The sequence below is a fragment of the Scyliorhinus canicula genome, chromosome 1 (genome assembly GCF_902713615.1).
Source record: "Scyliorhinus canicula chromosome 1, sScyCan1.1, whole genome shotgun sequence".
Lineage (NCBI taxonomy): Eukaryota > Metazoa > Chordata > Chondrichthyes > Carcharhiniformes > Scyliorhinidae > Scyliorhinus > Scyliorhinus canicula.
The window spans coordinates 1904312-2046930 of record NC_052146.1 but is presented as its reverse complement, the minus strand read 5'-3'; the positions used below and the strand labels follow the sequence as shown (position 1 = coordinate 2046930).

At 48.8% G+C, this 142619-nt stretch overlaps 4 protein-coding genes across 11 annotated transcripts; 3 read left to right on the top strand and 1 right to left on the bottom strand.

Annotated features, from left to right (window-relative positions):
• The first annotated feature begins 12191 nt into the window (after nt 1–12191).
• Nucleotides 12192–36362, top strand: tmed2 (transmembrane p24 trafficking protein 2). Of its 2 annotated transcripts, XM_038799599.1 has the most exons (5): nt 12192–12448; nt 21227–21419; nt 26628–26648; nt 27733–27840; nt 31827–36362. In XM_038799599.1, exons 1-5 carry the CDS (start codon nt 12263–12265, stop codon nt 31949–31951), a joined length of 633 nt encoding a protein of 210 aa, XP_038655527.1. In that variant the 5' UTR covers nt 12192–12262; the 3' UTR covers nt 31952–36362. The 2 variants fall into 2 exon arrangements, with proteins under 2 accessions (XP_038655527.1, XP_038655614.1); XM_038799686.1 differs by lacking the exon at nt 26628–26648 and having other exon boundaries at nt 12197–12448.
• Nucleotides 36363–55033: 18671 nt separating this feature from the next.
• Nucleotides 55034–97740, top strand: ddx55 (DEAD (Asp-Glu-Ala-Asp) box polypeptide 55). The gene is made up of 14 exons (XM_038799470.1): nt 55034–55286; nt 59240–59290; nt 59378–59461; nt 60735–60826; nt 60917–60979; nt 61891–62040; nt 63952–64141; nt 68049–68131; nt 72111–72242; nt 73177–73269; nt 75293–75407; nt 78341–78509; nt 92342–92631; nt 97351–97740. The coding sequence occupies exons 1-14, from the start codon at nt 55185–55187 to the stop codon at nt 97486–97488; spliced, it is 1752 nt and encodes a 583-aa protein (XP_038655398.1). The 5' UTR covers nt 55034–55184; the 3' UTR covers nt 97489–97740.
• Nucleotides 97741–105585: 7845 nt separating this feature from the next.
• Nucleotides 105586–123725, bottom strand: eif2b1 (eukaryotic translation initiation factor 2B, subunit 1 alpha). 6 transcript variants are annotated; one of them, XM_038798869.1, is made up of 9 exons: nt 123701–123725; nt 118799–118900; nt 118325–118461; nt 113929–114045; nt 110273–110385; nt 109554–109622; nt 109296–109371; nt 106166–106291; nt 105586–105751 (listed from the first exon to the last, which is right to left on the bottom strand). In XM_038798869.1, the coding sequence occupies exons 1-9, from the start codon at nt 123708–123710 to the stop codon at nt 105596–105598; spliced, it is 906 nt and encodes a 301-aa protein (XP_038654797.1). In that variant the 5' UTR covers nt 123711–123725; the 3' UTR covers nt 105586–105595. The 6 variants fall into 6 exon arrangements, with proteins under 6 accessions (XP_038654797.1, XP_038654934.1, XP_038654858.1 ...); XM_038799006.1 differs by lacking the exon at nt 123701–123725 and adding an exon at nt 123645–123663; XM_038798930.1 differs by lacking the exon at nt 123701–123725 and adding an exon at nt 123480–123534.
• On the top strand, nt 119660–141637 carry gtf2h3 (general transcription factor IIH, polypeptide 3). Of its 2 annotated transcripts, none has more exons than XM_038798637.1 (13): nt 119660–119681; nt 125111–125190; nt 126753–126859; nt 126980–127146; nt 127254–127316; nt 129315–129344; nt 136210–136238; nt 137061–137135; nt 138835–138888; nt 139384–139452; nt 140897–141032; nt 141114–141150; nt 141234–141637. In XM_038798637.1, exons 1-13 carry the CDS (start codon nt 119675–119677, stop codon nt 141319–141321), a joined length of 942 nt encoding a protein of 313 aa, XP_038654565.1. In that variant the 5' UTR covers nt 119660–119674; the 3' UTR covers nt 141322–141637. The 2 variants fall into 2 exon arrangements, with proteins under 2 accessions (XP_038654565.1, XP_038654476.1); XM_038798548.1 differs by lacking the exon at nt 119660–119681 and adding an exon at nt 120448–120600 and having other exon boundaries at nt 141234–141635.
• The last annotated feature ends 982 nt before the right edge of the window (nt 141638–142619 follow it).

The window sequence follows — 142619 nt, the reverse complement described above, 5'->3', positions numbered from 1 at the left end:
AATTTAGTGGAATTTTTTGAGGACATTACCAGTGCAGTAGATAATGGGGAGCAGAGGGATTTGGATAGGTTAATTGAATGGGCTAGGGTCTGGCAGATGGAATACAATGTTGACAAATGAGAGGTTATCCATTTTGGTAGGAATAACAGCAAACGGGATTATTATTTAAACAATAAAATATTAAAGCATGCCGCTGTACAGAGAGACCTGGGTGTGCTAGTGCATGAGTCACAGAAGGTTGGTTTACAGGTGCAACAGGTGATTAAGAAGGCAAATGGAATTTTGTCCTTCATTGCTAGAGGGGTGGAGTTTAAGACTAGGGAGGTTATGTTGCAATTGTATAAGGTGTTAGTGAGGCCACACCTGGAGTATTGTGTTCAGTTTTGGTCTCCTTACTTGAGAAAGGACATACTGGCACTGGAGGGTGTGCAGAGGAGATTCACTAGGTTAATCCCAGAGCTGAAGGGGTTGGATTATGAGGAGAGGTTGAGTAGACTGGGACTGTACTCGTTGGAATTTAGAAGGATGAGGTGGGATCTTATAGAAACATTTAAAATTATGAAGGGAATAGATAGGATAGATGCGGGCAGGTTGTTTCCACTGGCGGGTGAAAGCAGAACTAGGGGACATAGCCTCAAAATAAGGGGAAGTAGATTTAGGACTGAGTTTAGGAGGAACTTCTTCACCCAAAGGGTTGTGAATCTATGGAATTCCTTGCCCAGTGAAGCAGTTGAGGCTCCTTCATTACATGTTTTTAAGGTAAAGATAGATAGTTTTTTGAAGAATAAAGGGATTAAGGGTTATGATGTTCGGGCCGGAAAGTGGAGCTGAGTCCACAAAAGATCAGCGATGATCTCATTGAATGGCGGAGCAGGCTCGAGGGGCCAGATGGCCTACTCCTGCTCCTAGTTCTTATGTTCTTATGGCTAATCGGTCCGTGCTGAACACACACTTCTCTTTGTTGTAAGTTAGGTTGAGGAGAGTGACGGTGTGGAGAAATTTGGAAAGGTTAGCGTCGTGGTGTTGCTGGTCGTGGCCGCAGATGGTGACGTTGTCCAGGTACGGGAAAGTGGCCCGCAGTCCGTACCGGTCAACCATTCGGTCCATCTCCCATTGGAAGACCGAGACACCGTTGGTGACGCCGAAGGGAACCCTAAGGAAATGGTAAAGACGGCCGTCTGTTTCAACCGCAGTGTATGGGCGGTCTGCCTTACGGATGGAGAGCTGGTGATAGGCAGATTTCGGGTCCACTGTCGAGAAGACCCGGTACTGTGCAATCTTATTGACCATAACAGATATGCGTGGGAGGGGGTACGTGTCGAGCTGCGTGTACCGATTGATGGTCTGACTGTAGTCAACGACCATCCTGTTTTTCTCCCCGGTTTCCATTTCCCTCCGGGACCTGGCGCCTGTAGGATCCACCACCACCGCCGAGGTACCCCTCACACCACACCCCACCCAACCCCCCACGCCCTGCGCCCCCGCGCCTCTAGGTTTCCTGTGTCCCCCTTCGCCCGTCGCACCGGTCAGGAACGGAGCTCGGACCGAAACACCCCCGGAGTCCACCCTCATATCCACACCGACCGTCACCACCCAGCCACCCGAAGAGGCTGCAACCCCGGTGCTCTGCCGATCCCAAAGGACGACTCGGCCACCGGACCAGCTCAACCTGTAGACCCGTCACCCCTGCCGGACTTGATTTTTTTTACAGGGGGTGAATGTGGTGAATGTAATTCACACTGTATAGTATTGTGTCCTTGTGGGCTCTGTTTGTGAGCCGTTGCGCGGCTCCGCCCACAGGGGGAGATGAGGAGCTTGTACAGGGCTCCTCCCTCGGCTCTGCCCATGGCCCCTCCCACTACCGGACGTATAAAGTGCTGTAGCCTTGCGAGCCTGCCCTCAGTTCTTCTGGTCGCAGGCAGGCTCAGTTGTAAGTCTATTAAAACCACAGTTTACTTCCAATTGTGTCTCGAGTGAATTGATGGTCCCATCACCCGGCTTACTCACTTTTCCAACTTCTTCCATCGGGCACGGGATACAGAAGTCTGAGAACACGCACGAACAGACTCAAAAACAGCTTCTTCCCCACTGTCACCAGACCCCTAAATGACCCTCTTATTGACTGACCTCATTAACACTACACCTGTATGCTTCATCTGATGCCAATGCTTATGTAGTTACATTGTATATATTGTGTTGCCCTATTATGTATTTTCTTGAATTTTGTTTAATTCCCTTTTCTTCCCATGTACTGAATGATCTGTTGAGCTGCTTGCAGAAAAAATACTTTTCACTGTACCTCGGTACACGTGACAATAAACCAATCCAATCCAATCCAATCCAATCCAATCTTAGAGAGCTTTCTCCAGAAGCACTTGGTGAATCGTTTCAGGACTCTGAAGTGGTTCCGGCAGTTGACACCCTAATTCTTGAGGCTGCTCCACTGGAAGGTGATTGGAAGGAAGTGTTGACTATCTCGCTATACAGCACAACAGATCACACACATCTACTAGAGCAAGACCTGGGTAACCCAACGCCTGGATCTTCAGGGCCAGAGAGTGTCTGCATCATCATTGCTGGTGATGAGGAGCCATTGATCGTTGCTCCTGCAAGCCAAGAAGCAACAGCACCTGTTGTCGTAGATCCAACCACCCAGGCACCAGAGTGCGAGGCATTACAATCTCCAGATGAGGCCACACAATAGGGTGTGGCCACACAATCCCTCGGTGACACGCCAGCGTCCGCATTCTTCCTGCACAGAGTCCAGACCAGCACCGAACCAGGGGCTGCCAAATCCAAACATTAAAAGAAAAGAATTCGCAAAATGATTGTTAAAACAAAAAAGAGGAAGAGGAGAAGAATGGGAGAGTTAGCTCATCCCACTGACAAAAAGAAAAGAGGTGATGTGATGATTTACAAGACAATGACAGGAAATACAAAAAACACACAATGAAGCAGCAAACGCCATTGGGGGAAGACACGAACAAAGCAGAAGCAGGTGATGCACAGGTCGCAATCGTGGATACGTCCCTTCCAAAGGCACGGTGTAAAGAGCACACAAAGCACAAGACCGGCACGGTAACCTGTCTTCGAAAAGGCTAGCAACAGCCCAAGGGATCACAGGGGCCATCCCGTGCGGGAGGCGCAATGAGCTGTGCGAAAGGGACAGACACTGACCAGGCATATCAGGTCTGTGGACACACTGGTTAAATCTGTTTATATTGTGTATCCATATTACCAATGTATAAAGTAAAGATAGTGATCATGTTTGTATACGAACATCAATATATCCTAAGGAAGTGGTATGTGATGATATTACATGTACTCCGCAGTGAGACCTCCCACCAGCAGGTGGCCATGTACTCAGCATTGTGACCTCCCACCAGCAGGTGGCCATGTACTCAGCATTGTGACCTCCCACCAGCAGGTGGCCATGTATGCAGCAGTGTGACCTCCCACCCGCAGGTGGCCATGTATCCAGCAGTGAGACCTCCCACCAGCAGGTGGCCATGTACTCAGCATTGTGACCTCCCACCAGCAGGTGGCCATGCATGCAACAGTGTGACCTCCTACCAGCAGGTGACCATGTATGCAACAGTGTGACCTCCCACCAGCAGGTGGCCATGTATGCAACACTGTGAGCTTCCACCAGCAGGTGGCCCTGTACTCAGCAGTGTGACCTCCCACCAGCAGGTGGCCATGTACTCAGCAGTGAGACCTCCCGCCAGCAGGTGGCCATGTACTCAGCATTGTGACCTCCCACCAGCAGGTGGCCATGTACTCAGCAGTGTGACCTCCCACCAGCAGGTGGCCATGTATGCAGCAGTGTGACCTCCCACCAGCAGGTGGCCATGTACTCAGCAGTGAGACCTCCCGCCAGCAGGTGGCCATGTATTCAGCATTGTGACCTCCCACCAGCAGGTGGCCATGTACTCAGCAGTGTGACCTCCCACCAGCAGGTGGCCATGTATGCAGCAGTGTGACCTCCCACCAGCAGGTGGCCCTGTACTCCACAGTGTGACCTCCCACCAGCAGGTGGCCATGTATGCAGCAGTGTGACCTCCCACCAGCAGGTGGCCATGTACTCAGCAGTGTGACCTCCCACCAGCAGGTAGCCATGTACTCAGCAGTGTGAGCTCCCACCAGCAGGTGGCCATGTACTCAGAAGTGTGACCTCCCACCAGCAGGTGGCCATGTACTCAGCAGTGTGACCTCCCACCAGCAGGTGGCCATGTACTCAGCAGTGTGACCTCCCACCAGCAGGTGGCCATGTACTCAGCAGTGAGACCTCCCACCCGCAGGATGCCATGTATGCAGCAGTGTGACCTCCTACCAGCAGGTGGCCATGTACTCAGCAGTGTCACCTCCCACCAGCAGGTGGCCATGTATCCAGCAGTGTGACCTCCCACCAGCAGGTGACCATGTATGCAGCAGTGTGACCTCCCACCAGCAGGTGACCATGTATGCAACAGTGTGACCTCCCACCAGCAGGTGGCCATGAACTCCGCAGTGTGACCTCCCACCAGCAGGTGGCCATGTACTCAGCAGTGTGACCTCCCACCAGCAGGTAGCCATGTACTCAGCAGTGTGACCTCCCACCAGCAGGTGGCCATGTACTCAGAAGTGTGACCTCCCACCAGCAGGTGGCCATGTACTCAGCAGTGTGACCTCCCACCAGCAGGTGGCCATGTACTCAGCAGTGTGACCTCCCACCAGCAGGTGGCCATGTACTCAGCAGTGAGACCTCCCACCCGCAGGATGCCATGTATGCAGCAGTGTGACCTCCTACCAGCAGGTGGCCATGTACTCAGCAGTGTCACCTCCCACCAGCAGGTGGCCATGTATCCAGCAGTGTGACCTCCCACCAGCAGGTGACCATGTATGCAGCAGTGTGACCTCCCACCAGCAGGTGACCATGTATGCAACAGTGTGACCTCCCACCAGCAGGTGGCCATGAACTCCGCAGTGTGACCTCCCACCAGCAGGTGGCCATGTATGCAGCAGTGTGACCTCCCACCAGCAGGTGGCCATGTCTGCAGCAGTGTGACCTCCCACCAGCAGGTAGCCATGTACTCAGCAGTGTGACCTCCCAACAGCAGGTGGCCATGTACTCCGCAGTGTGACCTCCCGCCAGCAGGTGGCCATGTACTCAGCATTGTGACCTCCCACCAGCAGGTGGCCATGTATGCAGCAGTGTGACCTCCCACCAGCAGGTGGCCATGTATGCAGCAGTGTGACCTCCCACCAGCAGATGGCCATGTATGCAGCGGTGTGACTTCCCACCAGCAGGTGGCCATGTACTCAACAGTGAGGCCTCCAACCAGCAGGTGGCCATGTACTCAGCAGTGTGACCTCCCCCCAGCAGGTGGCCATGTATGCAGCAGTGTGACCTCCCACCAGCAGGTGGCCATGTATGCAGCAGTGTGACCTCCCACCAGCAGGTGGCCATGTACTCAGCATTGTGACCTCCCACCAGCAGGTGGCCATGTACTCCGCAGTGTGACCTCCCACCAGCAGCTGGCGATGCATTCGGGCCACCTGCTGGTGGGAGGTCACACTGCTGAGTACATGTTATATTATCAAACTATATGGAAGGACAGAGTGGCTGGTAAGATAGGTAGTGTAGCTCTGTTATTTAAGGATGACATCCGGGCAATAGTAAGGGATGACATTGGTGCTATGGAGGTTGAATCGATTTGGGTGGAAATCAGAAATAGTAAGGCGAAAAAGTCACTGATAGGAGTAGTCTATAGGCCATCAAATAGTAACATTATGGAGGGCCAGGCAAAAAACAAAGAAATAACTGATGCATGTAGAAATAGTACAGCAGTTATCATGGGGGATTTTAATCGACATGTCGATTGGTTTAACCAGGTCGGTCAAGGCAGCCTTGAGGAGGACTTTATAAAATGTATCCGCTATAATTTCCAAGAATAATATGTAATGGAACCTACAAGGGAACAAGCAGTTCCAGATCTGGTCCTGTGTAATGAGACAGGATTGATTAAAGATCTCATAGTGTGGGATCCTCCTGGAAGGAGCGATCACAATATGGTGGAATTTAAAATACAGATGGAGGGTGAGAAGGTAATATCAAACACTAGTGTTTTGTGCTTAAACAAAGGAGATGACAATGAAATGAAAATCGCTTATTGTCACAAGTAGGCTTCAAATGAAGTTACTGTGAAAAGCCACATTCCGGCGCCTGTTTGGGAAGGCTGGTAGGGGAATTGAACCGTGCTGCTGGCCTGCCTTCGTCTGCATTTTTATTTTGAAATTCTAGTTGTTTAACTTTACCAAGGGTTTAAGACATGGCAGGAGATCCCAGACCCGTGTCATGCTCCTCGTGTGCGATGTGGGAGCTCAGGGACACGTCCACTGTCCCTGGCTCCTTCACGTGCAAGAAGAGTGTTCAGTTGCAGCTCTTGTTAGACCGCTTGATGGCTCTGGAGCTGCGGATGGACTCACTTTGGAGCATCCGCGATGCTGAGGAGGTCGTGGATAGCACGTTTAGCGAGTTGGTCACATCACAGGTGAAGGTTACTGAGGGAGATAGAAAATGGGTGACCAAAAGAAAGAGCAAGAGTAGGAAGGCAGTGCAGGTGTCCCCTGCGGTCATTGCCCTGCAAAACAGATATACCGCTTTGGATACTGTTGAGGGAGATGGCTCACCAGGGGAAGGCAGCAGCAGCCAGGTTCATGGCACCGTGGCTGGCTCTGCTGCACAGCAGGGCAGGAAGAAAAATGGCAGGGCTATAGTGATAGGGGACTCGATCGTAAGGGGAATAGACAGGCGGTTCTGTGGACGCAATCGAGACTCCAGGATGGTATGTTGCCTCCCTGGTGCAAGGGTCAAGGGTGTCTCGGAGCGGCTGCAGGACATTCTTGGGGGGGAGGGTGAACAGCCAGCTGTCGTGGTGCACATAGGCACCAACGATATAGGTAAAAAACGGGATGAGGTCCTACAAGCGGAATTCAGGGAGTTAGGAGTTAAACTAAAAAGTAGGACCTCAAAGGTAGTAATCTCAGGATTGCTACCAGTGCCACTAGCTAGTCAGAGTAGGAATGTCAGAATAGATAGGATGAATGCGTGGCTCGAGAGATGGTGCAAGAGGGAGGGATTCAAATTCCTGGGGCATTGGGACCGGTTCTGGGGGAGGTGGGACCAGTACAAACCGGACGGTCTGCACTTGGGCAGGACTGGAACCGATGTCCTAGGGGGGGTGTTTTCTAGAGCTGTTGGGGAGGGTTTAAACTAATGTGGCAGGGGGATGGGAACCAATGCAGGAAGTTGGAAGGTAGTAAAACAGGGACAGAAACAAAAGGAAGTAAGGGGAAAGTGCAAGGCAGAGAAGACATAGTCAGAAATCCATAAGGGTGACAGTACAAGGTACAGTGACTGAGGGGAGCACAGTGAATAGGCCCAGTAATAACAAAAGGAATAAAACTGGAGATGTTAAGATTCAAAACAGAGGTAAAAAAACCAACATAAGTGTACTTTACCTGAATGCTCGTAGTATACGGAATAAAGTAAATGAGTTGGTGGCACAAATCATCGTAAATGACTATGATTTAGTGGCCATTACTGAAACATGGTTAAAGGATGGTCACGATTGGGAGTTAAATATCCGAGGGTATCAAACTATTCGGAAGGACAGAGTGGATGGTAAGGGAGGTGGTGTAGCTCTGTTATTTAAGGATGACATCCGGACAATAGTAAGGGATGACATCGGTGCTATGGAGGATAAGGTTGAATCCATTTGGGTGGAAATCAGGAATAGTAAGGCGAAAAAGTCACTGATAGGAGTAGTCTATCGGCCACCAAATAGTAACGAGATGGTGGGGCAGGCAATAAACAAAGAAATAACTGATGCATGTAGAAATGGTACAGCAGTTATCATGGGAGATTTTAATCTACATGTCGATTGGTTTAACCAGGTCGGTCAAGGCAACCATGAGGAGGAGTTTATAGAATGTATCCGCGATAGTTTCCTAGAACAGTATGTAATGGAACCTACGAGGGAACAAGCGGTCCTAGATCTTGTCCTATGTAATGAGACAGGATTGATTCATGATCTCATAGTTAGGGATCCTCTCGGAAGGAGCGATCACAATATGGTGGAATTTAAAATACAGATGGAGGGTGAGAAAGTAAAATCAAATACTAGTGTTTTGTGTTTAAACAAAGGAGATTACAAGGGGATGAGAGAAGTACTAGCTAAGGTAGACTGGGAGATAAGACTTTATGGTGGAACAGTTGAGGAACAGTGGAGAACCTTCCAAGCGATTTTTCACAGTGCTCAGCAAAGGTTTATACCAACAAAAAGGAAGGACGGAGGAAAGAGGGAAAATCGACCGTGGATATTTAAGGAAATAAGGGAGAGTATCAAATTGAAGGAAAAAGCATACAAAGTGGCAAAGATTGCTGGGAGATTAGAGGACTGGGAAATCTTTAGGGGGCAACAGAAAGCTACTAAAAAAGCTATAAAGAAGAGTAAGATAGAGTATGAGAGTAAACTTGCTCATAATATAAAAACAGACAGTAAAAGTTTTTACAAATATATAAGACAAAAAAGAGTGGCTAAGGTAAATATTGGTCCTTTAGAGGATGAGAAGGGAGTTTTAATAATGGGAAATGAGGAAATGGCTGAGGAACTGAACAGGTTTTTTGGGTCGGTCTTCACAGTGGAAGACACAAATAACATGCCAGCAACTGATAGAAATGAGGCTATGACAGGTGAGGACCTTGAGAGGATTGTTATCACTAAGGAGGGAGTGATGGGCAAGCTAATGGGGCTAAAGGTAGACAAGTCTCCTGGCCCTGATGGAATGCATCCCAGAGTGCTAAAAGAGATGGCTAGGGAAATTGCAGATGCACTAGTGATAATTTACCGAAATTCACTAGACTCTGGGGTGGTCCCGGTGGATTAGAAATTAGCAAACGTGACGCCACTGTTTAAAAAAGGAGGTAGGCAGAAAGCAGGAAATTATAGGCCAGTGAGCTTAACTTCGGTAATAGGGAAGATGCTGGAATCTATCATCAAGGAAGAAATTGCGAGGCATCTGGATAGAAATTGTCCCATTGGGCAGACGCAGCATGGGTTCGTAAAAGGCAGGTCATGCCTAACTAATTTAGTGGAATTTTTTGAGGACATTACCAGTGCAGTAGATAACGGGGAGCCGATGGATGTGGTATATCTGGATTTCCAGAAAGCCTTTGACAAGGTGCCACACAAAAGGTTGCTGCATAAGATAAAGATGCATGGCATTAAGGGTAAAGTAGTAGCATGGATAGAGGATTGGTTAATTAATAGAAAGCAAAGAGTTGGGATAAATGGGTGTTTCTCTGGTTGGCAATCAGTAGCTAGTGGTGTCCCTCAGGGATCCGTGTTGGGCCCACAATTGTTCACAATTTATATAAATGATTTGGAGTTGGGGACCAAGGGCAATGTGTCCAAGTTTGCAGATGACAGTAAGATGAGTGGTAAAGCGAAAAGTGCAGAGGATACTGGAAGTCTGCAGAGGGATTTGGATAGGTTAAGTGAATGGGCTCGGGTCTGGCAGATGGAATACAATGTTGACAAATGTGAGGTTATCCATTTTGGTAGGAATAACAGCAAACGGGATTATTATTTAAACAATAAAATATTAAAGCATGCCGCTGTTCAGAGAGACTTGGGTGTGCTAGTGCATGAGTCACAGAAGGTTGGTTTACAGGTGCAACAGGTGATTAAGAAGGCAAATGGAATTTTGTCCTTCATTGCTAGAGGGATGGAGTTTAAGACTAGGGAGGTTATGTTGCAATTGTATAAGGTGTTAGTGCGGCCACACCTGGAGTATTGTGTTCAGTTTTGGTCTCCTTACTTGAGAAAGGACGTACTGGCGCTGGAGGGTGTGCAGAGGAGATTCACTAGGTTAATCCCAGAGCTGAAGGGGTTGGATTATGAGGAGAGGTTGAGTAGACTGGGACTGTACTCGTTGGAATTTAGAAGGATGAGGGGGGATCTTATAGAAACATTTAAAATTATGAAGGGAATAGATAGGATAGATGCGGGCAGGTTGTTTCCACTGGCGGGTGACAGCAGAACTAGGGGGACATAGCCTCAAAATAAGGGGAAGTAGATTTAGGACTGAGTTTAGGAGGAACTTCTTCACCCAAACGGTTGTGAATCTATGGAATTCCTTGCCCAGTGAAGCAGTTGAGGCTCCTTCATTACATGTTTTTAAGGTAAAGCTATTCCCACTTGCCCACATTTGGCCCATATCCCTCTACACCCACCCTGCCCATGTAACTGTCTAACTGTTTTGAAAGGATAACATTGTACCTGCCTCTACCACTGCCTCTGGCAGCTCATTCCAGACACTCACCACTCTCTGTGTGAAGAAATGTTCCCTCTGGGCTCTTTTGTATTTCTCTCCTCTCACCTATGCCCTCCAGTTCTATACTCCTCTATCTTTGGGAAAATATGTCGACTATTTTTCTTATCGATGCCCCTCATTATTTTATAGACTTCTATGAGATCGCCGCTAAGCCTCCTACGCTCCAGGGAAAAAAGTCCCAGTCTATCCAGCCTCTCCTTATAACTCAGATCATCAATTCCTGCAGCATCCTCGTAAACCTTTTCTGCACTCTTTCTAGTTTAACAATATCCTTCCTATAATAGGGTGAACAGAACTGAACACAGTATTCCACGTGTGGTCTTACCAATGTCTTGTACAACTTCTTTTTAAAAATAAATTTAGAGTACCCAATTAGTATTTATTTTTCCAATTAAGGGGCAATTTAGCGTGGCCAATCCACCTAAGTTGCACATCTTTGGGTTGGGGTGAAACCCAAGCAGACAGGGGGATCTTGTACAACTTCAACAAGACGTCCCAACTCCTGAATTCAATATTCTGACCAATAAAACCTAGCATGCGGAATGCTTTCTTCACCACCCTGTCCACCTTCCAGGAGCTATGAACCTGTACCCCTAGATCTCTTTGTTCTGTAACTCTCCCCAACTCCCTACCATTAAGTGAGTAGGTGATTTGATCTACCAAAATGCATCACCTCACATTTATCCAAATTAAACTCCATCTGCCATTCATCCGCCCACTGACCCAATTGAAGATCCTGCTGAAATCTTATATTACCTTCTTCACTATCCACTGTGCCACCAATCTTGGTGTCATTTGCAAAGTAACTAACTATGCCTCCTACATTCTCATCCAAATCATTAATATATATAACAAATAACAGTGGACCCAGCACCGATCCCTGAGGCACACCGCTGGTCACAGGCCTCCAGTTTGAAAAACAACCCTCCAGAACCACCCTTTGGCTTCGGTCGCCAAGCCAATTTTGTATCCAATTGACTACCTGGATTCCGGGAGATTTATTTAATCTTTTGCGACAACCTACCATGTGGTACCTTGTCAAAGGTCCATGTGGACGTCGACCGCACTGCCCTCATCTATCTTCATGGTTACCCTTCAAGAACTCAAATTGGTGAGACATGACTTTCCCCTTACAAAGCCATTCTGACGTTCCCTAATTAGCCCTTACCTGTAGATCCTGTCCCTCAGAATACCTTCTAACAACTTACCCACTACAGAAGTAAGGCTAACCGGTCTGTAGTTCCCAGGCTTATCCCGACAGCCCTTCTTAAACAAGGGCACAACGTTTGCTCCCCTCCAATATTCAGGCCCCTCTCCTGTGGCTGTCGATGATTCAAATATCTCAGCCAGCAGGCCGGTAATTTCCCCCCTGGCTTTCCACAATGTCCTGGGATACATTTCATCAGGTCCTGGGGATTTATCTAACTTGATGCGCTTTAATACCTCGAGCAATCCTTCTGTGGAGTGGGAGTGGAATCCATGACCTTCTGCTTCACAATAAAGCAGGAATGTGGATCCAGGCGGTGGAGCTGAGGCTGCTGGAGAGTGTGGGTAAGGTGACTGGACCTGTCTCTGAGCTGAGGTGTCAATGGCGGCTTGTCCGGCGCGTCAGGCGCAAGGAGAGCTGCGCCTGCGCAGGAGACACCATTGCTGATGGGAGACTGCGGCCGCGCAGGCGCAGTGCCGGAGCCCGGAGCGGCCGCGCAGGCGCAGTGCCGGAGCCCGGAGCGGCCGCGCAGGCGCAGTGCCGGAGCCCGGAGCGGCCGCGCAGGCGCAGTGCCGGAGCCCGGAGCGGCCGCGCAGGCGCCGTGGCGGCCTGGTGTTGTGACGTGGCAGTGGGTGAGGCGGGCTCCGGGCGGCGCGGACAGGCCGCGGTCTCAAGATGTTGACGCTCGGCGAGTGCTCGCTGCTGTTCGGCCTCCTCACCTACCTGTGCGGCGCCTCGGCCTACTTCGTCAGCATCGATGCCCACGCTGAGGAGTGCTTCTTCGAGAAGGTCACGTCCGGCACCAAGATGGGGCTGATCTTCGAGGTGGCCGAGGGCGGCTTCCTGGACATCGATGTGGAGGTGAGCGAGCGCCCGGCTAGGCCTCAGGCCGGCCCGGAAGCCCCAGAGCCGGGGTTCCGACACGCCGCTCTGTCCCGGCCTGAGGGCCGCCGCTGGGCCTCATCTCAGGCCGGCCTTCGGCCTGGGGTAGCCCGGTAACCGCTGTGTAACTGACTGCTCAGTGAGTATGAGGGCCCGGGGGGGGAGACTGGCCAGGCTGTGCCGGGGGGAGACTGGCCAGGCTGTGCCGGGGGGGAGACTGGCCAGGCTGTGCCGGGGGGAGACTGGCCAGGCTGTGCCGGGGGAGACTGGCCAGGCTGTGCCGGGGGAGAGACTGGCCAGGCTGTGCCGGGGGAGACTGGCCAGGCTGTGCCGGGGGAGAGACTGGCCAGGCTGTGCCGGGGGAGAGACTGGCCAGGCTGTGCCGGGGGAGAGACTGGCCAGGCTGTGCCGGGGGAGAGACTGGCCAGGCTGTGCCGGGGGAGAGACTGGCCAGGCTGTGCCGGGGGAGAGACTGGCCAGGCTGTGCCGGGGGAGAGACTGGCCAGGCTGTGCCGGGGGAGAGACTGGCCAGGCTGTGCCGGGGGAGAGACTGGCCAGGCTGTGCCGGGGGAGAGACTGGCCAGGCTGTGCTGGGGGGGAGACTGGCCAGGCTGTGCCGGGGGAGAGACTGGCCAGGCTGTGCCGGGGGAGAGACTGGCCAGGCTGTGCCGGGGGAGAGACTGGCCAGGCTGTGCCGGGGGAGAGACTGGCCAGGCTGTGCCGGGGGAGAGACTGGCCAGGCTGTGCCGGGGGAGAGACTGGCCAGGCTGTGCCGGGGGAGAGACTGGCCAGGCTGTGCCGGGGGAGAGACTGGCCAGGCTGTGCCGGGGGAGAGACTGGCCAGGCTGTGCCGGGGGAGAGACTGGCCAGGCTGTGCCGGGGGAGAGACTGGCCAGGCTGTGCCGGGGGAGAGACTGGCCAGGCTGTGCCGGGGGAGAGACTGGCCAGGCTGTGCCGGGGGAGAGACTGGCCAGGCTGTGCCGGGGGAGAGACTGGCCAGGCTGTGCCGGGGGAGAGACTGGCCAGGCTGTGCCGGGGGAGAGACTGGCCAGGCTGTGCCGGGGGAGAGACTGGCCAGGCTGTGCCGGGGGAGAGACTGGCCAGGCTGTGCCGGGGGAGAGACTGGCCAGGCTGTGCCGGGGGAGAGACTGGCCAGGCTGTGCCGGGGGAGAGACTGGCCAGGCTGTGCCGGGGGAGAGACTGGCCAGGCTGTGCCGGGGGAGAGACTGGCCAGGCTGTGCCGGGGGAGAGACTGGCCAGGCTGTGCCGGGGGAGAGACTGGCCAGGCTGTGCCGGGGGAGAGACTGGCCAGGCTGTGCCGGGGGAGAGACTGGCCAGGCTGTGCCGGGGGAGAGACTGGCCAGGCTGTGCCGGGGGAGAGACTGGCCAGGCTGTGCCGGGGGGAGACTGGCCAGGCTGTGCCGGGGGAGGAGACTGGCCAGGCTGTGCCGGGGGGGAGACTGGCCAGGCTGTGCCGGGGGGAGACTGGCCAGGCTGTGCCGGGGGAGAGACTGGCCAGGCTGTGCCGGGGGAGAGACTGGCCAGGCTGTGCCGGGGGAGAGACTGGCCAGGCTGTGCCGGGGGAGAGACTGGCCAGGCTGTGCCGGGGGAGAGACTGGCCAGGCTGTGCCGGGGGAGAGACTGGCCAGGCTGTGCCGGGGGAGAGACTGGCCAGGCTGTGCCGGGGGAGAGACTGGCCAGGCTGTGCCGGGGGAGAGACTGGCCAGGCTGTGCCGGGGGAGAGACTGGCCAGGCTGTGCCGGGGGAGAGACTGGCCAGGCTGTGCCGGGGGAGAGACTGGCCAGGCTGTGCCGGGGAGAGACTGGCCAGGCTGTGCCGGGGGAGAGACTGGCCAGGCTGTGCCGGGGGAGAGACTGGCCAGGCTGTGCCGGGGAGAGACTGGCCAGGCTGTGCCGGGGGAGAGACTGGCCAGGCTGTGCCGGGGGAGAGACTGGCCAGGCTGTGCCGGGGGAGAGACTGGCCAGGCTGTGCCGGGGGAGAGACTGGCCAGGCTGTGCCGGGGGAGAGACTGGCCAGGCTGTGCCGGGGGAGAGACTGGCCAGGCTGTGCCGGGGGAGAGACTGGCCAGGCTGTGCCGGGGGAGAGACTGGCCAGGCTGTGCCGGGGGAGAGACTGGCCAGGCTGTGCCGGGGGAGAGACTGGCCAGGCTGTGCCGGGGGAGAGACTGGCCAGGCTGTGCCGGGGGAGAGACTGGCCAGGCTGTGCCGGGGGAGAGACTGGCCAGGCTGTGCCGGGGGAGAGACTGGCCAGGCTGTGCCGGGGGAGAGACTGGCCAGGCTGTGCCGGGGGAGAGACTGGCCAGGCTGTGCCGGGGGAGAGACTGGCCAGGCTGTGCCGGGGGAGAGACTGGCCAGGCTGTGCCGGGGGAGAGACTGGCCAGGCTGTGCCGGGGGAGAGACTGGCCAGGCTGTGCCGGGGGAGAGACTGGCCAGGCTGTGCCGGGGGAGAGACTGGCCAGGCTGTGCCGGGGGAGAGACTGGCCAGGCTGTGCCGGGGGAGAGACTGGCCAGGCTGTGCCGGGGGAGAGACTGGCCAGGCTGTGCCGGGGGAGAGACTGGCCAGGCTGTGCCGGGGGAGAGACTGGCCAGGCTGTGCCGGGGGAGAGACTGGCCAGGCTGTGCCGGGGGAGAGACTGGCCAGGCTGTGCCGGGGGAGAGACTGGCCAGGCTGTGCCGGGGGAGAGACTGGCCAGGCTGTGCCGGGGGAGAGACTGGCCAGGCTGTGCCGGGGGAGACTGGCCAGGCTGTGCCGGGGGAGAGACTGGCCAGGCTGTGCCGGGGGAGAGACTGGCCAGGCTGTGCCGGGGGAGAGACTGGCCAGGCTGTGCCGGGGGAGAGACTGGCCAGGCTGTGCCGGGGGGGGAGACTGGCCAGGCTGTGCCGGGGAGAGACTGGCCAGGCTGTGCCGGGGGGGGAGACTGGCCAGGCTGTGCCGGGGGAGAGACTGGCCAGGCTGTGCCGGGGGAGAGACTGGCCAGGCTGTGCCGGGGGGAGAGACTGGCCAGGCTGTGCCGGGGGAGAGACTGGCCAGGCTGTGTCGGGGGGAGAGACTGGCCAGGCTGTGCCGGGGGAGAGACTGGCCAGGTTGTGCCGGGGGAGAGACTGGCCAGGCTGTGCCGGGGAGAGACTGGCCAGGCTGTGCCGGGGGAGAGACTGGCCAGGCTGTGCCGGGGGAGAGACTGGCCAGGCTGTGCCGGGGGAGAGACTGGCCAGGCTGTGCCGGGGGAGAGACTGGCCAGGCTGTGCCGAGGGGCAAGGGACCTGTGCCGGGGGAGACTGGCCAGGCTGTGCCGGGGGAGACTGGCCAGGCTGTGCCGGGGAGACTGGCCAGGCTGTGCCGGGGGGGGAGACCAGCCAGGCTGTGCCGAGGAGCAGGGGGCCTGTGCCGAGGAGTAGGGGGCCTGTGCCGGGGGAGACTGGCCAGGCTGTGCCGGGGGAGGAGACCAGCCAGGCTGTGCCGAGGAGCAGGGGGCCTGTGCCGGGGGAGACTGGCCAGGCTGTGTCGGGGGGAGACAGGCTAGGCTGTGCCGGGGGAGACTGGCCAGGCTGTGCCGGGGAGACTGGCCAGGCTGTACCCGGGGGAGACTGGCCAGGCTGTACCCGGGGGAGACTGGCCAGGCTGTACCCGGGGGAGACTGGCCAGGCTGTACCCGGGGGAGACTGGCCAGGCTGTGCCGGGGGAGACTGGCCAGGCTGTACCCGGGGGAGACTGGCCAGGCTGTGCCGGGGACAGGGAGCCTGTGCCGGGGGGGAGACTGGCCCGGCTGTGCGGCGGGAGACTGGCCAGGCTGTGCCGGGGGCAGGGAGCCTGTGCCGGGGAGACTGGCCAGGCTGTGCCGGGGGAGTCTGGCCAGGCTGTGCCGGGGACAGGGAGCCTGTGCCGGGGGAGACTGGCCAGGCTGTGCCGGGGGAGACTGGCCAGGCTGTGCCGGGGACAGGGAGCCTGTGCCGGGGGAAGACTGGCCAGGCTGTGCCGGGGGGAGACTGGCCAGGCTGTGCCGGGGGCAGGGAGCCTGTGCCGGGGAGACTGGCCAGGCTGTGCCGGGGGAGACTGGCCAGGTTGTGCCTGGGGGAGACTGGAGAGGCTGTGCCTGGGGGAGACTGGAGCGGCTGTGCCTGGGGAGACTGGCCAGGCTGTGCCGGGGGAGACTGGCCAGGCTGTGCCGGGGGAGACTGGCCAGGCTGTGCCGGGGGAGACTGGCCAGGCTGTGCCGGGGGAGACTGGCCAGGCTGTGCCGGGGGAGACTGGCCAGGCTGTGCCGGGGGAGACTGGCCAGGCTGTGCCGGGGGAGACTGGCCAGGCTGTGCCGGGGGAGACTGGCCAGGCTGTGCCGGGGGAGACTGGCCAGGCTGTGCCGGGGGAGACTGGCCAGGCTGTGCCGGGGGAGACTGGAGAGGCTGTGCCGGGGGAGACTGGAGAGGCTGTGCCGGGGGAGACTGGAGAGGCTGTGCCGGGGGAGACTGGAGAGGCTGTGCTGGGGGAGACTGGAGAGGCTGTGCTGGGGGAGACTGGAGAGGCTGTGCTGGGGGAGACTGGAGAGGCTGTGCTGGGGAGACTGGAGAGGCTGTGCCGGGTGCAGGGAGCCTGTGCCGGGGGGAGACTGGCCAGGCTGTGCGCGGGGGATGGGGCAGGTGCCTTTCCCTTTCAGTGCTGATGTTTGGAGACTGCTTTTGGTGATGTTACTTCATTCATATCCACACAAAATGGTTATTCGATGTGGAAAGGAGTTTTGAGTGAACTTTGATGCAGGGCTCTGAATTCTGACAAGTTGTCTGCCTTCACCACAAGGCACCGAGTGTAAACCCCTCCTCACTGTGTCTCTCCAGTGCAAACATGGCCAATGTTCATCTGTTTAAGTTTTGTGTACCACATTGCAGAGAGGTAGTTTCTGAACCTCGCTGCTCTCTCTGTTGGGGATGGTTAAAGTCTAAAGTTGTGTAGATTCAATCAAGTTAGTTTGTAGAAATGTTTGTGCAGTCAAACATTCATTTTGAAGACTGAATTTTGCTGCCTGTGTGCCTCCTACGGGGGGAATATTTTTCCATGCTGTGTCCCACATATCACTAACGCACCACCCATGCTTTGAAGTAAAATACAAAATAACTTCTACAGTGATTGGTTTCACAAATTTAAACTTCCTCAAGTAAAATGTTAATTTGCCATTGAAGCTTGTCAAGTAGCTGGTGACATATGGACATTTTGTCTGTTCTGTTGGCCTGTCCGTTATCTTTCTAGACCAGGGGTGGGCAAACTACGGCCCGCGGGCCGCATGCGGCCCGCCAAAGGTATTTCTGCGGCCCACCAAGTCATTTAAAAAAAAAAAAAAAAAATTTTCTTAAAAAAAATTTTTTTTTTTTTTTTTTAAATTTTTTTTTTACGGTTAATGGGGGGGGGGCTGTTGGGTTACTTACTGGTATAGGGTGGATATGTTGACTTGAGTAGGGTGATCATTGCTCGGCACAACGTCGAGGGCCGAAGGGCCTGTTCTGTGCTGTACTGTTCTATGTTCTATATGAGGCGCCCAGAATCATAACCGGGTGAAGTAATTATTTTACTTAATATACTATGCGGCCCTTTGTGAATTGTGAATTTCTGAATGTGGCCCTAGCACGGAAAAGTTTGCCCACCCCTGTTCTAGACGATTTACCTGTGGATATTTACAACACTTTCTGTTTATATTTTACTTAAATTCTGACAATGTCTTTGACACCCGATCAGTATTTAGTGTGGAATGATTGTTGATGGTTGTGTGATAGCAGGGTGGTGAGCGAGCTCATTACTGTTCAGGTATCGGGTTAAATTCGACCAGGTTTTCATTTGATAAAATGGTTACTTTGTTGAGGGCTTCCAATTAAAATTAGTGAGTAGATTGCAGATAGATTTTGAGCCTTTCGTCTTTGCAAAGCTTTTTGCTAAGGCCATTAGCAGAACAAATATGAATCAATCCCCATTTTGTGGAAAGACAGTATGATATATTACTTAAAAATAACTGGTGTGTTATAAATTGTGCACAATGGAAAGTTTGATCAATATCAACGTGGATACGGGAATGACTGGAATTGGACAGGTACTTCACTTTTTGCAAAGAGAAGATTGTTTAAGTTTGGGGTGGAGACTGTACAAACTGTTTCATAGTCAGAATCTTACAATGCAGAATAAACCATTCATCTGATCACCTGCACCAGTGTTTTTTAAAGCGCTAATCAGCCCAGAAGCCCTCCCCTTTCCCTATATTCGGGACAGTAGCAGAGCGGTTAGCACTATAGCTTCACAGCTCCAGGTTCGATTCTGGCTTGGGTGAGTGTCTGCGGAGTCTGCATGTTCTCTCCATGTCTGTGTGGGTTTCCTCCGTGGGTTTCCTCCCAAAAGACGTGCTGTTAGGTGAATTGGACATTCTGAATTCTCCCTCTGTGCACCCGAACAGGCGCCGGAATGTGTCGACTAGGAGCTTTTCACAGTAACTTCTCAGTGTGAATGTAGGCCTACTTGTGAAAATACTGAAGATTATTATTCTTCAAATTTCACTCCCATACCGCCACCACCTCTTTTAAGAGTTCATGTCCTAATATTCTGCATTAACACTGCCCCTGCAAACACTTCAAGTTTAAATGTTTTAGTCTGACAGATTGTGTGCAAATGCAAAGTGCTCCTTTTAAGTTGGTTCACATTTTTAAAAAAATCTACAAAAGCACCTTAAGTTGTGCAGAGGTGCTTTTTGTCAGCTTGTGAACTGGACATCTATTCTGAATCAGAACTCTTGAAATCCGAAAATCCCCCTCCTCTTGGAACAGTTGGAAAAGTGAAGTCAAACTCCTGAATTAAAGTGGGGGCCATAGCAACTACAGTCCTTGACCCAAGACCTTTTTGATGCTGTACTGAAATCTAATTGTGCCAAGTAGTTGATTTGCATGGACATAGAGTGCGAGCAGACGTGTTCTGCTGTTGCTTCTCTCAAACCACATTATTCCAATTTTTAAAACTTTAGATGTGTTTTGAGTGTAAAAGTCCATGCCTGGAGGTAATCATGTGTTACTTTCCCACATGTTTAATTCTAAAGGTTGTCATTCAGGGCTCCAACATCCTGGAATATCAGCAGTGTTGAGTTTTTTTTTTAGGGTGACCTCTGACAGTTCACTGCTCTAGAAAAAGACCGTTGTAAATACCCAACACTTCCCTGAGCAATGCAGGAGGAGTGAAGTCCTAAAATAGTGTTCAGATGACATGCAGATAGTGGGACCAGCGCATGCTGGTGTGGTTCAGTGCTCATTTTATAGTTATGCATTCTGACCTTGCGTTTACATGGAATTTTAGAATTGGGCTGCCTAGGATGAAATCCATTACGTTTGTGCCACCGCTTTGAATTCTTCCCCAGTTAATATTCAATATTCTTTCCCCCATGTGTCCGAAAGTGCATTCTAGATGCCCAACAAGAATCCATTTTCTCTCTGGTTACACCAAGTTCCAAAATCCACCATCTAAGCTGTCACACTCTAATTCCACCCTCCTGACTAATGTGGCACCAGCACCTCAGCTGGTAGGAGAGTGGAATGAATGTGAGAAAGTTACACGGGCAGTTTCCATTTGAACTATGGAGATGGGAATTTTAATAGAAGTTGACAGTGCGTGGAATGGAAGCTTTTTTAAAAATATGTAGATATGTACAGCTGATTCGCTTTCCTGAGGGCTCTTTGGGATTGATAATAAAGGCATTCTTCACAAAGTAGTTTTCAGTCCAGTGCCTGAAGGACAGGTGCACAGCACTAAAGGATGCTTGTGATTGAACAACTGGCGTTGCTCACTAATGCTGCCTGGAAAGTTAGATGTGTCACTGTGGGTTGGGATTCATCTCTGTCGGTGGCAGATAATTCTGAAAATCAGTCTCTGAACTGATTAACTAAGACAAGCAGCAGCAGGTTTTCAGTGTCCCCTACTACCCATGCAGAAACTTGGAGTCAAAATCCTTTGTTTTGGTAGTTTAAATGTGTAGATAGAATTTACAGTGCAGAAGGAGGCCATTATAGTGTATTCAGGCATATTCAGCTGAAAGGTTAACTCTATTTCTCTCACCGCAGATACTGCCAGACCTGTTGAGACTATTAACGAGCCCTTGTATTGCAATTTGGCAATTTCCATCATTGTTTTGATGGCTAGTTAGGGTGGTGACAAGAATTTGCTAGTGTGAAAGTTGTACATCTTTTATTATCAGTCTTTAATATACACATGCAGCACGGTGGCCTAGTGGTTAGCACAGCTGCCTTACGGCGCTGAGGTCCCAGGGTCGATCCCGGCTCTGGGTCACTGTCCGGGTGGAGTTTGCACATTCTCCCCGTGTCTGCGTGGGTTTCGCCCCCACAACCCAAAGCTGTGCAGAGTAGGTGGATTGGCCACGCTAAATTGACCCTTAATTGGAAAAAATTATTGGGTAATCTAAATTTATCTGTGGCTGGTTTAGCACACTGGGCTAAATTGCTGGCTTTTAAAGCAGACCAAGGCAGGCCAGCAGCACGGTTCAATTCCCGTACCAGCCTCCCCAAACAGGCGCCGGAATGTGGCGACTAGGGGCTTTTCACAGTAACTTCATTGAAGCCTACTCGTGACAATAAGCAATTTTAATTTCATTTCACAGTGCCCTTTTGGAGGGTGAAATAAAAGTTTCTCCCATGTACTTTAAATGGACGTTTCACAGTTGCCAGAACCTGTGACGCATTCAGTGATATTTATTTTTGTTTCCTGCAGATAACAGGACCAGATGGTAAAAATATTTATAAGGGGGACCGGGAGTCGAGTGGGAAATACACGTTTGCAGCACACATGGATGGAACATATAAATTCTGTTTCAGCAACAGAATGTCTACAATGACCCCCAAGATTGTGATGTTCACTATCGACATTGGAGAGGCACCAAAAGGACATGATATGGAGACAGAAGGTGGGATTTTACACTTGCTGATAGGGGGCAGGGGTTCGTAGCTCCAAGGACGGGTGTTGGCTATTTCCTTTTTTGATTAAATGGGGCCATTGATGATTAGAGCAACAGAAAGTGAAATGTTTTACCACATGTGGGGTTGATCCAAGCCTTGAGATTAACCATGCACTGCCTGGAAGTGTGGTGGAGGCAGATTCAATTGATCAAGGGCATGAGATGATTATTTAAATTGGAGCAATGTGCAGGGTCACGGAAAGACTGGGGAATAACACCAAGTCACGATGCTCATTTGGGGAGATTAGGTGTATGCATGATGGGCCCAATGGCCTGCTTTGGACCAATTCTGTGATTTATATTCTGTTTAAATAAAAAGACAAACTTTGCAGTAAGTGAATGTTCTCATGTAGCCGGGAAACACAAAAGGAAAAAAGGGCTCAATCTGTTGATTATAAACTGACCATTGTCTTTGATCTGTGTTCTATTCTGTTTTCTTTGTAGGCAGTTTCTCACTTCTGTCTGTGATTTCGCAGCTTCTACAAAATTCTTATGAATTATAAAACAATACTTTAAATTAATGAGTTTACTGTTTTGAGGTTCGTGTGCTGGCACCTTTCCTTTAACCACTGCAATGCTAAACAGAGGGTGTTCAAGATAAGTGGCAGGTAGGGTGGCACGGTGGCGCAATGGTTAGCACTGCACTCTCACAGCGCTGAGGTCCCAGGTTCGATCCTGGCTCTGGGTCGCTGTCTGTGTGGAGTTTGCACATTCTCCCCGTGTCTGCGTGTGTTTCTCCCCCACAACCCAAAGATGTGCAGGGCAGGTGGATTGGCCACGCTAAATTGCCCCTTAATTGGAAAACGGAATTGGGTACTCTAAATTTAAAAAAAAAGACAAGTGGCAGAAGGTGTAGAGGGGATATGAGGAAAAACGGTTTTACGCAGAGGGTGGTGGAGGCAGAAACCCTAAACTATTTCAAAATGTACCTGGATCTGCACCTTAGTGCTGTAAGACCATAAGACATAGGAGTGGAAGTAAGGCCATTCGGCCCATCGAGTCCACTCCACCATTCAATCATGGTTGATTTGTGCAGGGCAGGTGGATTGGCCACGCTAAATTGCCCCTTAATTGGAAAACAGAATTGGGTACTCTAAATTAAAAAAAAAGACAAGTGGCAGAAGGTGTAGAGGGGATATGAGGAAAAACGGTTTTACGCAGAGGTAAACTACAGGGTTTACCTCTCTGTACTACTCTGTAAACTACAGGGTTATGGGCCAGGTGCAGGAAGGTGGGATTAGAAAGGGCATCTGGATGTCCTTGGGCTGGCATGGACAAGATGGGCCAAATGGCCTCCTTCTCTGTTCTAACATTCTTATGATTCTAAGGGTCAGGAATTTCAGATTGGGTATGGCCCAGTGATATTTCTGAAGAAAATTACTGAACAAATTAGGTCTTTACATCAAGTAATTGTTTCATGATGACCAAAAATGCCAATGCTCCTCGTAGATTTCGATTTGTGCAGATGTCGTCTTAGAAACATAGAAAATAGAAGAGGAAGGAGGCCATTTGGTCCTTCGAGCCTGCTCTGCCATTCATATCCGGATCCCACCTTTCCCATATCCCGTGATCCTTTAGCCCCAAGAGTTATAACTAATTCCTCCTTGAAATTACACAGAGTTATGGCCTCAACTACTTTCTGTGGTGGCGAATTCCACAGATTTACAACTCTCTGGGTGAAGAAATTTCTTTTCCCCTCCATCCTAAAAGGTTTACCCCTTGTCCTCAAACTGTGACCCCGAGTTCTAGACTCCCCCACCATCGGGAACATTCTTTCTGAATCTACTCTGTCTAATCCTGTAAGAATTTTGTAAGTTTCAATGAGATCCCCCCCCTCACTCTTCTGAACGCCAATGAATATAATCGTAACCAACTTAGTCTCTCCTCATATGACAGTCCCACCATCCCAGGAATCAGCCTGGTAAACCTTTGCTGCGCTCCCTCCCTCCATAGCAAGAATCCAAAGATGTGCGGGTTAGGTGGATTGGCCAGGCTAAATTGCCCTTAGTGTCCTAAAAAATAAGGTTAATGGGGGTTGTTGGGTTACTGGTATAGGGTGGATATGTGGGCTTGAGTAGGGTGATCATTGCTTGGCACAACATCAAGGGCCAAAGGGCCTGTTCTGTGCTGTACTGTTCTAATTCTAAAAAACATCCTCAGATAAGAACAAAACTGCACAGAATACTCTAGGTGTGGCCTCACCAATGTCCTATACAATTGCAGTAAAGCATCTCTACTCCTATACTCAAATCCTCTCGCTATGAAGGTCAAAATACCATTTTCCTTCTTCACTACTGCAACCACGCGCTTACCTTCAGCGACTGATGCACGAGGACACCAAGGTCTCGCTGAGTATCCACCTCTCTCAGTTTACACCCATTCAAATACAGTAGTCCCCCTTTATAACGCAGGTGTTGGGGTCCAAAACAGCCACCCGCGTTGCATCCGAGCCGCGGATATCCACGATGGGGGTTTTAAATTTATTTAAAAATCTATGCATGCGCTTCCCATTGTGAGTCTACGGGGGGCCGGGGGGGGGGAGAGGTCAGACCCCCGTAGACTCACAATGGGAAGCGCATGCATAGATTTTTAAATAAATTTAAAACCCCCATCGTGGATCTAATTAAAACAAGCACTGCTGCATTTTTAACAACTTCAAAGTTGGATTGGAGGGAGAGAGCAGCTGGCAGTGTCAATTTCAGCGGCCGGCTGATTGTTTCAGTGAGAGCAGCTTCCCTCTCCGGATCAAAGTGAGCCGGCCGCTGAAATTGACACTGCCGGCTGATTGGAGGGAGAGAGCAGCCGGCAGTGTCAATTTCAGCGGCCGGCTCACTTTGATCCGGAGAGGGAAGCTGCTCTCTCACTGAAACAATCAGCCGGCCGCTGAAGTTGACACTGCCAGCTGCTCTCTCCCTCCAATCAGCCGCAGTGTCAATTTCAGCAGCCGGCTGATTGTTTCAGTGAGAGAGCAGCTTCCCTCTCCGGATCAAAGTGAGCCGGCCGCTGAAATTGACACTGCCGGCTGCTCTCTCCCTCCAATCAGCCGGCAGTGTCAATATCAGCGGCCGGCTCACTTTGATCCGGAGAGGGAAGCTGACAGTTGGGGTCCATAAGCCCCCCCCCCCCCCGCCGTATATCGCAAACCGCGGTATTGCGGAGCACGGTATAACAGGGGACTACTGTAATAATCTGCCTTCCTATTTTTGCTACCAAAGTGGATAACCTCACATTTATTCACATTATATTACATCTGCTGTGCATGTGCTACTCACTCAGCCTGTCCAAATCCCGCTGAAGCATCTCTGCATCCTCCTCACAGCTCACCCTCCCACCCAACTTTGTATCAGCTGCAAATTTGGTGATAATGTATTTAGAGCATAGAACAGTACAGCACAGAACAGGCCCTTCGGCCCTCAATGTTGTGCCGAGCCATGATCACCCTACTCAAACCCACATATCCACCCTATACCCGTAACCCAACAACCCCCCCCCCCCCAACCTTACTTTTTATTAGGACACTACGGGCAATTTAGCATGGCCAATCCACCTAACCCGCACATCTTTGGACTGTGGGAGGAAACCGGAGCACCCGGAGGAAACCCACGCACACAGGGGGAGGACGTGCAGACTCCACACAGACAGTGACCCAGCCGGTAATCGAACCTGGGACCCTGGAGCTGTGAAGCATTTATGCTAACCACCATGCTACCCTGCTGCCCCATTAATTCCCTCATTTATCTGATTAATATGAGGTGAACAGTTGGACTCCTAGCACAGGTCCCTGCTACCCGGAATTCCCTGCGCTTTAACTTTACATAGTAATTTATTATGCGAGACCTTGTCAGATCTTCTGAAAGTCTAAATAAACCACATCCACTGGTTCTCCCTGGTCAACTCTACTAGTTGCATCTTCAAAGAATTCTAGTAGATTTGTCAATCATGATTTTCCTTTTGTAAATCCATGCTGACTTTGTCTGATTACACCACTACTCTCCAAATGCTGCGCTATGAAGTCTGTGATAATTGACTCCAGCAACTTCCCGACTACCGATGTTAGACTCACTGGTCTACTTCCCCTTTTGAATTAATATGATGAAGGATTAATCTATATTGTACAATGTGTGCTTCAATGGGATTTGTGGGGTTCGAACATAATGGGGTTACGTAGAAACAGAACATACAGTGCAGAAGGAGGCCACTCGGTCCATCAAGTCTGCACCGACCCACCTAAGCCCTCACTTCCACCCTGTCCCCGTAACCCAATCACCCCTCCTAACCTTTTTGGTCACTAAGGGCAATTTATCATGGCCAATCCATCTTACCTGCACATCTTTGGTCTGTGGGAGGAAACCGGAGCACCCGGAGGAAACCCACGCAGACACGGGGAGAACGTGCAGACTCCACACAGACAGTGACCCAGCCGGAATCGAACCTGGGACCCTGGTGCTGTGAAGCCACAATGCAATCCACTTATGCTACCGTGCTGCCCAAACATTTTAAAATACCTGAATCTCTGCAGGTATATTCAAATTTAATTGCAGCAGCTCTATTTCTTCCAGTGTGACACTTTCACACTAAAATATAGATATAAATAGATCTCACGCTTGAAAGTGTCAAAGGAGAGCAGGTTAAATGCAACTGGTCTGACTAACACTTCAGAGAATTCATCATTTCCAAGATTTCTCTTGTGTGGGTTTGGACTATGAACACAGAGCACATTTGTAAAACCTCTAGTGCATGAAAAATTCTCTGCTTTCACTTAGAACCTGATCTATTGTAGTTGTCACCATTGCTTCTTTTGTTTGGCATCTTACCAAGTCTCCTGTGTCTTTATCATTTGAAGCTGCACATTACAATATTCTGCTCCACGTAATCATTTGTAATTAGATTGTCAGCTTTTATTGTGCACCTGGACCGTGGGTATTGAGCAGCCGACGTAAAAATTGTCGAAGCAATTGAGGGCTTGTTCGTGGCCCTAGGTCCTCTGACTGTCACAGCATGTCTTACAGCGGCAGCCAACCCCCACGTCTGAAGCCCAGAGGCACCGGTGCAATGTAAAAGAAAAGCATCCTGTTTTTCACTTTGTCCCCTTTTACTTACTGTGTCTTTACTTTGAACTTTTATTCATCCTGTGTCCTTCTTTACCCTTTCCTTCAGGTGGTGGGGATACATGGGATGGTACGTCAACCGTAAACATTTTTCAGCTGTCTCTTTATCTTTCTTTTGTAATTCCCTTAAACACCTGGCGAATGCAAAAACAGGCTTTTGGAACTTCGTTTTGTACTTGTGAATGAATTCTTTGCCTCTTCCCTTGTAGGAATCATAGTGTCAATGTTTCCAGTGTTGTGTAATGGCAGGTCGTGCTAACGATTACTAACCCAGGGATGTAGGCAGAGTTTGGAAATGGGGAGTTGCTGCTGACATTTTGGAAGTGTTTACATTAAAACAACACAGCATCCAGCTGTACAATCTGCCTCAGCTTTCACTTCAAACCACAGCTAAAACCATTAGTGAATCTTGGGTCACCCTCTGAATATTTATTTTCAATTGTGACCATGAACAGGGACTGTTACTTTCTGTATACGAAAGGAATACAATATTTACTGAATTCTTCTTATCATTCAGATTACTGCTCATTGATCTTACTAAAATACTCCTAAAGTGTGCAATTTGTTTTTCAGCCTTGAATAGCAGGGGGCAAATGTCTCCGTAACTTTGATTAGATAGATCTGGTTTTTGAGCTATTCCCATTGCACAACAGATTACAAATGAGTGGGTGGCGCGGTGGGTTAGTGGTTAGCACTGCAGCCTCACGGCGCCAAGGTCCCAGGTTCGATCTCAGCTCTGGGTCACTGTCCGTGTGGAGTTTGCACATTCTCCCCGTGTCTGCGTGGGTTTCGTTCCCACAACCCAAAGATGGCAGGGTAGGTGGATTGGCCACGCTAAACTGCCCCTTAATTGGAAAAAATTAATTGGGTACACTAAATTTATTTTTAAAATTTTAAAAATAGATTAGAAATGAGTGATTGCCATTTCAAAAACTTTATATTCTACCTTCCAAAATTGTCCCTTTTAACTTATTTCATTTTACAACATTTTCTAGACTAATTTGCGACCGGTCTTGCTAGCCATTTTGGAGAGAGCACATGCAAAGTTTGGAGCTTCAGAAAATTGGCTGTTTGCTTTGAGGAATGGCTTTAGTGACTGAACATATTATGCATAAATTGAGATTGCGCACTGACCTTCCCATTTGTTGATAAAGCTCACCAGAACAAGTTAGAAGAGATGATCAATGAACTGGCCGTGGCCATGACAGCAGTGAAGCACGAGCAGGAGTACATGGAAGTACGCGAGAGGATACACAGAGCAAGTACGTACACGTATTGGTGTTATTAATGTATTTTTAGTCAACAAATTTTCAACATTTTCATAATACAACACCTAAACAGCCCCAAGCAACTCCCCCAAACAAGACCTCCTCCCCACCCTCCCCCAACAATCAATGGTAACCAATTCCTGAAAGTGCATAATAAACAAACCCCAGAGGTACAACCTCTCCTTTATCCCCCTCAGTTCGAACTTTGCCTTCTCCAGGGTTAAAAACTCCAGTAAATCCCCCCGCCACACTGAGGCTGACCTCCACCCCAACAAAACCCACCTAGCGATCAACGAGGTGAAGACTAACATCTGACCCCGTGTCCACCTGCAGCTCGAGCTGGTCCGAAACCCCAAAAATGGCTTCTAGGGGGCCGGGTTTCACATCCACTTGCAGGACCCCTGAAACTGTCCTGAATACCAACATCCAAAATGTTTTAGTTTTGGACAGGACCAAAACATGTGAACTGATTTGCGGGACCCCTCCCACATCGCTCATAGGTATCCTCTACCCCCACAAACAGCCTGCTCATTCTTGATTTAGTGTGGTGAGCCCTATACATTACTTTCAGCTGTATCAGCCTCAACCTCACATAAGAAGTCGAGGCATTCATCCTCCGTAGCACCTCACACCACAGTCCCTCTTCAAGCACTGTCCCCAGCTCCTCGTCCCATTTCATCTTAATCCCCTCCTTGGATATCTTCTCCAGGATCCTCCCGTAAATCACCGAGACAACTCTTCTGTCCCTCCCCTGACAACATTTCCTCCAACAACGAAGGATCCAGCGCTACCGGGAATGTCAGGAACACTTTCCTTGCGAAGTCCGCACCTGCATATATCTAAACCCCTCTCTGTCAATCTATATCCCTCTCCCAACTCTTCTAGACTCGCAAATCGTCCCCCAAGAAACAAATCCTTCATTTCACTGAGACCCTTCTCCCAGCCCGCAAACCTCGCATCCATCCTTCCTGGCCCGAGCCCGTGATTCCCCCTAATCGGCATCCCCACTGACCCAGCCCTCAATTTTATGTGTGTCATAAACTGCTTCCAAATCCTCAGTGTGGCCATCACCACCCGGCTCCCCGAATACTTTCCTGGGGCCATCGGGATCAGTGCCATTGCCAACGCCCGCACCCCTGACCCCCTGCAAGAGCCCGCCTCCATCCTTACCCACAGAGCCTCCTCCTCCTTACATCATCCTCTCACCTTTTCTATTGCCTCTCAGGCCTAACCTCTCGCCCAGTATCGCTTCCCTCCCCCTCCCTTTCACGCCCCCCAGGCCCATCGAAGCCTGTTCAGCTAGACTTTGACAGCTGCAGCCCCTCCCCCACCAAACTCCCGTCCATTGACCAGACTCTGCTTGTTAGTGGGGGGGCCCCTACCCAGCCCCCCCCCCCCCCCCCAAATCCCCTCTTCCACAACCCAATCTCAGGGGAAAAGACCCCACCCCCAACTCTCTCTCTCTCTCTCTCTCTCTCTCCCCCCCCCCCCCCCCCCCAAAGCCACTGCACATATCGCCAAATCCAAAATGGTTCTAGCAAACTCTGGACACAGCCAGACTACCCTCACATTCAGCCAACCCCAAGACCCCTACTTTCCCACCACCCAGTACACAAATATAAAGATGTATTAAAAACAAACACAGACTAAACCCAGACGCCTTCCCCTCAATCCAGATCACGTTTCCAGTCACATCTCTCATTTCAGTCCCAATCCTTCGGCCTCACCGTCGCCTCCACTGTTCCGAAATAGAGATCCTTGGAGTTGTATGTCGCCCTCAACTTTGCGGGGTAGACCACTCCAAACCGCACGCCTTTGTTGTAGAGTGCCGCCTTTGCCCGTCCAAAAGCCGCCCACCTTTTCACCAAATCCATTGTGAAATCTTGGTAAATCCGTATATCAGCACCCTCCCATTTCACCTCTGCTTTGCCCAGTCAGGACCCTTTCCTTGGTATGATATTTGTGGAAGTGAAGTAGAACTGCTGTTGGTGGCTCATTCGCTTTTGTCTTCGGCCCTAGCGACCGATGTGCCCTGTCCAGGATCTTCTCCCTCCCCCATCAACTCTGCCAACACCTTTGCGAAGTATTGCAAACTATCTCCTTGCTCTCTTATCTCAGCCACATTCTCCGACTCCGTCGCCTTTACCGGGGCCTTAGTCTCCTCCACCCGCAGTGTCATCACAGCCATCATTTGACTTTACATAACCTCCATATGCCTTTCAAATTCACCAGACATGACTTTAGTCAGAGAATAAAGGGGAACTGATCGGGGAATCCAGAACCACTGGGCATAGCCTAAAAATTAGAACCACATCTTTTGGGTGTGAAATTGGAAACACTTCTATAAAGGGCGGTAGAAGTTTGAAACAAAATTTGAAAACCTCAGATTTTCTATTCACCAAATGTATGAGTTTGAAGATGTGTAGGTTCGGTGGACTGGCCTTAAAGTGTCCAAAAGGTTAGTTGGGCTTACTGGGTTACAGGGATAAGGGTGTAGGTGTGGGCTCAAGTATAATGCTCTTTCCAGTGCCTCCTGCACTGTAGGGATTCTATTCTATCTATCAAGGGACAGGGGGCAGAGGGGGATAAATTGAGTTGGCCGCAGATTGGATATAATCTCAATGAGCAGCAGAACAGGTTTGAAGCTCGGGGCTGCATTGTGACCCATGAAGCCCCCCCCCCAATGTGGCCCCGGGGTACATTGTGAGCCCCGAAGCCCCTCCCTGTGGCCCCCAAAGCCCCTCCCTGTGGCCCCTGGGCTGCATTGTGACCCGCGAAGCCCCTCCCTGTGGCCCCCAAAGCTCCTCCCTGTGGCCCCCAAAGCCCCTCCCTGTGGCCCCCAAAGCCCCTCCCTGTGGCCCCTGGGCTGCATAGTGACCCGTGAATCCTTTCCCCATGGCCCCGGTCTGCATTGTAAATGAGATCCTGACACGCACGCACACACACACTAATGGTTGTCTTTATTGAAGGGCAGCGCGGTGGTGCAGTGCTTAGCACTGCTGTCTCGCAGCACCGAGGTCCCAGGTTTGATCCTGGTACGGGAATTGAACCCGCGATTCTGGCATTGTTCTGCATTCCAACCCATTGTGCTAAACCAGCCCTGAATTACAGTTTACTGTTGCGAGGTTTTTTTGCCCAGCAAGTTGTTTCTAATCATATGTCGGCATTAAAAAAAAATCATCTTTTACGCCGTACCAAACCGTATCTTTTGGATGTTCGCCTCATCGTCACCTCCACCCCCTGTCTGAAAAACTGAAGTGTGGCCACTCGAGAACTGGTTGGACAAGCCTGGTCCTCTACCCATGTTCAGACATTTTTTCCGAAATATTTTTATTGGTATTTTTCCAGTTTTTACAGAGTAACAGTTCAATCTATGGTGTACCTGATATTTACATATAAAGTTGTTTTATGACAGCAGCAGGTTTTATAGTCGCTGTTTCTGGTGCACAGCCACAAAGCGCCATATTTAATAAATACAATTTTCTAACTTGCGACGGTGAGACTTGAATTCCAAATCTCTGGATTGCTAGCCCAGTGCCATAATCACGAGACTATCATCATCCCGAAGAGCCCATCATTGCTCAGAGATAATTCCTATCGGAAAGGAACGGTGGAAAGTCTGCCCGTGTGTTTGTCTTCAGAGTTTATTACAAAGTGTCAGAAGTCTGAACAGTAGCGGTTGCAGCGTGGCTGCTGGAGAATGAGAGGCGGGAGAACTAAAACCAACCGTTAGTTGTTGGAAGAAAAGGATAACAAACGATTGTGAATTGGAAGTTAATGAACAGGAATAATCTCCTGAATGCAGAATACAACTGTCAATGACGCTGACATGAATTTGATCTGTACGTTTCATTGTGATTTTTTTTAACGTGTTAATTTAAATGATCTTTATTAGTGTCACAAGTCGGCTTACATCAATGAAGTTACTGTGAATTGTGTGACTGGGTCAGTCCTGTTTATTCTGTCTCTTTTCTCTGCAGTCAATGACAACACAAACAGCAGAGTGGTCCTCTGGTCTTTCTTTGAAGCTCTGGTGCTAGTTGCCATGACCCTTGGACAGATCTACTACCTGAAGAGGTTTTTTGAAGTCCGGAGGGTTGTCTAGTGGCCCTTGTAGAAGTTCAGCATCGGAACCCCAATCTGAGAAGTATCTGGTCACAACAGCTTTTAATACTTTGTCACGTGACTGAAAACCTTCCACGCACGGTGTTAATGGTCTTCATTTACTGCTGTTTATTTAAAACCCTTTGTAGTACAATATTGGGAGTTTGTGGGTTTAAAAGAATAATTTGCAGAGGCCTCAAATTACAATGTAGGGGATTTTTAATGCTCCAAAACATCTCGGATCAAGAAAGGGATCTGACGAATACACAAACCCACCTAATGTTTTTAAAGCATTTCTGTTACAGTCTGTAAGCAGGTTAATTTGTTTGCAATGCTGTACATAGATTGCCCCTGCTTTTTGGAACATTAGTCATTCCCTGCAACTGTTTTTTTTTAAGTGGCTGTGCATTTCTATGGAGGATTTCCCCAAATTTACAATTAGTTTAGTACCTAAGGTATAGATTTACTGTAACTCTGCCCAGCCACTTTAATGTTGTTGCACCCAATTTTCTTTCTCCTTTCATTATCTGTTTTCACCACTGGAACCAAATTTGCCTCTGGGTGTTTGGTGATTGGTTATGGATGTGGATGTTTTTATAAAAATCCATATGGATACGCTTTTTATTTGCTTTGCTCTAATTTGTCGGTAACATTGATGATGGGCTTAAACTGCAAATGAAAAGGAAAAGCATTAGGTGTGTGGGTTGCTGATTAAGACATGACTGGTGTGAATAAGTCTTTTGAAAATCTTTCACTCAACAATTTTGTACAATTTATTTACATTTCTGGTTTCCCTTCATGTTTAGAAGTCAACTTGTATTTACATCAGAGCAGCAAACTGTGGGTACAGCAGATGGAGCTCCACAACCCCACAACGTTACACTATTAAAGGTTCTTTTATTTATATTAAAAATAAAGGGCATGCTACTTGATTCTGGAAACAGTTTAAAATAATCTTCTGTTCCATGGGCTACACAGTGGCCCAATTGCATTCAGTCGGTTCATTCCTCGCTGATGACCTGTAACCTTTCTAGCGGACAATGTGTCCAATCCTTGGCTGTGATGTGAGGGATGATTTTGAGGATTCAGGAACTTTGTTTCTCGCTCTCAGAATGTTTGTGAAGTAATTGGTAGCAATTTCGCCATTAACTGAAACACTCTCCATTGCAAAACCAGGGAAGTGAAAGCTCCTCGGGAGAGTCGAGATATTCTGAGGAAGGGTGGGTGACACTTTCATATGAAAACAAAGTTCCAAACTGACGAATCCAGAACAGTGGCCCATTTAGATATTAAAATATTCCAGGGTGTGTTTGTGTTGGAAAATTACTATTTAATTTCCCAGTTCAAACTGATCATCACCACAATCTAGAATCGATCGTCACCACAGTCTTTAGAAGGTTGCAGGTATTTCAATGGCTGGAAATATTGTATAAATAAATGCTATTGTTAATTTGGATCAGGGAGCATCTGCAATGATTTGGAATTTGGCTGGTGCGCACTGTGCCTGGGAAGGACCTTTGATGGATTAAAAACTTGTGGGGGTTGTGAAACTTTCAAAGAACAGGTTTATAAAACTTCACCTTTTAACCAGAAGCAGCTGTCTGTCAATTATTTTCAAAATGTTTGTGTAACATCACATCTTAAATGGATTGGATGTGATATGATGTAAAGTCAAAAGTGTGACTCCAATAAAATGACCCCCAAGCCAGTGAGTAATTAATGAAACATTCTCTTCAAACAATCGACGAGGTGCGGAGAAGCAGTGGCCTTTGTCCGTGTTTGTATTCTGTCCTTTGTAAACGTGTTGGTGCCTGTTCCTGTACAGGTAAACATCATTACGGAAAACAAAATTCCAATTCATTTTTTAAAACTCAAACGGAAGCAGTATATAACCTTGTGAGTTCATTCTTTGATCATTTCAGATGTACTTTGTAATGTGCAGCTTTGTTAGTAGGAATTTCAGTCGTCTGATCCAATAGGCTCGAACTGCTGTAACATTCAAAATCAAGAGCCGACCAGTGCTGTGTAAGCAACGGGACATGCCCCAAGCTGCTCTGCTCCTCGCAACACGCCCCACTCACCGTCCATCCCGACGAGCATTTAGATTTGTGAATGATTTTGAGTCAGTATTAACATGGTTGCTGAAAGTCTGTAGTTTGTCAATGGTGAGTATTATTGATCTGGGTGATCGGGTGCAGGGAGATTCACTAAAGGTAGACACACAATGAATGTTTTTATTTCGTGCTGCAGGTGCAGTTTTACTCCGTCTCACAATAAAGTCGGCCGAATTAGTTGTAATAAAAAAGACGAAATTTGCAAACCCTGGGAATCTGAAACAGAAATTCTGGAAATACTGAGAGGTCAGAAGTGTCAATGTTGGGGGTGGGAACCAATCCTGATGAACAGCCAAGCACTGAAATGCTTTCCGTCATCTTGTTACAGATGCTACGAATAGTGCTGCAAATGAGCTGGTTTATGTCATTGTGATTATTAACCAGAGCTTTGTCTATTTAATAACTTTTTTCAACTATTCTTGTACAGTCACCGCCACAAAGACACCTGGTCTTCCAACTCTGAAAGCCTCCATACTACGGCCGGTATCTAACCACTCAGTCGATAGAATTGAATTCCAGTCCTATTTGTATTTTCCACAAAAGTGTACTTGCAAATGAGAAATATATGCATTAAAGGAATTTACAGTAAATCAGGACAATCCTGTTGAATTTCCGAAGCCAACAAAGTGGGGAAAGGGAGATGTCCAAACTGCATGTGGCTGTGGATTTAGCCGTCCGCCCTCGTCTGGTTTTTGGTTCTGCAGATTTTACTGCATTGAGATTTTTAAATCCGTCACCTAAGATTTTGAAATGGTTTGCTGATTTTGTTTATTGCTCCCTCCTGTTGTCTTCTTTGAACACAATGGATCTGGGCTGTAGCATTGATTTCCTCACGTTCATGGTTTTAATATGGATTGTGACGGTTAACTGCTCTCAGTGACCTTGCAGTCAGAATTAAATTAACAAAATTGCCAAATCATTACATTTAATATTAAAGGATTTCCTGGCGTGTGGGATGGCACAAGGCGAGTACAATTTCAAATCCGTTTTAGCTTCTGCCTGTGATACATTTGCTGATAAATGAGGCTGTAATGGGCCCACAGGAATTGTCCTCCGTGCTCGAGGGTTAAATCAGTCACAATTCCTGACCCCTAATTAGGTTAGAACGTACATTGGATGAGGACGGGTTTGAGCTCAGCTAAAATGAAATTAAAATCGCTTATTGTCACAAGTAGGCTTCAAATGAAGTTACTGTGAAAAGCCCCTAGTCACCACATTCCAGCGCCTGTTTGGGAGGCTTGTACGGGAATTGAACCCACGCTGCTGGCCTGCCTTGGTCTGCTTTAAAAGCCAGCTCTTTAGCCCTGTGCTAAACCATTCTTTCTCTGCTCCTGGGACCTACCGTGGCTCATCTTTTGTGAATGGTCACTGTGAGAAGATACTGATGGGTGAGATGGGGTTGCTCCTCTGCTTGACACTACTACTATCAGGAGAGATGGGGAGTAAATTGGGAGACTGGAAAGAGGATCCAATAAATTTCCATCACCGTTTTAGAATGTGCCCTTTGCTCAGTTATCCCAGTGAAGTTTTGTGATTATTGATTACCGCAAATTGTTTTCCACAAAATTGTGGAGTACTTTGCTTTGGAGTTTGAGCATTGAGACTCCATCTTAAAGTTACAGCTACACGTTTAGCAGGAGGTACAGATTTAAAGGAAGAAAGAACTAGCATTTATAAAATGGCTCGGGACATACGAAAGCACTTAACAGCCGATGAAATTGAAGTTTTATCAGTGTTGAAATGTTTTCATAAACCATCAATATGGTAATGACCCCAGCTAATCTATTTAACAAAACTGGTTAAAGGATAGTTATTGGTTTCAGGCCATCGGGGAGAACACCCCTGCCTTAATGAAATGTATAACTGGGTTCCCATAGTGTTGAAAGGAGATTTTTGCTTGATCACTAAGCCAGGCTAATATACATCAGAGTTTGAGGTGACCTGCTCGGGCTGTTTGTTCCTGTAATTTGAATCTTTTCCGTGTAAGTGTCCTTCCACCTGCTTTAGTGCAGACTCCCTTCATATCCTCACAAATGGGGAGCATGAGCACTTGAGTTAATTTCTGTAACTTTTAAAACAAAACCATGTAATGAAATTGCCCAGTTATGTGATTGGATGTGTTCAGTTGACTTTTCGATGTGACTATATTCAAAATTCTAATTTCGTTATCAAGCGTGGAATCCTTTTTTTACCGATCAGGTTTTGTACGTTATGGCGTGGGAGCTGAAATGAAGCAGACCTGGACTAGCTGCTCTTTTTCATAAAATATTGAAATGTTGAATAAAGAAAATATCTGGATATTTTGTTGATTTTTTTCAGTTTGTAATTTTTTTTTTTGCATCTATTCTGTTGTCCATCCTTTCATTCTGCTCCACAATTCCATAGCTTTCTCTTCCACCTGTCTTACTTTTCCCCTAATCACCACCTGTTATTTATACACTTCTATGCATAGTGATATTTTGTTAGCATTGTCTAGTATTTATCAGGGCAGGATGTGCCAGGCATTTTTCCCATTGGGCTATGAAGTTATGGAATTAGAATCATAGAATTTACAGTGCGGAAGGAGGCCAGTCGGCCCATCGAGTGTGCGCTGGTCCGACGAAAGAGTACCCTACCCAAGCTCATGTCTCCACCCTATCCCTGTAACCCTACCTAACCTTGGAACACTTAAGGGACAATTTACCATGCCCAATCCACCTAACCTGCACATTATCGGACTGTGGGAGGAAACCCACGCGCACACGGGGAGAACGTGCAGACTCTGCATGGTCACCCAAGTTCGGAATGGAACCAGGGTCCCCGGAGCTGTGATGCAGCAGTGCTAACCACTGGGTTGCCGGGTCCTCGGAGTGGTAAGGCAGCAGTACTAACCACTGCTTCCGCGCCGTGATGACACGAGCTCTGCTCTTAGCTGAACAACATTGGGAGGTGAATTTTAACTGAAGCTATAAATATAACAATGGGTTGCAGGGCAGTGCCCCCACTGTTGAGTATGGGTTTTTGTGCTGTTTTTAATGACCCATTGGTTGAATCACTCGAAAAGCCAGCATTTATTGCTCACCCTTAATTGCCCTTGAGAAGGTAGTTAAGTCACAGCTTTGAGCTGCTTCAGTACACCCACAGTGCCATTCGGAAGGAAGTTCCAGGGTTTTGATACAACAATGATGAATGAGGGACAATGTATTTTCAATAAGGATGGTATGTGATATGGAAGAAAATGTATAGGTGGTGTTCCCATGTTCCTGTTGGTATAGGTTGTAAGTCTGCCAGTTGCTATTGAGGAAGACTGCAAATTGTTGATGTGTAGATTATGGACACACAACTGTGGTGTCCCACTGGTGGATAGGTGAATGTTGGAGCTCCATTCATCCAGCTGAGTATTATGTAAAGACCCTTCCTGTTCTCCTATTTCCCATTTTTAAAATTTTGCCGTTTTGGATCCATGGATGTTTAATAGACGTACATTTAAGACGAGCAGAGGAAGTGAGGAATTCAAACGTTGCAATATGGTACACTGCTAGCTTTCAAACAGCAGAACTCAGACTTTATGGCACCCAAGACAAGTTGGAGGGATTTGGTTCGATTGGTTGGCTGGTGATCAAAAAATTGGCAACCGGCCATATCATGTCTGGCAACAGGCGATGATTGGGTCTTATCTGAGTCGGATAGAACACAAAAGAAGACCATTTGGTCCATCGAGACTGTACCCACCCACTTAAGCCCTCACTTCCACCCTATCCCCGTAACCCAATAACCATTCCTAACCTTTTTGGTCACTAAGGGCAATTTAGCATGGCTAATGCACCTAACCTGCAGGTCTTTGGACTGTGGGAGGAAACCAGAGCACCCGGAGGAAACCCACGCAGACATGGGGAGAACATGCAGACTCCGCATAGACAGTGTCCCAGTGGGGAATGGAACCTGGGACCCTGGTGCTGTGAAGCCACAGTGCTACCATGCTGCCCTAGTTTTCAGAGAACCACAAAGGACAGTCAGGTCCTGGACATTCAGATGAAGCTGTGTCTCTCCAGAAAGCTGGTGTATTTCTGAACCTACAGAAAACCTGGATGAATTTACAGTAAAAACCATTACAGACTGAAAGCAGAAACCTCAAACTGAAAGCCTGGACTCAAGGTGGGCTCGACAACAACCACCTGAAAAAAAGACTCATTCTTTTACTTTTCATTATTTTTACACCCATCTCCCCCCCCCCCCCCCCCCCCCAACCGTGTTTGTCTGCCTTGTGTGTGTATAGAGGGCGAGTTAAAGAAGGTAGTTAGGAATTAGATCATTATTGGTAAGAGTCCATTATTAAAGATGAGATCACGGGGTACTTGGAAGTGCATGATAAAGTAGGACTGAGTCAGCAAGGCTTTGTCAAAGGGAGGTCATGTTTGACAAATCTGTTGGGAGTTCTTTGAGGACGTAACAAGGAAGTTAGACAAAGGAGAACCAATGGACGTGATTTATTTAAATTTCCAGAAGGCCTTTGACAAGCTGCCGCATAGGAGACTGTTAAATAAGTTAAGAGCTCATGGTGTTAAGGGTAAGATCCTGGCATGGATAGAGGATTGTCTGACTGGCAGAAGGCAGAGAGTGGGGATAAAGGGGTCTTTTTCAGGATGGCAGCCGGTGACTAGTGGTGTGCCTCAGGGGTCTGTGCTGGGACCACAACTTACAATATACATTAATGATCTGGAAGCAGGAACTGAAGGCACTGTTGCTAAGTTTGCAGATGATCCAAAGATCTGTAGAGGGACAGGAAGTATTGAGGAAGCAGGCAGGCTGCAGAAGGGCTTGGACAGGCTAGGAGAGCGGGCAATGAAGTGGCAGATGGAATACAATGTGGAAAAGTGTGAGGTTATGCACTTCGGAAGGAGAAATGGAGGCATAGACTGTTTTCTAAATGGGAAAATGCGTAGGAAATCAGAAGCACAAAGGGACTTGGGAGTCCTTGTTCACGATTCTCTTAAGGTTAATGTGTAGGTTCAGTCAGCAGTGGGGAAAGCAAATGCAATGTTATTATTCATGTCAAGAGGTCCAGAATATAGGGCAGTATGGTGGCCTAGTGGTTAGCAGAGCTGCTTCATGGCGCTGAGGTCCCAGGTTCGATCCCGGCTCTGGGTTACTGTCCGTGTGGAGTTTGCACATTCTCCCCGTGTCTGCGTGGGTTTTGCCCCACAACCCAAAGATGTGCAGCTTAGGTGGATTGACCATGCTAAATTGCCCCTTAATTGGAAAAAATAATTGGGTAATCTAAAATACCTAGAGGGCTAGAATACAAGAGCAGGGATGTACTTCTGAGGCTCTAGTCAGACCCCATTTGGAGAATTGTGTGCAGTTTTGGGCCCCGTATCTAAGGAAGGATGTGCTGGGCCTTGGAAAGGGTCCAGAGGAGGTTCACAAGAATGATCCCTGGAATGAAGAACTTGTCGTATGAGAAACGGTTGAGGACTCTGGGTCTGTACTCGTTGGAGTTTAGAAGGATGAGGGGGGATCTTATTGAAACTTACAGGATACTGCGAGGCCTGGATGGAATGGACATGGAGAGAATATTTCCACTTCTAGGAAAAACTAGAAGCAGAGGACACAATCTAAGACTAAAGGGACGATCCTTTAAAACAGAGATGAGGAGGAATTTCTTCAGCCGGAGGGTGGTGAATCTGTGGAACTCTTTGCTGCAGAAGGCTGTGGAGGCCAAATCATTTAGTGTCCTTAAGACAGAGTTAGATAGGTTTTTGATTAATAAGGGGATCAGGGGTTATGGGGAGAAGGCCGGAGAATGGGGATGAGAAAAATATCAGCCATGATTGAATGGTGGAGCAGACTAGATGGGCTGAGTGGCCTAATTCTGCTCCTATGTCTTATGGACCAGCTGTATTTGCGATATTTTTAATTATGTTTATTAAAATTGTTTAAATGTACAAACCTGGTGATAACTACAAAGACTTCAGGTGTTTTTTTCTAAGAATTATTTGTTGATTTCAATTGTGTTGCGACTCTGGGTCAAATGGGGCCGGAATTGACCATGCATTAGCCCAGGGGTTTGTAATCGGATCCACCACATTCCTGACTTGTGCCTTGTTTTTTTTTTAACAGAATTTACAGTGCAGAAGGAGGCCATTCGGCCCATTGAGTCTGCACCGGCTCTTGGAAAGAGCACCCTACCCCCTACCCAAGGTCAACACCTCCACCCTATCCCCATAACTCAGTAACCTCACCCAACACTACATTTTGTTGCCTGGTTTAATGGTAGAATGAAAGATGAAAAATGAAACGTAAATCGCTTATTGTCACGAGTAGGCTTCAATTAAGTTACTGTGAAAAGCCCCTAGTCGCCACATTCCGGTGCCTGTTCAGGGAGGCTGGTACAGGAATCGAACCGTGCTGCTTGGTCTGCTTTAAAAGCCAGCGATTTAGCCTGGTGAGCTAAACCAGCCCCTGTGGGGCCATGAGATTACTATAAGACATGGGAGCAGAATTAGGCCACTCGGCCCATCGAGTCTGCTCCGCCATTCAATCATGGCTGATATTTTTCTCATCCCCATTCTCCTGCCTTCTCCCCATATCCCCTGATCCCCTTATTAATCAAGAACCTATCTATCTCTGTCTTAAAGACACTCAGTGATTTGGCCTCCACAGCCTTCTGCGGCAAAGAGTTCCACAGATTCACCCACCCTCTGGCTGAAGAAATTCCTCCTCATCTCTGTTTTAAAGGATTGTCTGAGATTGTGTCCTCTGGTTCTAGTTTTTCCTACAAGTGGAAACATCCTATCCACATCCACTCTATCCAGGCCTCGCAGTATCCTGTAGGTTTTAATAAGATCCCCCCTCATCCTTCTAAACTCCAATGAGTACAGACCCAAAGTCCTCAACCGAGAGAGGGAATTAAAAGGGCTGGAGGAGTTGCATTACTGGTCAGAGAGAATATCATAGCTGTGCTGAAGGAGGGCACTATGGAGGACTCGAGCAGTGAGGCGATATGGGCAGAGCTCAGAAATAGGAAGGTGCGGTAACAATGTTGGGGCTGTACTACAGACCTCTCAACAGCGAGCGTGAGATAGAGGTACAAATATGTAAATAGATTATGGAAATATGTAGGAGCAACAGGGTGGTGATGATAGGTGTGGTGAACGTATTGTATTAACCATTCACCATGTATTTCACTGTATCACGCTGTTGCCCATGTGGGCTCTACCTATGGACCATTGTACGATATCACATGGAATGTATCATGTTGGTGCCTTTGTGGGCTCCGCCCCTGGCTCCGCCCCTTGAGGGGAGGTATAAAGAGCAGCAGCCCTGTAGGCGGCTCTCACTTGCATGTCAGTCGCAGGCAGACACTGTTCTAGTCGATTAAAGCTACAGTTTACATCTACTCTCTGTTTTGCGTGAATTGATGGCCGCATCAATTTAATCAACTACGACACCACAATGGAATCGGCCCTCAAACCTGACCGACTGTAACTCGACCCACAAGCCGTGGAGGCCAAAGGGATTTTTTTTGCACTGGCTCCGCTGTTTCGAGGCCTACCTCGCCACCTCCTCCTCGCCTTCCATCTCTGATGATCAGAAGTTGAGCCTCCTCCATGCCCGGGTGAGCCATCAAATCTCTGTACAACTCGAGGAAGCCTCCACATCGCAGATGCCCTCGCGATGCTGAAGCATTTCTATGTAAGGCTCGTGAACGAGGTGTACTCCTCACCACCCGCCTCCAACGCCCTGGGGAATCGCTGGAGGTGTGCCGAAGCAATCTCAAAGTCCTTGCACAAAGTTGCAACTACCAGGCTATTGCGGCCCCTCAACATATGGACCTCGCCGTCCGGGACGCCTTCGTGGCTTGAGGCAGGTCCAACTACGTGAGACAGCGCCTAGTCGAGAAAGGTGCCCTGGACCTGGAAGAGACGGTAAAGCTGGCCTCCTCCCTAGAAGTAGCATTCCAAAGCCTCAACGCGTTCCCGTCCGATCACGCGACCCCCTCATGGACCTGCGACCAGAGAATACCCAGGCCTGTGCCGCGTGGCTGCCCGCCCTACCCGGGGGGCTACCCTACTATTTCTGCAGCCAGCACCAGCACCCCAGGCAGCGCTGCCCGGCTCGGAACGTGAACTGCAGCGACTGCGGCGAAAAGGGACACTTCACTAAAGTTTGCCTCGCCAGGTCCAAATCCTCAAATCACAGGCCCGACTCCCAGACTCACAGGCCCGCAGTGTGGCCGCGTGCCTGCCGGCTCTGCACCTCCCCCCCCCCCCCCCCCGCCCCCCCCAGACACGTCATCTGCCTCGTGTTGTCCGTGGAGGCAGCCATCTTCAAGCCCGCACAACATGTGCGACCGAAGGGGGCAGCCATCTTGGCCACCCCCCCCCCCCCCCCCCCCCCCCCCCCGGCACCTCCGACCACACCGGCTACCCACAACTCGACACGGTCACCCTCGACCAGTCGCAACCAAAAGGCCTCCGGAACTCCATGATGACCATCAGGGTCAATGGGCACGAAACGCTTGCCTGTTCGACTCCGGGAGGACGGAGAGCTTCATTCACCCAGACATGGTAATGCGCTGCTCGCTCCCAATCTTCCCTGCATGTCAAACCATCTCCCTCACTTCTGGGTCGCACTCGGTGCAGATCCAGGGGTGCACTGCCGAAACCCTTGCAGTACAGGGCGCCGAGTACGCCGATTTTAAACTATATGTCTCTCCGACCTCTGTGCTCCTCTCCTGTTGGGATTGGACTTCCAGTGCAACCTCAGGAGCCTAACCCTGAAGTTCAGCGGGCCCCGACCCTCACTCACCGTATGCAGCCTCGCGACCCTGAAGGTCGACCCTCCCCCGTTAGTGACGCCGAAGGGGTCCCTGAGGAAGTGGAAGAGTCGGCCGGCTGCCTCGAAAGCAGTATAGTGGCGCTCTTCCGGGTGGATTGGCGCTCTTCCGGGCGGATTGGCGCTCTTCCGGGCGGATTGGCGCTCTTCCGGGCGGATTGGCGCTCTTCCGGGCGGATTGGCGCTCTTCCGGGCGGATTGGCGCTCTTCCGGGCGGATTGGCGCTCTTCCGGCCGGATTGGCGCTCTTCCGGGCAGATTGGGAGCTGGTGGTAGGCCAACTTCAGATCAACCGTAAACACACGGTACTGCGCGATCTGGTTGACCATCTCCGCCATGTGGGGGAGGGGGTACACATCCAGTTGCGCGAAATGGTTAATTGTCTGGCTGTAGTCCACAACCATCCGATTCTTTTCCCCGGTCCAGACGACCACCACTTGCGCTCTCCAGGGGCTGTTGCTGGTATCGATGATCCCTTCACTCAACAGTCGCTGGACCTCAGTCATGTCCAGCGCACTGTACCGTCTGCTCCTGGCAGCGATGGGCTTACAGGTAGGAGTGAGGTTCGCAAACGGGGGGGGCGGGGCGGGGAGACCTTGAGGGTCGCGAGGCTGCATACCGTGAGGGGGGGGGGGCAAGGGTCCGCCAAACTGTAGGGTCAAGCTTCGGTGGTTACATTGAAAGTCCAATCCGAGCAGTAGAGGGGGTGCAGAGGTGGGGGAGGATGTAGAGCTTAAAACAAGCGTACTCTGCGCCCTGCATCGCGAGATTGGCGATACAGTAACCCCCGGATGTGAACCAAATGGGACCCGGAGGCAAGGGAGATTGTTTGGGCGGCTGGGTAGGTGTGGAGGGAGCAGCTCCTTACCGTGTTGGGGTGTACAAAGCTCTCCGTGCTCCCGGAGTCGAAGGGGCAGGGGGTCTCGTGCCCGTTGAGCCTGACGACCATCATGGAGTTCTTCAGCTATTTAGGCTGCGACTGGTCGAGGGTGACTGCGCCCAGCTGCGGGTAGTCTGTGTGGTCAGTGGAGTCACAAGACGGCGGCCCCCATGAGTCGTACATGTCGGGCTGGGGCAAAGATGGCGACCAAGATGGCGGCCCCCACGAGTCGCACGATGCTAATGACGCATCTGACAGGGGCGTTCCGGGCAGGCACGCAGCCGCATTGCGGCGTCTGTGGGGCGGCGAATCCATGGGTCGGCCTGGTGCGTTTCGATTTCTGGGCCTTAGGCCGGCCCAGATAGACCCTAGCGAAGTGCCCCTTTTTCCCCCACAATCGCTACACGTTGCACTGCGGGCTGGGCAGTGCTGCCGGGGGTGTTGACCCTGGGCGCAGATGTCGCATTGCGGTTCCCCGGGCTGGGCTGGCAGACGCGCGGCACAGGCCTGCGACGTAGTCGGGTCCGACGGGGGCCGTGACGAGGGTGTCCACAAGGGGTTTGCCGAGCCCGCGGGGAACGCGCTAAGGTTCTGGTAGGCCACCTCTAGCGAGGCTTACCGTGTCCCGCAGGTTGGAGGTCCCATTTTCCAGCAAACGCTGCCTGATATAGTTTGAGCGGACCCCTGCCACGTAGGTGTCCCGGATCTGTGAGTTCATGTGCTCCTCCGCCATCACATCCCGATAGCTGCAGTTCCTCCCGAGTAGGGTCAGGGTTTCGTGATATTCGTCCAGCGATTCTCCGGCACGTTAACGGCGAGTAGTGAGGAGGTGTCTGGGGAACGCCTCATTTACGGGCTTGAAGAGTTGAGGTAGGCCTCAAACCATTGAAGCCACTATTCAAATATTTCCTTGGCTTCGGACGCGCGGGCGTCGAGTTCGAGCCTGTCTGGCTTTAGAGTGGTTTCCATCGTGCTGTCTATGACTAATAAATTGATATACCTTCAATTCACCGAGAGGCAGAGAGAGTGAGTGAACAGTAGGCTTTATTAGTCATGAACTTGCCTAGCCAGAGTCAGTAGTACAGAATGGATGCCGCCTACAAGAGGCCGGCTTATATATGCCCCGGTGTGGGCGGAGCCAGAGGCGGAGCCATACCGGGGTTACAGTACAGTACCTGGAAGCAGTTCATGTCACCACTTTCAGGTCATAGGTCACAGGTTACAATATCATGCAAGCATTATGGTGAATACATTCACCACTCAGTTATAACCCCTGGGGAAACGGGCAGATGGAGAGGGAGAACGCGACGGTCTGGAAGGCCGTCCTCCTGGCCCTACGGTCTAGGAATCTCCCAGTTTCCCACTGGCAGGAGGTCCTCCCCGATGCGCTCCACTCTATTAGATCCCTCCTTTGCACGGCCACAAACGAGACCCCTCATGACCCCAGGAAATCCACCTCCGGGGTCTCGTTTCCGTCCTGGCTGAAGACACCGGGGCCCGTCCTACTCCGCAAACACGTCAGGAGCCATAAGTCCGACCCCCTGGTTGAGAGGATCCAGCTCCTTCACACCAACCCCCAGTACGCATACGTAGAACACCCCGACGGCCAACAGGATATGGTTTCCCTCCGGGACCTGGCACCCACAGGTTCCACTACCACCGCCACCCCAACTTACCCCACCCAACCTACGCTGACCAGCACCCCTGCCCCTACATGGCACCCACATACCCTCCTGCCCCTCTTCACCGACCCACAGGACCGAAGCTCCAGAAGACACGCTCCCGGGGTCCACGTCTGTGCCCACACCAATGACTTCACTACCCATGCCCGCACGGATGCGTTCGACACCCGGGCCAGCTGCGGTACCACAGCTTCGGCGATCACAGCGCACGATCAAGGCATCAGACAGACTGAACCTATGAACCCTTCACCCCCGCCGGACTTCAATGTGGTGAACGTATTGTATTAACCATTCACCATGTATCTCACTATATCAGGCTGTTGCCCATGTGGGCTCCACCTATGGACCATTGTACGATATTGCATGGAATGTATCATGTTGGTGCCCTTTTGGGCTCCGTCCCTGGCTCCGCCCCTTGAGGGGAGGTATAAAGAGCAGCAGCCCTGTAGGCGGCTCTCAGTAGCAGAGCAGTCGCAGGCAGGCACTGTTCTAGTCAAAGCCAAGGTTTACATCTACTCTCTGTTTCGCGTGAATTGATGGTCGCATCAGTAGGGGATTTTAATTTTCCCAACATTGACTGGGATACACTTAGTGTCAGATGTCTAGATGGAGCAGAATTTGTAAGGAGCATCCAGGAGGGTTTTCTAGTGCAGTATGTAAATAGTCCAACTCGGGAAGGGGCCATACTGGACCTGGTATTGGGGAATGATCCCGGCCATGTGGTTGATGTTTCAGTCGGTGATTACTTTGGGAATAGCGATCACAATTCCGTAAGTTTTAGAATACTCATGGACAAAGACGAGAGTGGTCCTAAAGGAAGAGTGCTAAATTGGGGAAAGGCCAAGTATAACAAAATTCGGCAAGAGCTAGGGAATGTGGATTGGGAGCAGCTGTTTAATGGTAAATCCACATTTGATATGTGGGAGTCTTTTAAAGAGAGGTTGATTAGAGTGCAGGACAGACATGTCCCTGTGAAAATGAGGGATAGAAATGGCAAGATTAGGGAACCATGGATGACAGGTGAAATTGTGAGACTAGCTGAGAGGAAAAAGGAAGCATACATAAGATCGAGGCAACTCAAAACTGATGAAGCTTTGGAAGAATATCGGGAATGTAGGACCAATCTGAAACGAGGAATCAAGAGGGCTAAAAGGGGTCATGAAATATCTTCAGTAAACAGGGTTAAGGAAAATCCCAAAACCTTTTATTCATATATAGGGAGCAAGAGGGTAACTAGAGAAAGGGTTGGCCCACTCAAGGACAAAGGAGGAAAGTTATGCGTGGAATCAGAAGAAATGGGTGAGATTCTTAACGAGTAGTTTGCATCGGTAATCACCGAGGAGAGGGACATGACGGATGTTGAGGCTAGGGATGGATGTTTGATTACTCTCGGTCAAGTCGGCATAAGGAGGGAGGATGTGTTGGGTATTCTAAAAGGCATTAAGGTGGACAAGTCCCCAGGTCCGGATGGGATCTATCCCAGGTTACTGAGGGAAGTGAGAGAGGAAATAGCTGGGAACTTAACAGATATCTTTGCGGCATCCTTGAACACGGGTGAGGTACCGGAGGACTGGAGAATTGCTAATGTTGTTCCCTTGTTTAAGAAGGGTAGCAGGGATAATCCAGGGAATTATAGACCTGTGAGCCTGACGTCAGTGGTAGGGAAGCTGCTGGAGAAGATACTGAGGGATAGGATCTATTCCCATTTGGAAGAAAATGGGCTTATCAGTGATAGGCAGCATGGTTTTGTGCAGGGAAGGTTATGTCTTACCAACTTTAAAAATTTTTTTTAGAGTACCCAATTCATTTTTTCCAATTCAGGGGCAATTTAGCATGACCAATCCACCTACCCTGCACATTTTTTGGGTTGTGGGGGTGAAACCCACGCAAGCACAGGGAGAATGTGCAAACTCCACACGGACAGTGACCCAGAGCCGGGATCGAACCTGGGACCTCGACGCCTTGAGGCAGCACTGCTACCACTACGCCACCAGGCAGCCCTTGTCTTACCAACTTAATAGAATTCTTTGAGGAAGTGACAAAGTTGATTGATGAGGGAAGGGCTGTAGATGCCATATACATGGACTTCAGTAAGGCGTTTGATAAGGTTCCCCATGGTAGGCTGATGGAGAAAGTGAAGTCGTATGGGGTTCAGGGTGTACTAGCTAGATGGATAAAGAACTGGCTGGGTAACAGGAGACAGAGAGTTATGGTGGAAGGGAGTGTCTCAAAATGGAGAAGTGTGACTAGTGGTGTTCCACAGGGATCCGTGCTCGGACCACTGCTGTTTGTGATCTACATAAATGATCTGGAGGAAGGTATAGATGGTCTGATTGGCAAGTTTGCAGATGATACTAAGATTGGTGGAGTAGCAGATAGCTACTGGGCACGATGTAGGTAGGGTGCTCCACACCGGATGGCTCCCACCTAGGAGGAAGAAAGAAAGCTGAAGCCTGGTTCCAGGGGAGTTCTGGGGGAATGTAGAGGAGAAAGAAAGAAGGTTTAGAAGTTGGTGAAAGTTTTTTTTTCCTCCCCTTTTTTCAAAAAAAAGAATAATTCAGATTGATGAAGGACAGGAGGGTGAAAGGAGAGAGAAGAGAAAGGCAAGAAAAACGAATAAGCCGCTAAAGGATGCGCAGAGCACTGTCGAAGAAAGGAGGAAACGCGGGTTCACCGCTGAATGAGAGGACGAGCAAAAGTGCTGACAAGATGGCGGAAGCCGAACCGCATGGTGGGGCTGCACTACTTACGGAGGAGAAGATAACCGAGGTGATGGCGGTGGAGCTGGATAAACAGTTTGCGAGGCACATGGAGGCCTTGAGGAAGGAGACAGCGGCCGCATTGAAGTCATTGGTGGAGGAGGCAATCGCCCCGGTGAGGGTGGCTGTGGCAAAGGCATCGGCTGAGGTGAGAGAGCAGGGCGAGAAGATGAAGGAAGTGGAGGAGGCCGTGTCACGACACAGTGACCAGGTCACCTCGATGGGGGACGAGCTGCGGAGGGTGGTGGAGGTTAACAGAGGACTCCGAGCAAAGCTTGAAGACTTGGAAAACGGCTCAAGGCGGCATAATGTGAGAATTGTGGGCTTGCCCGAAGGGTCAGAGGGCCCAAGGCCAACACAATACTTCGCTCAGAAGTTGGCGGAGCTGATGGGGGAGAGCCCCTCCCAGTATGAACTAGACCGAGCTCATCGGTAATTAAGGCCGAAGCCCAAAGTGAACGAGCCGCCAAGGGCAGTAATGATCTGCTTCCATAAGTTCTGAATGAAGGAGAAGGTATTAAACTGGGCGAAGCAGAAGCGGGAGGTGCTGCGGTTCGGATCTACCAGGACTTGACAGTGGAGTTGGCAGAAGACAAGCGGCGTTTGGGCGAGTGAAGGCGACGTTGTACAAGGGGGTACGGTTTGGTATGGTGTACCCAGCGAAGCTGAGGGTGACGTATGATGCCAAAGACTTTTATTTTGAGACAGCGGATGCGGCTGAGGCGTTCGTGAGGGCAGAAGGTTTGGAACAGACGTGAGGAGCGGAGCTGGAAGAGAGACTGTGGACTGTCTTTGAGCAGCTGGAAAATGTATAAATGCTACAACTTTCTTTTTACTGATGTGTATTTTAATTTACTTCTCTTTGCATTGTTACAGAGTTCAAGTTAATGGTGGGTTGATTGGCGTTCTGTGTTAAATGTTGCGACGGTTAAATGTTATGTTAGTGAATTGTCGGGTTTGGATTGTTGGTCTTGTTTTTTTTTGTTTTTTCTTTCTCTGGGACTGGGTGGAAGGGGACGATATATCTTGGCGGGGGGGAGCCACCCACACTAGCTAACTAAAGTCAGCTAGTGAACGGAGGTAAGAGGAGAGGAGGGCTGCGGACATTGGATAACAGGCGTCAATGGGCCTACGAGGCGTGCGAGGGGGGGGGGGGAAGGGATGGATGTTGGGGGATGTTGTTTCAGGGGGAAATGTAGGGGGGGTTCTCGGGAGGGGGTGTTACTCGTTCTGGGTGAGTGTGCTTTACACTCAATTTGGCTCTGTTTCGTTCCTTAGCTCTAGAGTCGTCAGGTATCGTTAAGATACCGCCACAAGTTTCAAGTTCAAGTTCAGACCACTAACTCCATACACCAGTTAGTAAGTTCAAACAAGACACGTTTATTATAATAGTTATCTACTAATTATGCATATAAAATTACAAGACTAGGCTAATCCTACTGCTAACAGGCCAAATACTTATCTGGATAAGGGAACTGCCGGATCAGGGAACAATGGCCTCTTGCTTTGTCCTGGATCCGCAGGCTTCCAGTCGGTGTGGACTAAAGGGGTCAGGAGTGTCTACTCTCGTAGCGTGCGTTGTATGACACTTACTTGATGGCGGCTGCTGGCCAGGCCTCTCCTCTCCGTGGTCAAGTTCGAGAGCTGCTACAAAGGTGTTCTTGTTGGGAGGGCCGGCAGAGAGAGCGAGCTGGGGTCGGGGTCTCTGTCTTATACCTCTCCCAGGGTCTTGCGCCCACCTGGGCGGACCCTCTATACCAGGGGTGGGCAAACTACGGCCCGCCAAAGGTCTTTATGCGGCCCACCAAGATCAAGTCATAAAAAATAAAAATTTAAAAAAAGGTTAAGGGGGGGGGGGGGGGGGGGGGGGGCTGTTGGGTTACTGGTATAGGGTGGATACGTTGACTTGAGTAGGGTGATCATTGCTCGGCACAACATGTGTTTCATGTGAAGTTTCTAATTTAAAATATTAATTAATAAAAATTAATTGCTTTTTTTTCTTTAAAAACCTTTTATTTTGGCTATTTTAAATATTAATTATTTTACTTAATATACTATGCGGCCCTTTAAAATTGTGAATTTCTGAATGTGGCCCTTGCACGGAAAAGTTTGCCCACCCCTGCTCTATACACTCGCATTCGATTGGGTCTCTTCCCAATCGATTGATTTGAATTTCCCCAATAACGGGGCAGTCCATCGATCACTGGGCGGTTCTTGGGGCTTTTTGTTTTAGACTTCTCTTGGCGCCGAGAAGTCTGGCCTTCTATTCACTGTAGCGATTTGAGTTAACTTGTTTCCATTGTACCTGGGAATCACCCGGTATCGCCTCATTAGTATGCTAACTTGTTTTCTTTCACAGCGCTGTCTGGTTTCTGCAGCAGTCAGAATACACAAGCGCTTTTGCAAGCTGCGTGCTTTTGCAACATGTCCATTTTCCCTGCATTCTTTGTAATCTTCCATTTTGTGTTGGGCAATGGCCACCCCAGGTGGCTACAGGGGGGAAGGGGTTCGATGTTAACAATGGACAGGGGCGGGTCAGGCTTATGGGGCAGGGCCCGGTGTTATGATGATGGTGGATAAGAAAGGTGGGGGGTTGAGAGACCCCCAGTAAGGATAGTGATGCGCTAACAATTGCACACAAAGACACGAATCGGTACAAGAGAGGCTTTATTACCGTGAGATGTTATTCCCTCAACTGCAGCTGCAGAATGGCAGCTCAGGAGAGCTCATGAATATTTATACTGCTCCCTGTGGGCGGAGCTAGCTGGCAGGGGCTTACCGACAAACCTGTAATACAGGTACTGCTGTACATCCCCTAATACAGGCACACACATATATATACAGTGGGGGATCACCACAGATAGTCACGTGGAATGTGAGAGGGCTAGGAGGTCCGGTCAAGGGTGTTTGCGCATCTTAAAAGTTTGAAAGCCGATGTGGCAATGCTGCAGGAGACTCACCTGAGGGTGAAGGACCAGGTGAGACTTAAAAAGGGTTGGGTTAGTCAGATGTTTCACTCTGGATTTGATGGAAGGGCTGGAGGGGTAGTGGTGTTGGTCAGCAAAGGGTACGCTTCCAGATGGAGAAGGTAGTGGCAGATCAGGGGGTAGATATGTGATTGTGGCCGGGGCGCTGGAGGGGAGATTAGTGCCGCTGGTAAGTGTATACGGTCCCAACTGGGACGATGTGGGATTCGCGAGGAAGGTGTTTGGGGCCATTTCCGACTTGGACAGACACGAGCTGATTGTGGGGGGGGGGGACTGGAACTTGGTGCAGGAGCCAAGGTTGGACAGGTCACGGCCGCACTCGCTGGTCCCATCGGGGGGGGGGGCAAAGGCGCTGGCTGGGCTGATGGTGGAAATGGGAGGGGTGGACCCTTGGAGGTTTCTGCACCCAGGGGAACGGGAGTACTCGTTTTTCTCAGCAGTCCATAGGGTATACTCGCGGATCGACTTTTGTGGTGGGAAAGGCTTTGCTGGCTGGGGTTAAGGGGTCGGAATTCTCGGCAATTGCTGTGTCAGATCACGCTCCGCATTGGGTGGATATGGTGCTGGAGAAGGGGGTAGTGCAGAGGCCGGGGTGGAAACTGGATGTGGGGCTTTTGGGGAACCAAGTATTCTGTGAGAAAATTGAAAAGGTAATTAAGGAATATGTAAGATTCAACTCTACAGGTGAGGTGTCGAAGGCAGTCGTCTGGGAGATTCTAAAGGCGGTGGTGAGGGGTGAGGTAATTTTGTTTAAGGCCAGGGTGGACAAAGAGGAGAGGTTGGAATGTCAGAGGGTTATAGATGAGATGTTGGAGGTAGATAGGAGTTGTGCAGAGGATGGGGACCCAGCGATGCTGGGAAAGAGGAAGGAACTACAGGCGAGCTTCGACCGACTGTCCACCAGGAAGGCGGTGCACCAACTGAGACGAGCAAGGGGTGCAGTTTATGAACATGGAGACAAGGCGGGACGTATGTTATCAGGTCAGCTCGGGAGGGAGGCAGCGGCAAGGGAAATTCTTCAGGTGAGGGATAGGGTTGGGAAGTTGGTGACGGCTCCGGAGCTGATTAACAAGGTCTTTGAGGAGTTTTATGAGAGGTTGTACAGGTCAGAGCCACCCGGGGGAGACCGTGAGATGCAGGAATTTCTGGATGAGCTGGAATACCTGAGGCTAGGGGAGGGGGACAGGGCTACATTAGAAGGAGCAATACTGGAGCAGGAGATAAAAGATGCGATTGGGAGGATGCAGTCGGGGAAGGTGGCAGGGCCGGATGGGTTTCCGGTGGAATATTATAAAAAATGTAAGGATAAGCTGGCACCCCCGATGGTGGGGATGTTTGAAGAGGTGATAGGGAAGGGGGTGCTGCCACAAACCTTGGGGCAGGCATCGATTTCACTGTTGCTAAAAAAAAGATAAGGATCCGACGGAGTGTGGGTTGTATAAGCCCATATCACTTCTGAATGTGGACGCAAAAGTATTGGCGAAGGTTGATGCACAATCAATGGACACGAAACGTAGGTGAAGTCCGAAACGAAAGGCTTTAATTAGCAAGAAGTGAGCCCGGCAGCAGACGTACAGGAAATGGCCTGGCTGCTGGGGAACAGGGGTTCTTATACCCTGTCTCGTAGGCGGAGCTACCTTCCTCTTAGCCAATCGGAATAAGAAGCACACGATACCTGGGCCAATGGGCAGCGAGCCCTCTGCACCAATGGCAGCTCACACTTCCAGGTACCGTAATACCCCTAGTCATACTACCACAAAGGTACTGGTGGGTAGGCTGGAGGAGTGCCTCCCAAAGGTGATAGGTGAGGATCAGACAGGGTTCGTGAAAGGGAGGCAGCTGTTTTTGAACATTAGGAGGGTTTTGAACGTCGTTATGGCACCGGCGGAAGGGAAGGAAACAGGTAGTTGTGGCACTGGACGCCGAGAAGGCCTTTGACCGGGTAGAATGGGGGTACTTGATGGCAGTTCTGGAGCGGTTTGGGATTGGACCACGATTTGTGAACTGGGTAAAGCTACTATATGAGGAGCTGAAGGCGAGTGGCTGCACAAACAACATCAGCTCGAGGTACTTTTCTCTCCACTGTGGAACGAGGCAGGGATGTCCTATGTCCCCCCTGCTGTTTACACTTGCGATTGAGCCATTGGCCATCGCATTAAGAAGTTCGGGAGCATGGAAAGGAATAGTGCGGGATGGGGGGGGATAGAGCATTGGGTGTCCTTATATGCCGACGACTTGATGCTGTATGTGTCGGAGCCAAGTGAGTCGATAGGAGGAATAAATTTAGAGTACGCAATTCAATTTCTTTCCAATAATGGGGTAATTACGCATGGCCCTGCACATCTTTGGGTTGTGGGGGTGAGACACGCAGACACGGGGAAAATGTGCAAACTCCACGCGGACAGTGTCTCGGGGACGGGATTGAACCTGGGACCTTGGCGGCGTGTGGCAGCACTGCTGATCAGCGTGCCGACCCTAACACTGCAATGAAGTTACTGTGAAAAGCCCCTAGTCGCCACATTCAGGCGCCTGTTCGGGTACATAGAACATAGCACAGAACAGGCCCTTCGGCCCTCAATGTTGTGCCGAGCCATGATCACCCTACTCAAACCCACGTATCCACCCTATACCCGTAACCCAACAACCCCCCCTAACCTTACTTTTATTAGGACACTACGGGCAATTTAGCATGGCCAATCCACCTAACCCGCACATCTTTGGACTGTGGGAGGAAACCGGAGCACCCGGAGGAAACCTACGCAGACACGGGGAGGACGTGCAGACTCCGCACAGACAGTGACCCAGCCGGGAATCGAACCTGGGACCCTGGAGCTGTGAAGCATTTATGCTAACCACCATGCTACCCTGTACACGGAGGGAGATTTCAGAATGTCCAATTCTCCTAACAGCACGTCTTTCGGGACTTGTGGGAGGAACCCGGAGCACCCGGAGGAAACCCACGCAGACACGGGGGGGGGGTGTGAGGGGACGGGGGGGGGGGGGGGGGGGGAGGGGGGGGGAGGGGGGGGGGAGGGAGGGGACGGGGGGGATGAGAAATGAGAAAAGCAGCTTCATTAACAAATCAATGGATAATTGATCAGATTTATTATTGTCACAGTGAACAGAATTGCATTATATACACACAGTGGATACGGTACATAGGGAAGGGGAGGCTGCAGAATAGAATTGACCTAATAATCAACCAACCAACCGGCGGCGTCCAGAGGCCGGAATCCCTCTGACCCCAGGTTAAAGTCCAACAGGTTTGTTTCAATCACTGGCTTCCGGAGCTCTGCTCCTGCCTCAGGATTCATCTGGTGTAAGAACAGCGGACCCGGGAATGGGGAGGCAGCCGGAGGTACACGGTGACGGACAGGAAGCTACACGATGACGAACCGGAAGACCCACGGTGACGGGGCGGAAGTCGGCCGGACGATACATGATAACGAACCGGAAGCTACACGATGACGAACCGGAGGGCCCAGTGATGACCGAAGGTCGGCCGGAAGGTACACGATGACGGATAGGAAGGCACACGGTGACGGACCGGATGTCGGCCGGGAGGTACACGGTGACGGACCGGACGTCGACCGGGAGGTACAGGGTTACGGATCGGAAGTCGGCCGGGAGGTTCTGGGTGACGGACCGGAAGCAGGCCGGGAGGCACACGGCAACGGACCAGAAGTCAATTGAGAGGTACACGGTGACGGACCGGAAGTCGGCCGAGTGGTACCCGGTTACGGACCGGAAGCCGGCCGGGAGGTACAGGGTGACGGACCGGAAGCAGGCCGGGAGGTACAGGGTGACGGATCGGAAGTCTGCCGGGAGGTACAGGGTGACGGACCGGAAATCGGCCAGGAGATTCTGGGCGACGGACCAGAAGCTGGCCGGGAGGTTCTGGGTGACGGACCGGAAGCTGGCCGGGAGGTACAGGGTGACGGACCGGAAGCCGGCCGGGATGTTCTAGGTGACGGATCGGAAGCCGGCCCGGCCACAATGGCGGACTCCGGTGTGTGGGACAATGTGGAGAATGGGCTCCACCCGCTGATTCTGCAGACGCTGCGGGAGCTGCGCTTCACTCACATGACCCCGGTCCAGGTAACCCGGGCGGACTTGAGGGGGGAGGGTGTCACCCTGGGGAGAGAGTCAGGGGGGAGTATCGGGGGATGGAGACGGGTGAGTTCCCCCCTGAAGGGTGCTGTGCCCCCCCCTAGGGGCAGGTGTCTCCCCACTGTGGGTGGTGGTGTGTCCCCCTGGGTGGGTGGGTGGTGGTGTGTCCCCCTGGGTGGGTGGTGGTGGTGTCCCCCCCTGGGGGTGGTGTGTCCCCCTGGGGGGGGGGGGGTGTGGCCCCCTGGGGGGGGGGGGGTGTGGGGGGGTGTCCCCCTGGGGTGTTGTGGGTCGTCCCCCTGGGGTGTTGTGGGTCCCCCTGGGGGGGGGGGGTGGTGTGTCCCCCTGGGGGGGGGGGGGGGGGCAGGAGGCGTGTCCCCCTGGGGGGGGGGGCAGGAGGCGAGGGGCTCAGTTCGCTGTAAATGTAAATTCACTGTTTCTCAGTTTACGCTGATGGTCTGGAGTTGGGGACCAAGTGTCAAAGATCACATGACACTAAAATGATTGAATTGGATTTGTTTATTGTCCCGTGTACCGAGGTACAGTGAAAAGTATTTTTCTGCGAGCAGCTCAAACAGATCATTCAGTACATGGGAAGAAATGAAAAATGAAAATCGCTTTATTGTCACGAGTAGGCTTCAATGAAGTTACTGTGAAAAGCCCCTAGTCGCCACATTCCAGCGCCTGTCCGGGGAGGCTGGTACGGGAGAAAAAGGAATGAAAAGAAAATACATAATTGGGCAACACAAGGTACACAATGTAACTACATAAACATTGGCATCGGGTGGAAGGGGTCTTTGATTATGCTGGCTGCTTTCCCCAGGCAGCGGGAGGTGTAGATGGAGTCAATGGATGGGAGGCAGGTTTGTGTGAAGGACTGGGCGGTGCTCACGACTCTCTGAAGTTCCTTGTGGTCCTGGGCCGAGCAGTTACCATGCCAGGCTGTGATGCAGCCGATAGGATGCTTTCTATGGTGCATCAGTAAAAGGTGGTAAGTTAATGTGGACATAGGCAGCATGGTGGCGCAGTGGTTAGCACTGCTGCCTCACAGCGATGAGGTCCCAGGTTCAATCCCGGCTCTGGGTCACTGTTCGTGTGGAGTTTGCACATTCTCCCCGTGTTTCCCCAAAGATATGCAGGGTAGGTGGATTGGCCACGCTAAAATTACCCCTTAATTGGAAAAAATGGAATGGGTATTCAATTTAAAAATAAGAGTTAGTGTGGACATGCCGAATTTTCTTTGTTTCCTGAGGAAGTATAGGCGCTGTTGTGCTTTCTTGGTGGTAGTGTCGACGTGAGTGGACCAGGACAGATTTTTGGTGATGTGCACCCCATGGAATTTGAAACTGCTAACCATCTCCACCTCGGCCCCGTTGATGCTGACAGGGGTGTGTACGGTACTTTGCTTCCTGAAGTCAATGACCAGCTCTTTAGTTTTGCTGGCATTGAGGGAGAGATTGTTGTCGCTACACCACTCCACTAGGTTCTCTATCTCCCTCCTGTATTCTGACTCGTCATTAATTGAGATCCGGCCCATTATGGTTGTGTTGTCAGCAAACTTGTAGATGGAGTTAGAGACAGATTTTGTCACACAGTCGTGTGTGTACAGGGAGTAGAGTAGGGGGCTAAGTCCGCAGCCTTGCTGGGCCCCGGTATTGAGGACTATTGTGGAGGAGGTGTTGTTGTTCATTCTTACTGATTGTGGTCTGTGGGTCAGAAAGTCGAGGATCCAGCTGCAGAGTGAGGAGCCAAGTCCCAGGTTTTGGAGCTTTGATATGAGCTTGACTGGGATTATGGTGTTGAAGGCGGAACTGTAGTCAATAAATATGAGTGGTAGAGCCAAGTGTGCAGAGGGATAGTTTACGTGAGTGGGCAAGGGTCTAGCAGATGGAGTTTCAATGTTGGTAAATGTGAGATCATCCATTTTGGTAGGAATATCAGCAAATGGACTATTATTTAAATAGTAAAAAATTGCAGCATGCTGCTCTGCAGAGGGACCTGGGTGTCCTTATGCATGAATCACAAAAAGTTGGTTTGCAGGTGCAGCAAGTAATTAAGAAGGGCAATGTAATTTTGTCCTTCATTGCTAGAGGAAAGGAGTTTAAAAGCAGGGAGATTATGTTGCAGCTGTATAGGGTGCTGGTGAGGCCACACCTGGAGTACTGTGTACAGTTTTGGTCGCAGGCTGTGCCAGTATTTAATGCCCATCCCTAATTGCCCTTGAGAGGCAGTTAAGAGTCAACCACATTCCTGTGGGTCTGGAGTCACATGTAGGCCAGACCGGGTAAGGACGGCAGATTTCCTTCCCTAAAGGACATTAGTGAACCAGATGGGTCTTTGCGACAATCGACAATGGTTTCATGGTTGTCATTAGACTTTTAATTCCAGATTTTTATTGAATTAAAACCTCACCATCTGCAGTGGCAGGTTTCAAATCTGAGTCCGCAGAGTATGACTCTGGGTCTGTTGATTACTAGCCCAGTGACAATGCCACTACACCATCGCAGAGGAGATTCACTAGGTTAATTCCGGAGTTGAGAGGATTGGCTTCTGAGGAGAGACTGAGTGGATTGGACTGTACTCATTGGAATTTAGAACATTGAGGGGGGATCTTATAGAAACATATAAAATGATGAAAGGAATAGATAAGATAGAAGCAGGGAGGTTGTTTCCCCTGGTAGGTGAAACTAGAACTAGGGGGCATAGTCTCAAAATAAGTGGGAGCAGATTTGGGACTGACTTGAGGAGGAAATTCTTCACCCAAAGGGTTGTGAATCTATGGAATTCCTGCCCAGTGAGGCAGTTGAGGCTACCTTGTTGAATGATTTAAACATAGAACATACAGTGCACCGACCCACTTAAGCGCTCACTTCCACCCAATCCCCATAACCCAATAACCCCACCTACCCTTTTTGGACACTAAGGGCAATTTAGAACAAAGAAAAGTACAGCACAGGAACAGGCCCTTCAGCCCTTCAAGCCTGTGCCGACCATGCTGCCTGTCTAAACTAAAACCTTCTACACTTCCTGGGTCCGTATCCCTCTATTCCCATCCTATTCATGTATTTATCAAGATGCCTCTTTCACATTGCTATTGCCCCTGCTTCCACCACCTCCCAATCCATGGCCAGTCCACCTAACCTGCACGTCTTTGGACTGTGGGAGGAAACCAGAGCACCTGGAGGAAACCCACGCACACACGGGGAGAACATGCAAACTCCTCATAGACAGTGATCCAGCGGGGAATCGAACCTGGGACCCTGGCGCTGTGAAACCACAGTGCTAGCCACTTATGCTGCCCACGGTAAATATAGATAGATTTTTCAACAGTAAAGGAATAAAAGGGGCTGGTTTAGCTCACTGGGCTAAATCACTGGCTTTTAAAGCAGACCAAGCAGGCCAGCAGCACGGTTCAATTCCCGTACCAGCCTCCCCGGACAGGCGCCGGAATGTGGCGACTAGGGCTTTTCACAGTAACTTCATTGAAGCCTACTCGTGACAATAAGCGTTTTTCATTTCATAAAAGGTTACGGTGAGTGGGCGGGTTAATGGAGCTGAGTCCACAAACCGATCAGCCATGATCTTACTGAATGACGGAGAAGGCTCGAGGGGCCAGATGGCCGACTCTTGCTCCGGGTTCTTATGTTCTTTTGTGGATGAGAACTGGTGGATTTTATCTATCTGGAGCAAACAGATCCGGGAGCATTTACTTAGTCAAACATTCCAAGCTGCTTCAAACTGAGCATCTTGTGGAGAAATTAGGGCAACTTGAACAAAGCAAGAGGGTTTAGGAAGCACCTTGATGGAGGACAGTGATTTGGGAAAGGAATTCCAGAATTTACCAGATGCTGAATCAAAAATTGGGAATAAATAACGGACTGATTCAGTGATTTTAGGAGTGGAAGGCAGCTGAAACCTGAATGTAACTCTGTGTTTCCTTGCAGTCTGCAACAATCCCCCTGTTTATGAGCAACAAGGATGTAGCTGCTGAAGCTGTAAGTTACTCAGAAACCTTATTCTCTTTCATTATTGGTTCAGTGCTCTGCCAACATAGGATAAAGTCCAGTCTTATTTTAACACAGGTAACCGGCAGTGGGAAAACCTTGGCTTTTGTCATTCCTATTTTGGAAATCCTTTTAAAACGGGAGAAGTTAAAGAAGTTGCAGGTTTGTACCCAATAGAAATTTGTTTCCTGTGTTTAGAAAATACTTTTCTGGATGGCAGGCAAAATGAGTTTTTGTGCTTGTAAAATAAACGTAACTTTTTTATTGTTGTTCAGCAAGGAAGTAAGAGAGGATTTACTTCTCTCATTGTTTAATCTCTCGTCTCTTGAGTCCGAATGCCATGGGTTTAATCCTCACCCCAGAGACATGGGCGTGTAAGCCAGGGTGACACTCCCATTCCAGTTCTGATGGAGTGCTGCGCTGTCTGAAGTGCTGTCTTTCAGAAGAGAAATTAAACAATATTCATTCTGCAGCCAAATGGCAAAAACAGATATCTGGCTCTTCAGGATCGCATTACTAGGTTTAGGATCCCGCTGTGTGTAAATTGAATACTGTGTTTCCTACATCACTGCATTGAGTGCATTTCAAAGGTAATAACGTTTCTGTGAAGCTTTTGAGGATGTCTTGAGGTCACAAAGTTATTGTAGAAAATTTTTATATTTTTCCTCCTCCACATGTTTCTTTTTAATGATGTGGAGATGCCGGCGTTGGACTGGGGTGAGCACAGTAAGGAGTCTAACAACACCAGGTTAAAGTCCAACAGGTTTGTTTCCAATCACTAGCTTTCGGAGCGCAGCTCCTTCCTCAGGTGAATGGAATGGAATGCATTCACCTGAGGAATGGGCAGTGCTCCGAAAGCTAGTGATTTGAAACTAACCTGTTGGACTTTACCTGGTGTTGTCAGACTTCTCACTGTCTTTTTAATGTGTTTGCTGCAACTCCTGGTGTCACAGGAGAGGGATGTGAGCACAGCCTATCGGCTCCAAGGCTGCTGTTGACCAGCAGGTTAAACTGTATCTCCCCGAGGACTGGGAATTCACAGTAATGTCTGCAATTAGCCATCGTTTGAGGCAAATCAGGACCATGTGTCCAAATCGATGTGTTTCACTAAACTATTGGTGAACACACAAAGCCCTGATTTATTTCCGACAATATAACTGGGACTACACTTGAAAATAGGAGGAAAACTTCAGCACAACTTGAGGTCATGTGAGGTGCCCCTGAGCGTCAGAAATAGGAGCAGGAGTTGACCATTCAGCCCGTCGAACCTACTCCGCCATTCAATGAGATCATGGCTGCTCTTGAGCTTGACCTCCATTTTCCTGCCTGATTTTCATGTCCTTTGTCACCGAGACACCGCAATCTTTACTGAAGTTGTTCATTTGGTTGGCGCAAGTCCTGGTGGCTGATGGCTCCTCTTTTCGGCTGTCTTTAGGTTGGGGCACTGATTATCACTCCGACACGCGAGCTCGCTATTCAGATTGACGAGGTGCTGAGCCTCTTCACGGTTCACTTCCCACAGTTCAGGTGAGTTTGGAAAGCAGCCACCTACCTGCGTGTTCCCCGTGTGAAAGGATTCTCTCGACAGACTTAATAAATGTTGGACTTTGTTTTCAGCCAGATCCTGTTCATCGGCGGGAGCAATCCGATAGAGGATGTTGAGAAATTCCAGAAGCAGGGGTAAGTGTGGAATCGACAGTGGGCTCCACTGGCGCAATCGGTTAGCGCGCGGTTCTGAAACAGAAGTGTGGAATCGACACCACTTCTGTCGGTTCACCAGCAGCTGCCTGCACCAGAGAATCTTTTCCTGTCTTTCAGCATTTCTATCTTCCTGCCAGTTTGTTGGTTTATCCATTATTTATTTCGATGAAGATCCATCCGAACCACTCTCGGCAGGGGGAGTGCGGGCGGCTTCCAGTTATGCCTGGTTCTGACACTCATTCAGGATTTTATCTGATTGATTCTGTTCTGCTGTTTCCCTCTAGCTCGGTTATTATTCTGCAGTCTTGCTCCCGTACTGCGTTCACACTGCTTTTCTTCATGTGTGAGCTAGACAGTGATTGTCGGCTGGCTGTTCCCCTACTGCGGGCGTCGCAGTTGAGTGTGTGTTCGATCCGTGCCTGTATCCATGTCATTTCCTGAAGCTGCCCCTGAATAATGTTGAGAAATGGAAAGGAAATGGCTGATTTATTTTCGTCTCCCCAGTGTCCAGAATGAGATCAGGCTGATTACCAACCAAACCATTTAAGGGATTAGCAGTGAGAAAGTAACAGCCCCTCGGCCCCCGGCAACCGTCCCTTCCTCTCTCTATATCTGCTTTTTGTATTTGCCCCAAACACACACATGAAGTTGGATCTTTGATGCCCTCCTAAGAGAGCAGTGGGGCCTTGATTTAATGCTCAGCGCTCCCCCAATGCTGCACAGGAGGTGTTAGCCTCGGCTCTGTGAGGCTTTCCGATCCGGGCCAGAGTTTTACTGCCTATTGGCTTTTTGAAAAAATTGAATGATGGGATAACCGGATACGCCCCAGAAAGCACTTGAATTTGAACAGAAGTGATTACAGGTTTGATACGTGTTTGTTTTTTTCACAGAGGGAACATCGTTGTGGGCACTCCGGGCCGGTTAGTCGACATGTTCAGGCGGCAGTCTGATGGCCTGGATTTACCCAGCTGTGTGAAGACTTTGGAAGTCTTGGTGCTGGATGAAGCGGACAGGCTTCTGGAGATGGGATTTGAAGCCAGGTAACCATGGCAGCAGTATCATCAGCCATAGATTAATGACTCTGTAAAAACAGTTACGTTTGGGGGGGGTCACTGGTGAGAGGGCTTTACTAACTGTGTTAATGCAGCTTCTGGGAAATGAATCCAGCTTTTCCCAAACCCATTCCCAGGCGCTGGGAAGGCTGAACCTGTCACTTCTAAACTTCACTGGCCAATCGAAAAATTTAGATCAAAATAATAACTGCCCGGTGGCGCAGTGGTTAGCACTGGGACTGCAGCATTGAGGACCCGGGTTCGATCCCGGCTCTGGGTCACTGTCTGTGTGGAGTTTGGACGTTTTCCCTGTGTCTGCGTGGGTTTCACCCCCATAGCCTAAAAATGTGCAGAGTAGGAGGGCAGCGTCGCCGTGGGCAGCGTCGCCGTGGGCAGCGTCACCGTGGGCAGCGTCGCCGTGGGCATTGTCGCCGTGGGCAGCGTCGCCGTGGGCATTGTCACCGTGGGCAGTGTCGCCGTGGGCAGTGTCGCCGTGGGCAGCGTCGCCGTGGGCAGCGTCGCCGTGGGCAGCGTCGCCGTGGACACTATTACCGTGGGCAGTGTCGCCGTGGGCAGTGTGGCCGTGGGCAGTGTCGCCGTGGGCAGTGTCGCCGTGGGCAGTGTGGCCGTGGGCAGTGTGGCCGTGGGCAGTGTGGCCGTGGGCAGCGTCGCCGTGGGCAGCGTTACCGTGAGCCCATTTATGGTAAACATGTTAATATTCCAGTCTATTTTAGATAGTACGTCTCGTTTAGAAAACTATTAGGTCAATGCATGACGCACGGATACACCATTCTGTGTGTTGCTGTAGTAACCAAGGTCCCAGCCTTCTGAATTAATTACTGAACCCCCTGTTCAAAAACCAGACGGGATGTCTTCGAAACTAGTTTCCCGTTTTCCTTCTAATAGCAGCAGTTTGAAGGCGGAAAACGGCAGGAACGTTTTCAGTTCAGCATTTTGTAATTATACAAGTACTCGATTTAATTCCCCAGCAGCCACCCCCTGTTTGTTTATCGGTAAAAATTCTAACCGATTAAAATTGTGAAAATGAAACGTGAAAGTGCTTGTATTGACTTGTGCCTGAGGACAGCTGTGAACCCCGGGGTCACTTAACAAATAAGGGGTTCGCCCATTTCAAACGGAGATGTGACTCAGAGGGTTTTGAGTCTTTGGAACTCTCCTCCTGGAACGGTGATGGAAGTCGAATCTTTGAGTATGTTTAACGACAGAGGATGCAGAGACTATGGTGAGCAAGGAAGGGATAGGTTATTATCAGTGATCTTACATGGAGCAGGCTGGAGGGGCTGAATGGCCGACATTATGTATGTGTAAGCCCGTGAATAACTGCCTGAAAGGGCCACGGAAGCAGATTCATTTGTAATGTTCAAAAGGGATTTGGGTGAATATCGGAAGGGAAACGAATTGTAGGTCAGTGGAAAAAGAGCAGAGGAGTGGGATTAATTGGGTAGCTCTTTCAGAGAGCTAGTACAGACATGGGGGCCACATGGCCTCCTGAACTGTTAATCTATGAATTTCTGATTAAAGGTTGTACGCTAATATCACTAATAACTACGCCTGTATTGTGACAAACATTATGTCTGGAAGGTCAATTACTAGGGGGCATAGGGTTAAGGGGCAAGGTTTAGAGGAGATGTACGAGGCCAGGTTTTTTACACAGAGGGTAGTGGGTGCCTGGAACTCGCTGCCGGAGGAGGAGGTGGAAGCAGGGACGATAGTGACATTTAAGGGGCATCTTAACAAATACGGACCTCAGAAGTGTAGAAGATTTTAGTTTAGACGAGCAGCATGGTCGGCACAGGCTTGGAGGGCCGAAGGGCCTGTTCCTGTGCTGCACTTTTCTTTGTTTCAAACCTAAGTGTCTTTTCCGTTCTACCTCCGCAGCCTGAACACTATCCTGGGATATTTGCCAAAACAGCGGAGAACAGGTCTCTTCTCAGCCACACAGACACAAGATGTGGAGAACCTGGTCCGTGCAGGTCTCCGTAACCCTGTTCGGATCAGTGTCAAGGAGAAGGGAATGGCGGCAGACAATACACAAAAAACACCAGTCCGACTGCGCAACTTTTACATGGTAAGACTTCAGGGTGTGTAAACTGCTTCTTGTGGGCAAGAGGAGCTTGATAAAGAGTCAGTCAGTCAGACTGGACAGTCGGCCTGTCATCGACCAGAGTCAGTCAGACTGGACAGTCGGTCTGTCCCCGACCACAGTCAGTCAGACCGGACAGTCGGCCTGTCCCCGACCAGAGTCAGTCAGACTGGACAGTCGGCACGTCCCCGACCAGAGTCAGTCAGACTGGACAGTCAGCCTGTCCCTGACCAGAGTCAGTCAGACTGGACAGTCGGCCTGTCCCTGACCAGAGTCAGTCAGACTGGACAGTCGGCCTGTCCCTGACCAGAGTCAGTCAGACTGGACAGTCGGCCTGTCATCGACCAGAGTCAGTCAGACTGGACAGTCGGTCTGTCCCCGACCACAGTCAGTCAGACCGGACAGTCGGCCTGTCCCCGACCAGAGTCAGTCAGACTGGACAGTCGGCACGTCCCCGACCAGAGTCAGTCAGACTGGACAGTCAGCCTGTCCCTGACCAGAGTCAGTCAGACTGGACAGTCGGCCTGTCCCTGACCAGAGTCAGTCAGACTGGACAGTCGGCCTGTCACCGACCAGAGTCAGTCAGACTGGACAGTCGGCCTGTCCCTGACCAGAGTCAGTCAGACTGGACAGTCGGCCTGTCACCGACCAGAGTCAGTCAAACTGGACAGTCGGCAAGTCACTGACCAGAGTCAGTCAGACTGGACAGTCGGCCTGTCATCGACCAGAGTCAGTCAGACTGGACAGTCGGCCTGTCCCTGACCAGAGTCAGTCAGACTGGACAGTCGGCCTGTCCCTGACCAGAGTCAGTCAGACTGGACAGTCGGCCTGTCCCTGACCAGAGTCAGTCAGACCGGACAGTCGGCCTGTCCCTGACCAGAGTCAGTCAGACTGGACAGTCGGCCTGTCCCTGGCCAGAGTCAGTCAGACTGGACAGTCGGCCTGTCATCGACCAGAGTCAGCCAGACTGGACAGTCGGCCTGTCCCTGACCAGAGTCAGTCAGACCGGACAGTCGGCCTGTCCCTGACCAGAGTCAGTCAGACTGGACAGTCGGCCTGTCACCGACCAGAGTCAGTCAGACTGGACAGTCGGCCTGTCCCTGACCAGAGTCAGTCAGACCGGACAGTCGGCCTGTCCCTGACCAGAGTCAGTCAGACTGGACAGTCGGCCTGTCCCCGACCAGAGTCAGTCAGACTGGACAGTCGGCCTGTCCCTGACCAGAGTCAGTCAGACTGGACAGTCGGCCTGTCCCTGACCAGAGTCAGTCAGACTGGACAGTCGGCCTGTCCCTGACCAGAGTCAGTCAGACTGGACAGTTGGCCTGTCCCTGACCAGAGTCAGTCAGACCGGACAGTCGGCCTGTCCCCGACCAGAGTCAGTCAGACTGGACAGTTGGCCTGTCCCCGACCAGAGTCAGTCAGACTGGACAGTCGGCCTGTCCCTGTATAGTACAAATATACAGTCTGTGTGTCTGACCCTGATACAGCTCCTGCTGTCTGTGTCTGACTCTGATACAGCTCCTGCTGTCTGTGTCTGACCCTGATACAGCTCCTGCTGTCTGTGTGTCTGACCCTGATACAGCTCCTGCTGTCTGTGTCTGACACTGATACAGCTCCTGCTGTCTCTGTGCCTGACCCTGATACAGCTCCTGCTGTCTGTGTCTGACCCTGATACAGCTCCTGCTGTCTCTGTGCCTGACCCTGATACAGCTCCTGCTGTCTGTGTCTGACCCTGATACAGCTCCTGCTGTCTGTGTGTCTGACTCTGATACAGCTCCTGCTGTCTGTGTGTCTGACCCTGATACAGCTCCTGCTGTCTGTGTGTCTGACTCTGATACAGCTCCTGCTGTCTGTGTGTCTGACTCTGATACAGCTCCTGCTGTCTGTGTGCCTGACCCTGATACAGCTCCTGCTGTCTGTGTGTCTGACCCTGATACAGCTCCTGCTGTCTGTGTGTCTGACCCTGATACAGCTCCTGCTGTCTGTGTGTCTGACCCTGATACAGCTCCTGCTGTCTGTGTGTCTGACCCTGATACAGCTCCTGCTGTCTGTGTGTCTGACCCTGATACAGCTCCTGCTGTCTGTGTGTCTGACCCTGATACAGCTCCTGCTGTCTGTGTGTCTGACCCTGATACAGCTCCTGCTGTCTGTGTGTCTGACTCTGATACAGCTCCTGCTGTCTGTGTGTCTGACTCTGATACAGCTCCTGCTGTCTGTGTGTCTGACCCTGATACAGCTCCTGCTGTCTGACTCTGATACAGCTCCTGCTGTCTGTGTGCCTGACCCTGATACAGCTCCTGCTGTCTGACCCTGATACAGCTCCTGCTGTCTGTGTGCCTGACCCTGATACAGCTCCTGCTGTCTCTGTGCCTGACTCTGATACAGCTCCTGCTGTCTGTGTGTCTGACCCTGATACAGCTCCTGCTGTCTGTGTCTGGCCCTGATACAGCTCCTGCTGTCTGTGTGCCTGACCCTGATACAGCTCCTGCTGTCTGTGTGCCTGACCCTGATACAGCTCCTGCTGTCTGTGTGCCTGACCCTGATACAGCTCCTGCTGTCTGTGTGTCTGACTCTGATACAGCTCCTGCTGTCTGTGTGCCTGACTCTGATACAGCTCCTGCTGTCTGTGTCTGACCCTGATACAGCTCCTGCTGTCTCTGTGCCTGACCCTGATACAGCTCCTGCTGTCTGTCTGACTCTGATACAGCTCCTGCTGTCTGTGTGCCTGACCCTGATACAGCTCCTGCTGTCTCTGTCTGACTCTGATACAGCTCCTGCTGTCTCTGTGCCTGACCCTGATACAGCTCCTGCTGTCTGTGTGTCTGACCCTGATACAGCTCCTGCTGTCTGTGTGCCTGACCCTGATACAGCTCCTGCTGTCTGTGTGTCTGACTCTGATACAGCTCCTGCTGTCTGTGTGTCTGACCCTGATACAGCTCCTGCTGTCTGTGTGTCTGACCCTGATACAGCTCCTGCTGTCTGTGTGCCTGACCCTGATACAGCTCCTGCTGTCTGTGTGTCTGACCCTGATACAGCTCCTGCTGTCTCTGTCTGACTCTGATACAGCTCCTGCTGTCTGTGTGCCTGACTCTGATACAGCTCCTGCTGTCTGTGTCTGACCCTGATACAGCTCCTGCTGTCTGTGTGTCTGACCCTGATACAGCTCCTGCTGTCTCTGTGCCTGACTCTGATACAGCTCCTGCTGTCTGTGTGTCTGACTCTGATACAGCTCCTGCTGTCTCTGTCTGACCCTGATACAGCTCCTGCTGTCTCTGTCTGACCCTGATACAGCTCCTGCTGTCTGTGTGTCTGACCCTGATACAGCTCCTGCTGTCTGTGTGTCTGACTCTGATACAGCTCCTGCTGTCTGTGTCTGACCCTGATACAGCTCCTGCTGTCTGTGTGTCTGACCCTGATACAGCTCCTGCTGTCTCTGTGCCTGACCCTGATACAGCTCCTGCTGTCTGTGTGCCTGACTCTGATACAGCTCCTGCTGTCTGTGTGCCTGACTCTGATACAGCTCCTGCTGTCTGTGTGCCTGACTCTGATACAGCTCCTGCTGTCTCTGTCTGACTCTGATACAGCTCCTGCTGTCTCTGTCTGACTCTGATGCAGCTCCTACTGTCTGTGTGTCTGACCCTGATACAGCTCCTGCTGTCTCTGTCTGACTCTGATACAGCTCCTGCTGTCTGTGTGCCTGACTCTGATACAGCTCCTGCTGTCTCTGTCTGACCCTGATACAGCTCCTGCTGTCTGTGTCTGACTCTGATACAGCTCCTGCTGTCTGTGTGTCTGACTCTGATACAGATCCTGCTGTCTCTGTCTGACTCTGATACAGCTCCTACTGTCTGTGACGTGCTTATTATTAATTTTTCTGGTGTTTTCCACTTAGACATGTCGAGCGGATCAGAAGTTTAACCAATTAGTCACCTTCTTGCGCCAACATAAACAAGAGAAACAGCTCCTCTTCTTCAGGTAAATGTCCTTCTCACTCACTAAACAGGATTTTTTTTTGCAATGTTCATTAACTTCTCCTTTGAAATTGCCTCTCTGTGATGTATCCACTGTTTTTACCTCCTTACCTGTTTCCTATCTTATGTTGGGGGATTTTAAGCGTTTTTATTTTGGCGATCTCAGACACACCAACAACTGAGGCTATCTGATTCGGGGAGAAAGACGATGTTTTGTCAGAGGTTCTCAAATATTTATCCTCAGCCTCGGAAAGGATCACCTACTCTGAGTATAGAACATAGAGAATACAGCACAGAACAGGCCCTTTGGCCCATGATGTTGTGCCGAACTTTTGTCCTAGATTAAGAAGAAATTAATCTACACCCTATCATTCTACCGTAATCCATGGACCTATCCAATAGCCGCTTGAAGGTCCCCAATGTTTCCGACTCAACTACTTCCACAGGCAGTGCATTCCATACCCCCTACTACTCTCTGGGTAAAGAACCTACCTCTGACAACCCCCCTATATCTTCCACCATTGACCTTGTCCCCTTGTAATGGTTTGTTCTACCGTCTCTGACTGTCTACTCTATCTATTCCCCTGATCATCTTATAAACCTCTATCAAGTCGCCCCTCATCCTTCTCCGTTCTAATGAGAAAAGGCCTAACACCCTCAACCTTTCCTCGTATGACCTACTCTCCATTCCAGGCAACATCCTGGTACATCTCCTTTGCACCTTTTCCAAAGCTTCCAAATCCTTCCTAAAATGAGGCGACCAGAACTGCGCACAGTACTCCAAATGTGGCCTGAAACGTGCTCCGAAAGCTAGTGATTGGAAACAAACCTGTTGGACTTCAACCTGGTGTTGTGAGACTTCTTCCTGTGCTCACCCCAGCCCAACGCCGGCATCTCCACATCATACTCTGAGTATAGTAACTGTTAGGAGACAAATGTGGTCTTTATTTACACACAGCAAGATCCCACATAAACAATGCAGTAGATGACAAGTTCAGCTAGTTTTGATGGTGTTTGAGGGAGGAATGTTGACTTGAGAATTGGGAGAACACTGTCGTTTGGAATAACACCACAAGCCTTCCGCGCTCGTTAGATTAGGCAAACAGGGAGGGAACGTCAGGAGATGTTCTGGATCTCTTTAAGTTTGCATTTCCGACAGAGCAGCACTTCCTAGTGTCGGCCTCAATGAACATAGAACTGTACAGCACAGTACAGGCCCTTTGGCCCACGATGTTGTGCCGAACTAGTCTGAAACTAAGATCAAATCAACCTACTCCCAATCATTTTAGTGCAGTCCATATGCCTATCCAATAACCACTTGAAAGTTCCTCAAGTGTCTGACTCCACTACCATAGCTGGGAGCACGCCCCAACCACTCTCTGAGTAAAGAACCTACCTCGGACATCCCTCCTATATCTCCTACCATGGACCTTATAGTTATGCCCCCTTGTAACAGCCACATCCACCCGAGGAAATAGTCTCTGAACGTTCACTCTATCTATCCCCCTCATCATCTTAGAAACCTCGATTAAGTCACCTCCCATCCTCCTCTGCTCCAATGAGAAAAGCCCGAGCTCCCTCAACCTTTCCTCATAAGACCTACTCTCCAGTCCAGGCAGCATCCTGGTAAATCTCCTTTGCACCCTTTCCAATGCTTCCACATCCTTCCTATAGTGAGGTGATCTGAACTGCACACAATACTCCAAATGTGGTCTCACCAGGGTCTTGTACAGCTGCAGGATAACCTCACGGCTCTTAAACTCAAGCCCCCAGTTAATAAATGCTAAAAAGGCTCCCAAGCTGCACTGGGACTGAAGGCCTTGACGCTCAGACCTGGGTGAGAAGCTGCTATTTTAGTGCAGTGAAGCTCTCCCTCTTCCCCAGTGGGTCTCCAACTGGGCTGAGTACAAATCACTGTCAATACCCTGGGCCTGTGCGGTAGAATCACTGACTAACCATTGGCGGGGCTGCTGTTTCAGTGCCTGCACTAATCTCACAACAAGAACTTGTACTGATATACCAGCTTTCATCTGGTAGAACACACCGGCTTGCTTCACAGGAGAATGAACAAACAGAGGTTGATGGTCATGTAAGGAGATATTAATCGAGGTGACCAAAAGTTTGGACAAAGTGGTCGGTTTTAAGGAGCATCTTAAAGGGGAGAGTGAGAGAGATTTGGGGAATTCAAGAGCTTTGGACCGTGGCAACTGAAGACCACCTCCAATGGTGGCACAATTAAAAGAGGGAATGTTCTAGAAGACCGGATTCGAGGAGGGTAGATATCACCAAAGGTGAGATTATCACTGATAGAGCAAGACTCTTAAAACAAGGGTGAGAATTTTCAAGTTGAGGGGCTGGTTAACCAGGAGCAGGCACAGGGCTGGTGACTGAACAGGGTTTGGTGAGAGTTACATAGAAATAGGAGCAGGAGAACGTCATTCGGCTCCTCGATGGCTGATCATCCAAGACATGGGCAGCAGAGGTTTTAATGACTTTCAGTTGATGGATTTTAGAAAGTGCGATGCTGGCCAGGAAGCTTTGGACCAGTCAAGTCTGGAGGTGACAAAGGCATGGAGGAGGAGCTGAGGCAGGGGTACACTTGGTTCATGTTACAAAGCGGGAAGTAGGCGGTGCTGTTAAGTGCATGGGATTGTGTTCAGATGCTCACCGTGGTCAAATATGACACCGATCTTAATTAATAATCTTTATTGTCACAAGTAGGCTTACATTAACACTGCAATGAAGTTACTGTGGAAAAACCCCTAGTCGCCACATTCCGGCGCCTGTTCGGGTACACAGAAGGAGAATTCCAAATGTTCAATTCACCGAACAGCACGTCTTTCGGGATTTGCATCAACTACTTCCTGTGGAATTCATTACCACAGGAAGTAGTTGATGCTAAAACTTCAAATATATTCAAGAGGCAGCTGGATATAGCACTTGGGGAGAATGGGATCAAAGGCTATGGGGAGAAAGCAGGATTAGGCTATTGAGTTGGATGATCAGCCATGATCGTGATGAATGGCGGAGCAGGCTCGAAGGGCTAAAAGGCCTCCTCCTGCTTCTATGTATCTATGTAAACCGGAGCACCCGGAGAAAACCCACGCAGACACAGGGGGAACATGCAGACTCTGTACAGGCAGTGGCCCAAGCAGGGAATCGAACCTGGGACCCTGGCGCAGTGATTCAACAGTGTTAACCACTGTGTCCAAGCTTCCAAAACGTCTGGCTCGATCTAATAATAGAACATACAGCGCAGAAGCAGGCCATTTGGCCCATTGAGTCTGCACCGGCCCACTTAAGCCCTCGCTTCCACCCTATGCCCGTAACCCTTCCTAACCTTTTTGGACACAATTTAGTCCTTAATAATAATCTTTTATTGTCACAAGTATGAAGTTACTGTGAAAAGCCCCGAGTCGCCACATTCTGGCCCCTGTTCGGGGAGGCTGGTACGGGAATTGAACCCACGCTGCTGGCCTTGTTCTGCATTACAAGCCAACTATCTAGCCCACTGAGTTAAACCAGCTCGAGCTAAACTGAGCTGACGGACTGAGCTAAATCTCAGCCAGTTGCCAGGGAAATGGGTAGAATGACGAGGAAATGGAGTTTGTGAGGGGAGACTGAAAACACTGACCTCTGTGGTCCCAATATTCAAGTTAAAATCACCTCACACACAATACAGGTAAATTTATTTCACACATGGACATTGACTGAAAAGCATCTCCCATTAAATAATCAAGGAAGTAAAACGGTCACACAATCAGTATCTTATCATTTAACTAACGTTTCTCGCATGCGACTGAGTATTGAGATCACAGACCCAATGACATTGCCGGTTACTCATGATTTATCATTTATTTGCTAATCAGACCTCTTGCTTTGAAGTCCTGGGCTGTATCAATCTGGATTGTTGGAGAAAAGCTGTCCATTTCCTCATTCGGTTATTTATTGCAGAGTTTGATTGAAGTTCCTCCTTGTTTTAGTACCTGTGCGTGTGTGGAATATTACGGGGCTGCACTAGACACCTTGGTGAAAAATGTACGAATAATGTGTATTCATGGAAAAATGAAACACAAACGGAACAAGATTTTTACAGAGTTTCGGCAACTTCAAAGGTAAAGGATTTTAATTTCCTCCTTTTTCACATTTTCACCCAAATTTGCACCCAAAAAACAATCAACGGTAACAAATACAATGTCAATTCCCCCCTCCCACCAACCCCCAAACAACCTTCAACATTTTAAATACAAAATACAAACATCAAAGAAAAGGATTCAGAAATCCACCCCATACATAGTAACCAACAACATTAACAGACCAACCCCAGCAGGACCTGCCTTCAGGCAATCAGCGCGGCGCAGGCTAAAATAATTAGCCAGAACACCTCACACCACAACCCCTCCTCCATGCTCTTTCCCAACTCTTCCTCCAACTTTGCCTTGATCCCCTCCAGTGATGACTTCTCCTAGAATCGCCCCATAAATCGCCGAAACCACCCCCTTTTCCATTCCCCCTGCCGTCAGCACCTCCTCCAACAGTCTGACGCCACCGGAAAGCTCTGTATCTCCTTCACAAAATCTCGGTCCTACATGTACCTAAACATTCCCCCTGCCCCAACCCATCTCCTTCAATCCCGCAAACCGGCCCCCTCGAAACAAATCTTTTAATGCCCTGACTCCCTTCTCCTCCCATCTCCGAAAACTCCCATCCCACTTAAAGGTTTTTAATTTTAAGGACACCATTCGTACCGCTCATCCAGAAAGCTCAAACCGCCAGTACGTGAAGCATATCGATCAGCACCCACGTCTCCAACTTTGATTTGTGAGTTAGCTCATTTCAATTGGAGGATTGACAGATTTTGCTGCTCCTGGTTTAAGGGATTGCAAAAGTTTCCACTCCGGATCCTAAATCCACCAATTCATGTCCTGCTGGACACTGTAAAGATCAACCCTACTGGCCGTGTAGGACAAGGCACGATTTTCCAATGCTTTATACCCTCGTATGCACTGCCTAAACGTTGCACTGAACAATCTTTCTTTTCTATCCCAGTGGTATTTTGGTTTGTACAGATGTCATGGCTCGTGGTATAGACATCCCTGAGGTTGACTGGGTTCTGCAGTACGACCCTGCCAGCAATGCCAGGTACTTTAACTCGGTCACTGGATTGATTGATTGATATTTATTGTCACATGTACCAAAGTACAGTGTAAAGTATTTTTCTGCGGCCAAGGGAACGTACACAGTATGTACATAGTAGACAAAAGAATAATCAACAGAGAACATTGATGGAGGTGCATCAACAAATCGGTTGCAGTGCGGAACAAGGCCAAACAAGAGCAGCACAGGGCGTTGTGAATAGTGTTTTTACAGGGAACAGTCCAAGGGAGAGTCGTTGAGGAGTTTTGCAGCTGTGGCGAAGAAGCTGTTCCTATGTCTGGATGTGAAGGTCTTCAGACTTCTGTATCTTCTGCCTGATGGAAGGGTCTGGAAGAACATAGAACAGTACAGCACAGAACAGGCCCTTCGGCCCTCGATGTTGTGCCAAGCATTGTCCGGAAACCAAGATCAAGCTATCCCATTCCCTGTCATTCTGGTGTGCTCCATGTGCCTATCCAGTAACCGCTTGAAAGTTCCTAAAGTGTCCGACTCCACTATCACAGAAGGCAGTCCATTCCACACCCTAACCACTCTCTGAGTAAAGAACCTCCCTCGGACATCCCTCCTACATCTCCCACCCTGAACCATATATTTATGCCCCCTTGTAACAGCCACATCCACCCGAGGAAATAGTCTCTGTACGTCCACTCTATCTATCCCCCTCATCATCTTATAAACCTCAATTAAGTCACCTCTCATCCTCCTTCGCTCCAAAGAGAAAAGCCCGAGCTCCCTCAACCTTGCCTCATAAGACCTACTCTCCAGTCCAGGCAGCATCCTGATAAATCTCCTTTGCACCCTTTCCAATGCTTCCACATCCTTCCTATAGTGAGGTGACCAGAACTGCACACAATACTCCAAATGTGGTCTCACCAGGGTCATGTACAGTTGCAGCATAACCCCGCGGCTCTTAAACTCAAGCCCCCCTGTTAATAAACGCTAACACACTATAGGCCTTCTTCACGGCTCTATCCACTTGAGTGGCAACCAAGGCAATGCCTGGGTGGGAGGGGTTTCTGTTAATGCTGTCTGCCTTCCTGAGGCAGCGGGAGGTGTAGACAGAATCAATGTGGGGGTGGCAAGTTTGTGTGATGCGTTGGGTTGAGTTCACCACACTCTGCAGTTGGAGCTAAGAGGCAGAATAAATCTTGTTACATGGAAAACAGAACTATATACAGAAGTAAAAACAATTCTTCAGTCTTGAAATTAGTACTTTAATTGATGGAAGCAGTAACTACAGAAGCTAGTGTAGCTCGGGGGCTTTGCAAGAACAGGAATTCAAGTGACAACAGTTGTGATGGGGGCAGCACGGTGGCGCAGTGGTTAGCACTGAGGGCCCAGGTTCCATCCCGGCCCCTGGTCACTGTCCGTGTGGAGTTTGCACATTCTCCCCGTGTCTGCGTGGGTCTCGCCCCCACAACCCAAAGAAGTGCAGGGTAGGTGGATTGGCCACGCTAAATTGCCCCTTAATTGGAAAAAATGAATTGGGTACACTAAATTTATTTTTAAAAAGACAATAATTGTGATCATAGTTATGTTGTAGGTTGCCGATGAAATAGCGCACAGATTGTGATATTAAATCAACTATTAGATATTATTGGTCAGCACTGCTGCATCATAGCGCCAGAGACCCAGGTTCGATTCCAACCTTGGGTCACTGTCTGTGTGGAGTTTGCACATATCTCTGTGTCTGCGTGGGTTTCCTCCGGGTGCTCCGATTTCCTCCCACAATCCAACGATGTGCAGGTTAGGTGGATTGGCCATGTTGAATTGCCCCAGATGGGGTTGCCGGGGATAGGGTGGGGAATTGGGTCTGGGTTGGGTGCTCTCTCAGAGGGTCAGTGCAGGCTCAATGGGCAGAATGGCCTCCTACTGCACTGTAGAGATTCAGTGATTCTATGATATTACAGTTGTCTGTGTCCAGTGCACCTTGTGGGTTGCTGGTGTCCAGTGAATGTTTTTGGAGTTGAGTAGATATTTAATGGATGTTGTTTTTGTTTATATTAAGTGCCTTTGTCCATCGCTGCGGACGGACAGCTCGCATTGGTCACCATGGCAGCGCCCTTGTATTCCTGCTTCCGATGGAGATGGCTTATGTCAACTTTCTTTCCATTAATCAGAAAGTATGATCGCTTGCTTTTCCTTAAATGTTTTAAAATGTAATCATGTGAATTCTCACTTTGATCCCAGGTTTCTTAGTATTTGCAGAATTTGTAAGGAGCATCCAGGAGAGTTTTTTAGAGCAGTATGTAAATAGTCCAACTCGGGAAGGGGTCATACTGGACCTGGTATTGGGGAATGATCCCGGCCAGGTGGTTGATGTTTCAGTCGGTGATTACTTTGGGAATAGCGATCACAATTCCGTAAGTTTTAGAATACTCATGGACAAAGACGAGAGTGGTCCTGAAGGAAGAGTGCTAAATTGGGGAACGGCCAACTATAACAAAATTCGGCAGGAGCTCGGGAATGTGGATTGGGAGCAGCTGTTTGAAGGTAAATCCACATTTGAAATGTGGGAGTCTTTTAAGGAAAGGTTGATTAGAGTGCAGGACAGACATGTCCCTGTGAAAATGAGAGATAGAAATGGCAAGATTAGGGAACCATGGATGACAGGTATAATTGTGAGACTAGCTAAGATAAAAAATGAAGCATACATAAGATCGAGGCAACTCAAAACTGATGAAGCTTTGGAGGAATATCGGGAAAGTAGGACAAATCTCAAACGCGCGATAAAGAGGGCTAAAAGGGGTCATGAAATATCTTTGGCTAACAGGGTTAAGGAAAATCCCAAAGCCTTTTATTCGTATATAAGGAGCAAGAGGGTAACTAGAGAAAGGATTGGCCCACTCAAAGACAAAAGAGGGAATTTATGCGTGGAATCAGAGGAAATGAATGAGATTCTTAATGAGTACTTTGCATCGGTATTCACCAAGGAGAGGGTCATGACGGATGTTGAGGCTAGGGATGGATGTTTAAATACTCTAGGTCATGTCGGCATAAGGATGGGGGAGGTTTTGGGTATTCTAAAAGACATTAAGGTGGACAAGTCCCCAGTACCGGATGGGATCTATCCCAGGTTTCTGAGGGAAGCGAGGGACAAAATAGCTGGGCCTTAACAGATATCTTTGCAGCATCCTTGAGCACGGGTGAGGCCCCGGAGGACTGGAGAATTGCTAATGTTGTCCCTTTGTTTAAGAAGGGTAGCAGGGATAATCCAGGTAATTATAGACCTGTGAGCTTGACGTCAGTGGTAGGCAAACTGTTGGAGAAGATACTGAGGGATAGGATCTATCCACATCTGGAAGAAAATAGACTTATCAGTGATAGGCAGCATGGTTTTGTTCAGGGAAGGTCATGTCTTACAAACCTAATAGAATTCTTTGAGGAAGTGACAAAGTTAATTGATGAGGGAAGGGCTGTAGATGTCATATACATGGACTTCAGTAAAGCATTTGATAAAGTTTCCCATGGCAGGTTGATGGAAAAAGTGAAGTCGTATGGGGTTCAGGGTGTATTAGCTAGATGGATAAAGAACTGGCTGGGCAACAGGAGGCAGAGAGTAGTGGTGGAAGGGAGTGTCTCAAAATGGAGAAGGGTGACTAGTGGTGTTCCACAGGGATCCGTGCTCGGACCACTGTTGTTTGTGATATATATAAATGATCTGGACGACGGTATAAGTGGTCTGATGAGCAAGTTTGCAGATGATACTAAGATTGGTGGAGTTGCAGATAGCGAGGAGGACTGTCAGAGAATACAGCAAAATATAGATAGATTGGAGAGTTGGCAGAGAAATGGCAGATGGAGTTCAATCCAGACAAATGCGAGGTGATGCATTTTGGAAGATCCAATTCAAGAGCGGACTATATGGTCAATGGAAGAGTCCTGGGGAAAATTGATGTACAGAGAGATCTGGGAGTTCAGGTCCATTGTACCCTGAAGGTGGCAACGCAGGTCAATAGAGTGGTCAAGAAGGCATACAGCATGCTTGCCTTCATCGGACGGGGCATTGAGTACAAGAGTCGGCAGGTCATGTTACAGTTGTATAGGACTTTGGTTAGGCCACATTTGGAATACTACGTGCAGTTCTGGTCGCCACATTACCAGAAGGATGTGGATGCTTTGGAGAGGGTGCAGAGGAGGTTCACCAGGATGTTGCCTGGTATGGAGGGTGCTAGCTATGAAGAAAGGTTGAGTAGATTAGGATTGTTTTCTTTGGAAAGACGGAGGTTGAGGGGGGACCTGATTGAGGTCTATAAAATTATGAGAGGTATGGACAGGGTGGATAGCAACAAGCTTTTTCCAAGAGTGGGGGTGTCAATTACAAGGGGTCACGATTTCAAGGTGAGAGGGGGAAAGTTTAAGGGAGATGTGTGTGGAACGTTTTTTACGCAGAGGGTGGTGGGTGCCTGGAATGCTTTGCCAGCGGAGGTGGTAGAGGTGGGCACGATAGCATCATTTAAGATTCATCTGGACAGATATATGAACGAGTGGGGAACAGAGGGAAGTAGATCCTTGGAAAATAGGAGACAGGTTTAGATAAAGGATCTGGATCGGTGCAGGTTGGGAGGGCCGAAGGGCCTGTTCCTGTGCTGTAATTTTCTTTGTTCTTTGTATTTAATGCACAAATGTGAGGGATCTAGCAGGTCTGTTGAATGGCTGTCTGCTGGAGATTTGTTCAGGAAGCATCGCCGATATTTATACCAGCGACCGGTTCTGATAAAACCTAAAACCTGTGTTTGTGGTTCTGGCAAAGGGACACTTACACAAAAATAGAAACTGGTGAAAATTAGTGTCTAAAGAGAAAAGGCTACTATTTGAAGTTGAGATACTGTATTAAAACCACTTTCATATTACCCAAGCCTATAATATTCCAAAATCAGTCATCTGGTGTCTCCCATAAAGCGTTGGGGGTGTTTATTACGAAAAGGTGCAGTTGCTGTTATATTGCCACGGCAGTGATCAACTTGCTGCACCTCAATTAAATAGCAGAGTTTCTGTTACAGGTCGTAAACTTCTGTCTCTCCCAATTTGTTTCATTGAGTTTTTCCCTTGTCAGTGTCCAATGGAAGAGATGAAACTGCTGAAAGATTCTGCTGATGTCCTGCCGAAACTGAAGAAGTTGGCCGTGTCTGACCGAGCCATCTTTGAAAAGGGGATGAAGGCATTTGTGTCTTTCATTCAGTCCTACGCAAAACACCAGTGCAGCTTGATATTCCGACTGAAAGGTAACTGGACGGAAAGCTCAGGGTCAGTTTTATTCAGCATGTGATAGAAGTATTCAGCTCACGTTTTGCAAAATATGTGAGACCAGGGCGGTCCAGAGGAACCCGATATTCAGTACGAGGAAGTTACTATCGTGTTTTGTTTTAAAAGTACGTGCTTTATGCCATTTTTCCATCTTAGTTTTGAAAATGTCTATTATCCTACAGCATCCATAGTCTTTTGCAGAAGAGAATTCTGAATTTTTACCACCTGATTTCTGATTTCACTCCCGGCTGATCTGGTTCCCAGTTTATGTTCCCCCCCCCCCCTCTTTATTCTGGAATTGTCCCAACAGAGGAAATAGTTTCTCTTGAACCTGGAAGATCCTTTTAATAATTTGAAACACCTTGATTGTCCCACCCCTTTATACGAGCAAGGAGTAGTCAAAGGATTACATATCGAGTCTGTGTAACGTGTGCCCTTGAATCAGTCTGGTGAATCTACACAGCTCCCTGTCCAAGGCTAATAAACCCTTCTTGAGGCTTGGTGTCCAAAGCTGAATGCAGTTACACCAGATAGGGTCTAACCAGGTTCTGTATAACTGATGCACAATTTCCTTTGTATTCCAGCCCTCTTGAGACAACGGCCAACATTCCGTTTCACATTGATATGTTTTGTGCATTTGTCTTTAGTGATTTCTGTATCTGATCACCCAGGTCCTTTGTTCCTAAGCATTTCCTGGTCTCTCACCACTGGGAATTGGTACGAGGAACCACCGCACCGTTCCTGTGGAGATGTAGTCCCATCTCCACATTGAGGATACCCTCCAGTATTGTGTGGCACTATCACCATGCTAAATGGGATAGACTTCAAACAGATCCAACAATTCAAGGCTGGGCATCCATGAGGCGCTGTGGGCCATCAGCAGCAGCACAATTGTTTTCAACCACAATCTACAATGCACACATTGAAATTGGCCGGTACGATGTTGTGGGCATCACAGAGACGTGGCTGCAAGGGGATCAGGGCTGGGATCTAAATATCCAAGGACATGTGTCCTATCGAAAGGTCAGGCAGATGGGCAAAGGGGAGCGGGGTTGCATTGTTAGTAAGGAATGAAGTTAAATTGATAGCAAGGAGCGATATAGGATCAGAAGGCAGAGAATCTCTGTGGGTAGAGTTGAGGAATCGCAAAGGTAAAAAGACCCTGATGGGAGTTATGTACAGGCCCCTGGCAGTAGTCAGGATGTGGGGCAGAAGATAGAAAAGGCATGAAAAAAAGGCAACATTGCAACAATCATCGGGGACTTCAATATGCAGGTGGACTGGGAAAATCAGGTTGGTAGTGGATCCCACGAAAAGGAATTTGTGGAATGTCTAGAGATGTTTTTTTGGAGCAGCTTGTGACAGAGCCCACTAGGGAACAGGCAATTCTGGATTTGGTGATCACAGTAAGAAGTCTTACAACACCAGGTTAAAGTCCAACATGGTTGTTTCAAACACGAGCTTTCGGAGCACTGCTCCTTCCTCGGGTGAATGGAGAGGTATGTTCCAGAAACATCTATATAGACAAATTCAAAGCTGCCAGACAATGCTTAGAATGCAAGCATTTGCAGGTAATCAAGTCGTTACAGATCCAGAGATAGGGGTAACCCCCGGTTAAAGAGGTATGAATTGTCTCAAGCCAGGACAGTTGGTAGACTTTCGCAAGCCCAGGACAGATGGTGTGGGATGAATGTAATGCGACATGAATCCAAGGTCCCGGTTGACGCTGCACTCGTGTGTGCGGAACTTGGCTATAAGTTTCTGCTCGGCGATTCTGCGTTGTCGTGCGTCCTGAAGGCCGCCTTGGAGAACGCTTACCCGGAGATCAGAGGCTGAATGCCCTTGACTGCTGGTGTTCCCCGACTGGAAGGGAACATTCCTGCCTGGTGATTGTCACACGATGCCCGTTCATTCATTGTCGCAGTGTCTGCATAGTCTCGCCAATGTACCACGCTTCGGGACATCCTTTCCTGCAGCGTATGAGGTAGCCAACGCTGGCCGAGTCGCACGAGTATGTACCGCGTACCTGGTGGGTGGTGTTTCCACGTGTAATGATGGTACCCATGTCGATGATCTGGCATGTCTTGCAGAGATTGCCATGGCAGGGTTGTGTGGTGTCGTGGTTGCTGTTCTGAAGGCTGGGTAATTTGCTGCAAACAATGGTTTGTTTGAGGTTGCGCGGTTAGAATAGAATAGAATAGAACAGTACAGCACAGAACAGGCCCTTCGGCCCTCGATGTTGTGCCGAGCAATGATCACCCTACTTAAACCCACGTAACCCATATACCCGTAACCCAACAATCCCCCCCATTAACCTTACACTATGGGCAATTTAGCATGGCCAATCCACCTAACCCGCACATCTTTGGACTGTGGGAGGAAACCGGAGCACCCGAGGGAACCCACGCACACACGGGGAGGACGTGCAGACTCCACACAGACAGTGACCCAGCCGGGAATCGAACCTGGGACCCTGGAGCTGTGAAGCATTGATGCTAACCACCATGCTACCGTGAGGCCCTAAATATAATAGTGAAAACAAAAGAGAAACGTGTTGTTTGAAGGCAAGTAGTGGGGATGACCTTGGCAAGGTGTTCGCCTTCATCGATGACGTGTTGAAGGCTGCGAGGAAGATGTCGTAGTTTCTCCGCTCCGGGAAAGTACTCTGTCGGTTGTGTCCTGTGTTTGTCTTCTGAGGATGTCGTTGCGGGTTTTTGCTGTGGCGCATTGGAACTGTCGATCGATGAGTCGAGCGCCATATCCCATTCAAGTAGTATATAACTATATAAATATATTATATATAATATACAAATATATAAATAAATATATATATTTCTATATTATATAAATAGTATATAACCATATCTCCAAGTAGTGGAGGCATGGAATGCACTGCCTGTGGAAGTAGTTGAGTCGGAAACATTAGGGACCTTCAAGCGGCTATTGGATAGGTACATGGATTACGGTAGGATGATGGAGTGTAGATTAATTTGTTCTTAATCTAGGACAAAAGTTTGGCACAACATCATGGGCCGAAGGTTCTGTTCTGTGCTGTATTTTTCTATGTTCTTTTCTAAGGCGGCCTTCAGACACGCGACAACGCAGAATCGCCAAGTGGAGACTTATAGCCAAGTTCCGCACGCATGAGTGCGGCCTCAACCGGGACCTGGGATTCATGTAGCATTACATTCATCCCCCACCATCTGGCCTGGGCTTGCGAAATCCTACCAACTGTCCTGGCTTGAGACAATTCACACCTCTTTAACCTGGGGTTACCCCTATCTCTGGACTCTGTAACGACTTGATTACCTGCAAATGCTCGCATTCAAAGTATCGTCTTGCATCTTTGACTTTGTCTATATAGATCTTTCTGGAACATACCTCTCCATTCACCTGAGGAAGGAGCAGTGCTCCGAAAGCTAGTGTTTGAAACAAACATGTTGGACTTTAACCTGGTGTTGTAAGACTTCTTACTGTGCTCACCCCAGTCCAACGCCGGCATCTCCACATCATGGATTTTGTGATGTGTAATGAGGCAGACTTGATTCGGGAGTTTAAGGGATTAGGGAACTTAAGGTGAAGGAACCCTTAGGGAGCAGTGACCACAATATGATAGAATTTACCCAGCAGTTTGAGAGGGAGAAGCTGCAATCAGATGTGACAGGTATTACAATTAAATAAGGGTAACTACAAAGACATGAGGGAGGAGCTGGCCAGAGTTGATTGGAGAAGGAGCCGAGCAGGGAAGACAGTGGAACAGCAATGGCAGGAGTTTGGGGGGTTATTCTGGAGGCACAACAGAAATTCATCCCAAGGAGGAGGAAACATACTAAGGGGAGGACAAGGCATCCATGGCTGACGAGGGATGTCAAGGACAGCATAAAAGCTAGAGTAAAAGCAGACAAAGTGGCGAGAATTAGTGGGAAACCAGAGGATTGGGAAGCCTTTAAAAGCGAGCAGAGGACAACTAAAAAAGCAATAAGGGGGGAGAAGATGAAGTATGAGTGCAAGCTAGCTAGTAATATAAAGGAAGCTAGGAAGAGTTTTTTTCAATATATAAAAGGTAAGAGAGAGGCAAAATAGACATTGGATCACTGGAAAACATGGCTGGAGAATAATAGGAAACAAATGGCAGACAAACTGAACAGTTACTTTGCATCAGTCTTCACGGTGGAAGACACCAGTGGGATGCCAGAGCTCCAGGAGAAGCAGGGGGTAGAGGTGAGCGCAGTGACCATTACTAAGGAGAAGGTTCTGAAAGTGGTCATATTGTGGTCACTGCTCCCTAAGGGTTCCTTCACATTAAGTTCCTTAATCCCAAGTCTGCCTCATTACACATCACCAAATCCAGAATTGCCTGTTCCCTAGTAGGCTCTGTCACAAGCTGCTCCAAAAAACCATCTCTTAGACATTCCATAACTTCCTTTTCTTGGGATCCACTACCGACCTGATTTTCCCCGTCCACCTTCATATTGATGTCCCCCAGAACCTGAAAGGTCTGAAGATGGATAAGTCACCTGGACCGGATGGACTACACCCCAGAGTCCTAAAAGAGACAGCTGAGGAGATTGTGGAGGCGTTAGTGATGATCTTTCAGGAATCACTGGAGGCAGGAAGGGTCCCAGAGGACCTGAAAGTGGCTAATGTAACACCGCTGTTTAAGAAGGGAGGGAGGCAGAATATGGGAAATTATAGGCCGGTTAGCCTGACTTTGGTCATTGGTAAGATTTTAGAGTCTGTTATTATAGATGTGATTGCGAAGTACTTGGAAGTGCATGGTAAAATAGGACTGAGTCAGAAAGGCTTTGTCAAAGGGAGGTCATGTCTGACAAATCTGTTGGAGTTCTTTGAGGAGGTAACAAGGAAGTTAGACAAAGGAGAACCAGTGGACATGGTTTATTTAGATTTCCAGAAGGCCTTTGACAAGGTGCCGCATAGGAGACTGTTAAATAAGTTAAGAGCCCATGGTGTTAAGGGTAAGATCCTGGTATGGATAGAGGATTGGCTGATTGGCAGAGGCAGAGTGGGGGTAAAGGGGTCTTTTTCAGGATGGCAGCCGGTGACTAGTGGTGTGCCTCAGGGGTCTGTGCTGGGATCACAACTTTTCATAACATACATAAATGATCTGGAAGAAGGTACTGAAAGCACTGTTGCTAAGTTTGCAGATGATAGAAAGATCTGTAGAGGGACAGGTAGTATTGAGGAAGCAAGGCGGATGCAGAAGGACTTGGACAGGCTAGGAGAGTGGGCAAAGAAGTGGCAGATAAAATACAATGTGGAAAGTGTGAGGTTATGCACTTTGGGAGGAGGAATTTAGGCATAGACTGTTTTCTAAATGGAAAATAGCTTTGGAAATCAGAAGCACAAAGGGACTTGGGAATCCTTGTTCATGATTCTCTTAAGGTTAATGTGCGTGTTCAGTCGGCAGTTAAGAAAGCAAATGCAATGTTAGCATTCATGTCAAGAGGGCTAGAATACGGGACCAGGGATGTACTTCTGAGGCTGTATAAGGCTCTGGTCAGATCCCATTTGAAGTATTGTGAGCAGTTTTGGGCCCCATATCTAAGGAAGGATGTGCTGGCCTTGGAAAGGGTCCAGAGGAGGTTCACAAGAATGATCCCTGGAATGAAGAGCTTATTGTATGAGAAACGGTTGAGGACTCTGGGTCTGTACTCGTTGGAGTTTAGAAGGATGAGGGAGGATCTTATTGAAACTTACAAGATACTGCGAGGCCAGGATAGAGTGGACATGGAGAGGATGTTTCCACTTGTAGGAAAAACTAGAACCAGAGGACACCATCTCAGACTAAAGAGACAATCCTTTAACACAGAGATGAGGAGGAATTTCTTCAGCCAGAGGGTGGTGAATCTGTGGAACTCTTTGCCGCAGAAGGCTGTGGAGGCCAATTCACTGAGTGTCTTTAAGACAGAGATGGATAGGTTCTTGATTAATAAGTGGATCAGGGGTTATGGGAAGAAGGCAGGAGAATGGGGATGAGAAAATATCAGCCATGATTGAATAGCGGAGCAGACTCGATGGGCCGAGTGGCCTAATTCTGCTCCTATGTCTTATGGTCTTACAACCTCATGGTCCCGGCATATCTCCCACTCTGCCATTACCACCCAGCCAGGAGATCAACCCTGGTTCAGTGAAGAGTGCAGGAGAGCATGCCAGGAGCCACATTAGGCAGACCAAAAACTGAGGTGTTGACCTGGTGAAGCTACAACACAGGACTACTTATGTGCCAAACAGCATAAGCAGCAAGTGCTAGACAGAGCTCAGCGATTCCACAACAAATCCATCAGATCTAAGCTCTGTCGTCCTGCCACATCCAGCCGTGAATGGTGGTGACTATTAAACTCACTGGATTTTTGATTTGATTTATTATTGTCACATGTATTAGTATACAATGAAAAGTATTGTTTCTTGCATGCTGTACAAACAATGCATACCGTACATAGGGAAGGAAGGAGAGACTGCAGAATATAATGTTACAGTTATAGCAAGGTGTAGAGAAAAGATCAACTTAATACGAGGTAGGTCCATTCAAAAGTCTGATGGCAGTAGGGAAGAAGCTGTTCTTGAGTCGGTTGGGACGTGACCTCAAACTTTGGTATCTTTTTCCTGACGGAAGAAGGTGGAAGAGAGTATGTCCGGGGTGCGTGGGGTCCTTAATTATGCTGACTGCCTTTCTGAGGCAGCAGGAATTATAGATAGAGCCAATGGATGGGCGGCTGGTTTGTGTGATGGACTGGGCTACATTCACAACCTTTTATAGTTTCCTACGGTCTTTGGCAGAGCAGGCTCCATTCCAGCTGTGATACAACCAGAAAGAATGCTTTCTATGGTGCATCTGTAGAAGTTGGTGAGGGTCATAGCTGACATGCCAAATTTCCTCAGTCGTCTGAGAAAGTAGAGTCGATGGTGGGCTTTCTTAACTATAGTGTCAGCATGGGGGGACCAGGACAGGCTGTTGGTGATCTGCACACCTAAAATTGGATTGGATTGGATTGGATTTGTTTATTGTCACGTGTACCGAGGTACAGTGAAAAGTATTTTTCTGCAAGCAGCTCAACAGATCATTCAGTACATGGGAAGAAAAGGGAATTGAACAGAATTCAAGAAAATACATGAGAATACATAATAGGGCAACACAAGATATACAATGTAACTACATAAGCATTGGCATCGGATGAAGCAGACAGGGTGTAGTGTTAATGAGGTCAGTAAATAAGAGGGTCATTTAGGAGTCTGGTGACAGTGGGGTAGAAGCTGTTTTTGAGTCTGTTCGTGCGTGTTCTCAGACTTCTGAATCTCCTGCCCGATGGAAGAAGTTGGAAAAGTGAGTAAGCCGGGTGGGAGGGATCCTTGATTATGCTGCCTGCTTTCCCCCGGCAGCGGGAGGTGTAGATGGAATCAATGGATGGGAGGCAGGTTTGTGTGATGGACTGGGCGGTATTCACGACTCTCTGAAGTTCCTTGCGGTCCTGGGCCGAGCAGTTGCCATACCAGGCTGTGATGCAGCCCAAGAGGATGCTCTCTATAGTGCATCTGTAAAAGTTGGTAAGGGTTAATGTGGACATGCCAAATTTCCTTAGTTTCCTGAGGAAGTAAAGGCGCTGTTGTGCTTTCTTGGTGATAGCGTCGACATGAGTGGACCAGGATAGATTTTTGGTGATGTGCACCCCTAGGAATTTGAAACTGCTCACCATCTCTACCTCGGCTCCGTTGATGCTGACAGGGGTGTGTACAGTACTATGCTTCCTGAAGTCGATGACCAGCTCTTTAGTTTTGCTGGCATTAAGGGAGAGATTGTTGTCGTTACACCACTCCGCTAGGTTCTCTATCTCCCTCCTGTATTCGAACTCGTTGTTATTCGAGATCCGGCCCACTATGGTCGTATCGTCAGCAAACTTGTAGATGGAGTTGGAACCAAGTTTTGCCATGCAGTCGTGTGTGTACAGGGAGTAGAGTAGGGGGCTAAGTACGCAGCCTTGCGGGGCACCGGTGTTGAGGACTATTGTGGAGGAGATCTTGGTGTTCATTCTTACTGACTGTGGTCTGTTGGTCAGAAAGTCAAGGATCCAGTTGCAGAGTGGAGAGCCAAGTCCTAGGTTTTGGAGCTTTGATATGAGCTTGGCTGGGATTATGGTGTTGAAGGCGGAGCTGTAGTCAATAAATAAGAGTCTGATGTAGGAGTCCTTGTTTTCGAGATGCTCTAGGGATGAGTGTAGGGCCAGGGAAATGGCGTCTGATGTGGACCGGTTGCGACGGTATGCGAATTGAAGTGGGTCAAGGCGTTCCGGGAGTATGGAGGTGATGCGCTTCATGATCAGCCTCTCAAAGCACTTCATTACAACTGACGTCAGGGCCACCGGGCGGTAGTCATTGAGGCACGTTGCCTGGTTCTTCTTTGGTACCGGTATGATGGTGGTCTTCTTGAAGCAGGTGGGGACCTCGGAGTGGAGTAGGGATAGGTTAAAGATGTCTGTGAATACCTCTGCCAGCTGGTCCGCGCAGGTTCTGAGTGCACGACCAGGGATCCCGTCCGGGCCCATCGCCTTCCGTGGGTTCACTTTCAGGAAGGCCGATCTGACTTCGGAAACTGTGATGGTGGGTATGGGTGAATTATGGGTTGCTGGGGCACTCGATAGCGGGTTGTTGGTTACCTGCTCAAACCGAGCATAGAATGCGTTAAGTTCATCGGGGAGGGGTGCACTGCTGCCAGAGATACTGCTCGGCTTCGCTTTGTAGCCCGTTATGTTGCTTAGTCCTTGCCACAACCGCCGAGAGTCTGTCTGTGACTCTAGCTTAGTTTGATATTCTCTCTTGGCATCTCGGATGGCTTTGCGGAGGTCGTACCTGGATTTCTTGTATAGGACAGGGTCGTCTGCCTTGAACGCCTCAGATCTGTCCTTCAGTAGGGAGTCAATCCTGCGGTTGAGCCATGGTTTCCGGTTGGGGAATGTACGTACTGCTTTCTTTGGCACGCAGTCGTCCACACATTTGCTGATGAAGTCTGTGACGGTGGTGACATACTCATTTAAGTTAGTCGCTGAGTTCTTAAATATGGACCAGTCCACTGTCTCCAAGCAGTCACGTAAGAGCTCTTCTGTCTCCTCAGACCAGCACTGCACAACCTTCTTAGCTGGATTCTCCCGCTTGAGTTTCTGCTTGTAAGCCGGGAGAAGGAGCACAGTCTTATGGTCTGATTTCCCAAAGTGCGGTCGGGGGATGGAACGGTAGGCGCCCTTGATTTTTGAGTAGCAGTGGTCAAGAGTGTTGTCGCCCCGGGTGGTACAGGAGATGTGCTGGTGGAATTTTGGCAGTACACTCTTGAGGTTGGCTTTGTTGAAGTCTCCGGCCACAATGAACAGGGCCTCCGGGTGTTCTGTTTCATTTTTTTTTAAAATAAATTTAGTGTACCCAATCATTTTTCCAATTAAGGGGCAATTTAGAGTGGCCAATCCACCTAGCTTGCACATTTTTGGGTTGTGGGGGCGAAACCCACGCAAACACGGGGAGAATGTGCAAACTCCACACGGACAGTGACCCAGAGCCGGGATCGAACCTGGGACCTCAGCGCCGTGAGGCCGCAGTGCTAACCACTGTGCCACCGTGCTGCCCTGGGTGTTCTGTTTCATAGTTGTTTATGACTGTGTACAGTTCATCCAGCGCCTTCCTCACTTCTGCCTGGGGTGGGATGTAGACCGCTGTGATAATGGCTGAAGTGAACTCACGTGGAAGATAGTATGGGCGGCACTTCACGGTCAGGTATTCCAGGTCTGGGGAGCAGTAGGTCGCCAGGGTCACCACATCCAAGCACCAGGAGGCGTTGATGAGGAGGCAAACCCCTCCACCCTTCGCTTTGCCTGAAGATGCCGTGCGGTCTGCCCGGTGAATTGAGAAGCCTTCCGGTTGTATGGCACAGTCCGGTGAGGCGGGGGTGAGCCATGTCTCTGTGAAACAGAGCACACAGCAGTCTCTTACTTCCCTCTGAGAGGTAAGTCTGGCGTTAAGTTCATCCAGCTTGTTTTCAATCGCTTGGACGTTTGCTAGGCTTGAAAAGCTTGAAGCTCTCGACCCTTTCTACTTCGTTCCCATTGATGTAGACAGGGGCATCTTCTCCATTACGCTTCCTGAAGTCGATGACAATCTCCTTCATTATGTTGATATTGAGGGAGAGATTATTGTCGTCGCACCGTTCACTAGATTCTCTGTCTCATTCCTGTACTCTGTCCCGTCATTGTTTGAAATCCGACCCACTACGATGGTGTCATCAGCAAATTTGAAAATCGAGTTGGAGGGGAATTTGGCCACAGTCATAGGTGTATAAGGAGTATAGTAGGGGGCTGAGGATACAGCCTTGTGGGGCACCGGTGTTGAGGATGATCGTGGAGGAGGTGTTGTTGCCTATCCTTACTGACTTGTGACCTGTGGGTTAGAAAGTTCAGGATCCAGTCGCAGAGGGAGGAGCCGAGGCCAAGGCCACGGAGTTTGGAGATGAGTTTCGTAGGAATGATGGTGTTGAAGGCTGAGCTGTGGTCGATAAATAGGAGTCTGACATAGGTGTCTTTGTTATCTAGGTGTTCCAGGGTAGAGTGCAGGGCCATGGAGATGGCATCTATATGGACCTGTTGCAGCGGTAGGCGAACTGTAGTGGATCAAGGCAATCCGGGAGGCTGGAGTTGATTCGTGCCATGTCTAACCTTTCGAAGCGCTTGAAATGAAATGAAAATGAAAATCGCTTATTGTCACAAGTAGGCTTCAAATGAAGTTACTGTGAAATGCCCCTAGTTGCCACATTCCGGCGCCTGTTCGGGGAGGCTGGTACGGGAATTGAACCGTGCTGCTGGCCTGCCTTCAAAGCCAGTGATTTAGTCCCTGTGCTAAACAGCCTCTTCATGATGATGGATGTCAGAGCCACTGGACGATAGTCATTAAGGCACGCTGCTTGGCTTTTTTTTGGTACAGGGATGATGGTCGTCTTCTTGAAGCAGATAGGGACCTCAGATTGTTGTAAAGAGAGGTTGAAGATGTCTGCGAATACCCCCACCAGCTGATCCGCGCAAGACCTGAGTGCCCGTCCGGGTACCCCATCCGGGCCAGTGGCTTTCCGTGGGTTGACCTTCGAGAAGGCTGCTCTGACGTCTGCAATGGTGATCTCAGATACAAGTTCATCCGCGGCTTCTGGGGTGGAGGGCTCGCTCTCACTGACCTCTTGCTCAAAGCCGGCACAGAATGCGTTGAGCTCATCAGGGCGGGGTGCATTGGAGCCGACGATTTTACATGCCTTCATCTTGTAGCCCGCTATGTCTTGCAGACCTTGCCATAGACGGCGGGGATCCGTGTGGCTAGCCTGGGACTCGAGCTTGGTCCGGTACTGCCTTTTGGCATCTTTGATGGATTTCTTTAGATCATATCTGGCTTTCTTGTAGAGGTCAGGGTCGCCTGACTTGAACGCCTCAGAGCTAGACTTCAGCAAGCAGTGGATATCCCTGTTCATCCAGGGTTTCCGGTTGGGAAACACGCGGATTGGCTTCTTTGGCACACAGTCTTCTAAACACTTACTAATGAAGTCAGTTACTGTAGTGGCGTACTCGTTCAGGCTGGTCGCAGAGTTTTTAAATACTGACCAGTCCACTGACTCTAAGCAGTCCCCCTAGGAGATCATCCGATTCCTCAGACCAACAATGCACAACTTTCTTTGACGGATTCTACCGCTTCAGGGGCAGCACGGTAGCATGGTGGTTAGCATAAATGCTTCACAGCTCCAGGGTCCCAGGTTCGATTCCCGGCTGGGTCACTGTCTGTGCGGAGTCTGCACGTTCTCCCCGTGTGTGCGTGGGTTTCCTCCGGGTGCTCCGGTTTCCTCCCACAGTCCAAAGATGTGCAGGTTAGGTGGATTGGCCATGATAAATTGCCCTTAGTGTCCTAAAAAATAAGGTTAATGGGGGGGTTGTTGGGTTAAGGGTATGGGGTAGATACGTGGGTTTGAGTAGGGTGATCATTGCTCGGCACAACATCGAGGGCTGAAGGGCCTGTTCTGTGCTGTTCTATGTTCTATGTTCAGTTTTTGCTTATAAGCCGGGAGCAGGAGCACAGCCTTGTGGTCAGATTTGCCAAAGTGTGGGCGGGTGATAGAGCGGTAGGTATGTTTGATATTTGTGTAGCAGTGGTCCAGGATGTTTGGGCCTCTGGTGGAACAGGTGACGTGTTGGTGGTAACTTGGTAGTACGCTCTTGAGCTTGGCCTGATTGAAGTCCCCAGCTACAATGAACAAGGCCTTGGGATGTTTCGTTTCAAGGCTATTTGTGGTGGTGAATATTTCGTCCAGTGCGATTTACACGTCCGCATGGGGAGGGATGTAAACTGCCGTCAGCATAACGGAGCTAAACTCCCGCGGGAGGGAGAAGGGGCGGTGTTTTAGCGTCAGATATTCTAGGTCCGGGGAGCAGAAACTCGCCATCTTGGCATCAGGAGGTGTTGATTAGGAGGCAGACCCCACCTCCCCTTGTCTTGCCTGAGGCCGCTGTACAGTCCATTGGGTGGATTGAGAAGCCCTTTGGTTGTAGGGCACAGTCTGGTGAAGCAGGAGTCAGCCATGTCTCTGTGAAGCAGAGCACACAGCAGTCCCTCAGTTCTCTATGAAAAGTAAGTCTGGCTTTAAGTTTGTCGAGCTTGTTTTCTGGAGATTGGACGTTAGCTAGGATTAAGCTACGCAGAGGGGTTTGGGGGCCGCGTTGTTTCACTCTCACCTGCAGGTCTGCACATTTTCCACGCTTCCTGGAGGAGGCTCCACAAATATCCCCAACCTCAATGATGGAGGAGCCCAGCACATCAGTGCAAAAGATAAGGCTGAAGTATTCGCAATAATCTTCAGCTAGAAGGGCCGAGTGGATGATCCATCTCGGTCTCCTCCTGAGGTCCTCAGTATCACAGATGTCAGTCTTCAGCTAATTTGATTCAAGAGATGGCTGTAGGCACTGGATACTGCAAACGCTATAGGTCCTGACAATATTCCGGCAATAGTACTGAAGACTTGTGCTCCAGATCATGCCGCACCCCTAGCCAAGCTGTTCCAGTACAGCTACAACACTGGCAATGTGGAAAATTATCCAGGTATGTTCTGTACACAAATCCAACCCAGCAAATGATCGCCCTATCAGTCTACTGTCCATCATCAGTAAACTGATGGAAGGAGTCATCAACAGGGCTATCAAGCAGCACTTACTCAGCAATAACCTGCTCACGGACACTCAGTTTGGGTTCCGCCAGGGTCACTCAGCTCCTGCCCTCATACAGCCTTGGTTCAAACATCGAGTCAATGAGAATCAGGGGAAACGCTCTGCTGGTTGGCGTCATTCCCGGCACAAAGGAAGATGGTTGTGGTGGTTGGAGATCAATCATCTCAGCTCCAGGACATCACTGCAGGAGTTCCTCAGGGTCGTGTCCTCGGCCCCAGCCATCTTCAGCTACTTCATCAATGACCTCCCTTCCATCAGAAGGGCAGCACTGGGGATGTTCGCTGATAATGAAGCAGTCTATGTCCAAATGCAGCAAGACCTGGGCAATATCCAGGCTCGGGCTGACAAGTGGCAAGTGACATTCGTGCCAGGCAATGACCATCTCCTAGAAGAGAGGATCTAACCATCGCCCCTTGATATTCAATGGCATTACCATCGCTGTTCCTATAGCACTTAGGGAGAAGGGGGATCAAGGATTTGGGGGAAAGGGGGATTAGGTTATTGAATTGGATGATCAGCCATGACTTCTCCAGTAATGATTGCCACAATGATTTATTTTCCAGATCTGGATTTTGCAGCCCTCGCCAGAGGCTTTGGTTTACTTAAACTGCCCAAGATGCCGGAGTTAAGAGGGAAAAGTTTTCCTGGTTTTGTCCCTGAGAACATAGACACAAACTCCATCCGATACAAAGACAAAAACAGAGAGAAACAGAGGAAGAAGATGTTAGCAGAGCAGCAGGAGAGGCAGCAAAACGAAGGGAAAAGGAAATTTGTGAAAAATAAGCCCTGGTCAAAACAGAAAACAAAGAGAGACAAGAGGAAAAAACAAGCAGACAAAAGAAGGCGGGATGAGGTGTGTTTGTTGAAGTGGGAAGGGGAGGAATGGGTGGGGTATCTCATGGTTTATATGTTTAAGTGATGGAGCTTCTGGTAACTGAAATATAGCCAAGTTCTAATCTTTAGACACAACTTTTTTTAGCATTTCCTCATACCCACACTTTTGGATCCATTGAGGAATAGTGGGGGGAGGTGGTGGAAGGGTTCCCGAGCTCCTTCCATGTCCAACAAGTCCTGGCGTTAGACTCAAACCCAGAACTTCTGGTCCAGTGGGACGGACCCTAAAACTACACCATGAGGCCGTGCTCAAATTATTGGAAAGCTAGTAGTGTGGACGTTGGAGATAAATCATAGAACATAGAACATAGAACACTACAGCGCAGTACGGGCCCTTCGGCCCTCGATGTTGCGCCGACCTGTGAAACCATCTGAAGCCTATCTGACCTACACTATTCCATTTTCATCCATATGTCTATCCAGTGACCACTTAAATACCCTTAAAGTTGGCGAGTCTACTACTATTGCAGGCAGGGCGTTCCACACCCCTACTACTCTCTGAGTAAAGAAACTGCCTCTGACATCTGTCCTATATCTCTCACCCCTCAATTTAAAGCTATGTCCCCTCTTGTTGGTCATCACCATCCGAGGAAAAAGACTCTCACTGTCCACCCTATCTAACCCTCTGACTATCTTATATGTCTCTATTAAGTCACCTCTCAGCCTTCTCCTCTCTAACGAAAACAACCTCAATTCCCTGAGCCTTTCCTCGTAAGACCTTCCCTCCATACCAGGCAACATCCTAGTAAATCTCCTCTGAACCCTTTCCAAAGCTTCCACATCCTTCCTATAATGTGGTGACCAGAACTGCACGCAGTACTCCAGGTGTGGCCGCACCAGAGTTATGTACAGCTGCAGCATGACCTTGTGGTTCCGAAACTCAATCCCCCTGCTTATAAAGGCTAGCACACCATATGCCTTCTTAACAGCCCTATTAACCTGGGTGGCAACTTTCAGGGATTTATGTACCTGGCTGCCGAGATCTCTCTGTTCATCTACACTACCAAGAATCTTGCCATTAGCCCAGTACTCTGCATTCCTGTTACTCCTTCCAAAGTGAACCACCTCACACTTTTCCGCATTAAACTCCATCTGCCACCTCTCAGCCCAGCTCTGCAGCTTATCTATGTCCCTCTGTATCCTATAACATCCTTCAGCACTATCCACAACTCCACCGACCTTCGTGTCATCTGCAAATTTACTAACCCATCCTTCTACACCCTCTGCCAGGTCATTTATAAAAATTACAAACAGCAGTGGCCCCAAAACAGATCCTTGCGGTACACCACTAGTAACTGAACTCCAGGATGAACATTTGCCATCAACCACCACCCTCTGTCTTCTTTCAGCTAGCCAATTACTGATCCAAACCGCTAAATCACCTTCAATTCCATACTTCCTTATTTTCTGCAATAGCCTACCGTGGGGAACCTTATCAAACGCCTTACTGAAATCCATATACACCACATCAACAGCTTTACCCTGATCCACCTGTTTGGTCACCTTCTCAAAAAACTCTAAGGTTTGTGAGACATGACCTACCCTTCACAAAACCGTGTTGAGTATCGCTAATCAACTTGTTCTTTTCAAGATGATCAAGGTCATCACTGCAGGAGTTCCCCAGGGTAGTTTCTTCAGCCCAACCATCTTCAGCTGCTTCATCAATGACCTTCCTTCCATCATAAGGGCAGAAGTGGGGATGTTTGTCGCTGACTGCACAATGTTCAGCACCATTCGCGACTCTTCAGATACTGAAGCAGTTAATGTCAAAATGCAGCAAGACCTGGACAATATCCAGACTTAGTGTGGCAAGTAACATTTACCCCTTAACAGTCAAAGGCATTACCATTGCTGAATCCCCCACAATCAACATTCTGGGGTTACCATTGACCCGACCTGAACTAGACCAGCCACATTAATACTGTGGCTACAAGAGCAAGTCAGAGGCTGGGAATCCTGCGGCAAGTAACTCATCTCCTGACCCCCAAAGCATGATCACCACCTACCTGGCACAAGTCAGGAGTGCAATGGAATACTCTCCACTTGCCTGGATGAGTGCAGCTCATCAACATTCAAGATGTTTGATACCATCCAGGACAAAGCAGCGGCTTGATTGGCATCCTATCCACAACGATTCACTCCCTGCACCACCAATGCATGGTAACAGCCGTGTGTACCATCTATAAGATGCACTGGAGGAACTCACCAAGGTTCCTTCGCTAGCACCTTCCAAACCACACAGCTCAGCCTTCAACACCATCATTCCTACGAAATTCATCTCCAAACTCCATGGCCTTGGCTTCGGCTCCTCCCTCTGCGACTGGATCCTGAACTTTCTAACCCACAGGCCACAGTCAGTAAGGATAGGCAACAACACCTCCTCCACGATCATCCTCAACACCGGTGTCCCCACAAGGCTGTGTCCTCAGCCCCCTACTATACTCCTTATACACCTATGACTGTGTGGCCAAATTTCACTCCAACTCGATTTTCTAATTTGCTGATGACACCATCGTAGTTGTCGGATTTCAAACAATGACGAGACAGAGTACAGGAATGAGATAGAGAATCTGGTGAACTGGTGCGACGACAATAATCTCTCCCTCAATGTCAATAAAACAAAGGAGATTGTCATCGACTTCAGGAAGCGTAGTGGAGAACGTGCCCCTGTCTACATCAATGGGAATGAAGTAGAAAGGGTTGAGAGCTTCAAGTTTTTAGGTGTGCAGATCACCAACAGCCTGTCCTGGTTCCCCCCATGCCGACACTATAGTTAAGTAATGCCCAGCATGGCACAGTGGTTAGTGCTGCTACCTCATGGCGCCGAGGTCCCAGGTTTGATCCCAGCTCTGGATCACTGTCCGTGTGGCGTTTGCACATTCTCCCCGTGTCTGCGTGGGTATCGCCCCCACAACCCAAAGATCTGCAGGGTAGGTGAATTGTCCCTGCTAAATTGCCCCTTAATTGGAATAAATGAATTGGGTACTCTAAAAATTTTTTTTAAAAGAGAAAAAAGAAAGCCCACCAACCACTCTACTTTCTCAGAAGACTGAGGAAATTTGGTATGTCAGCTACGACCCTCACCAACGTCTACATATGCACCATAGAAAGCATTCTTTCTGGTTGTATCACAGCTTGGTATGGAGCCTGCTCTACCCAAGACCGCAGGAAATTACAAACGGTTGTGAATGTAGCCCAGTCCATCACGCAAACCAGCCGCCCATCCATTGACTCTATCTATATTTCCCGCTGCCTCGGAAAGGCAGCCAGCATAATTAAGGACCCCACGCACCCCAGACATACTCTCTTCCACCTTCTTCCGTCAGGAAAAAGATACCAAAGTTTGAGGTCACGTACCAACCGACTCAAGAACAGTTTCTTCCCTACTGCCATCAGACTTTTGAATGGACCTACCTTGTATTAAGTTGACCGTTTTTCTACAATCTAGTTATGACTAACATTATATTCTGCAGTCTCTCCTTCCTTCCCTATGTACAGTATGCATTGTTTGTACAGCATGCAAGAAACAATACTTTTCACTGTTTACTAATACATGTGACAATAATAAATCAAATCAAAACCCATGACCACTACCATCTAGAAGGACAAGAACAGCAGAGACCTGGGAACCCCACCACCTGGAGGTTCCCCTCCAAGTCACTCACCATCCTGACTTAGAAATATATCGGCCGTTCCTTCACTGTCGCTGGGGACAACATCCTGGAACTCGCTCCCTAACAGCACAGTGGATGTACCTACACCACATGGACTGCAGCGGTTCAAGGAGGCAGCTCACCTGCCCCTTCTCAAGGGCAATTGCAGATGGGCAATGAATGCGGGCCTAGCCAGCAACACCACATCCCACAAATGAATAATAATGTGGAAAATGTGGCTAACACGAGAGCCCAGATCTCTCGCTGCACTAAGCATTCAGATTAGATATATCATTAAAATATCACCATCAGATAATCAAGGTTCCAGCATTTGGTGATAGTTGGTCCTGGACAGTCCTGCTCTCCACCCACACAACACTCTCAACGTGGTGAGCTTGAACCTTCTGACCCATTGATTGGTTTAATCATTTTGTTGACTCTTTGGGACGTGGGCGTCGCTGGGCGAAGGCAGCCTATCCCTAATTGCCCTTGAACTGAGTGTCTCGCTCGACCATTTCAGAGGAGCCACATTGCTGTGGGTCTGGAGTCACGTGTAGGCCAGGCCGGGGAAGGACGGCACATTTCCTTCTCTAAAGGACATTAGTGAACCAGATGGGTTTCAGTGACAACAATGGTTTTATGGTCATCATTGGACTTTTAATTCCAGGTTTTTTATTGAGTTTAAATTCTGACCATTGCCGTGACAGATTCGAAGCTGGATTCCCAGAGTATTGCCGTGCCGCTGGATTACTAGCCCAGTGACAATACTACTGTGCCACCATCTCATGAAATCACTTTTCTCCATCCGTTACCTGTAATTACAGTCTCAGCCATGCTCCCAAACAAACATTCTGTAATCCTGAACAAATCGAAGTGGAAAGGTCTGCTCTGATCTATTTTTTCCGCTATTCGTGCAGTTGATAAACTATCCTGAGCTCTGTGCGCTGATTAGAAAGTTAACTCTGACTTGCTCAGCCTCAAAACAAATCCTCTGGTTCCAAGTTACTAACACTTCCATTTTGCAGGGATCTGACATGGAGGAGGAGAATATCGACGAGCTTCTCAATGATACCCGATTGCTGAAGAAACTGAAAAGGGGGAAGATCAATGAGGAGGAGTTTGAAAAGCAACTGATGGGGACAAGTGAACTGGAAGATGTCTGACTGTTACTTTCTGTGAAAGAAATTCCTGGACTTGACTGTGGAAAATCAATTTGTTAAATACATTTCTGAGCTGTGAAGAAGTCACGTGGAGTTGAAACGTGAAACCTGCCGATTTTCCAGCATTTTCAGATTTTATATCAGATTTCCAACATCAGCAATATTTTGCTTTTATTTTATGTAAAATAAATTTGCGCTATTACCGGGAATATTTAGTGTGTAAATTTTAAAAATCTAAATATAATCTTTATTGTCACAAGTAGGCTAACATTAACACTGCAATGAAGTTACTGTGAAAAGCCCCTAGTCGCCACATTCCGGCGCCTGTTCAGGTACACAGAATGTCCAAATTACCCAACAAGCACGTCTTTCGGGACTTGTGGGAGGAAACCGGAGCGCCCGGAGGAAACCCACGCAGACACGGGGAGAACGTGCAAAATCCACAAGCCGGGAATCGAACCTGAAACCCTGGCGCTGTGAAGCAACAGAGCTAACCACTGTGCTGTATTGTGGTACCTGGGAGTAAAATCTGCTTATTTGTGGCTACACCAAATACTAATTAAATATTAAAATAAAATAATGATTCTGGTAAATGTGAGAAAACAATGTGCGTGTCAGCTGTGGCTCAGCGGTTACTCCAGAGACTGACCATTAGTCTGCTGACCACCCAGTGTTAAGTACTGATGGAGTGCTGCACGGTCACAGATGCCGTTTAGAATATCCTCCGGAATCCCGAGTAGGTTAACAATGTGGCCGGTAACTGCCCGGAGACCCAACGCAATCTCGCTCGATGTGAAGCCCGCCCATTATGGGCGTGTTCACTTTTTAGCAAATCTGCTAGTCTCTAATCTGCCGTTTCCCGAGGTAACCGAGGCTTTGGGATCAATCCCCTTGGTGAGCTCGCGTGAATGCCATTCAGTACTGGTCTCCACGGTCCAGACAGAACAGCACTCGTGGGGATATCCCAGCGGATCGGAGGCCCCCAGGTGCTTGCCAGTGCCCAGCTGGCATTTTTACACAACAGTGATCGGGCCCAGGGGTACCCTGTGTACCTGGGGGCAAGGGCCCCCTTAAAGGTGATTTTGGGCTTTGGGGGGGATCGAGACATCAGGACACCGATCTCTCCCTGCACTGAGTTTTGACGAGTGGGGCTCCTTAGTACAGGAAATGGGACTAAGTGCAGCCTCGGCAGTGAGTTCCCTGCTGAGGCCCCCTAGCCACGTTAGATAGCTGCGCCAGGAAACACGCGGCTAAACGCACTCGCTATGGGACATAGTTCCCACTTAGTTCCCGAATGTTTTCAGGAGGGAGTTAGATTTAGCTCTTGGGGCGAATGGGATCAAATTCCTCAAGGGTCATAATCTCCGGATTACTGCCCGAGCCACGTGCCAATTGGCATAGGGACAAGAAAATTAGGGAAGTAAACACGTGGCTAAGGGATTGGTGTGGGAAAGAGGGATTCCACTTCATGGGACATTGGCATCAGTTTTGGAACCGGGGGGATCTGTACCGTTGGGACGGTCTCCACCTGAACCGATCTGGAACCAGTGTTCTAGCGAAGAGGATAAATAGGGTGGTCAGTAGGACTTTAAACTTCTGAGTTGGGGGGAAGGGAAAGTGAAAGCGACAGGGAGCATGGAGTTAAATGGCAAGATACGCAGGAGGATAACATGTAGGCAGGTGGATTTAAGCTTGAGGCAGACTAGGAATTCAACAAAAAGGAAGGATAACTTTGGACATCTTAGGACTTCCAATATCTGTAATGATAAGAAAGTTAGCATTAAGGCACTTTACCTGAATGCTCGTAGCATTTGTAACAAAGTAGACGAACTAATGGCACAGATCATCGTGAATGATTATGATGTGGTAGGCATCACGGAGACATGGCTGCAGGGGGTTCAGGACTGGCAGTTAAACATCCAAGGATATACAACCTATCGAAAAGACAGGGAGGTGGGCCGAGGGGGTGGGGTTGCCTTGTTAGTTAAGAACAAAATTAAATCTATGGCACTAAACGACATAGGGTCGGATGATGTGGAGTCTGTGTGGGTAGAATTGAGGAACCACAAAGGCAAAAAAAACCATAATGGGAGTTATGTACAGACCTCCTAACAGTGGTCAGGACCAGGGGCGCAACATGTACCGGGAAATAGAAAAGGCATGTCAGAAAGGCAAGGTCACGGTGATCATGGGGGACTTCAATATGCAGGTGGATTGGGTAAATAACGTAGCCAGTGGATCCAAAGAAAAGGAATTCATGGAATGCTTACAAGATGGCTTTTTGGAACAGCTTGTCATGGAGCCCACAAGGGAGCAGGCTATTCTGGACCTAGTGCTATGTAATGAACCAGACTTTATAAAAGATCTTAAAGTAAGGGAACACTTAGGAAGCAGTGATCATAATATGGTTGAGTTCAGTCTGCAGTTTGAAAGAGAGAAGGCAAAATCGGATGTAATGGTGTTACAGTTAAATAAAGGTAATTACGAGGGCATGAGAGAGGAACTGGCGAAAATCGACTGGAAGCAGACCCTAGTGGGGAAGACAGCAGAGCAAAAATGGCAGGAGTTTGTATGCATAATTGAGGACACTGTACAGAGGTTCATCCCCAAGAAAAGAAAGATTATCCGGGGAGGGATTAGACAGCCATGGCTGACAAAGGAGGTCAGGAAATGTATCAAAGAAAAAGAGAGATCCTATAAAGTGGCCAAAAGCACTGGGAAATCAGAAGATTGGGAAGGCTACAAAAACAAACAGAGGTTAACAAAGAGACAAATAAGGAAGGAGAGGATCAAATATGAAGGCAGGCTAGCCAGTAATATAAGAAATGATAGTAAAAGTTTCTTTCAATACATAAGAAACAAACGACAGGCCAAAGTAGACATTGGGCCAATTCAAACTGATTCCGGAAGGCTAGTGATGGGAGACGAGGAAATGGCTGGAGAACTTAATAAGTACTTTGCGTCTGTCTTCACAGTGGAAGACATGAGTAATATCCCAAAAATTATAGAGGGTCAGGGGGCTGAGTTGAGTATGGTTGCCATTACAAAAGAGATGGTGCTAAAAAAGCTAAAAGGTCTTAAAATTGACAAATCTCCTGGCCCCGATGGGCTACACCCTAGAGTTCTGAGGGAGGTGGCTGAAGAAATAGCGGAAGCGTTGGTTGAGATCTTTCAAAAATCACTGGAGTCAGGGAAAGTCCCGAATGATTGGAAGATCGCTGTTGTAACCCCCTTGTTTAAGAAAGGATCAAGACAAAAGATGGAAAATCATAGGCCAATTAGCCTAACCTCGGTTGTTGGTAAAATTCTAGAATCGATCGTTAAGGATGAGATTTCTAAATTCTTGGAAGAGCAGGGTCGGATTAGAACAAGTCAACATGGATTTAGTAAGGGGAGGTCGTGCCTGACGAACCTGTTAGAATTCTTTGAGCAGGTGACAAGTAGGTTAGACCAGGGAAACCCAGTGGATGTGGTCTATCTGGATTTCCAAAAGGCCTTTGATAAGGTGCCACACAGGAGGCTGCTGAGTAAGGTGAGGGCCCATGGTGTTCGAGGTGAGCTACTGGCATGGGTTGAGGATTGGCTGTCTGACAGAAGGCAGAGAGTTGGGATAAAAGGTTCTTTTTCGGAATGGCAGCCGGTGACCAGCGGTGTCCCACAGGGTTCAGTGTTGGGGCCGCAGCTGTTCACCATATATATTAATGATCTGGATGAAGGGACTGGGGGCATTCTAGCGAAGTTTGCCGATGATACAAAGTTAGGTGGTCAGGCAGGTAGTGCTGAGGAAGCGGGGAGGCTGCAGAAGGATCTAGACAGTTTGGGAGAGTGGTGCAGGAAATGGCTGATGCAATTCAACGTGAGAAAATGTGAGGTCTTGCACTTTGGAAAAAAGAATCCAAGCATAGACTACTTTCTAAACGGTGAGAAAATTCATAATGCCAAAGTACAAAGGGATCTGGGAGTGCTAGTCGAGGATTCCCTAAAGGTAAACATGCAGGTTGAATCTGTGATTAAGAAAGCGAATGCAATGTTGTCATTTATCTCAAGAGGGTTGGAATATAAAAGCAGCGATGTGCTACTGAGCCTTTATAAGGCTCTGGTTAGGCCCCATTTGGAGTACTGTGTCCAGTTTTGGGCCCCACATCTCAGGAAGGACATACTGGCACTGGAGCGTGTCCAGCGGAGATTCACACGGATGATCCCTGGAATGGCGGGTCTAACATATGATGAACGGCTGAGGATCCTGGGATTGTATTCTTTGGAGTTTAGAAGGTTAAGGGGAGATCTAATAGAAACTTACAAGATAATACATGGCTTAGAAAGGGTGGACGCAAAGAAACTGTTTCCGTTAGGCGAGGACCCGTGGGCACAGCCTTAGAATTAGAGGGGGTAAATTCAGAACAGAAATGCGGAGACATTTCTTCAGCCAGAGAGTGGTGGGCCTGTGGAATTCATTGCCGCGGAGTGCAGTGGAGGCCAGGACGCTAAATGGCTTCAAGGCAGAGATAGATAAATTCTTGATGTCGCGAGGAATTAAGGGCTACGGGGAGAATGCTGGTAGGTGGAGTTGAAATGCCCATCAGCCATGATTGAATGGCGGAGTGGACTCGATGGGCCGAATGGCCTTACTTCCACTCCTATGTCTTATGGTCTTATGGTCTTAAATTGGGGAGAGGGGATCAGCCATGTTCATAATGGTGTAGCAGACCCGAAGGGACGCCTGCTCCTATTTTCGATGTTTCTATTATGTGGTGCACACTTTTCAGACTCATGCACCAAAACACCTAGATCCCTCTGCACCTCGTTTATTGAACAAGCTGTGCTATACACAATAACAATGATATCTGATGTAACCCCACAAAGCAATAGCCTAGAAAGAAGTCAATTCCCAAGGAAAGGAAGCAAAGCACACAGCATCAAAGCATACGGCATCAATCCCTGATATCCTGGGAGTGACTCTGGAGTTGTGTTGGTGAATCATTCCCTGAGCCATTGGGAAGGCATCAGTTCTGTTTCTGAAAAGGTATTTTGTGTTGTGCAAGGTGACATTTGGGTTCTCGAAAGCTGTGCCTCCCTCTATCTTTACCTTACAGGGTGCTGGGCTCAAAATACAAATATTTGATTTCCCCACTCATTTTTCCATCAATCTATCTTTCTGATCACAGCAACTAAAGAATCAGAATCTGCATCACGCCTGGGTCAGCTGACAGACCCTCTCACTGCTCCCCTTCCAATTTTTATTTGTCAAATATTTATCCACTGCCCTTTTTAAAAACTATGCGGATTCTGTTTCTGCCTGTTTCCTTTTGAATATTCCCTCCGTGTATAAAGATAAATTATCCTAACCTTTCCCTTTGCTCTTTGGGTGATCTTTAATTCCTGACCCACCAATGTTTGGTAATGTTTTCCTGATTCACTTCTTCAATGTAATTGCAGGTAAAGTTACTTTAACAAACTTTCTCTTGTCACCCAGGGAGGGGAGCCAATCTGGGGGTGTTACCTTTTCACCTGGACCAATCTGGATTTCGTTATCTGGGACTCCGGGTTTCCACAATTGGGCCCCGCTCCATAAATTAAATCATATTTGTCTGGGGAATGGGATTAAATCTGATTTACAGAGTGACGTGACCACCCCTTGTCCTGGCAGACCGTTAAAGTGCATGTCCTCCCGAGGTTCTTATTTCTTTTCCGGTGTCTCCCCCAATCTTTCTTTGCGTTATTAGAGTAATCGAGGTGATAGCTTCCTTCTTTTTGACAGGCAAGACCCTGAGGATTCGTAGGGTGTTTCTTCAGAGAGAGGCAGTCAGGTGGCTTAGCTTTACCTAATTTGTTATTACTGGACAGCTAATATTGAGAAAGTACTGGAACGGCTCCAGGATCTGAATTCCATATGGGGGTAGATGGAGGTGATCTCCTGCAGTGGGTCTGGCTTGAGGGCTTTGCTTGTTTTCCCCTGCAAAATTTACCTCGAGTCCGGTGGTGGTGTCCACTCAGAGGAACAGATATCGGAGGAATATGGCAACCCTGTACGTGGTCAACGGTCAATCAACAAAATACCTTGTGGGCCACGCTCAGAACCCAGATGGGTCGCATGTGGTCCCCTGGGTTGCAGGTTACTCACCGCTGCCCAGGAGTGTCTGAAAGCTCACGCAATGTTACAAGTTCACAAAGTGACAATTTGAGTGTGGGCCGTCATCTCACAAATCCTCGAATATAAAGTGGAGGAAATGATGCTTTTGCTGTGCAGAGATCCCCATTGGCAGCACTGCCGTTACATCTGAACACACCAGTGGCAGAACTGGCCTTGGAACGGGTGCAGCACACAGTCACCAGAATTCAACCTGGGATCGAGGGTTACATCTTGAGGGCCAGTTGGACTTCCTTAGGTTTTGAAGTTGAGGGATGATCTAATCAAAAGTACTTGATTGGGAAGACACAAACCATCGGTGAGGAAATCTAGAATGGGAGGGCATCATCGTAAATGAGAACTGGTTCATTTGGTTGGGGGGGGGGGGGGGGGTGTGTGTATGTTCTGGAAGCATGTAAGCATGTTTCCCACATGAAAATCTTCCTCACCAAGTGTGATAGATCTTTGGAGAATTTGGGTGGGGCGATTGTGGTAAGCACAGCTGCCTCAGCACCAGGGGCCCGGGTTTAATTCCAGCCACGGCTGACTGTCGGTGTGGAGTTTGTACGTTCACCCTGTGTCTGCGTGGGTTTCCTCCGGGTGCTCCGGTTTCAAAGAACAAAGAAAAGTGCAGCACAGGAACAGGCCCTTCGGCCCTCCAAGCCTGCACCGACTAAAATCTTCTACACTTCCTGGGTCCGTATCCCTCTATTCCCATCCTATTCATGTATTTGTCAAGATGCCCCTTAAATGTCACTATCGTCCCTGCTTCCACCACCTCCTCCGGCAGCGAGTTCCAGGCACCCACTACCCTCTGTGCAAAAAACTCGCCTCGTACATCTCCTCTAAACCTTGCCCCTCGCGCCGTAAACCTATGCTCCCTAGTAATAGATCCTTATACCCTGGGAAAAAGTCTCTGACTATCCACTATGTCTATGCCCCTCAAAATTTTGTAGACCTCTATCAGGTCGCCCCTCAAACTCCGTCATTCCAGTGAGAACAAACCAAGTTTATTCAACCTCTCCTCATAGCTAATGCCCTCCATACCAGGCAACATCCTGGTAAATCTCTTCTGCACCCTCTCTAAAGCCTCCCACAGTCCAAAGATGTGCAGGGTTAGGTGGGGTTGTGGGCCTGGGCGGGGTTGTGGGCCTGTGTGGGGTGCTCTTTCGGAGGATCGGCAGTTCTGCAGGGCAGTGAATCATACCCATAAGGGTTACTGGGGTTGTTAATTATTGATTGTGGTATTCATGCATTGTACATTGATGTTCAGCTTGTTTATTTTCTTACAATGAAAAATTTCTTCAATAAAAATATTTTTGAAAATGTTTCCTTTGAATTGGCCTGGATTTTTATAAATGGGGTGGGGAGTAACTGTGATGCTTCAGGGATGGCAGCGGTGGGAGAGGCTGGATGGGCCCAGAGAGACATTTCCTGTCTCTCACAGTTTGTTACCCTCTGGTTAAAACTAGTCCCTGTATTTTTTGGCACTTCAGGAATATTATATAGTAAGAGGGGAAGGGTGGCGTAGTGGTAGCCCAGACTCCCAGGCTAATTAATGCTCTGGAGAGATGGGTTCAAACCCCACCACGGCAGCTGGTGGAATTTAAATTCAATTAATAAAATCTGGAATTGAAAATTAGCCTCGGCATCCGTGACATCGAACCCGTCATCAATTGTCGTAAAAATCGTCTGGTCCACGAGTGCCCTTTAGGGGAGGAAATCTGCCGTTCTTATCCAATCTGGTCTACACGTGACTCTGAAACGGCCCAGCACACCAATCAGTTCAGGGGCAATTAGGGACGTGCAACAAATGCTGGCCCAGCCATCGATGCCCACATCCCGTGAAAGAATAAAGAGGATTGATCTGTGGAGCGTAGTGATCTGTCCACCTAGTTTTATCTCCCGCCTTGCCTCAGCTTTAGATGATTTCTGTGGTTAACTACTGTGCAGTTTTCAAAAAAAAGTCCACGTTACTGATTATTACAAATATAATTTAATTAATTCATCACTGACAGCAGATGGAGTGAGAACGCCGAGATCTGTGAACAGAAGTGTAATGAATGACGGAGGTGTATAGTCCACTGTTGGATGCTCATCTGCAAGATTCTTCACCGACTTCAACGTGTCTGCTTTGTACTGTTGGAAATTAATATTTTATAATCAGTCATGGAACACAGGAGGAGGCAATTCCGCTCTTTGCTGGAACAATTTAAAGAAAATCCCGCTTCCTCACACTCAAAGAACAAAGAAAAGTACAGCACAGAAACAGGCCCTGCCCGTGCTGATCATGCTGCCTGTCTAAACTAAAATCTACTACACACCCCCCCCCCCCCGGCATATCCCATTGCTTCAATTATTTATCCTTTAAAAGGTGCCGTAGTCTTTACATCAAAATCCAAATTCCTCTGCTGCTGATGACAGATGATAAACATGCACAGGATTCTAAATGTACAAAAATAAAGATGTGTTGGTTCTTAATTAACCACATTAAGATCTATACCCCCTGAAAGGCGAACTTCAGTTTATACAGATACTACAAATAGTTCTCACCTTAAATCGATCAGGAACATCTTGCTGATTAAGAGGATAAAGCCGGACAAATTTGAAACTCTCTGCGACCACGTAGAAGGGTTTATTGTGTGATTTTGCGCAAACGGCCATTTGATAAGTTCCAATCTGCAAGGGAAGGAAAAAATTAATGGGAATCATTCAGACAGAAACAATGATAATTTAAAAAAAATATATTAATTCATGAGGTGTGGGCAACACTGGTTAGGCCAGCATTTATTGCCCAACCCTAAATACCCTTCAGAAGGTGGTGGTGAGCTACCTTCTTGAACCGCTGCAGTTCCCATGGTGCAGGCATACCCACAGTGCCATAAGGGAATTCCAGGAATTTGACCCAACAACAGTGAAGGAATGATGTCAGGATGGCGAGTGGCTTGGAGGGGAACTTCCAGGTGGTGGTGTTTCCATGTATCTGCTCCTACATGGTCGTGGATTTGAAAGGTGCTATTTAAGGAACCTTGGTGAAGGCAAGCATCCAGCAGTTCATTCCGCCATTCAATATCATCACGGCTGATCTTACCTCGGCCTCAACTCCACTTTCCTGCCCGCTCCCCATAACCATTAAACCCGTAACTAATTAAAAATCTGTCTATCTCCTCAAGTTTACTCCACTGCACTCCTGGGGTAGTGAACTGCACAGATTCACGACCCTTTGAGAGAAGCAATTTCTCCTCATCGCTGTTTTAAATCTGTTACCTCTGATCCTGCCTCACAAGAGGAATAATCCTCTCAATATCATCTTCATACCGTTCATCCAAATGTTCATCCTGGAGTTCAGTTACTAGTGGTGTACCGCAAGGATCTGTTTTGGGGCCACTGCTGTTTGTCATTTTTATAAATGACCTGGAAGAGGGTGTAGAAGGATGGGTTAGTAAATTTGCAGATGACACGAAGGTCGGTGGAGTTGTGGATAGTGCTGAAGGATGTTATAGGATACAGAGGGACATAGATAAGCTGCAGAGCTGGGCTGAGAGGTGGCAGATGGAGTTTAATGCGGAAAAGTGTGAGGTGGTTCACTTTGGAAGGAGTAACAGGAATGCAGAGTACTGGGCTAATGGCAAGATTCTTGGTAGTGTAGATGAACAGAGTGATCTCGGCATCCAGGTACATAAATCCCTGAAAGTTGCCACCCAGGTTAATAGGGCTGTTAAGAAGGCATATGGTGTGCTAGCCTTTATCAGCAGGGGGATTGAGTTTCGGAGCCACAAGGTCATGCTGCAGCTGTACATAACTCTGGTGCGGCCGCACCTTGAGTACTGCGTGCAGTTCTGGTCACCACATTATAGGAAGGATGTGGAAGCTTTGGAAAGGGTTCAGAGGAGATTTACTAGGATGTTGCCTGGTATGGAGGGAAGGTCTTACGAGGAAAGGCTCAGGGACTTGAGGTTGTTTTCGTTAGAGGGGAGAAGGCTGAGAGGTGACTTAATAGAGACATATAAGATAGTCAGAGGGTTAGATAGGGTGGACAGTGAGAGTCTTTTTCCTCGGATGGTGATGACCAACACGAGGGGACACAGCTTTAAATTGAGGGGTGATAGATATAGGACAGATGTCAGAGGCAGTTTCTTTACTCAGAGAGTAGTAGGGGTGTGGAACGCCCTGCCTGCAACAGTAGTAGACTCGCCAACTATAAGGGCATTTAAGTGGTCACTGGATGGACATATGGATGAAAATGGAATAGTGTAGGTCAGATAGGCTTCAGATGGTTTCACAGGTTGGCGCAACATCGAGGGCCGAAGGGCCCGTACTGCGCTGTAATGTTCTATGTTCTATGTTTATCATCTATTATCCCTCAATTCAATCTCCTCTCATTCTTCTAAACTCGAGAGTTTATAGGCCTAAACTGCTCAATGTCCGCCTTCAACACCATAATCCCAGCCAAGCTCATATCAAAGCTCCAAAACCTAGGACTTGGCTCCTCCCTCTGCAACTGGATCCTTGACTTTCTGACCAACAGACCACAATCAGTAAGAATAAACAACAACACCTCCTCCACAATAGTCCTCAATACCGGGGCCCCACAAGGCTGCGTACTTAACCCCCTACTCTACTCCCTGTACACACACGACTGCATGGCAAAATTTGCTTCGAACTCCATCTACAAGTTTACTGACGATACGACCATAGTGGGCCGGATCTCGAATAATGACGAGTCCGAATACAGGAGGGAGATAGAGAACCTAGTGGAGTGGTGTAACGACAACAATCTCTCCCTCAATGCCAGCAAAACTAAAGAGCTGGTCATTGACTTCAGGAAGCAAAGTACTGTACACACCCCTGTCAGCATCAACGGGGCCAAGGTGGAGATGGTTAGCAGTTTCAAATTCCTAGGGTTGCACATCTCCAAAAATCTGTCCTGGTCCACCCACGTCGACGCTACCATCAATAAAGCACAACAGCGCCTATACTTCCTCAGGAAACAAAGGAAATTCGGCATGTCCACATTAACCCTTACCAACTTTTACAGATGCACCATATAAAGCATCCCATCGGGCTGCATCACAACCTGGCATGGTAACTGCTCGGCCCAGGACCGCAAGAAACTTCAGAGTCGTGAATACCGCCCAGTCCATCACACGAACCTGCCTCCCATCCATTGATTCCATCTACACCTCCCGCTGCCGGGGGAAAGCGGGCAGCATAATCAAAGATCCCTCCCACCCGGCTTACTCACTCTTCCAACTTCTTCTATTGGGCAGGAGATACAGAAGTCTGAGAACACGCACGAACAGACTCAAAAACAGCTTCTTCCCCACTGTCACCAGACTCTTAAATGACCCTCTTATGGACTGACCTGATTAACACTACACCCTGTATGCTTCATCTGATGCCGGTGCTTATGTAGTTACATTGTATACCTCGTGTTGCCCTATTATGTATTTTCTTTTATTCCCTTTTCTTCCCATGTACTTATTGTTGAGCTGCTCGCAGAAAAATACTTTTCACTGTACCTTGGTACACGTGGCAATAAACAAATCCAATCCCATCCAATAGCAGCACAAACTCAAGGGACTAAACAACCTCATGTTCCAATGATTTGTTTCTCTGCCCGTCACTGATTAGTTAGATGATTGACTTTTTCTCTAACCAAGCGAATGGAAAAGAATGTTACCTTGTTAATGATTCCTCCACTTTCCACCACCCCTTCAGCACCAACCAGTAGCAAATCCACTTTCTCCATAATGTACCTGGAAAAAGGGAATGATGTTTGTGAGCGGCCCACACTATCACTAAACTAATAATTTAATCAGCATAGCCAAACTAACTATAATAGTTATAGTTAGCTAATAAATATCTGTCTAAATGATGTTTCCACATCTGATGTAAACAGGACTCTTTTGTCCAGCAGGAAAAATATTTCTCAACATACCCAACTGAAGCATCTAATATCACTGTTACGGGAATGTTCAGCTTTCGCAGGCATTCTGCACTTTTGAGACTGGAAGGCAAATAAGAAAGCATGTCTCACTCCGCATAACTCACAACACTTCAAAATATTACAACTAAATTGCCCAGTAAGTTGATGAATGTGAATTTTTAAGCATACAAAATGGCAAGAGTATTGACAATAACTTAATAAATTCACTCCACTGAACCCAGCAGTGACCAAGGCTTTATAATTACTTTGTGATGCAGTTGACGTGGAAAAACCAAATGATAAACTTGATGCAAAAGTTGAACCAAAAGTCGTGACAAGTGGAGACAGGACGTACTCGCACTGCAGAGGGCTTTCAATAACATGCTAGTTGATCTCAATGACACTGGACAGGAGTCACAATCAAGTGCAGTGGGGTTACAGTACAACACAGTGTAACACTCAAGAGGCCCACGAGGCTCGGAGTACATCCAGTGACAGTATTTAATATCACTGTCTAGTAAAATGATTCTTCGTAAGGACACCAAAGCTAACAGTGCACCAGACAACACTGCTGTCTGGGCAGGTAATGTGATCAGAGCTGATCATCGGTCAGCTGTAGAATGTAGATAGAATAACACAACAGAAAAATGTATCTTTGGAATGGATACCTCCTCGGAGTTTCTTCAAGTGACGATTATAAAAACGTACACGCCACACAATGTCTTACTCACCCCGATGAATCGGGTTGTGATTCGGTGATGTAAACACTGAAGCGTTTCTTGGCTTCAGCTGCTCTCTCCAACACTCGCAGTACAACCCGCGAAGAAGCATGGGTTAAAATTTTCTGTAATAAACAAATTAGATTTTCTAAACACAAGGTACCAAATTCTAGGCTCTAATTGTCACGCAGGATGTTTGTTCCTGATTTACACCTCCTGTCCACCTCCTGTCCACCACCTAGGCTCTAATTGTCACGCAGGATGTTAGTTCCTGGTTTACACCTCCTGTCCACCACCTGTCCACCACCTAGGCTATAATTGTCACGCAGGATGTTTGTTCCTGGTTTACACCTCCTGTCCACCACCTAAAGTATCAAATGGAGGCAAAGGATTTCTTCAGAAAGGGATCTCCTAAATAACATGGACATTCTACCCGTCACCTCTGTACTATGTTTCAGTTTTCACAGTATTGAAAGACGATGTAATACCAATGGACAGTGAACATTAAACAAAGTCAAGGGAGGAACCTATTGGATTTCATACAAGTAAAACAAAAAGATATTGGTAAAAATAATGGAACTGAAAATAGATGAACCTGCAGGACAGAATGGCTTCCAACCCAGGGTGTTTAAAAGGTGAGGAAATTGCAGAGGTTAGTCAGAAATTTACAAACTTCTTGTACAAGGTAGAGGTGTACAGAATTATTAAGATAAGGTGGGCAAGGAAAAGCTGTTCCCATTAGTTGATGGCACAAAGACTTGGGGCTCAGATCTATGGTTTGGGGCCAGAACTACAGGGGAGAGGGAATAAGAATACAAGAACTAGGCGCAGTAGGCCACCTGGCCCCTCGAGCCTGCTCCGCCATTCATGGCTGATCTTTTGTGGACTCAGCTCCACTTTCCCGCCCCAACACCATAACCCTTTATTCCTTTATTCTTCAAAAAACTATCTCTATGAAAATGAAATGAAAAGCGCTTATTGTCACGAGTAGGCTTCAATGAAGTTACTGTGAAAAGCCCCTAGTCGCCACATTCCGGCGCCTGTCCGGGGAGGCTGGTACGGGAATCGAACCCGCGCTGCTGGCCTGCTTGGTCTGCTTTAAAAGCCAGCGATTTAGCCGAGTGAGCTAAACCAGCCCCTCTAGCTTGAAAACATTCAATGAAGGAGCCTCAACTGCTTCACTGGGCAAGGAACGCCATAGATTCACAACCCTTTGGGTGAAGAAGTTCCTCCTAAACTCAGTCCTAAATCTACTTCCCCTTATTTTGAAGCTATGCCCCCTAGTTCTGCTTTCACCCGCCAGTGGAAACAACCTGCCCGCATCTATCCTATCTTTTCCCGTCATAATTTTAAATGTTTCTATAAGATCCCCCCTCATCCTTCTAAATTCCAACAATTGCAGTCCCAGTCTACTCAACCTCTCCTCGTAATCCAACCCCCTCAACTCTAGGATTAACCTAGTGAATCTCCTCTACACACCCTCCAGTGCCAGTATGTTCTTTCTCAGGTAAGTAGACTAAAACTGAACACAATACTCCAGGTGTGGCCTCACGAACACCTTATACAGTTGCAGCATAACCTCCCTAGTCTTAAACTCCATCCCTCGGGCAATGAAGGACTAAACTCTGTTCGCCTTCTTAATCACCAAGAATGTGCGGGAGAACATCGTCAGGCAGCGAGTGTTAATGACTCGGAACTCGAAAATGGACTGAGGAGAGCTAGAAGGGGGCATGAAAAAGCCCTGGCGGGAAGGATTAGGGAAAACCCCAAGGCGTTCTACACTTATGTGAGAAATAAGAGGATGATCAGAGTGAGAGTAGGGTCAACCAGGGATAGTCGAGGGAACTTGTGTCTAGAGTCCGAGGATGTATGGGAGGCCCGAAATGAATATTTAGCTTCAGTATTCACTAGAGAGAGGGACCTTGTTGCTCATGAGAACAGTGTGAACCAGGTTAATAGACTCAAACAGGTTGATATTAAGAAGGAGGATGTGCTGTAAATTTTGAAAAGCATCAGGACAGATAAGTCCCCTGGGCCTGACGGGATATACCCAAGGTTACTACGGGAAGCGAGGGAGGAGATTGCTGCGCTGTTGGCGATGATATTTGCGTCCTCACTCTCCACTGGAGTAGTACCGGATGATTGGAGGGAGGCAAATGTTGTTCCCCTGTTCAAGAAAGGGAATAGGGAAATCCCTCGGAATTACAGACCCGAGGGATTTCCTCAGCCTTACGTCTGTGGTGAACAAAATATTAGAAAAGATTCTGAGAGATAGGATTTATGATTATTTAGAAAAACATAGTTTGATTAAAGATAGTCAGCATGGCTTTGTGAGGGGTAGGTCATGCCTCACAAGCCTCATTGAATTCTTTTGAGGATGTGACGAGACACATTGATGAAGGTCGGGCAGTGGATGTGGTGTATATGGATTTCAGTAAGGCATTTGATAAGGTTCCCCATGGTAGGCTCATTCAGAAAGTTAGGGGGCATGGGATACGGGGAAATTTGGCTGCCTGGATACAGAATTGGCTGGCTGATAGAAGACAGCGAGTGGTAATGGATGGAAAGTATTCCGCCTGGAGGTCGGTGACCAGTGGTGTCCCGCACGGATCTGTTCTGGGACCTCTGCTCTTTGTGGTTTTTATAAATGATTTGGATGAGGAAGTGGAAGGGTGGGTTAGTAAGTTTGCTGATGACACAAAGGTTGGGGGAGTTGTAGATAGTGTTGAGGATTGTTGCAGGTTTCAGCAGAACATTGACAGGATGCAGAGCTGGGTTGAGAAGTGGCAGATGGAGTTCAACCTTGATAAATGTGAAGTGATTAATTTTGGAAGGTGGAATTTGAATGCTGAATACAGGGTTAAAGGCAGGATTCTTGGAAGTGTGGAGGAACAGATGGATCTTGGGTCGACGTACATAGATCCCTCAAAGTTGCCACCCAGGTTGATAGGGTTGTTAAGAAGGCATATGGTGTGTTGACTTTCATTGACAGAGGAATTGTTTAAGACCTGCAAAGTTTTGCTGCAGTGAAGAAGGCAGAGAGGTGACTTGATAGAGGTGTACAAGGTGATGAGAGGCATGGATAGAGTGGATAGCCAGAGACTTTTCCCCAGGGCGGAAATGGCTGTCACGAGGGGACATAATTGTAAGGTGATTGGAGGAAGGTATGGGGAGATGTCAGGGGTAGGCTCTTTACACAGAGAGTGGTGGGTGCGTGGAATGCACTGCCAGCAGAGGTGGTGGAGTCAGAGTCATTAGGGACATTTAAGCGACTCTTAGACAGGCACATGGACAGCAGTAAATTGAAGGGGTGTAGGTTAGGTTGGTCTTAGATTAGGATAAATGGTCGGCACAACATCGTGGGCCAAAGGGCCTGTCCTGTGCTATACTGTTCTATGGAACCTACTGCCTACGTGGGTGGTGGAAACAGAGAGCGTGTTTTCAAAAAGAAATTGGGTGGGCACTTGAGTGAAGTACATTTTCAACCTTACAGGGAAGAGGAGAACTATAGAGAGAGAGACAGCATGGAAGTGATGGGCAGAATGGCCTCCTGTGCTGTAGTGACTGCTGCATAGGAGTGAGGCAGTTCAGACTGAGCGAGCTGGGAGGGATCCGGTGGGTCTGGTTCGCTGTAAAGTAGATCTTGGTTGGGGTGATTCAGTACTTACAGCTCCATCTTTTATAAATGCGTGACACAGGTTTGCAATCTTACTCCTTGAAACGGATATTTTCTCCAAGTAAAGCTCTCCTCTGTCTATCATTGTCTTTTTGCATTTTGAAAAATCCTGCAATAACAAAGTTACATCAGTTCAAACTCCATTTGCTGTGTCATAAAAACACCTCAAAATGATTCAATACTGCACTAATCGACCTCCTGTGGCATCACAGACAAGTCAACATTCTGTGCAGCCTTCACCTGAAGTGGGGCTTCGGGGATGAATTAGACTGGGATAGAGACGGAATTCAGTCCCATTTTAACATTCTATATACATTTTATATATATTTTCTTTACACATTTCAATGTCTTTAATGTGAACATGTTGTAACGACATCCTCTGCAGCTAGTGTGGCACAGCAGCGCCTCCAGTGGAGGAGGAATGGGATCACAGCTTGGCACAAATCAGCAGTTTTCATTATAAATGTGGATGTCAGAATTTACATCGGGTATGCCTATAAACATGTGCCTCGGCCATATTGGGGAATGTAAAATATGTATGCTGGCTAAAGGGGGCGGCCACAATTGTTGTTATGAAGATGCTTACCTGTAAATATTCATGTTAAATTTTTGTGTTTTCTTTTTTTCTCTCTCTAATAATTAGTAATTTGTCATATATAAAATATGAAAACTCAATAAAAAACATTTATAAAAAAAAAGAATTTACATCGGGTGGAGGGACGCGAGGACCCCGAGCCGGGAATCCTGGATCAGCGACATGGCCGGGTTCATTAAACTGGAGAGGGTCAAGTTTGCCCTGAGGGGGTCGGTGCAAGGGTTCTTCCGGCGATGGCAGCCTTTTCTTGATCTCCTGGCGGAGTGTTAGAGGGTGGTCAATTTCAGCAGCAACCAGGGGTGGGAGACTATGGGTCGATTATGGGGGTTTGTTCTTACGACTCTGTGTTTGTTACTTTTTCTTCTTGTTAATTTATTGCTTTGTATGGGGGGGGGGGGTTCTGTTTTTTCTTTTTTCGGATAAAATTTGTTGTTGGAAAATCTGAATAAAAATTATTTTTAAAAAAAGAATTTACATCGGGAAAAAATGACAGCAAATGTTTGACGCACAATGTTTTACACAGATGTGATGATGCCTTCACAGAACAAACTGTGTTCTAAGCCACTGCACTTCAGACAGGCAACAGTTTACAGTCACCAGAGTTCAGTTGATGATTTATAACAGCTGTCCAGTTATTTTTTGTTAAAGACTTTGTTTCTGTCGGGCTGTGGGTGAAAGCCACACCCCATGAGACACTGCTCACTATCGAAAGTCGGGAGACCCAGTAATCCGACATGAAAAACATTAAACAAAGTCCAGAACTGGGGAATTGTTAACAATGAAGAAGAGGGCACACGTGGGAAAGGAGCTTCCCCCGAGTACAGGAGTAGCTGAGAATGTTCTGACACGAGGGGTAAATCTGTTGGTTTCAACCCCAGCTACTGTCACTACTGGAAAAATCAGGTCCCAGGATGGAACCTGGCTTGATAGATCCTAACTTTTATTTTTTGTTTAGTGATGTGGATGAACAGAGTCGCAGGATTGCCAAAGAAGAGGGCGGCACAGTGGCGCAGTGGTTTGCACTGTGCCTCATGGTGCCGATGATCCGGGTTCGATCCCAACTCTGGGTCACTGTCCGTGTGGTATTTGCACATTCTCCTCATATCTGCTTCGGTCTCACATAACAACCCAAAGATGTGCAGGGTAGGTGGATGGACCACGCTAAATTGCCCCTCTAATTGGAAAAAGAGGCTGGTTTAGAAACATGGAAAATAGAAGCAGGAGGAGGCCATTCAGCCCTTTGAGCCTTCCCCACCATTCATCATGATCATGGCTGATCATCAAGGTCAATACCCTCATCCCGCCTTCCTCCCATATCCCGATCCCTTTAGCCCCAGGAGCTATAGCTAATTCCTTCCTCAAATTACACAAGGTTTTAGCCTCAAGTACTTTCTGTGATAGTGAATTCCACAGATTCACCACTCTCTGGGTGAAGAAATTTCTCCTCACCTCAGTCCTAAAGGTTCATCACTTATCCTCAAACTATGACGCCTAGTTCTGGACTCCGCACCATCCTAGAATAGAATAAAATTTACAGTGCAGAAGGAGGCCATTCGGCCAATTGAGTTTGCACTGGCCCTTGGAAACAGCAGCCTACTTAAGGCCAATCTCCACCCTATCCCCGTAATCCAGTAACCCCACCTAACCTTTTTGAACACGAAGGGCAATTTATCATGGCCAATCCACCTAACCTGCACATCTTTGGACTGTGGGAGGAAACTGGAGCACCCGGAGGAAATCCACAGACACGGGGAGAACGTGCAGACTCCGCACAGACAGTGACCCAAGCCGGGAATCGAACCTGGGACCCTGGAGCCGTGAAACAACAGTGCTAACCACTGTGCTACCGTGCCACCCATCGGGAACATTCTGTGATTCTACCCTGTCTAATCCCTGTTAGAATTTTGTAAGTTTCTCTGAGGTCCCCTCTCACTCTTCTCAACTCCAATGAATATAACTTGGACCCTGGAGCTGTGAAGCAACAGTGCTACTCACTCTGCTGCCCTTCTCCGCCTGTGTCTCAGTCTTATCTGTAACATTTCTAGGCTGGCACTCTGACGTGGGCAGCCTGGCGACTGCTCGCCACAGTACCTCTTCTGCCCGACTCAAAATTGACTGACCCTTGAACTGATCTAGCAACCTATCAACACCCCCCCCCCCCGACAGAATTCAAGCCTTGTTACAAGGCAGGAACCAATGCAATAAAAATGTTAAATTCTCCGCAGGAACACACAGGGACTCTCACATACAAGTTGGAAAACTGAGTTAACAGCAAAAATTGCCCAAACTTTCGGACTACTTAACAGTCCAGTAAAGTTTAAATTCAACATTCTCCTATATCCCTGATCTTCGACGAATGATTTAAGATTAAGAGAAAGATGTTAAGAAGCGGTTCTCTCTCTAACCACCAGGATGATGAAAGCAAGAGAGGAAGAACCAACTCCAAGTGGAAAGTGACTGTGTGGCCCAGGATCAGTGGGTGTGTATGTCCCACAGGCTACGGTTTGGAGCACGCCTGCTTTAGTCATCTAAAATGTATTTCCACTTCCAAAATACAATTTTCCCCTTTGGCAGGAAGGATAGAAAAGCAACATATTATTTAAATTGAGAGAGATTTCAGAACTGTGAGGAGCAGAGGAACCTGGGTGTCCTGGTACAGGAATCAAAAAACGTTAGTATGCAGCCACAGCAAATGATCAGGAAGACAAATGGAATGCTTTTGTTTATTGCAAGAGGAAAGCAATATAAAAGTAGAGATGTTTTGCTACAGGGCATTGCTGAGACCACAGAGTACTGCGCGCATTTCTGTCTCCTTACTTAAGAAAGAAAGCAATTGCATTATAGGTTCAGAGAGTTCACTTGTCCGATTCCTGGGATGAAGGGGAAATGTTTTTTTCAAATTTAGAGTAGCCAATTATTTTTCTTTTCCAATTCAGGGGCAATTTAGTGTGGCCAAACCACCTAACCAGCACATCTTTTTGGATTGTGGGGGTGAAACCCACGCAGACACAGGGAGAATGTGAAAACTCCACACGGACAGTGACCCAGGGCCGGGATTCGAACCCGGGTCCTCAGTGCCGCAGTCCCAGTGCTAACCACTGCGCCACATACCACCCTTATTTATGAGGAAATGTTGATGGGCTGGGCCTGTATCCATTAAAGTTTATCATAGAATTTACAGTGCAGAAGGAGGCCATTCGGCCCATCGAGTCTGCACCGGCTCTTGGAAAGAGCACCCTACCCACGGTCAACACCTCCACCCTTTCCCCATAACCCAGTAACCCCACCCAACGCTAAGGGCAATTTTGGACACTAAGGGCAATTTATCATGGCCAATCCACCTAACCTGTACATCTTTGGACTGTGGGAGGAAACCGGAGCTACCGAAGGAAACCCACGCACACACGGGGAGGATGTGCAGACTCCGCGCAGACAGTGACCCAAGCCGGAATCGAACCTGGGACCCTGGAGCTGTGAAGCAATTGTGCTATCCACAATGCTACCGTGCTGCCCCTAGAAGATTGAGAAGTGATCTTATTGAAACATAACAACCCTGAGGGACTTGGCAGAGTGGATGCGGTAAACCATCCCAAGGCTCTTCACACATCCGATTATCAGGTTTAATATGACACAGACACACGAGGGGATGTTAGGACAGATGGCCAAAACCACGATCAAAAAGGTAGTTTTAAGGTGTGCCTTATAGGAGCAGATTTGACGGAAAGGTTTAGGGAGTGAATTCCAGAGTTTATTTCAAAATATACAACAATGGTTCTGCACATCCAGTACATACCGGGTGTTCCAGGGAAGTGAGACTGATAAACCGGAGAAAAAGTTCACCGCCTGAAGACACCGCCACTGAAGAATCCACACTGCTGAGGGTTTTAATGGCGTCCTTCAAATTCTCCCTCAGACCCTGAATGGTTTCACCTAATTCCAGGATATAAACAAGTGACCTTTTAAAGCTCACGGAAAAGAATGTTTAGGCATCGACAACATGTTTTTATACCAAATTTGATGAATTGAGTCAGCCAGTTAAATATTACTGGACTCATAACCTCGAGAACAGCAGCAAAATACTATTCCCAGCATTTTCAATTTTCATTAATAATCCAAAGTTTGAGAATTTCAATTCAGTTTTAAAAATCTGAGCATACTCCTGCAAGTCTTTTTCTGCACATAAATCTCAGGATGGCTTTACAAATTCAGAAACCAATGTGTTTGGAAGTTGTTTAAAATTCTGTTCTAATTATAATAATTCTGTTACCTTTGTCTCTCTTCAAAAACTCCAACAAGGTGCGAATGGCTGCAACTGCTGAAGCAACATCTTCATTCTCTTTCATTTGGGTTTTGAAATAGTCCACAAGCTCTGTAACAGCCAATTGATGTTTTCAAATACAATTAATATATCAACATTATTTTAATGGACACAGATACCATGGGCAGCACGGTAGCACAGTGGTTAGCACTGTTGCTTCACAGTGCCAGGGTTCCAGGTTCGATTCCCGGCTTGGGTCGCTGTCTGTGCGGAGTCTGCACATTCTCCCCGTGTCTGTCTGGGTTTCCTCCGGGCGCTCCGGTTTCCTCGCACAGTCCCGAAAGACGTGCTGTTACGTGAATTGGACATTCTGAATTCTCCCTAAGTGTACCCGAACAGGCGCCGGAACGTGGTGACTAGGAGCTTTTCTTTTCTTTATAATTTAGAATATCCAATTATTTTTTCCCAATTACGGGGCAATTTAGTGTGGTCAATCCATTAACTTGCACATCTTTTAGGACTTGGGAGGGGATCCCGGAGCACCCGGAGAAAACCCACGTGGACGTGAGCTTTGACAAAGAGTCATCGGACTCGAAACGTCGGCTCTTTTCTCCCCCTTCAGATGCTGCCAGACCTGCTGAGATTTTCCAGCATTTTCTCTTTGGTTTCAGATTCCAGCATCTGCAGTAATTTGTTTATAACCTGCACATCTTTTTGGGTTGTGGGGGCGAGACCCACGCAGACACGGGGAGAATGTGCAAACTCCACATGGACAGTGACCCAGAGCCGGGATTCGAACCCGGGTCCTCAGCACCGTGAGACCGCAGTGCCAACCACTGTGCCACCGTGCTGCCCTCAGCACAATCTTCCTGAGGGCAATTTGGAATGGCCGGTAAAGGCTTTATTGTTGGCGGCCTTGTCAACCACCACATCCTGAGGAATAGAGAAGGTCCAGGCCACAGGAACCCTGTTCCATTGTAATGTGGGCCTGGCCTGCCCCTCGCTGCCTGCCTGGGGGTCTCGGCGCGGGGCCGGGGTCTGGAGTGTCAGTGCGGGCCCGGGCCGTCTCGGTGCGGGCCCCGGTGTTCTCGGCGCGGGGCCGGGGTCTGGTGGTCTCGACCCGGGCCCCGGGGTATCAGTGCGGGGCCGGGCCCCGGTGGTCTCGGTGCGAGCCCCGGTGGTCTCGGCGCGGGCCCCGGTGGTCTCGGCCCGGGCCCCGGGGTGTCAGTGCGGGGCCGGGGGTGTCGGTGCGGGGCCGGGGGTGTCGGTGCGGGGCCGGGGGTGTCAGTGCGGGGCCGGGGGTGTCAGTGCGGGGCCGGGGTCTGGAGTTACTGACAGGCCGGGCCGCCTCAGTGATCCAGGCGGGATTCTGCCGCTCCGCCCGTTTCACTTTGCAGCCTGAGACCAGTTTAAATCCCTGTCCCCGGGTGCCGGCTCCACCCTCCCCGCTCCCTCCCTCCCTCCCTCCCCCCCCGGGGCCCGGCCCCAGCTCCATCCCGCCCCTACCTCCCCGCTCCATCCCGCCCCTACCTCCCCGCTCCATCCCGCCGCCGCCAGGCCGCCCGGCTCCCTCCGCTCAGCCGTCCCCCGACAACCCGGGCCCGGTAGGAAGGTGCGGGGGAGGCTGAGGCCGGGTCCCGGGGGACGGACAGCACCGACCCGGGGCCTCCATTTGAAGCCAGGCCGCTGTGTGAGAGGAACGGGGCCGGCAGCTCGGGGCCCAGTCCCCGGGGCATAAACGCTGCGGCCCCCGCACTAACCCGGCCCCATTTCACTGCTGCACCCGCCCAGCCCGCAGGAAATGGCGGAAGGTGAGTGAGCGCCTCAGAGACTGAACACAGATAACAGGCGGGAAACCCCGACAGTGCGGCGCTCCCTCAGTACTGACCCTCTGACAGTGCAGCACTCCCTCAGTACTGACCCTCTGACAGTGCAGCACTCCCTCAGTACTGACCCTCTGACAGTGCGGCACTCCCTCAGTACTGACCCTCTGACAGTGCAGCGCTCCCTCAGTACTGACCCTCTGACAGTGCGGCACTCCCTCAGTACTGACCCTCTGACAGTGCGGCACTCCCTCAGTACTGACCCTCTGACAGTGCGGAACTCCCTCAGTACTGACCCTCTGACAGTGCAGCACTCCCTCAGTACTGACCCTCTGACAGTGCGGCACTCCCTCAGTACTGACCCTCTGACAGTGCGGCACTCCCTCAGTACTGACCCTCTGACAGTGCGGCACTGCCTCAGTACTGACCCTCTGACAGTGCGGCACTCCCTCAGCACTGACCCTCTGACAGTGCGGCACTCCCTCAGTACTGACCCTCTGACAGTGCGGCACTGCCTCAGTACAGACCCTCTGACAGTGCGGCACTCCCTCAGTACTGACCCTCTGACAGTGCGGCACTCCCTCAGTACTGACCCTCTGACAGTGCGGCACTCCCTCAGTACTGACCCTCTGACAGTGCGGCACTCCCTCAGTACTGACCCTCTGACAGTGCGGCACTCCCTCAGTACTGACCCTCTGACAGTGCAGCGCTCCCTCAGTACTGACCCTCTGACGGTGCAGCACTCCCTCAGTACTGACCCTCTGACAGTGCAGCACTCCCTCAGTACTGACCCTCTGACAGTGCGGCACTCCCTCAGTACTGACCCTCTGACAGTGCGGCACTCCCTCAGTACTGACCCTCTGACAATGCGGCACTCCCTCAGTACTGACCCTCTGACAGTGCAGCACTCCCTCAGTACTGACCCTCTGACAGTGCGGCACTCCCTCAGTACTGACCCTGTGATAGTGCGGCGCTCCCTCAGTACTGACCCTCTGACTGTGCGGCACTCCCTCAGTACTGACCCTCTGACAGTGCAGCACTCCCTCAGTACTGACCCTCTGACAGTGCGGCACTCCCTCAGTACTGACCCTCTGATAGTGCGGCACTCCCTCAGTACTGACCCTCTGACAGTGTAGCACTCCCTCAGTACTGACCCTCTGACAGTGCGGCACTCCCTCAGTACTGACCCTCTGACAGTGCGGCGCTCCCTCAGTACTGACCCTCTGACAGTGCGGCACTCCCTCAGTACTGACCCTCTGACAGTGCGGCACTCCCTCAGTACTGACCCTCTGACAGTGCGGCGCTCCCTCAGCACTGACCCTCTGACAGTGCGGCGCTCCCTCAGTACTGACCCTCTGACAGTGCGGCACTCCCTCAGTACTGACCCTCTGACAGTGCGGCACTCCCTCAGTACTGACCCTCTGACAGTGCGGCACTCCCTCAGTACTGACCCTCTGACAGTGCGGCACTCCCTCAGTACTGACCCTCTGACAGTGCGGCACTCCCTCAGTACTGACCCTCTGACAGTGCGGCACTCCCTCAGTACTGACCGTCTGACAGTGCGGCGCTCCCTCAGTACTGACCCTCTGACAGTGCGGCGCTCCCTCAGTACTGACCCTCTGACAGTGCGGCACTCCCTCAGTACTGACCCTCTGACAGTGCGGCACTCCCTCAGTACTGACCCTCTGACAGTGCGGCGCTCCCTCAGTACTGACCCTCTGACAGTGTGGCGCTCCCTCAGTACTGACCCTCTGACAGTACGGCACTCCCTCAGTACTGACCCTCTGACAGTGCGGCGCTCCCTCAGTACTGACCCTCTGACAGTGCGGCGCTCCCTCAGTACTGACCCTCTGACAGTGCGGCGCTCCCTCAGTACTGACCCTCTGACAGTGCGGCGCTCCCTCAGTACTGACCCTCTGACAGTGCGGCGCTCCCTCAGTACTGACCCTCTGACAGTGCGGCGCTCCCTCAGTACTGACCCTCTGACAGTGCGGCGCTCCCTCAGTACTGACCCTCTGACAGTGCGGCGCTCCCTCAGTACTGACCCTCTGACAGTGCGGCGCTCCCTCGTACTGACCCTCTGACAGTGCGGCGCTCCCTCAGTACTGACCCTCTGACAGTGCGGCGCTCCCTCAGTACTGACCCTCTGACAGTGCGGCGCTCCCTCAGTACTGACCCTCTGACAGTGCGGCGCTCCCTCAGTACTGACCCTCTGACAGTGCGGCGCTCTCTCAGTACTGACCCTCTGACAGTGCGGCGCTCCCTCAGTACTGACCCTCTGACAGTGCGGCGCTCCCTCAGTACTGACCCTCTGACAGTGCGGCGCTCCCTCAGTACTGACCCTCTGACAGTGCGGCGCTCCCTCAGTACTGACCCTCTGACAGTGCGGCGCTCCCTCAGTACTGACCCTCTGACAGTGCGGCGCTCCCTCAGTACTGACCCTCTGACAGTGCGGCGCTCCCTCAGTACTGACCCTCTGACAGTGCGGCGCTCCCTCAGTACTGACCCTCTGACAGTGCGGCGCTCCCTCAGTACTGACCCTCTGACAGTGCGGCGCTCCCTCAGTACTGACCCTCTGACAGTGCGGCGCTCCCTCAGTACTGACCCTCTGACAGTGCGGCACTCCCTCAGTACTGACCCTCTGACAGCGGCACTCTCTCAGTACTGACCCTCTGACAGTGCGGCACTCCCTCAGTACTGACCCTCTGACAGTGCAGCGCTCCCTCAGTACTGACCCTCTGACAGTGCGGCGCTCCCTCAGTACTGACCCTCTGACAGTGCAGCACTCCCTCAGGACTGACCCTCTGACAGTGCGGCGCTCTCTCAGTACTGACCCTCTGACAGTGCGGCGCTCCCTCAGTACTGACCCTCTGACAGTGCAGCACTCCCTCAGTACTGACCCTCTGACAGTGCGGCACTCCCTCAGTACTGACCCTCTGACAGTGCGGCACTCCCTCAGTACTGACCCTCTGACAGTGCGGCACTCCCTCAGTACTGACCCTCTGACAGTGCGGCACTCTCTCAGTACTGACCCTCTGACAGTGCGGCACTCCCTCAGTACTGTAGGCTGCAGTTGCACAATACTGACCCTCCAACATTTTGGATTTAGCTATATCGTTAACGGGCCAGAATCTCTGAGAATAGTTTTAATTGAACTAAGTCCTTTCTTCAGGTTTCAAGTCCATATGACGTCTTTGTAACTATGCACAGATGTTGCAAGATGTTCTGAGTTTATCCAGCATTTTCCGTTTTTATTCCTTCCTTATGGTAGTGTCCTTGGCCCAACCATCTTCAACTGCTTCACCGATGACCTTCCTTCTGTCGTACGGTCAGAAGTGGTGATGTTTGCTGATGACGGCACAATGTTCATCACCATTCGTGACTCCTCAGATACTGAAGCAGTCCATGTCCAAATGCAGCAAGACCTGGACAATATCCAGGCTCGGACCTGACAAGTGGGAAGTTACATTCACGCCACACAAGTGCCAGGCAATGACCATCTCCTACAAGAGAGGATCTAACCATTGCCTCTTGACATTCAATGGCATTATCATCCCCCACAAATCCCTGGGGATTACCATTGACCAGAAACCGAACTGGCAGAGCCATAAGAAGATAAAGAACTCTGAGCAGGAGTAGGCACTCGAGCCCGCTCCACAAGTCAATACAATCATGACTGGCCTCCTCTTGCCCTCAACTCCACTTTTCTGCCCATCCTCCTTGTAAATACTGAAATACTGTGGCTCACACAGCAGATCCGAGGCTGGGAATCTTGCGGAAGTAACACCCATTGAGTCATTGTGAACTGGTGTTCACAGTAACATTGGCATCTCTCTAACATCACTAAATAAACCTAGATTTATTTTTTTAATTTAGAGTACCCAATTATTTTTTCCAATTAAGGGAGCAATTTAGCGGTGGCCAATCCACCTATCCTGCACATCTTTTGGAATGTGAGGGCGAAACCCACGCAGACACGGGGAGAATGTGCAAACTCCACACAGACTGTGACCCAGAGCCGGGATTCGGACCCGGGTCCTCAGCGCCGTAGGCAGCAATGCTAACCACTGTGCCACCGTGCTGCCCGTATAAACCTAGATTTGAAGAACTACTGATTCCTTCATAAGACTTTAAAATAATAATAATCTTTATTATTGTCACAAGTAGGCTTACATTAACACTGCAATGAAGTTACTGTGAAAAGCCCCTAGTCGCCACATTCCGACACCTGTTCGGGTACACAGAGGGAGAATTCAGAATATCCAAATTACCTAACGGCACGTCTTTCGGGACTTGCGGGAGGAAACCGGAGCACCCGGAGGAAACCCACGCAGGCACGGGGAGAACATGCAGACTCCGCACAGATAGTGACCCAAGCCGGGAATCGAACCTGGGACCCTGGAGCTGTGAAGCAACAATGCTAACCACTGTGCTACTGTGCCGCCCTTGAACAGCAGGAACCGATTAATGCGTACATTTTCCTTTATTCCCCACTCAGATGAGGACACGGACCTGCTTGTCATAGTTGTAGACGTCAATCCTATTTGGTGGGGCCAGCAGATCCTGAATGAATCCCAGGTAAGGAGAGCAGCTTTCTTCCACATCCGGCTTTGCCTGACCTGGGAGCATTTAGCGTGGATTATTTAGATCGGGCTTTATTCTAAATAATGGGGGGAGAGTGTTCATCTGTATGGAAAATCCAAAAACCAAAGTCAAAGGAGAAGGAGCTACCATTGTAGGTAGCAGGTGAGGAACATATCCGCCATGATAGAATGGCAGAGCAGACTTGATGGGTCAAATGGCCTAATTCTGCTCCTTTATCTTATGAACTTATACGGTGAGAGTGCAGGTTAATGATGAGGACTTTAAACGAGTTAATGGGGCTAGGGGCTCAGGAGAGATGAATAAAGTTTCCAGAACAAGTAAAGTGGCAAGAATCTTCATGCAGAGCAAAAAGGTGAGAAGTATGAGAAGCGGGGCGGTCAATGGTGGAGTGAGGGTGTTGTACCTAAATGCGCGCAGTATACGAAACAAGGAAATGAGCTGGTTTCACACATTGAAATTGGCTGGTACGATGTTGTGGGTATCACAGGGAACAAAGAAATGGCAGAGGAACTGAATAGTTACTTTGCATCAGTCTTCACAGCAGAAGACACCAGTGGCGTAACAGAACTTCAAGAGAGTCGGAGGGCAGAGGTGAGCGCAGTGGCCATCACTAAGGAGAGGGTTCTGGGGAAACTGAAAGGTCTAAAAGTAGATAAATCACCTGGACCGGATTGACCCCACGGTTCTGAAGAGTTAGCTGAGGAGATTGTGGAGGCATTAGTGATGATCTTTCAGGAATCACTGGAGGCAGGAAGGGTCCCAAAGGATTAGAAAGTGGCTAATGTAACACCGCAGTTTCAGAATGGAGGGAGGCAGAAAACGGGACATTATAGGCCGGTTAGCCTGACTTCGGTTGATGGTAAGATTTTAGAGGCCATTATTAAGGATGAGATTGTTGAGTACTTAGAAGTGCATGGTCAACGCTCCCACACTGAGCATACGGACAAATACCACCAACTTTAAGTACTTCCAGCTGCGTAGAGGTACAAGGCAGGGATGCCCGTTACCTACTGCTGCTCGCCTTAGCGATCGAACCATTAACGATTGCGCTCAGGGCGGCAAAGAATTGGAAAGGAATCCGGAGAGAAGTCCTGAATTAGAACACCGTTTAATCCTCTATATTCAAAGGATACAAATTTAGGGCAACCTACCCTCCAAAATCCAACCCTTTTACCCCCCCAGTATTACTCTGGTGACACAGTCTGCCGCTTGGGAATTTCAAGGTTGTGTGTGAAACAAAGTTTTGGAAGGTGCCTGAAATGCCAAGCAGAAGCATTAGTGTTTCCCTGAAAAAAACAACATCTCTTCCAGCCGCTGATGAAAAGGAGTTGAAATTTCAATTCACCTATTGTGGGTGGGAGAGACTGGAGCTTGGCGTATTTGGCAACATGCAGTGCAGAGCTAGATCCAACCCTAAACCACACCCAGCACACTAACTGACAGGCCATGTGTCCTTTCAGCATTCTCTGAACTTATTCTGTCTTTAAGTGACGTGTTTACACCGGGTAATGAACAGGGTTTCACATGTTTTACAGTTCACCCTATCAAAATGTATGGATGCGGTGATGGTGATGGGAAACGCGCACTTAGTTATGAGGCGCAGTAACAGGCTGGCGATTATAGCGAGTCACAGTCAGGAAAGGTAAGGATCAGTGCCAGATCTATTTTACATCAGAGAACCACGGTTGTATCGCTCACGACCAGCTTCTCCAGGACCACAATACCGATACGCCACAATGTTTTATCCTTTTTGTTCCTGCAGCCGCTTCCTGTATCCGGGTAAACACTGGAAATTGGGCAGCTTTGCGGAAAGTGGAGACGTTAACTCTGCTGAATCCACCTCTTCTGGTAGTAAGGACGGTAAATATGAGCTGCTGGCCGTAGGGAATGACATCATCACTGAGGAGATCAAAGATCTAATGGCAAAGAGTAAATGTCTTCACTATTTGATACCATGTAAAATGTTTGAGACATCCTTTTGCCCAGGATTTGGGGCATGGATGGTGTGTGTGACATTTTCCTTTTGTGTGTTACAGCTGAAGTAAGAGCGCAGCTAACAGAGACCTTGCTGGCTGGATCTCTGGCTAAAGCACTGTGTTGTATCCTTGCACCTGGAATAACTTCAAAAGCTTTGAGATTTCTTATCTCCATTACAACGTGGCCAACTTTGCAAAGTTTTTACTCATAATTCACATATTTTCATTTCTCACCGATGTATTCATCGTCTGTAATTTACAGGTTTTTAACCAGTTAGTTACATAATTTACAGGGTGTCATTAGTATTGTCCATGTGGGAAATAAGTTATTGATTGTTATTCACAACAAGCTTGTGGACCGGCCTTTTTCTCAATACAAGCCATTGTGTAAATACCGAACAGCAGGAATCCTGCCCTATGGAATGTTCCTCCATTAGACACATTGCCACTTTATCTAAAAGAGGCAGACCATTGTTAATTGACAAAACATTAATAGAAAAACGTAAATGGTCCTTTTTTATTGTATATGTGTTTTAGATGCAAAGTTGAAACCTGTTAACAGAATCACTGAATTTTTAAGGTGCAGAAGACTATTCACTTTGTGTCTGCATCGGTTCCCCGAAAGAGCATTATGACGTGGTGTTTTTCGACAGAGAATTCTTACTTAGAGCCATTCAGGAATAATCCTGAATGGTAACTTCGCAATTTTGGTTCCTCAGCCAAGCATATAGCAGAATGGGCAGCACGGCAGCACAGTGGTCAGCACAGTTGTTTCACAGCTCCAGGGTCCCAGGCTCGATTCCCGGCTTGGGTCACTGTCTGTGCGGAGTCTGCACGTTCTCCTTGTGTCTGCGTGGGTTTCCTCCGGGTGCTCTGGTTTCCTCCCACAAGTCCCAAAAGATGTGCTGAATTGGACATTCTGAATTCTCCCTCAGTGTACCCGAACAGGCGCCGGAATGTGGCGACTAGGGGATTTTCACAGTAACTTCATTGCAGTGTTAATGTAAGCCTACTTGTGACAATAAAGATTATTATATATTATATACAGGGCAACACGGTGGCACAGTGGTCAGCACAGTTGTTTCACAGCGCCAGGGACCCGGGTTCAATTCCAGTCTTGGGTCACTTTCTGTGCGAAGTCTGCACTTTCTCCCTGTGTCTGCGTGGGTTTCCTCCGGGTGCTCCAGTTTCCTCCCACAGTCCAAAGATGTGCAGGTTAGATGGATTGTCTGTACTAAATTACCCCTTAGTGTTCAAAAAAAGTAACTTCATTTCAGTGTTAATGTAAGCCTACTTGTGACACTAATCAAGATTATTATTATTATAAAAAAGATGTGTAGGTTAGGTTAATGGGGTTATTGAGATAGGATGGGGAAGTGAGCTTGGGTGTAATACTCTTTCCAAGGGCCGGTGCAGACTTGATGGGCCTAACGGCCTCCTTCTGCACTGTAGGGATTCTGTGATACCAAATTGCTGAACCTGCAGTTCCTCTCATAACACACGGTAAAACTAACCTGTCACACAATGATCTAAACCCAGCTCACGTTCCCTATTAGTGGGTGAACAATCCACGTTTGGTGAATTCTGCTTCACAATGATGGGAAGAGCCATCATCAAAGGATCAAGAAGCGACGTCGCTATGAAAGCTTGGCCGCCACAAGCCAGTTATACCTGTGGTAACTTTACTGACACCTCCTGCTTAAAACCCAAAAGGTCAGAAGGATCGTGAGGCTCCACTTTCACAGTCTATTTCTACTGAAAATCAAGATCAAGCGAGCTTTTGCCCTTCTGCTCCACGGGAGGTTTCTGTCCTTCCTGAGCTCACCTGAGGACACCTGAGTTACAGTCAAATTCCACTACCACTGTCTGCGGAGCGGGTCACACCCCGCCACTTGCTGCTTGATGGACATCAATCTTCTCTTAAATTCCTCAACGGTTCCCTCTAACAACTGACCATGTTTGGGTGTTTACTCTATTGACTAGTGAGGTCTGGGCTGAAATGAATCAGTTTTCTAGATTAATTTATTGAACAATAGCTTTTCAATTCTCTGCTAGCACAAATAATATTTCTGGCCTCTTCCTGAAACATTTGATATATTTTCTTAACACTTCTGAAATAAGATATTCACAAGGTGAATAAAGAGTTGGAAGGTATCTGAGTTTACTGATCTCTAAGTATTACCATTCTTAGCTAATCATAAACCAGCAAAAGTACAATGTAGATTTAGATATATTAATGTTATTTTCATTGAATTTAACAAAGCTTGTTTACTTTATGATATCAGTCTAAATCACTTCACTCTTTCCTTCTAATGGAATTGTAGAATCCTGCCAGGAATAGTTAGAACAATTAGGAAGGTGAGGAGACTTCATAAAAGAGCGGAGAGACAGGGGTGAGACTTCATTCAGGAGTGTGCTTTTTTTCAGCGAGAGCAGTAACCAGGGGGCTGTTGGAAAGGTAAGTTTTCCTATTTTAAAAACTTACCTTGCAGGAGCGGTGCGTGGGAGGAGCTGAGCGGGAGCGGCCGAATTGCGCTCTGGGAAGGTGAGTGAACTGATATATTTGGGCAGCTGCTAAACTCGAGACACTACACGTGTAGTGTCTCCCACCCGCCCTCCTCCTCTAACCAAAAAAAAAAAGACTGTGGTGATAAGGAGCAGCGGCCTTCAGATTTTCGGCGGGAGCAGTAACCAGGGGTCTGTTGGAAAGGTAAGTTTACCTCTTTAAAACTTTAAAAACTTACCTTGAAGAGTGACATCACAGCAAAGCAGTGACCTGATTGGCTGGTAAGGAAAGTGCTCCAATTAGCAGTAGCTGGGAGAAATTTAACTCTTTGTGTGTTGGTAAGTATTGTGATTGGTAAGTAAAATCTTTATTCCTTTCACTTATTAATTATTTGATATTATATTTGTAGTCAGTTAAGATAAAGGGTAAAAATGGCAGGAGATCCCAGACCCATGTTATGCTCCTCATGCTCAATGTGGGAGTTCAGGGACGCGGCCGATGCCCCTGACTCCTTCATGTGCGGGAAGTGTGTCCAGTTGCAGCTCCTGTTAGACCGCATGACGGCTCTGGAGCTGCGGATGGACTCACTTTGGAGCATCCGTGATGCTGAGGAGATCGTGGATAGCACGTCAGTGAGTTGGTCACACCGCAGATTAGGATTGTTGAGGGAGACAGGAAATGGGTGACCAAAAGGCAGAGAAAGAGCAGGAAGGCAGTGCAGGTGTCCCCTGCGGTCATCTCCCTCCAAAACAAGTATACCATTTTGGATGTTGGGGGAGATGACTCACCAGGGGAAGGCAGTAGTAGCCCAGCTCATGGCACCATGGCTGGCTCTGCTGCACAGAAGGGCGGGAAAAAGACTGGCAGGGCTATAGTCATAGGGGATTCAATCATAAGGGGAGAAGACAGACGTTTCTGTGGTCGAAAACGAGACTCCCAAATGGTATGTTGCCTCCCGGGTGCACAGGTCAGGGATGTCTCAGATCGGCTGCAGGACATACTGAAGGGGGAGGGTGAACAGCCAGTTGTCGTGGTGCATATAGGCACCAACGATATAGGTAAAAAACGGGATGAGGTCCTACAATCAGAATTTAGGGAGTTAGGAGATAAGTTAAAAAGTAGGACCTCAAAGGTAGTAATCTCAGGATTGCTACCAGTGCCACGAGACAGTCAGAGTAGAAATTCAAGGGGCAGCACGGTGGCGCAGTGGGTTAGCCCTGTTGCTTCACGGCGCCGAGGTCCCAGGTTCGATCCCGGCTCTGGGTCACTGTCCGTGTGGAGTTTGCACATTCTCCCCGTGCTTGCGTGGGTTTCACCCCCCACAACCCAAAGATGTGCAGGGTAGGTGGATTGAATACGCTAAATTGCCCCTTCATTGTAAAAAAAAAATGAATTGGGTACACTAAATTTATGAAAAAAAAAAGAAAAAAAAAAAAAAAAGAGTAGAAATTCAAGAATAGTCAGAATGAATACGTGGCTTGAGAGATGGTGCAGGAGGGAGGGGTTCAGATTTTTGGGACATTGGAACCAGTTCTGGGGGTGGTGGGACCATTACAAACCGGATGGTCTACACCTGGGCAGGACTGGAACCAATGTCCTAGGGGGTGCTTTTCCTAACACTGTTGGGGAAGTTTTAAACTAATGTGGCAGGGGGATGGGAACCAGATTAGGAAGTTAGAGGTCAGTAAAGAGGCAGCAACTAAAGCCAGTAAGGTACTAGATAATAAACTCAATGTGACTAAGGGGAAGAGTAGACAGGGAAGAGATGATTAACGCAAAGGGACAGGTGGTCTGAGGTGCATTTGTTTTCATGCGAGAAGTGTAGCAGGGAAGGCAGATGGACTTAGGGCTTGAATTAGTACCTGGGAATATGATGTTATTGGTATTACTGAGACTTGGTTGAGGGAAGGGCAGGACTGGCAACTGAATATCCCAGGGTATAGATGCTTCAGGAGGGATAGAGAGGGAGGTAGAAGGGGTGGAGGAGCTGCATTACTAGTCAGAGATGATATCACAGCTGTGATTAAGGAGGGCACTATGGAGGATTCGAGCACTGAGGCAATATGGGTAGAGGTAAGAAATAGGAAGGGTGCAGTAACATTGTTGGGACTTTACTACAGGCCTCCCAAAAGCGAGCATGAAGTAGAGGTACAAATATGCAGACAGATTATAGAAAAATGTAGGAGCAACAGCGTGGTTGTGATGGGAGATTTTAACTTCCCCAACATTGAATGGGATTCGTGTAGTGTTGGAGTCGTAGATGGAACAGAGTTTGTAAGGAGCATCCAGGAGAGTTTTTTAGAGCAGTATGTAAATAGTCCAACTCGGGAAGGGGCCATACTGGACCTGGTATTGGGGAATTATCCCGGCCAAGTGGTTGAAGTTTCAGTCGGTGATTACTTTGGGAATAGCGATCACAATTCCGTAAGTTTTAGAATACTCATGGACAAAGACGAGAGTGGTCCTAAAGGAAGAGTGCTAAATTGGGGACAGGCAGAGTATAACAAAATTCGGCAGGAGCTAGGGAATGTGGATTGGGAGCAGCTGTTTAAGGGTAAATCGACATTTGAAATGTGAGAGTCTTTTAAGGAAAGGTTGATTAGAGTGCAGGACAGATATGTCCCTGTGAAAATGAGGGATAAAAATGGCAAGATGAGGGAACCATGGATGACGGGTGGAATTGTGAGACTAGCTAAGATAAAAAAGGAAGAATACATAAGATCAAGGCAACTCAAAACTGATGAAGCTTTGGAGGAATATCGAGAACGTAGGATGAATCTCAAACGCGCAATAAAGAGGGCTAAAAGGGGTCATGAAATATCTTTGGCTAACAGGGTTAAGGAAAATCCCAAAGCATTTTATTTGTATATAAAGAGCAAGAGGGTAACTAGAGAAAGGATTGGCCCACTTAAAGACAAAAGAGGGAATTTATGCGTGGACTCAAAGGAAACGGGTGAGATTCTTAATGAATACTTTGCATTGGTATTCACAAAGGAGAGGGACAAGATGGATGTTGAGACTAGGGATGGATGTTTAAATACTCTCGGTCAAGTTGTCATACGGAAGGGGGAAGTGTTGGGTATTCTGAAAGACATTAAGGTGGACAAGTCCCTAGGACCGGATGGGATCTATCCCAGGTTACTGAGGGAAGCGAGGATCGAAATAGCTGGGGCCTTAACAGATATCTTTGCAGCATCCTTGAGCACGGGTGAGGTACCGGAGGACTGGAGAATTGCTAATGTTGTCCGCTTGTTTAAGAAGGATAGCAGGGATAATCCAGGGAATTATAGACCTGTGAGCTTGACGTCAGTGGTAGGCAAACTGTTGGAGAAGATACTGAGGGATAGGATCTATTCACATATGGAAGAAAATAGACTTATCAGTGATGGGCAGCATGGTTTTGTGCAGGGAAGGTCATGTCTTACAAACCTAATAGAATTCTTTGAGGAAGTGACAAAGTTAATTGATGAGGGAAGGGCTGTAGGTGTCGTATACATGGACTTTAGTAAGGCGTTTGATAAGGTTTCCCGTGGCAGGTTGATGGAAAAAGTGAAGTCGTATGGGGTTCAGGGTGTACTAGCTAGATGGATAAAGAACTGGCTGGGCAACAGGAGACAGAGAGTAGTGGTGGAAGGGAGTGTCTCAAAATGGAGAAGGGTGACCAGTGGTGTTCCACAGGGATCCGTGCTCGGACCACTGATGTTTGTGATCTACATAAATGACCTGGAGGAAGGTATAGGTGGTCTGATTAGCAAGTTTGCAGATGATACTAAGATTGGTGGTGTTGCAGATAGTGAGGAGGACCTTCAGAGAATACAACAAAATATAGATAGATTGGAGAGTTGGGCAGTGAAATGGCAGATGGAGTTCAATCCAGGCAAATGCAAGGTGATGCATTTTGGAAGATCAAATTCAAGAGCGGACTATATGGTCAATGGAAGGGTCTTGGGGAAAATTGATGTGCAGAGAGATCTGGGAGTTCAGGTCCATTGTACCCTGAAGGTGGCAACGCAGGTTGATAGAGTGGTCAAGAAGGCATACAGCGTGCTTGCCTTCATCGGACGGGGTATTGAGTACAAGAATCGGCAGGTCATGTTACAGTTGTATAGGACTTTGGTTCGGCCACATTTGGAATACTGCGTGCAGTTCTGGTCGCCACATTACCAGAAGGATGTGGATGCCTTGGAGAGGGTGCAGAGGAGGTTCACCAGGATGTTGCCTGGTATGGAGGGTGCTAGCTATGAAGAAAGGTTGAGTAGATTAGGATTGTTTTCGTTGGAAAGACGGAGGTTGAGGGGGGACCTGATTGAGGTCTACAAAATTATGAGAGGTATGGACAGGGTGGATAGCAACAAGCTTTTTCCAAGAGTGGGAGTGTCAGTTACAAGGGGTCACGATTTCAAGGTGAGAGGGGGAAAGTTTAAGGGAGATGTGCGTGGAAAGTTTTTTACGCAGAGGGTGGTGAGTGTCTGGAACGCTTTACCAGCGGAGGTGGTAGAGGCGGGCACGATAGCATCATTTAAGAGGCATCTAGACAGGTATATGAACGGGCGGGAACAGAGGGAAATAGGCCTTGGAAAATAGGAGACAGGTTTAGATAAAGGATCTGGATCGGCGCAGGCTGGGAGGGCCGAAGGGCCTGTTCCTGTGCTGTAATTTTCTTTGTTCTTTGTTCACTCAAAGACAAAACAGGGAATTTATGCGTGGAGTCAGAGGAAATGGGTGAGATTCTTAATGGACTTCAGTAAGGTGTTTGATAAAGTTTCCCATGGCAGGTTGATGGAAAAAGTGAAGTCGTATGGGGTTCAGAGTGTACTAGCTAGAAGGATAAAGAACTGGCTGGGCAACAGGAGACAGAGAGTAGTGGTGGAAGGGAGTGTCTCAAAATGGAGAAGGGTGACTAGTGGTGTTCCACAGGGATCCGTGCTCGGACCACTGTTGTTTGTGATATACATAAATGATCTGGAGGAAGGTATAGGTGGTCTGATTAGCAAGTTTGCAGATGATACTAAGATTGGTGGAGTTGCAGATAGCGAGGCGGAGTGTCAGAGAATACAACAAAATATAGATACATTGGAGAATTGGGCAGAGAAATGGCAGATGGAGTTCAATCCAGGCAAATGCGAGGTGATGCATTTTGGAAGATCAAATTCAAGAGCGGACTATATGGTCAATGGAAGCGTCCTGGGGAAAATTGATGTACAGAGAGATCTGGGTGTTCTGGTCCATTGTACCCTGAAGGTGGCAACGCAGGTTGATAGAGTGGTCAAGAAGGCATACAGCGTGCTTGCCTTCATCGGACGGGGTATTGAGTACAAGAGTAGGCAGGTCATGTTACAGTTGTATAGGACTTTGGTTAGGCCACATTTGGAATAGTGCGTGCAGTTCTGGTCGCCACATTACCAGAAGGATGTGGATGCTTTGGAGAGGGTGCAGAGGAGGATGTTGCCTGATATGGAAGGTGCTAGCTATAAAGAAAGGTTGAGTAGATTAGGATTGTTTTCGTTGGAAAGACGGAGGTTGAGGGGGGGGGACCTGATTGAGGTCTACAAAATTATGAGAGGTATGGACAGGGTGGATAGCAACAAGCTTTTTCCAAGAGTGGGGGTGTCAGTTACAAGGGGTCACGATTTCAAGGTGAGAGGGGGAAAGTTTAAGGGAGATGTGTGGGGAAAGTTTTTTACGCAGAGGGTGGTGGGTGCCTGGAACGCTTTACCAGCGGAGGTGGTAGAGGCGGGCACGATAGCATCATTTAAGATGCATCTAGACAGATATATGAACGGGCGGGAATTGTTCTTTGTTCAATGGAAGATACCAGTGCCTGGATTTTAATGACAGCTAAGGCTTGGTCAAGTTCAGGACCACCATCATTCGAGACCTGCAAACTGTTCATAATGTTTGAAAGGATTTTATCAACTATATCCCCTGCTGGAGGAGTCCCAGCAAGGGGGCATAATCTTAACATTAGAGCTTAGACCATTCAGTGGCGATGACGAGAAGCACTTTTTCACACGATGGGTAATGGAAATCTGGAATTCTCCCTCCCCAAAAGGAGGCTCGGGGAGTTAATTGAAAATTTCAAAACTAAAATCTGTTGATTTTTGTTGGGTGAAGGTATTAATGATTCCAGAACCAAGGAGGGGAACTGGAGTGATGATACGGATCAGTCAGGATCCAATTGAATGGCATACCAGGAATGAGGAATTTTAGCTACAAGGAAAGATTGGAGAAATTGGGCTTGTTTCCTTGGTTAGGTGGATTGGCCATGCTAAATTGCTCCTTAATCGGAAAAAATATATGTAATTGGGTACACTAAATTTATTTAAAATAAAAAACATGTTGTTAAAAATTCAAAAGTGTTATAGGTTTTAACGTTGTAGATGAGAAGTGTAAGGTGAACTGATGGGGTTGACAGTGCCTAGACTTAGGAACTGGTTTTGAGTTTTTTTTTGTAAATTACACCTCCAGCCTTGTTACTAAAAAGGTTTTCTTTCTTTTCCTGAAACACAGCCGGACACGAGCTGAAATCACGGATATTGGTAAGTGTTAAAAGTTTGTCATGTAATTTCTTTGTAAGGGGTGGAGTAAGTGCTGCTGCTGTCGAGGAGCGAGAGGGCGAAGGTTTAATAATTCTTCATCCTGGGGCAGCACGGTGGCGCAGTGGTTTGCACTGCTGCCTCACAACGCCAAAGTCCCAGGTACGATTCCAGCTCTGGGTCACTGTCAGTGTGGAGTTTGCACATTCTCCCCGTGCCTGCGTGGGTCTCACCCCCACAACCCAAAGATGTGCAGGGTAGGTGGATTGGCCACGCTGAATTGGCCCTTAATTGGAAACAATTAATTGGGTACTCTAAATTTAAAAAATATATCATTCTTCATTCTCCGATTTGAGCGGCAAAGAGATTGATGTGTGATCTGCACAGAGCATCTATAAGCAACAGGCAAGCGGCTGTCTGGAGACAGAACGAGCGTGGTTTGGGAGAGGGCGGCCGGAGAACAACAGCCTTTCAATTACCTACACATCCTCCAGCAAACCTCACACCTTTAGTTGCGGTATTTAAACCGTTGCCACCTATTAGTACAATGCAATGTTGGGGCTGGTTTAGCTCCGTTGGCTGGAAAGCTGGTTTGTGATACAGAGCGAGGCCAGCAGTGCGGGTTCAATTCCCGTACCAGCTGAGGTTATTCCTGAAGGCCCCACCTTGTCCCCTGCCTGAGGTGTGGTGACCCTCAGGTTAAATCACCACCCGTCAGCTCTCCCCCCTCAATGGGGAAAGCAGCTGATGGTCATCTGGGACTGTGGCGACTTTACTTTTGTTGGTATCAGTTCAGTTTATACTCATTTGTTTTTTGCCCTGCAGGTTGTTAAAGCTGCTGAGGATTCTGCTGCTCAATACATGAATTTTATGAATGTTATCTTTGCAGCACAGAAACAGGTAGATTATCTGCGTCTTTATTTATTCATGTTAATACTCTGAATATTGGGCTGTACAGAGAAAGAAATCTAAAATTGTAATTTTTAAAAACTGGCGAGTAAAACGAAAGAATTTCCATTTCTATTGCACGCGTCACGTCCTCAGGACTTTCTGAAGTGATTTGCAACCAATGAAATCAGGGCATTGTTCTCATGTAGGAAATGGGGCAAATAATTTTCAGACAACAAGCCCACACTGACAGCCATGTGATAATGGCCAGATTACCTGTTTTTAGTAATGTTGGTTAAGGATAGGACAATGCAGAGAACGTCCTTGCTTTTCTTCAAATAGTGCTGAGGGATCGGAGAGGGCCGATCAGGACCTTGGTTTGATGCCTCAACCAAAGGCAGCCTTTCCATTCGTCCATCCCTGCAGTGTCAGCCTGGATCATGTGCTCAGTTGTCCAGAATGGGGCTCAAACCCACAGCCTCCTGACTCTGAGATGCGATCGGCGTCCACTGGACCATGCTGACACCGACCACACAGCTCTGTTGTCAATGGTGAAGCTGCTACATAAACTCCACCTGCCCAGACAGGGAATCCAACTTGAGTAAGTGACTGATCTGTGCGGACCTGTACCACAGGTTGTTGGCGCATTTACACATCCCGCCCCCCAAGTGATTCATGGGATTTGGGCATTGCTGGCAACATAAGTATTTATTGCCCATCCCTAATTGCCTCTGCCCAGAGTTGAACGCTATTTCATAGCCATTCATACTTTGCAAACAAGAACTGTTATTCTGCTTTTTTAAAAGTAAGTTTGAATTCCTTTTTTAGTTGCAGAGACCTCGTTGATTATATCCCAGAGATCAGAAAGCCCCACAAACAATGAATAATTTCCTGTTGTAGGTGTGGGCTTCTTCTGGTCCCAATAACATGTGGTGTACACCAGTCCAAGAATAGAAATTACACCTGATATATAACTGACCCGGGTTGGTGTAAATCTGGGACCTCTTTCGCCAAAGGGAGAGTTGGAAGACATCCCAATGATTCTCAGATACAGAGTCAGTGCTGAAGTCACTTTCTCTTTTAGGTTAATAATCTTACCCAGTTATTATTGCCCATCCCTAATTTCTCCTTGAAAAGAGCTGCCTCTAAAGCTCTTTTGGCCAAAGGAATCCACGGATATGGGGGCGGGGGGAGACAGGGGAACAGGCTACCGAGGTGGCTGATCAGCCATGATCATAATGAATGACGGAACAGGCTCGAAGGGCCGAATGGCCTGTTCCTATTTTCCCTGGCCGCACCCGCCCGGAGACCGGAAATTCCTGCCGAGGTCAATGGACCTTTACCCGTGTCCCGCCGGCTATCTTGCAGCGGGTGCGGGCAAAGAATCCAGCCCTATGTTTCTTGAAGCACCTGCAGCCATGTGGTTGATGTAGGTACATCTGTAGTGCTGTTAGGAAGGGAACTCTAGGATTTGGGTCCAGTGGCAGTGGGGGATGGTGTGTGTTCCCATTCTTCTACTGCCCTTGTCCTTCTAAGTGGTGGAGGTTGTGGATTTGGAAGGTGCTGTCAAATGAGCCTTGGGAGAGTTGCTGCATTCAGTAGGTAGTGCAGTGCACTATGTGCCAGTGATGAAGGGAGTGGAGGTTTGAGTTAGTGTACATTCCTATAATTTTGCAATACATTTATTTTTACGGTTACTTTATTTTTTCAGAATATTCTGATTGATGCATGTGTTTTGGACTCTGAATCTGGGTTACTGCAGCAAGTAAGTAATTATGTTCATCTCTTGACTAAAAACGTTCTGCATCACAGCACGACCAAATCACTAAATATTCATTTCTCTCATATTGGAATAATCCAATAGTAACAGCAGAGCAGCTCAGGTACTCTTATATTTGCCATGTGATGCTGGATTCTAAAACAGAGCCCTGTGTTCTCCCTGAGCAGCTCTCGCCCCTTTGAGTAATTGCCCATTACTCAGGACATTTCTCTCCATTAGTGAGTGGCAAATGTCTCGAGGGGGCACTACCCTATATTAAGCATGGGGTAAGTAAGGAGGTAGGCTTCCATGAACTAGAGCAGATTTTTAAACCTTCTATTAAACGTTTAAACATTTTGACTGTTATAGATGCGCACTTGCGATCCCAAGTGCTGGGAAATGGGCCGAGAATAGATGGTTGTTTTTGACCGGCGCAGACCCGATGGACCGAATGGTCTTTTCTGTGCTGTATGGCTATTATTGTGCTGTTTTTGTCTTTAGGCTTCTGATATAACCGGAGGGTTATATTTAAAAATACCACAGGTACAGTCACTCTCTCAATATTTGCTGGTAAGTTCTAATTATTTAAAAACAGCATTTTCTTCTTCCTGATTTGTTTGTTGTTGTTTTTGGTTGGGACAAGTGGGAGCCTTTTTGCGGTTCAACACTGCCAACATTGGAAGTAAAATGTGAATTGCAAGAATGTGTTGTTGTTCCTCAGGACCATGTGTTTGTGATTCCACACGTCTGCATCCTTTGCCACCACTCCTTTTTGAGGAGCTGTTCCATTCAGCATGACTACCATTCTGGATGGACACAGTGAGAAGTCTCACAACACCACATGACACACACGGGGCTGGTTTAGCACAGTGGGCTAAGACCCCTGGCTTGTAAAGCAGAACAAGACCAGCAACGTGGGTTCAATTCCCGTACCCGTCTCCCCGAACAGGCGCCGGAATGTGGTGGTTAGGAGCTTTTCACAGTAACTTCATTGAAGCCTACCTGTGACAATAAGCTTTTATTATTATTATTATTATTAATAGTAATAAAGTCCAACATGTTTATTTGGAATCACTAGCTTTCGGAGCGTAGCTCCTTCATCAGGTGAGTGAAGAGGCAGGTTACACAAACACAACATATATAGACAAACCCAGTGATGCAAGATGATACTTTGAATGCGAGTCTTTGCAGGTAATTAAGTCTTTACAGGTCCAGACAGTGTGACTGGAGAGAGGGATAATCACAGGCTAAAGAGGTGTGAATTGTCCGTTCATCCGTTGTCGCAGCGTCTGCGTGGTCTTGCCAATGTACCGTGCCTTGGGACATCCTTTTCTGCAGCGAGGCGTGGTAAATTGGCGAAACCATGCAGACATTATAAGTCAATTACCAAGCAGGAAGGTTACCTTCCTGTCGGGGAACACTTCAGCAGTCAAGGGCATTCAGCCTCTGATCTTCAGGTAAGTGTTCTCCAAGGCGGCCTTTAGGACGCGTGACAACACAATCGCTGAGCAGAAACTGATAGCCAAGTTCCGCACACATGAGTACAGCCTCAACCGGGATCTTCATTTCATTTTCATTTTGGATTCATGTCGCATTACATTTAGCAACCCACCATCTGGCCTGAGCTTGCAAAATCCTACCAACTGTCCTGGCTTGAGACAATTCACACACAACTTTAACCTGAGATTATCCCTCTCTCCAGTCGCACTGTCTGGACCTGTAAAGACTTAATTACCTGCAAAGACTCACTCTCTGAAGCATTCTTTGTGCGATCATAAGAACAGAAGGAGGCCATTAAGTCTCTAAGCCTGAACATCCATTCATTTTTAGATCATAGCTCATCTGTGCCTCAACCTCATTTACTTTGTATTGCCCTATAGCCCCCGATAGTCTACTCCAGAAAAATCTAGCAAAGTAGTGAAAGCTTCCTTTTTCTCAGCTCTCAACTATATTGTAAGTACCTGTGGGTTTTTAGAATTTAATCTTCTAGCTGTTTTGATGTTTTCCCTTCCAGTGGGTGTTTTTACCAGACCCTGAGCAGAGGTCCAAGCTCGTCCTCCCTCCTCCAGTTCACGTGGATTATCGAGCTGCCTGCTTCTGCCATCGGAACCTGATTGAAATTGGTTATGTGTGTTCCGTCTGCCTGTCAAGTAAGTTTCAATACAGCAAATCGTGTTTCTTTTCAATTGAATGGCTGGTGATTTTAATTCATTTTTCTTTTCAATTAACAGTATTCTGCAACTTTAGTCCCATCTGCACCACATGCGAGTGAGTACAAAGTTCAGATGCTCGATTCTTTATGAATGCTTCTTCATTATGATTTGATGATTAATTTTTTGTTTTAAATCCAGGACTGCTTTCAGAATTGCTCTTCCCCCTATATTGAAAACCAAGAAGAAGAAACCCAAACTGCCGACACTGAACTTCTTGACCAGCTGACCCCAGTGAACGTTTCGTCAACCCCATTTTTCTCTTGGAATCTCTGACTTTTACCTGTCTCAGGTATTCACTGGAATCAGCGCAATAATCCAGATCCAGAACATTCCCACTTATTACTTCTGCAGCCGATATAACGACTCGAGGAGTTCAGACTGCGACAGTGTTAAACTCTTTATATTGTGTGGTTAACATATTCACAGATCTGGAAAAAATAATTTTTGCAAGTTTCTTTGACCAATTTGTTGTGTTGCTTTTTTGTACGCCCTAACTTTGGTTAGAGAATAAACATACCGCTCTGACAGTGCGCTGGAAAAGACGTTGGTAGAATTTAGAAATTCCCTGGTCCAAACTCACGATTGTCAGCTCTTGTCCACAGATTGGTTTTACACAGCAGCGAGGGAGCAGAAATCCCACTCCCATCCCAGGAGGCTGCTGACGTGCGTCAGTGAGATTTTAAGTGACTAGGCTCCATCTCACTGTCCAGCTGAAACAAGCACAGGGAGATGTGGGAAATTGATCCTGATTCCAGTTGTTCAGTTTTGGCAAATTTCTGTTCCCTGGTGTTGGGTCCAGATGCTGAATGTTGTTGTATTAATTGGGAGATTAAGTTTGCACCATAATTCACCATTCATGAGATGTAACACAGGAGAGGACTTTCCCAGTGGAGGTAGTGTTTTTATTTTGGGCGGGAGGGGGGTGCTGTGATGTAGTGGTAATCTCACTTATTGGTAATCCAGAGGCCTGGGTTAATGCTCAGGGAACGCGGGTTCAAGTCCTACTATGACAACTGGTGGAATTTAAATTCAGTTCATAAATCTGCAATTGAAAACGAGTCTCAGTCATTTTAAAAATAAATTTAAAGTACCAAATTATTTTTTTTCCCAATATAGCCTGGCCAATCCCGGCACATCTTTGCATTGTGGGGTGAGATCCACACAAACACGGGGAGATTGTGCAAATTCTCAGTAATGGTGACCACAACACTTGTCATCGATTGCTATAAAAAATTCATCTGATTCACTAATGTCCTTTAGGAAAGGAAATCTGCCGTCCTTACCTCACCTGGCCTACATGTGACTCCAAGCACAGCAATGTGGTTGACTCCGAACTGTCCTCTGAAATGGTCGACTAAACCACTCAGTTCAAGGGCAGCTCGTGATCGGTAACAAACGCTGGTCTGGCCGACGTGTCTGATGCCCATGTTCCAGGAAAGAATACATTTTTAAAAACGCCCTGTGCATGTTCAAATCTGACCCAGGGAATATTGTCTGGCACGGGAAGAGGGAGGAAAACACGAG

Bases quoted from the DNA above. Each gene is read 5' to 3' on its own strand.
- tmed2 (XM_038799599.1), top strand. From the start codon at position 12,263: ATGTTGACGCTCGGCGAGTGCTCGCTGCTGTTCGGCCTCCTCACCTAC. The intron at 12,449-21,226 runs GTGAGCGAGCGC...TGTTTCCTGCAG, and splicing joins TCCTGGACATCGATGTGGAG to ATAACAGGACCAGATGGTAA. The intron at 27,841-31,826 runs GTACGTACACGT...TTTTCTCTGCAG, and splicing joins CGAGAGGATACACAGAGCAA to TCAATGACAACACAAACAGC.
- ddx55 (XM_038799470.1), top strand. From the start codon at position 55,185: ATGGCGGACTCCGGTGTGTGGGACAATGTGGAGAATGGGCTCCACCCG. The intron at 59,462-60,734 runs GTTTGTACCCAA...GGCTGTCTTTAG, and splicing joins AGAAGTTAAAGAAGTTGCAG to GTTGGGGCACTGATTATCAC. The intron at 78,510-92,341 runs GTAACTGGACGG...TTTATTTTCCAG, and splicing joins CTTGATATTCCGACTGAAAG to ATCTGGATTTTGCAGCCCTC.
- eif2b1 (XM_038798750.1), bottom strand. The intron at 109,623-110,272 runs GTGAGTAAGACA...TTTGCCTTCCAG, and splicing joins TCACAACCCGATTCATCGGG to TCTCAAAAGTGCAGAATGCC. The intron at 109,372-109,553 runs GTATGTTGAGAA...CCCTTTTTCCAG, and splicing joins ATATTAGATGCTTCAGTTGG to GTACATTATGGAGAAAGTGG.
- gtf2h3 (XM_038798548.1), top strand. The intron at 129,345-136,209 runs GTATCTGAGTTT...CCTGAAACACAG, and splicing joins GGTGAATAAAGAGTTGGAAG to CCGGACACGAGCTGAAATCA. The intron at 141,151-141,233 runs GTGAGTACAAAG...TTTTAAATCCAG, and splicing joins CCCATCTGCACCACATGCGA to GACTGCTTTCAGAATTGCTC.